A 112,397-nucleotide genomic window follows, 5' to 3' on the forward strand; every position below is an offset into this window, starting at 1 on the left:
TGCTTGTGTGTGTGGTATCATTCATTTCATCTAGGCAGAAAAGTGCATTTCCATAAGTGTTGGACTACTCAGTTAAAAAAGATAGCATTCACTTCCTCTAAAATTACATAGAGGAATTTTTGACATAGTATGTGTATATGGATCAATAGGAGGTAATGCATAACACCCAAATAAATACCATAAAGTCAAATTTTGTCAAGTTCCACCATGTTCACAACACTTCTCTTGTTATATATATATTGTTATATATTGCCATCTGAAATAAGTATAATTTAAAAAAAAAAACTAAAATAAAAAGTATATCATAAATGCACAAAATCAAAATGAAGTCTAACCTTACTCCCCTTATCCCTTTTAGTATGATGTGTTTTACTTAGTAATTACCATATCTGGGGCAGAAGCTGTGATGGCAGTATGTTGTTGTTCCTGCCGTGTTCACTTCACCCTGATGGCTCACCAGCTGCTTGCTCGGTGGTGAGCTGACAGCACAGACAGCAGCTTAGTTTACACGACCCCCAATTTCAATTTTTCCCTCCATCAAGTCTGTGTAATTTATTTCATGCATGTCACCCTCATTAGTATAATTTCCTTCATTATACACGGCACCAGTGAACCTCTGCTCAAAGATGATCACAGTGCTAGACCTTTGTGAAGTGATACTGTGCAGTCAAGTTTGTCTCATGCTGCTACCTCACACAATATGGTGCGTCCTGCTGTCCTTCTGACAGTGTCTGCCTGACCTTTTTGAACTGAACTGCTTTCCAATATGATTCTGAACCAATGTCACTTGTGTAAATTGTTGTGTTGCATTCATTACATTACTGTAGGGTATTTAGAGGTGCAAGTCAGAACACTGTGTCATCTGATGTTGCTGCTATTGAAGCCAGGAGGCTGTGAACGCTGCCCAGCACTTGATTCGTTAAGAGTGCCCTTCCTCCAGGAGTTAAAACAAAACAGTCAAAGGAGTGATTTATACCAAGGTGTGTTTATCAGTGATATTTCTCCAGAAAAATAAAATCATAGTCTATGGAACTATTGGATGTGTCATTAGATTTAAAATCACAGTGATTTAATTATTACAAATGCACAGAAACTCAGAATAAAATGCAAATCCAGCAGGTAGATACACATGCTTTTGCAATTGCATTAAAATTGTTGATTGTAATATAAATTACAAATATAAATTCTAAGGGTTTCTGGCAAGGTGTCATTCATAGTAATGACTTTGAGTGAGTAGCAGATAAAGACTCTTTTCATTGCACACTCTGGGGCACTCAAGTAGGCCTGTCATGGAGTTTCAAGTCAGAGCTGTGCCCCTGCCTGAATGAAAATACAGCATGGAAAGAATTTCCTGAAATGAAACTCAATCGCATTTGCCACTAAACAGCAGAATATGCACTGGAGGAACCATCAGCAAAGTCTTGGGTTTGAGTAGCTTGTTAAAGCAGTTCTTGAAAATTATATAGAATAGTCGCCCAACAATCAAAATTAGACAAGAAAAAAAAAAAAAAAACATGCTGCAGCTCCATGAAAGGGAAAGTTCTGAGGCTGGAACAATAACAAAATTAGTGTATATGTAATTCAAAAATGCACTGAATATTGGTTTTCCTCTTTGCAGTAATCCAGTTTTTTTCCATCTGACACACTGAAATGTTCTGACTTTTGTTGTGGACAAGCCTTTCCTCAGAGTAGAGGTGGACCAACAGCCAAGGACAACAGTGGCGTTACTGAAGATGGTGTGGCAGTGGAGGCCGTAATCCGTGGCTTTCCTGTGTTGACTGGTCACACAGAGCCCAGCTGGTGTTGGGTTTCCATCCAAGCAGCTGGGCTAAGGTTTTTTGTAGTCCTCTCCAGTGCTCTTTGAAAGAGGATAGTCAAATCGAGTCCCTCCATGAGGCCCTGAGGACCCTGCCACTGCAGCCACACTGAGGAGAGGCGTCCCCGTTGCAGATGTCTAAAAAGACAACAGGCCTGCAGAGAGCAGCTGGAAGACTCTGTGAAACATTGGCAACAGGTGAACACAGCACCAGTGTGAAGGAGAGTATCTGGCAAGTGACTTGGAATGTCTTGAACCGATGTGGGAAGTCAGGATGTTGTCAATATGGCTGAAATGTGTCTGACTCAAATGATGGGAAGAAATAAAAGACACTGGTTGAAAAGCACATGTTTTCAGTTCAGGAAGGTTTCTCAGACAGGGTGGGGCGCGTGGAGCTTGTGAAGCAGCTCTCCTGCTGGGAGAGGCGTAAGGTTAGGTGAAGCTTTTCACTTACCCCCACAGAGGAAGTGGACAACTTTAGGAAGGGCCTTGACAGTGTGTTGATTGGGCCTTTTCGTCAATCTGACTGATCTAGTGTTTCTCGATGTGGGAAGGCCTCGGGGTTGAAATGGTTTCCTTGTATTTTGCCTGGCCACACAGATGGTGGAAAATAGCTCTGTAGTGGGTTTTGCTTGGCTAGGCAGCTCTGTTTTATTTGGAGTCCTGCACTAAAGGATGAGTAGCCCAGCTTGACTGGAGCAGGCCCAAGGCCTTTGGAGATCACACAGGCACTAAAATCCATATGTGAGATGTATAAACAGCAGGCAGTGTTTATTAACAGCATTCAATCCTTCAGCATGTACCCCATGCTTGCTAGCTCCACACTGTGGAAAGAGGAGCTGAAGTTTGACATACCTGGGCTGAGTGAGAGCAAAAAGCACATAGAATAAACCACAAACTGAAACAGGTTTTTACAAACATCAGTACAATGTGATTTTAGTATCCTGGACAAGAAATATAATTAAAATCATCATCTTATGTTGCTGCAGATTTGGAGATTATAGCTATTAAGGAACTCAAGAGGGCTCATCCTGACTTCTATTAGTGTGTCCATGTAGATTAAAAGTTTAGTTTGACATTTTGGGAAATATAGAATACCACTCTCATATCTGTCCATTGAATATGACGCTATCACCAGCAGCCAGTTAACTTGGCATTAAGACTGGAGGGAAACAGCTAGCCTGGCTCTGTTGTTTTTATTCTGAAGTCTTTCTGGTTGCTGATTTTATTATCTAGGCAGGCTAGCTGTTTCCCCCTGTTTCCAGTCTTTCTTGCTAGGCTAAGGAATCCCAGCCCTTCTTCCTCTAGTTTCATATTTACCAGACAGATATGAGAGTGGTATCAATCTTGTCATCTAAATCTTGGCAAAAAAGAGAACAAGTGTCATTCCCAAAATATCAAAGTACTCTGTTTGATGTTGGGGATGTGTTTACTGGGTACTCAGTATAAATTTAGTTTTTTCCACCTTGTCCAGTGCAGTAATAGTAATAGTAGTAATAGTGATTAGGTTAGGTTTCAAATTCCAGTACTCTCAGTGCGATTCTAAAGACACAGGATTATGTAGCACACTCACAGCAGGGTTATGTCATTATTCTGCAAAAGCAACAGCATTGATTTTTACAGGAGTCACTGCCATATAACACAGATCTCATGTATATGTATGGATTTCTTCTCTGCCAGGGCAGTAATGGCCACAAGGACATTTCAAGCACCCATCAAGCGCTAACAAGTGTTCTGACAGTCTGTATCCTTTTCACAAAGTGCTTTAACATGAAAGTTAGGCGGTGTACACGTACATAATTTGGCACCGCTGCTGACTAAAGCTCTGTGCATTACATTTCAGAGACATGCTCTCTCTGCTTTTGAACATCCAGTGTTCAAAAATTCCTTTTCTGCATACTCTAGCAGTGGTTTGAGGACGGATAAATGTGGGGGCATGAAATGAAGAAGTCAGCAAAATTCTCATCCTTATTGTGACTAAACACTAGGATGAAATATTTCTATTGAAAACAGGGAAAACCTACAACCAGTCTCTTATGTCTCTGGAAAAACAGAGAATCTTTGAGCTGTATCTCGGCGCAATGATTATAGTGGTGCAGAGTGGATGGCTGAGGTGGTCGAAATAGGAGCCTGGAGGATTTTATGACTTCTCTGAGTACAGGAAAGGCATGTCTGCCTCTGCTTCTCTCCTGGTTGTCGACCAAACTGTGATAATCTGAGAGGAGTGTGTCCACCACAAACAAAGGGCTTGCACATAACCTTACCACACAAGTTAGCCTCAGGTGAATTTGGTACTTGAGGCTATACTTATATTCTATGCACCTGAACATCCACCAAAACAGCCCAAACCTGACAGAGCAAGTAAAATCTGAGCTTGAAAAAGCAGTAGTTTGTGTTGTATTTTCAGATTTGCATATAACACCAGGTACAGACAATCATAGAGTTCTAAACTCTCTATGTTTAAACTTTCATCTAATGCACATGCATGGATGTCTTCACATGTCTCTTATGATATGAACTGTGCAATGGGTGTACCTCAACAACATTAGGCCCTCCATTATTTAGCTAATATAGTGATGATCTCCCACAACTGTGCCACAAGATAGAATTGCAAATGTATGCTGATGACACTATTTTATACAAACATGAAAAAACAACAATTGTTTCAGTTGCAATAAAAAAGATCACTTTGTGGCTCGATTAATCATATCTTTGTTCAAAGATCTTAATTTTAAGGAATGTTAACTTTAATTTTGTACTGTTTTTTCATTACATATCATTGTGTAATCATGACCTGCCACGTGACTGCTAATGAAAATTAACTCCAAGCTAACCTTGGCACATAACATGTATATTTATGTTAAATATTTTGCATGTTCCCTTACAAAAAACAACCAAACAATAAATCACATTTCTTGATGTTATTTATTGATTCATATTTCCATTATGTGGTATACATAAAGTCACAGTGAACAATGTTTTCACAAACACCTTTTACATTATGTCTGACATATACTTTAAATTCTCCTGTATTCACTAAACTTATTTACTATTGTTATTTTAATTGACAAAAAGCAAGTCTCAGGCAGAATACTCAAGGCTTATTCCTATAACTGCTTTCCTTTCGTTTGTTCTGTGAGCTCTCATGTTATCTATTGCATTAGTTCATTTGAACTGAACTGTGTGTCTTATCACAGTGTGTCTTGTACAAGTATGTGTGGAGGGATTATACCATGGCACACATTTTCCTGCTGAGGCTGGCTGTGCGGGCACCTTGAGTTACAGCCACTTCAAAGTCTGGTGTCAGTGGTCCATTAACCACTAGTAATTAAAGTGTCACTTTAAATGGCATTGAGTGCACTGCTCTCCCTAGACTGTTAAAAAAAAACACTGTAAAAGAAAAAAAATGTTGCATAGAAAGCATGGTTTCCTGCAGTCCACCCTCATTACCAGAATAAAGGCACAGACATTTTGGCAGTGGTGGTGTAATGATTCAATAGCAGGGCTTTCCATGTGGGCCCTATGTTACATGTTGGCTATAATTTCCTCTCTGTGTTCACCTATGTTTTGTCAGCTAGTAAATTTGTCATGAATTAATTGGAAGGTGCAAAATTGTGTCAGAGAGGCTGATTGGTGTTGAAATAACCTTTACTTTAAGTGCTCATTTCACATATTCTGGCCTTTATTTTCAAAAGGCTTCATATAAAGTCCAGATGCTACTGGCATTCACACTGTAGATTCTGTGTAAGGAAAGGACATATACTTTCCATACCACACAAGCACAGAGCAAATGAAAATAGAAAAATTTCAGAGTCCATTGAGAGAAGATTCACATGTCTGTTATAGATTCAACATCTGGCTAAAACATGATGAGCAGCCCTTTGAGAAGGGCTGAACCCTTGTGTTTGTATGTGGGGTATGGGCAAGCACAAGCAGACAGTGTACTAGAGCTTTTAAGGTATATTATGGTGGCAAATTATTTCCAAAAAAGGTTCAAATGTTGCTCAATTGCATTCACATTATGATAGTGTATATCCAGTATTAAATATACAGTTATAAAGTTTAAATAAGTTACTGCCATCGCACTGTCAGTGGTTTACTTTGAAGTTTTCACATAAATGACACATTCAGTTCAACAGTCGAGTGATTATGACTTTCTTTGGACAGACAAATAAAAAAAAGGTCTTGGAAAATTTAATTAGGTTTTCAGAGTTTTAAAGGCATTTTGCCTTGCCAACCTCAATATAATAACTGTAAAACTATTACAACCTGAGAAGTGTTGGTATTGGCCACTGGTCAGAGCAGGGGCAGTAAAACAGTGCCATTCGAGACAGACTGCCATGTGCTTTACATTTCATTTGTAATTCCATGAATTTGACAAGAACCTCTGATATTTGTTTGTAGTCCAGCAACTATACCGATGAGACACATTCAAATACAAAATGGTATTAATTCAATTTTTGACACTCCTTGATGTTTGACTGATGCCCAGAAGTTGTAACAAAAGCTTAATAGTTCCCTCTTATTACTTTTCCAGCAGTATAACATATGACGTTTTAGGCCCATGTCCAATACCCTTCCCACTGTCTGTACGGCATCACTTGAAATATTTCTGGGTGCATTGGTGTATTTGAAAAAAATTATTTTCTCACCTTCTTCATAAAAAACTGAATTTGAATCTACAGACACACTCAGTAAACAGTAAATCACAGACACATTGACGAGGCCTGCCAAACAGTTAAAGGAAATCCCAGAGAGCACACCTCAGGTAGGAGAGAAGGTTTGGTTAGCTTATGTGAGGGATATTTCCCAGCTGGATTCTACCCAGCACTAGATCACCCCCAGGCAAAGGCCAAAAAAGCAACAGCTGTAAACTGGTTAGAGTCACAGGAGGAGTCCAGAATCAATCTTGCTTGTTTTATTTGGTTGATGTCTCTCATTGAGCTGCTTTACTACCTGTTATGAAATATGGAGAGCTCTAGTAGTGTGTAAGTAAAACAAATCACAGGTAAGGGTCTCCGTTGGGGAATTATTTTTCACCTCATTTCTGCTGGGGTGAGGATAACTTACCTTCTCCTCAACTGGTTGCTTTCTGCAGGCAGCTGGGAAGTGTGCCAGAAACCCTAAAAATAAAGAAATGAGAAAAATTTAATCCCTATCACAAACATGCCAAAGCCAGGGGGAGATTAAAGGCTGCTTCCGAAAAATAACATTTCTGGAGCTGGACAATAATTCCATTTATTCCACAAGATATTTTCTTTTTACATGTGAGACTCTTTCTTAGGTTGGGAATAAAAATTGATGCTTTTGTTTTTGGTTGATATCATTTTACGCAGTAGCTGGGTCACTGAGGATTTTTTTTTGCCAGAAATAATTGAAGGTGATATTTTGGGTCAGTATAAAAAGGCTTCTGTGTCCCAAGTTTCTATTCATCAGACCATGAACTCAGAGCTAAGAGTGCTGATATCGCTTAAGATTAAACAAGTTCATTCAACAGTTTTATCATTCCTGTGGCAAACTGCATAGGTGAGCAGTAAATAGTACAATTTATTATAACTACATTTGAACAACACAAATGAAATAAACATAGATAACACAGACCATTTAATACTTGAATAAATTTAGTGTAGAGAAGTGTAATAAAATTATAAAAATTGATATGTCACTCAGTGTCTGAGCCATATAATAGAAAAAAATTATTGTGATTACACACATGCACATACAAAAAAAAAATTTCTTATTACAAAAACATATAAACGTCTTTCAACTGGGGTATAGCTCCCTGTTTTTAAGCATGATTCTATCACTAAGGAAATAACACCACACCTAAAAACACACTTATGCTGGCCATATGGTTCTGTTTGATAAGGTTCTTAATTTATTACCTTCTGGTTTATTCAGTAACTGAAGCCACTTTTGTTCCTCACAGACAAACAGTGAGGAACAAGAAGTATTCACTGTCTGATATGATTTGAGTAGTCTTAACAGAGACTCTTTGAGAAGTCTTAACAGAGACTTCTCAAAGAGAAAATGAAAATGATAAACATTTTTCATTCATAGCTGATAAATCCACACAAACACACTTGTTTGTAATCTGCAAACATATCTACGTCAATAGGGTGTACATATTACACATACATCTATTTGCATGTTTTGCTGAACATCTAATCTGTAGATCAGACCTGTTTGACATTCCTTAATAATCTGTACTGACAACAGACCACTAGAAAATCTAAAATTTGATCCTACCATAGATGTTATTCTAAAATACATGGGAAATATGAAAAATTAAACAAACAAACACTGTGAGAGCTGTTTTAAAATTGCTTAAAAAAACATTAAAAAACGAAGAAGAAGAAGAAGAAATACTTCAACAACTACAACAAATTATGCAGCATGAGAAGAAATAACCCCAGTACTGCCACTGAAGAACAACACTCCCCTCTGCTGTCCACCAGCTGCACTCTGTCCAACGGTTTTCATCTATTTTCATTAACTTGCTTCACCTGGCAGCTTGGCACATGATGGACATTAATCCTAACACCTGCATTAAGTGTAGTAAGCGTTAAAAAAATTACCCGGTATCTCACTTTTTGCAGCAACGCCATATTCCGAAACTTTCACTAGATGGCGTGAATACATCACTACTAAACAGGTGACACATTCTGTTGCTATGGTGATGACGCCGGTCACTGAGAATTGTAATATATCCCTGACAACCGGTACTTCTACATTTCATGTCATATATGGTTAGTAAAACTTGTTTTGCCACTTATGTTGTACTTTTTTAAATTCCAGCTGTGACTGCAGTTGCTAATGTTGGTAGATAGAAGTATTCGTTTTTGAATGTCTTAAGGCAAGAAATGATTTCCCTTGATTTCCCATGATGCATCGCTTTATTTTGTCTAGTAGCTCAGGGAGATGAGAGGAAACTGACACAGCCACCCTCCTCTCTTACCCGACCAAGGCGAGCCCTTGACAGCATCACCAACATGCCCCGCAAGGCGGAACGCACTTAGCCGGTGTGGCTAGTCTGGTCAACGACAATTTACAATCTTTTAGAAGATATTCGACGGCCGCTTATATTTAGCCATAAGGTAAGCCTTCCACAAGATAATGTGCTGTTGTAGCCTCGTTAGCTGTTGAGCGAGGCTAGCACAATTAAAGCCTCATACGTACATAGCTTGTATAAGGAGACTGCTTCATTCAGAAACATTTTAGGATTTTACCGTTTAATACAATTTTGCATATTTCTGGATTACATTTTAACGGGTGTTTTTCATTTCGGCAGTCTTCCAAGCAGGTTGACTTCAATGACATTTTAACTGTAATAATGGGTTTGCCTGTTATTCCTGTTGTTTCTTCGTCAGAAAATCTTAAACCGCTGAATACTTCGATGGCACCTGCTAATATGCAACCTATCCAAATCTTATAAACCAAACACTCTTATTGGGAGAAAAAAACCTGCTCGGTGGATTCAGTGTATGCCGAATTTACCAGGACACCTCCAAAATGTAAAAATACCTTGTTCGTATTCTGCCATTTCCTTTTGTGCATAACTGGTTGTTGTTTGGGTGTCGGATTGTAAAGGGACTTTGGTGTGACGTTTCCCCATTCAGCAGAGAATAGCACGTATCGGAGCTAGCTTGTTTGCGGTTCCTGTAACTGGACAGCTCCTCCCTGGACAGCAGCACTACATACCATTAGCTGCAAGGACAACCTTTGTGATAACCGCAGAAAACGTAGTGATGGCATCTTACGGTACATTAGGTCATAAAACAACGGGAAGTAACATGTTTTGAAGTCGTTCACAGTCACCGCTCGCCAGGCCCCGGTTTACGACCACTAACGTTTTGTTTGATAATGATAAAGAAGGTCATGTCCTGAATGATCTCGATGGTTGAGGGGCTTGACAGTAACGTTTGTGTAAAGTAATGAACCTTTGGCAGCTACTGCCAGCAGCGGTTTAATGTGGGTTTGGGGTGCTGTCCGCAATGCAGGTGCTGAAATTGAGAGTGCCGTCAACCGTCCCTGCCGGCTAACACGTAGCTTTATTTCCTGGTATAACTGTGACCAGTGTTTGTAATAGTTACACTGGTTTAGCTTTATTAATTTATCTGTTTACCAGAAATAATTAATGTTGACGTGGTAGATGATAGATGTTGAAGCTTCCTAAAACATGAACTTGAATATTACAGTGTTTTAAACGCATTTCCTAGCAACAAATTTAGATTTAGAGAAGACACGCGAAAAAAAAACCCATAGTCAAAATCCAAAGATGAAGTATGGACAGTAATTTTGTGTCCAAAGCTAACTGAGATAGCTGAACAGTGACTGCTAAGCTCTTGTTGTAGCTGAGGATATTAGCTACTAGCTAATGTTTCATGCTGCTGCAGTTCATTGATTATTTATGTTCTCTGTGTGGGGAAATAATGGTTTGTGTATTAGGGAAAGAAATACATGTCAAGTCAAAGAACATGTCATGCTGGTTTGACTTTAATCTTTGTCTTTTAAAACAGATGGATAGTGACTGATAGTTACTGATAGTTACTGTTAGATTTAGCCTCTACTTTGTCTCTGAACAAAGAGAGATAAACTTTATTGTCTCTTTAATTCCCTGAAGTTCTGTACTGTTTGTACCACTGACCCCTCCATTCTATGGCACGAGCCATGTTGTGAAGTTGGCTGAGGTAATGTCTTTGCAAATGGAAAGTTATTGAAGCTATTCTAGGAAAGGGATGGGATGAGAGATATGCTTGCAGTGCAGGGTTTACCGGAAGGACACCACATTACTCATCAATAATAGATTATCTCTTCATCCTTGATGACACACCATTGGCTCTATTTGTGATTACCAGACAGTGTTTTAGTCATCACGTGCTTTCCTTTTTCTGTGTAAGCAATGAAAAAAAAACAGACAAGTTCTTAAACTTGGGAGTGTGTCCAGCGAAGTGCCATGGGATATATTATTCATGCGAGTGAGTTGATGATGTAAGAGTGAGAAGCTCTGGGATGTTTTATTGAAGCACACTGTATGCAGGCAGAGGCTTTCTCTGCACTCAGGAGGGGTGTTTTTCGCAGGGATCAATGTGCTCTCAACTCTCAGCCCAGCACAGTTGTCTGGCAGAGGGTGGAGATGTTGGGACTGAGTTATCGTTTCTCTCTCTCTCTCTCTCTGGCTTGCCTCTGGAGACAAAGGCATCCAGTCGGTGGGGGGGGCAAAGCAAGGAAGGAAGAGGCCTGCTCAAGACTGGCAACCTCCATGCCACACCCAGTATCAATGTGATGTCTTATCAGTGTGTCCAGCTCTGATTTTTAAAAAAAAGTTTTTGCTCTTACTGAGCAGAATGAGTCACTCCTGCCATCTGTTGTGTTTATTAACATACGAAGCATAGAGAAGCTGTACTGTAGGACATGGACCTGATACAGTATTTCATTTTTAGACTTTTCAAATTTGCCACTTTAATTTTAGTGCAAGAATTGAAGTTATTTTGTTATCTTTCCTCTCTGCTGAGGAAGAGTATTTCCACTGGATGTTCTAATAAAATTACAATACAGTGTAGATTAGATCAGCCTATATTGGATTAGTGTTACCTTTCAGATGTATGTTTTTGAAGGCCCTCACTGCTCATTCTCAGGTTCTAAATCAATAGCTTCATTTCAGTAATTGGTCACTAATTACAGCAATCAAAAGCAGAGTGTTGTTACTTATGTCTACCACATGTCTTTCTCTGCTATGTGAATGTTAGTTTTACTCTAGCATCAAGTCTGACTAGACAACATTTATTCTGTATATTAACAAATGTGCATCTTCACTTTTTCTTTTTTTTCTTCAGCATGTTTGCTGTTCTTTTTTTTTAAATCAATAATTAAGTTTTTTTTTAGTGTCACTGTCACATGGCCTCTATTGTAGATGAATTATCTAATATTGATTAGTTTGAGCAGATTAAGGTGTTCAGATTGCAGAACGTCCCAAAACCCAGATGTTTATGGGCGAAAGGGTGAGAATGAACGGCCTGTTTGCCAGATGGGTTGACTTTTGTTTATCGTCTTCTCTCTCTCTCTCTCTCTCACTGTCTTCTTTCTCTGTCGCTCCTGTTTTCTGGCTTCTCTTTCTGAAGGTTGCAAGGCTGGTTTGTGTCCAAACATTATCAGCAATGGCATCAGCAAATGTTACCCTGGAAAATCAGCTGCACAGCGCACAGAAAAATCTGCTTTTCCTCCAGCAGGACCACGCCAACACATTGAAGGGGCTACACGCAGAGATCCGCAGATTACAACAGCAATGCACAGGTGAGACAAGTACACAAGTACTGACATTCTTCTCTTCATGCTGCTGTGGAATACCAGCACATTTCTGAACTTTTAAGACATCTGGAAACAGCAGAGCTAATAATAACTGTCAGTAATGATCATGATTTCCTCAAACTCATGTGGGATAGATGTACAACCTAAATGGTTATTTGGTACCAGAAGTCAACAAGCTGCTGTGGCGCTACTATTAAAGCTTTTAAGAATATGATGATTTATGGGAAACACACTAAAGCATTAGTGAACACACCCTCCACTGTAGTGATGCAACACAGACAAACGTGTATCGATCACACCACCAGTAATAGGCATACTCTGCACTAAAGGAAAGTGAGATGGCCATCCAGTTCAAAGAAAAACAGGACACTATATGCTTTAGCCCTGATGTCTCGTATCCCTGGCTAACCTCATCACCAAGGCTGATGTGGAACTCTCACTAATCTTGTTAAATGAGTACTCCACCATATGGAAAGGAGTGACTTGTTTTCCCCAAACATCCATCTCTGCTAGTCTGAGGAGCATGTTGTTTGATAGCTGCCCTGTTGCAGTGTCATGTGATGCAGACATGTGAGTAACCCTGTCCTTTTTTCACAGACCTGACATATGAGCTCACTGTGAGAAGCTCTGATCCATCAGGTAAGCCTCCATCATAGTGTACAGCACACACGCACATCAGTTTTACTGGTGACACTCAATGTCCTGTGTCTTTAGCAACAATCAATATTAATGTGTTGCAGAAGTGTTATTACAGTTAAGCTCGTCAGATGTGGTATTGTCAGTCTGTGATCTATCTAGAATTACTGTTGTGTGACTTGAGTTAAAATACTATTCTTACAAGGGAAGTAAAATAACAATTCATATAACGATACTTTATAAAGCCTGTTTCACTGTGTAAAATTAGAAATATTTAACTGATCTTTATTTTTTCCACCTGGTTAGATAATAGTATTCATACTAGTAATATCTCAGGGGACAAATGTATTTTTACACAAGTGGTTCAAATGCAGGTCTGTGTCAGTGGACAGGCCTGAGAGCAGAGGGCTCTGTTTGTTTCCTGGTAACAAAGTCCCACCCAGGAACCATTGCATTGTGGGACTCCCCACTGTTCATTAGCGCTCCCACTGCTCATTGCCAACTGCCCCTCCCCCCACGTTACCATGGCCATGAAATGGAGTCACAACACTGATCTGATTCAAACCCAGCTCCACTGTCTTTATTCTGGCTTGACAGTGCAGTTACAGTTAGAGAGGCCCCTAACAGGCTGCATGCAGTTTAATTTATTTACTGATGACTCCATTGATGTGTGTAGCTGAACAGGAAGCATGTCACATCTCACCAGGGTCACAGCATGTTATAAGCTTTCTAACATGGCTGGCCCAGATCTGAGTGATGTGATCAGGGCCTCCAGTTAGAAGCACTATCATGTTAGTGTGGGACATCGCAGAGAATCGGAGTGCAGGAAATGAGATTATCTGTCACAGTGCTAATGCACGGCCTGCAACCTGCTTAGTGCAGCAGGGCTCAGCTCCTCCATCTGGTGTGAAAATATACCACCCCCTTTTAAAAAATTAAGGGAAAGCAAACCTTGTGCTTAATAGAAGACTGAGTTTAGTTTTTTAAACCAGAGCACTTTGGGATATACAGTACACACATTTATGTGCATAGAACACAAGTGTATTGTATTTATGCACATATGCAGACGTGGGTGTATCAGCTGTAACTGGGTGGGGCACGGCAGGGTGGGGGAAGCAGAATGAAGGTCAGATGATAGCAGTGCCTTTGCTGTCTACACAGCTGTAATGTGAGACTGGAGCTCTCTGCCTACTGCAGATGAGTCTCCATGGGATCATACTGTCTCTGTCAACTGAAAGACTGTCCATACTCAGTGTCTGCGCTTAATGTACTAAAGATTGGTCTACTCTAGGGAAATGTGTGTCTCTGGGTGTGTATTTCTTGTGCACACTCATTCATGTGTACTTATGTTTACTACAAGTATGAATCTGTGTGTATACGTCAGAGCTGCTAATTTAACTGCCTGTTATTGTGTGTGCAGACAGCAGTGAGGTTCGTTGCAGGGAGCTACAGAGGAGGTGTGAGGAGCTTGAAGCCCAGCTGAAGAAGAAGGAGGAGGAGAACACAGAGCTGCTCCGAGACCTGGAGCAGAAGAACGCTATGATCTCTGTCCTGGAAAACACCATCAAGGAGAGGGAGAAGAAGTATCTGGAGGAGCTTAAGATGAAGAGCCACAAGCTAGCTGTTTTGTCCGGGGAGCTTGAGCAGAGAGCAAGCACCATTGCTTACCTTACCTCACAGCTTCACGCCACTAAGAAGAAGCTGTTGGCTGGCAGCTCCTCTGAGGCCAGCCCCAATGTCAGTCCAGTCACCTCATACAAGCCCACGCCTCCTCCAGCCAAGGACAGACAGCCTGAGACCCCACGTCGGCGCATGAAAAAGAGCCTCTCCCAACCTCTTCACCCAGAGTTGACAGAGGTGTATCGGCTCGGCCCAGATGGGAAGCGGCTGGTTTTGCGGGAGACGGTTGACGCCATGCCAGACCCCACACCCTTTCTGCAGGCTGGGAGAGACTCTCCTGAGCCACAGGTGGTGCGTGAACGACCTGCCGTCATCCCTCCCATTGCGTCTGAGCGATCCCCTGTCCCTCCCCTGGGAGCTACCGCCAGCCCTCGTCACAGTCCTGCTCGAGACCGTCAGTACAGGGCTCACGTGGGCGTGGCACACCGCATCCCGCACGGCACCCCTCCCCTGGCCCCGCCGCAAGCAGAGCTGGAGACACTGGCAGTGGACCAGGTCAATGAGGAGAAGGTTGTGCGGAAGCGCTCAGGAGCGGACAGGACAGTTTAACACTGTAATGCTAACATGCACATAAACGCACACAGACATCTACTGTATACACACTACACTGCAAGAGCAGGAAGGAGCCTGGCCCACTGTGTAGCCTGCTTTTTACGCAACACTGCAATATAAAGAAAGAAATTACAATATTCTCACTTTGTTTATGGTATTCCATGAAGACTTTTTCTTTAATATAGTAGAAAAGGACTACTATCAAGCATGCCAAATGTTTCTTAATTACAACCCACTGAGATCTTGTATTACACATGTTGATTTTTTGCTCAGACCTTCACTTCACTCCGTCTTATGTGGTGCGTACAACAAACTCTCAGCCAAATATCTGCATCAGTGCCTGCTCGACCGGTTCTACCATACACAAGCTGTGCAGTGTAGTCATGGCTAATAGTTAACTCTACATATCTCTGTCCGCTCCATCTTCTCAGCAACAGTTTGGGCATATCAACAAACTATATAACAAGATGTCTGCAGCTGCATAGGATAGAATTGAAATTATTAAACTTAATACTACCCAAATGTCTTTCATCTTCTTGTGATATCAGTATAATAACGTTACTGTAGGTACGATCTGCATAATGTGCAATTGAAATATGTTGGCTGTCAAGGTGAAGGAGCTGTAATTTCACCTTGCTTTTGTTGACTGGTGCAGCAGCGGTGTACATGTTTAGATGCAGTATGAAATGGTGAACACGGCGAATATGTGTGTGTGTGTGTGTGTGTGTGTGTGTGTGTGTGTGTGTGTGTGTGTGTGTGTGTGTGTTTGTGGGGTGGAGAGAGAGAGAGAGCGTGTGTTTCAGAGAGCAATGAAGGCCATTGAGAGAATTAATTAAATTCTTGCTTAAACAATATCCATTGATATTATTTGTGATACAAGGGCATTTTTGAAAACACTGCTGTAATAGGATTTTGTGATATTATTAACTGTACTTTATAAAGGCTGTACATTTGTAATGAATTCTTTTTTTAATTTATTGTTTAAAAGAGACCACAAAAGCACCTCAGCTGTAGATGGTAGTTACTGTTCCACCAACCTGATGATAATTATAATCACTTAATAACCTGCTTTTCACATTAACGCCACTCTTCCTTGAAGTATAGAAATCAATACAATAAAGCAATGCTTTTTTTTGGTTTGGTGATGTGGTTTCTGTATATACTGAAGGGAGAAAAAGTCTCTGGGAAGAAATCTTCTTCCAAAAGATATTCTCTCATTTTACGTTTCGATGATGACTCTGGAGAGCACCAGAGTCTAGCCCGAGAATCTCCAGTAGGTGTTCAGTTTGGTTGAGACCTGGTGATTGTAAAGGCTGTAGCATATGATTCACATGACCATACACATCAACTCATTCAGTGCCCCTTTGTGCCCTGTAACAGATGCTGCAGTTAGTTATTGATAGCAGGGTGTGATAAGAGCAGTAATGACATTATATGTGAAAGTCAAATCTTGCTGACCACAGAACTGCTCCACTGGATGAGGTGGAGGTGAAGTGTTTTGTTAATGTGCACTTCAGAACTGCTCATCAAGAAAGGAAATAGTGACCATTATGCACCAACAACTATTCAGTATCATCTTAATCAGATTACAGTGTCTCTCAGAAAAGGCAAGTAAATCTCTTGGGGAAAGCATTGTGCCTGTGTTAATATCAATATGTGTGTAGTTCAACCAGCTGGCCACTTGGTGTCCTCCTTGAATCACAGTAAAGGTTCAGTGATGGAAGTACTTGGAAGGACTTAATACTACCATGCACTCAAAAACGCTTTGTGTTAGAGTGATACTGTGGATTTCTTTTCCTGAATTGAAATAAACTGCTCAAGTGCCCACCAATAATAAATTGTTTAGCTCATATCTGTCACATATGCCTGGCCTACCTGAACAAACACTGGTCATCTAGTTATAAAAATAACTTAACTAAAACACAGTTGTCATGAAAATATATCAAAATAATTGGCTTAAAGAAAAAGGGTGTTTGATTGTAATACTCTGTAAATCTTGAAATAATATTCATTCATACAATTTTATCCCTGGTGTGGATTTGGCAGGCATAAATAAAGCACATTTTGATTCCAGTATTGAGTAATCTCTAACAGATTGCATTTTAATGGTCTCTGTCTCTCAACCATCCAACATATTCATTATCTGAAAACATGAACCTGGCCTGTGTGTTTCAACTCTCTGTTCTGCCATTGTTACAAATATGTATCCTAATGTATATATACATTTATGATACTTCAAATAACTAAATTAACTAAATTTTAAGTCCGATTTTAAGAGCAAATGTCAAGTATTTATGTGTGATATTTGAACTACTTATATTTTGTATTCATTTCGGTCAAGTCAAAGATATTGTGATACAATTACATAGCAACGCCTTTCCTTTTACTTTGAGATTTTAAAAGCACAGAGGCTGGGCTTTAAACTATCAATAAAGCTTTGCTATGGTCATTGGAGTTCATTTTGTTTCTGTCAAAAATGTCTGTATGACTGACAATGACCCCTGGTGGCGAATGTACTGCATATTCTTAGCTCAAAAAAACAAAACCATTCACACCTACGGCCAATTTAGAGTCACCAATTAACCTGACTGGCATGTCTGGACTGTGGGAGAAAGCAGGAGTACTCAGAGAAAACCCACACAGGCACAGGGAGAACAGGCAAATTAGGGTTCAAACCCGCAACTCTCTTGCTGTGAGGTGACAGTGCTAACCATGTTACCGAGATAAAATGTATGTTAAAATTTTGTTAAATTGGGGCACCCCCATAGCCAAAAAGTTGGGGTACATACCACATTGGTGCGTGCCCTGAGCAGCTGGTCCCCGGATTGACTCCCAATATTTCAAACTTTCCTCTCTAAAGGTTCAGAACACCAGGAAACTCCAAAGATTAAAACAGGATCAGATTTACATGTTGCAGGCTGTCTGTTACGACTACAGCCATGTTTGCCATTGTTTTTATACCATACACTAACTGCCTATGGTGTCTGCTGCTGGTGACTCCCTATGCCAGTTGAAAGTTACACTGGCCCACAAAGATTGTAAAGAATAACGAAAGAGTGTAATTCCTCCTGAGCTCTGTATTTGCTTCTAACACTCTGATATACAAATATCACAATGAAAAAGTGATTAAAATAAATTTTATTTTGAGAAACATATTTGGTTAAACTCACTTCAGGTAGGCTTTTCAGTTCTCACAGATATGTTGCAGTGAGGCTAAATATACGTATGGTTGTCATAAATCATTTGGCATAATTTTCTGTTTCCTTTTTTATATTTACAGTTAAGAAGGCCACTTAATACACTTTACAGGACTGCCAATGGGAGACGTTTACAAACATCAATAAACACACAATAAACCACAAATACAGTTGTTCTCTTATTCTTGTCAAAAAATACCACAAAATTAAATGCATTCCTGATGGTGGTGGCGGCACAGCAAAGAATATTTCAAACTGTTAAAATATTCTTTTTTGACTTGAGAGCCTTCAGATACTCATGGCAGATCAGATCTGAAAGCTTTCAAGTCTAAGAAAGACACATTTAAAAATTCTTTGTGGCTTGTCTCCACAGTAAAGGCATTCTTACTTTCATTACATGAAGGAAAGTGCCTTGTTTTCATCCTGATACTTATTTTACAACGTCTCTGATAATGATTTAGCAGTTGCTAAACTACTACTTAAGTGCATTGTTTTAAAACTTCTATGAACTCTGGCTCGCAGAAAATGTTTAAGAGATACACTTTTTGTTGATATGTTAATGCTGAAACTTGCCATGTGTTACTGATGCCATCACTGTGCCGGCTCTAGTCTCTTGGCAGGTGATGTCATTCTTTTCTGTTGAAAGCCTGGACAGAGAGAGGACATGTGTTACTTAAAAACATTTATATGACAGCCCAGTAGAGAAAAAAATGAAGAGAAATCTCAAGGTACAAACCTGAATCTGTAAGGGTTAACTGATTCAATTCCTCCTCCAGCTGCTCAGTGGTAATATTCAAGTGGCTGTGAGGTACAGCGGGTAGACAACTAAGCAGGTCTCTACCTGGGAGGCACGGCTCCCCAGAGGGCCGCAGACCGTTTGCTGGAACTTCAGGCAAACCTGAGATGGAATCTGGCTTTGACTCGTCTAACAGAGATTTCAGTTCTTCCTCCAACTCATCCATGTCTTCATCTACCCAAAAAAGATTAAAAAACTTAGCTCTCATTGATAGTCATATTGACAATATACTGAATACAATACATGGCAGTAATGAAATGACATACCTGTGCTGGTCACACCACTGGATATAGTTTGATTCACCTCATCTTGGGTGTCACATAGCTGGTGAAATGAAAGATAAGTTAAAGATACTTGAGAGATATGCTGAAAATAATAATACACACAAGTCCTTGTTAAAATAAAGAGCTACCTCCTGGATTTGGTCCACAAGGCTCTCAGCACGCTCCACAGTCACATCCTTCAGAGACAGTCTCAGGGCAGACACTCCAGCCTGGTACGCTTGCATAACCTACAGATGTGTTCAGCACACACTTTAAGCACTGACAACAAACTTGGGTACACACAACCTTCACCGAATAGAGGGAGGTTTATTACCATCTTATCAGTCTGTGATTGGGCTATTCTGTCCAGGATTCCTCTGATGGACTCCAGCTTGGCAAACAAGTTGTCTGCTCTCTTTTCCACCCTCTTGCGGCCTCTCAAACACCTCAGTGCCTGTGGAATAGATGGTGAATACAACCAACTGAACTGATTGCTATGGGATACTTGGTATAAAACAGGTTTTTTACAGCTAAACATGAGCAGTAACCTGTGACCTCTTCCCTTCCGTCAGCAGAAGTTTTGCCTCCTCTCTGCACCTGCACGAAGATAATGTACAGCAAGTTTTGCAATAGTCACAGAGTCTGAACTGTTTGAATGCAGTGCAATCAGTCTGGCCTGACTAATACTCCAGTGCCTGGAAATGGATGGCTCAGGAATCAGGTTGCACACAAAGCACTATATTTCTGAACAGAAGCAATGTAATGCTGGCTATAATAATCCTAATCCTATAAAATAATAATATGATAAGACAAATCCACACTTGATTTGACCATTTTCAACACAGCACCATGGACTTTACTCAAAATGACTGACTTTTTCCTTGTTTATGACTATTGATATTTATATAGACAAGGTATCACTATAAGCCATTATAGACTTCCTGTTTTTTCTACACATGTGCAAATAAACAAATACAAATTAGTAACACATTCCTACCAGTTTATCATCAATCAATCCTAAAAATTCTACTTGTAGTTCATATTTGAGTTGATGTACTTGTCTGCCTCCAGGCCCAGTTTCTCCACCCGCTCTCCAAGCAGCTTCTCACTGCGCTGCAGCTGGTAGATGCCTATATCCACATCACTGACTGCAGAGACGCGGTCCTGCCCCGGCTGACAAAACTTTACAATCTGTAAAGAAGACGCAGAAAGGCATAACAATTGCTTCCATAAGATGCCTCTAAAGACTATGACTGAAAAGTTTCTGGACGTGTAGGTTACTTTACCTTCTCGCCTTCATACAGTGAAACTGTCACTTGTTTGTCCCTCTGCAGCTGCAGGAGGGCCATGCACAGGGTGCTCTCATCAGCACAGACGTCAGAGGAGAGAGCACAGAGCTCTTGAAACGAAAGGATGGAGCGGCTTGCAAATTCACTGCTCCTGTAGACCCTGAGTAATTCTGTTGCTTTCTCCTGGAAAACATAAGAGAATAACAGCTGCCACCACAACCTTTACGATCCAATTAAAACATCATAGATAAGGAAATCGAAACCGTGGCTACAAGTTTAACCATGTCCAGATTACCTGTGGTGGTACAGTGGTTCACCCGCCAGTTTGCAGATGATGCACATAATCTTTCAGTTTTTGTTCAGATGCACAAAAAAAATAGTTTAGTTCAATAATTAGTATGTGCTGCTGCAATAGAAATCTCAGGGGACATTAAGGACAACATTAATGTAATATATGGCACCTCCCTGTAATAACTGAAAGCAAAACTATGAAGCAAAAAATATCAAGTATCAAGTATCATGGTGAGTTTGACAAACCTTCACCAGTTCAATGATAACAAAGGACTCCTCCAAAGGGACGCGGCTGCTTCCCAGCAGGGTGGAGAAGGTCCATTTCAGAGGCTTCACCAGCAGCAGGCCGACACCCCAGGACAGCCAGCCACAGTCTACATTGGCAGCAAACTCTGACTCCCTCTGGATCTTCCCACATCTGACAGAAGTTAAATACAGGAAATTCAACCAAACTAAACCCAGACAGAAAGGAACAGTCAGCAGTGGCAAAGCAGACAGAGATAGTCACCTGGCCATGGACTGGAGGACAGTCGACAAACCCAGCGGTGATTTCTCTTTCCTCTTAAAGGTCTTGTTCAGCTCCTGCAGATTGACACATACGGTGCCGCGATCTCTGCAGCTCTTAATGATCAGAGCCGTCCAGAAGTCCATCTTACTGTCCCAGTCCGTCGTGTTGACATCTCGATTCTCCTTGAAGTCGGAGAACATGAAATTCATCCGCTCGTCGTCGTCCCAGTCCGGTGGAAGGCTCATTTCGGTGGAGTTAGACATTTGCAATAACCGAAGCTAAACTTAGGCTAAACCCGTGTGTGCCAAGCAGGAAGGACTGGCAACTAACGTTAGCTAGTTTAGAGCCCCGTTAACGTTTTGTTAGCTAGCAACGTCCACTACCAGCCCTCACTAAATATAACGACTTAACGCCAAACAACATGTATGTTCAGATACCGTCTGTTGAGGCAGAATTCAGAGCAGTAGATCATGTCACCGCCAGCTTTCACGGAAAACCCTTACTTCACCATGATGCACTGAAATTTGGCTAACACATGAGCTAACGCAACAACATCAACAACAACACACGGTTGTACGAGTTTTATAATTCAGGACCGTACGGGAAAGCGGTGTCGTCTGCCCTTAAGTGCAAACACGTCAATTCCACCCACGCAGACGCATCGAAAAACAAAGCAAGTGCACCTAGAAATCTGCTCAAGAATATCACTTATGCGCCTCACATGCGCATATACGACGTTCACAGTATTTTAAATGTGTTTTCTGCACAGTTTTCGTCCTTTCTCCGTTATTTTGTTATTTGGTGTATAGTCCACAACTCAAACTGCAACATTTCACAGCATTACATTTCGATGATGTAGTCCTCTTTGTTGATATGCAACACAAGAGAAACAAGTAGTTGCTGCAGGTGTTGTGTTTTGGGGCTACCATGTTATAATCACATAAGGCATGGGACACAGGATGTTTTTTAAGGGCCATAAACAGCATTTAATTACACCCCCCTCTTGCCCACCCTTACATGTGCAAATGTACCCAGCAACAATACAGTTTGTGACTGTCCATTTAAAAAAAAATGGCATTAGAACTTTTTATTACTTTGATATACATTCTCTAATCTTGATATACCTCCAATAAATCCCCAAATCTTCTATGACATCTTCCAGTTATCAAAGTTGCCAAAATTGCTAAATGCTCCAAAATGCACTTTAGTAAAATCAACACAAATGTCCTAACAAACTTAAATTACAAAAGAAAAGAAAATAAACAGATAAATACTTGAGTAGGTTCACATTTTCGATTAATTTTTGGCCCTCTTGTTTAGTTTGCTCATGCCTCAGGCCAGCGCTGATCCCATGTTTTTATTGCAGAACAAACATTAAATCCAAAACAGATTCAAGAATATCTCATATATAAAGATAAACATAATCAAGGATTTAAAGTATTGCAATGGTAAGTATTGCTTGTTTTACATAGTTATTTCATTTGTACAGTGTCATGCAAAATGCTACACAGATAAACTACATCATGTCACTTACAAAATTCTCGTAGTTTTATGATCAGTTATAATTTCCAGTCTCATCCAGTGAATAAGTCAGAAGATGCACATGCACTTCATTTCCACATTAGTAAAGTACAATATACAACATAATATTTTGAAAAAATAATTGGATGGCAAAACAGAAACAGTGATGCAACAGTGACATAACACTTATGTTGGCATCCTACCAATGTTGTGTCTGATCACATCATTTCATTCAGATGTTGAGGGATAGTACATAAAAAGAGATTAATAATTTAATTAGTTGCCTCACTTAAAACATCAGGTGAAACAGCAGACCTTTAGTACATGGCTTAAACATTTTTGCAGTCTTTCATTTATTTGGCACATGTTGCTATATGCTCAGAGAAAGCTCCTTTCTCTCTGGCTGTAACATGTCTACTTGGCACTGAGATCTACCACCAGGTGCTGGTAGGCCAGGGTGTTGCCTTTGAAGCTGGCAGCCAGCAGAATGTCCTTGTTGTCGACAGATACCAGGCTGAACGCCCGCGGGGCTCTCATGTTGAGCTCCTGGAAGGGCTGAAAGCGCTGAGTGAGGTCATCCCACAGGTACACTCTGGAGAAGGAGAAATCACTTCCAAGAATAAGGTACTGGCGTAGGCCCACTGTAAAAGGATACACTGCCATTGAGCCCCGGGACGGGAGAGTCTGGATCTCTATGAAACGCTGCCCTTCCCAGCGGAGGATCTTGGAGTCGCCAATGAAGCGCGTGAGGCAAAGGTAAAGAACTTTCCTCACCCAAAAGTGCTTAACCATCTGCACGTCGGCCAGCTCTGTGATTTGGGAGTAGAAAGCAAACTGCCTCTGGCCTCGGCTCCACTGGTAAACTACTGGTGGTTGAGAGGCGCTTGAGAGGATGAGGTGAGGCTTTCCCCCAACATCCAGGAACTCCACATGGGTGTCCCGATGCCAGGGATGGAGCGATTGGTGGGAGTAGAAACCATTGCTGTTCCAGCGATAAATGCTGGTGGAGCCTGCCTTGGAGCTGTCTGCTACTACAAAGTACCACTCTCCATCCAGCTGGAAGGTCTCCACAAAGTTGGGCTTCCTCACTCGAGTGGTGTCTATGTCTTGGATCTTTACAAAGCGCTGCGGGTCCTCTTCCCACCTGTGATAACATCAAAGTTGTCATAGTAGGTGTTCAGAAAGTTTATACAATTAAAGGAATAGTTTGACATTTTGGGAAATATGCTTGTCTGCTTCCTTGCTGAGAGTAGATGAGAGGATTGATACCGCTGAACCAGCAGCCAGTTAGCTTAGCTTAAAGTGAAAAAAAGGGGGTAACTGCACCAAGAAATAGTCCAGCACATAACACACTGTAAAAAGGGAAATTTTAATTCGTACACTTCACTGTTTGTGTAGATTGAACAAATAAGATGTAACATGTTAATTAGTGAGCTTTAGAGATGCTGGTAGGTGGCTACAGCTACAGCTGAGGGTGGTATCAATCTTCTTACCAAACTCTCAGCAAGAGAGCAAATAATGTTTTTATGTTTTTATGAAAGTGTTTAATTATTCCTTTAAGGTCATGTTGACAACAAAACACTAGCTAGCTGTAGGAAAGATTAAGTCTCACTTGTAGATATGAGATCCACCAAAAAGTTGAGCCACAACCATGTACAGTGTGTTGTTTATCACCACTGGTTTGCAGTACACAGCAGAGCGAGCTGCAACACAGACACACACAAAAACATCAGAATTCTTTTTTTTTTTTTTGGACACTCAGTTGTTCACTTTTTATGGTTTCAGAGCCTGCAACTTACAGGTGATGTTGTGAAACCTCCTGAAGACCATCTCCACATGATCCCATACATACACGGTGCAGAACCCTGAGTCAGGCTGAGCAAAAGCCACAAACTGATCTCCATTGAACTCATAGGACTCCACTGACACAGAGTGGAAAGGGAAGGTTTCATAAACAGCAAAATCTATTGGAAGAAAAAACAGTATGACAGAACTTAGAGACCAAAACATGATGCCATGACATCACCTGTCGCAAAAAGTTCAGAGGAGGCAGAGACAGAGTAAAACCTGCGCTGATGCAGCTGAAGTCTCGTGGTACGAGATCATGGATTCTGCGTCCCTGGAATTCAAAGGGGCTGGCACAGTAGATGGCAGGAACAGAAGTGTTGGTCTTCTCCATCCAGTCTACCAGCCATTTGATTTTACAGTCACAGCGGAAGGAGTTCCCCCGCAGGTCTCTGAGAAACAGATAGAGAAAAGAGAATTTAAATCCAAAATGATCAAACATAAATCTTTCAAACCTAACAGGAAGGAACACCAGATAATAAGTGCATCAACATAGTTTGAATTAGAAATAAACCACACTCTCGAGCCACACAGTTTTGCAGACAAGTGTGGTAGTCTGCTAAACCCTCAGGGAAACCCTATGTTTTGTTGTGACAGATTGTAGGGTCAAAGCTTGGGATGTGGAGCCACTGTTTTGATTTCAGCATGGGCACACTTACAAATCTGTGAGGATGTCTAGATGTTTGAAGAGATCTCTAGGTAGCTGTTGCAGGTTGTTGTTTGAGAGAGATCTGGAAAAAAAGAAGAGGTACTTATCATAATGCCTGGCAGCTTGTGTGGTCTGTAATTGCTAAATTAGCTGTGTCTCCATCATCTTAGCTCAACAGAATACTCACAGATGAGTCAGGGATTTGAGTCCTCTAAAAGTGTACTTTGAGAGAGACTGGATGTCATTATTCTCAATGAACCTGAGAAGAGAGGAAAGCGCTCATGTGTCATACAGTGACAACAAACTCTGAAATTCAACCAGTATTATGTAATGTTATTCTTGTTTGGAGAGGAGGTTTTTTTTCTTTGTGGAGGGTACAATAGAAGTGTGACTGTAAGTAAGTAATAGCAGATCTCTGATAAATTTACAATGAAAAGGTAATAACCAAACTAGGACGAATAAGGAACATGCCTAAACTCACAACAAATGAGGATGTGACAGTACAAATGAATATAAATAATAATAATATTTTACAAATTTTCACTGAATTTGATAGATCCTATCTACTAATAAAATAAGAGTATTAACTGCAAAAAGGTAATACATTAAATGACTCTTAATGGTAAATATTCATTTCTTGCCTTTGATTAATGTTGTAAAAATGAGACAGAGTACAGCGCAGTATTACAAAGGTCTATGTGTCAGCACCATTTGATCCCGTCCTGTCTTTGTATTGTCTATTGATAGTCGAGGACATACAGCATGTGCAGACTTTCTGGAGGTGGCTGGATGTGAAAATATGACTTGATTAGCATTCACAGCAGGCAGAGGCAGTAGTGGCAGTGATGCAGAGAGGCCTGATGGCTGGGACACAGCCAGAGCCACACACACACACACACACAGTGTACAAGCCTGGGGCATGGCCACCACAGAGAGCACACTCCAAGTCATCAGCTAACTACTTTCTAAAGCCCATCAATTCACAGAAAGGCATATGCAGCTTTATCACAGATGCAGTGTGCTCCATGCTGCCGTAGGAGGATTTATTTTCAGTTTTACTTTTGGCATTCTCTGCCACACTGCAGTCCAATCCTAAAATCTTCCAGCACAGCCTCAAGTCGGGTTAATTTTATCCACTTTACAGAGAAATAAAGCTACTTATACTTACAGTAAACTCATCATCCACAAAAGTAAAAATCACAGGACAGGTAACTGAATAAAAATAGCTAAAAACTGTCTTTTAATACAAGTCTGTCTAACTTACTTGAGTACCATTATCGTATAATGGTAAATGCTAAAACATAAAGTAGCAGTAGCACAGGGAGAGAAGAGTTACAAACAGCAAACTGACTCAGAAACAGCATTTTCTATTTCCAATATTAGCTACTGGTCACACCAGACCAGGCTAGGCTGTAGCAACAAAACCCCTCTGTGTATTGACCTCAGTAAAGGTGCATTGATGCTAATGAGTCTCACTTTCAATGTGTCAGAGAAAGAATGTTTTATTTCTTTTTTTAAAGAAGTTACATAGACTCACTTTAAAGCTATTTCTTGAATAAAAGGTGAGCATATACACAGTGGTACATCTTATTTAGATATTTTTGAAAATCGGGTACACCACAACACAGTAAAAAAATCATTTTAAAGTAGTACTATTTTCCATTTAGTGGTATAAAGTGAGACACTCACAGGTACTGCAGATGAGACAGACCAGCAAAGGCATCATCAGCTATTGCAGTGAATGTGTTGGAGTTCAAGAGCCTGCAGAAGGAAGGAAACAGTGATCAAATCATATTGATGATGTTGTATGTGTCTAGCTAAAGTTAGAGGGAAACATCTAAACAACTGATTGCCATTTCAAGTATTTAAAAAAATCATTAGTTTCTGTTTTTATAAATGTTTTATAAAGTGAATAACCTGCAATCATAAAAATATTTGCAGTCTCAACAACATAAAACATTCACAGTATATGAAATAACTATAACGCTAAAGTTCTGAACAATAAGATAAATACATTTTGAATTTAAACAAACACACACGCAGACCTACACATGAACACACTCTCCTGATTGCATCTGAGGAGATAAACAGCCCTTTGTCTTGCAGAGCACAACTGAAGGGAGTCAGTCATTGGCAATGGCACTGATACAGAGCCACTTTACACTTTTATTACTGCTATGTCACCACTGTTTTCAATAACCATTCATTTCTAGTAGCTCAAGTCCTCTCATTGTCACTGCAAAACAAAAGATGTCTGAGTGTGCTACAATATCAGCTGTGTGAAAACTGAATACCTGCGATATAAACTGTTGTGGCTATATTTTTAAATAGGGACGATGTAAATGGTTTTGTAAGAGATACTGAATGAAAAGTGTAGGATATTTTGCGATTGTGGTAATGTTCTGTTGGGTGGGTTGGAGCACTCACAGGAACTGCAGTAGGTGAAGGTGTGAGAACGCTCCCTCTGGGATTGTGGTGAATGCTGCGTTCACCATGGTCCTGTTCAGACAAACAACATCGGTTACCATCATCAGATGTTTCCTCTTAGCTTAGGTGTGACGTCATCAGGTGTTTGATGGTTTAAAACATCTTATTCCCAACATGAACCATGTCATATTTACTCCCTCTAACCCCCCCCTGTCTCAGGACATGTCTGTCCTTGCAGTTTAAAAACCAAGGAGTGCTAAATCTTTTAAAAACTAGGACACATAACTTCTGTCTTCACTTCTTGACTTCTTCTCTATTGTGAAATGAGGACACCTCCACCAGCCTGCACTCTTCAATTCCCTCCGGCTGTTTAAACTCAATATTTACTCCACAGGAGATTGGGGGTCAATATGAGATGAAAGGGAGTACAACCTTCCCCCCATCAAGTGTTAAGCTTTCCACTTCATTATATGTATTCCATTTATTGAGCGTATCTCTGTATTCTTCTCAAGATTAAATCTGTCAGAGGAGAAGCAGGTCTCCTGCAGCGAGATAGGGAATCTATTGTTAGTAATCCTCCCTGGAGCTCGACAGGATTTCACTGCTGTGCTCCCTCAACTAAGTTCAGCATATAGCAGTGGGACATTATTATTTTTATATTATGTAATGCTGGCTGGTTTACAGCTCTCTGCCAATGCAGGAACACATTGCACCAAGAAAGCTTCAACAGGGAACATATACTGTGAACCTATATTCACTTTTAAGTACGACAAGTAGGGATTTTATGCATCATTACATAATGGAGGGTGACATCAGTGATGTAGCCATCTGTACCAGCCTGCATACTGCTGAGACTTCATACAGCCAGGTTATGAAAAGATGCTTTTGATGAGTGAAAGGCACACACATGATTTTTTTGGACTCACAGAGAGATGATTCCAGGAGGGAAGCTCTTGGGGATAGCCTTGGTGTCCACACAGAAGGCACTGTCTTTGGTGCAGGAGCAGGTCGCAGGACAACGGGGTATCTTGGGGGCTCTCCTGGCGTTTGATTCCCTGGGCAGGCAGAGACACAGACACAGAACACACAAGCAGATCAGCCTCAGCCATCTCGGTCCGAGCTCCAACATCCTTAGGCGGGAGGGAAGGGGGAAAGCCGCGTGAGTGGGCTTCTTGAAGTTTCTCCTCAGTGGCAAGTGGCTTGTTGAGAGGCGATGGTCAGCCTGACTACAACCCCAGCAGCTCTGATAATGCTGAGCGCAGAGTTGAGAGAGACAGCATGAAAGAGAGACAGAGATAGGGGATGGGTGAGAGAGAAAGGAAGGGAGGGAGGAGGAGGGAGGTAAGGGTAGTCCTGTGTGTATCCTCTGTGGGTGTGGGTGCTCTGCAGCTTCCCTCGATCTCTCTCTCTGTCTCTGTCAGGGGCTGCTGCCAGAGTGCACACTGCAGGAATGACGAGCACGGCTGCTTTCTCCGCACTAGAACCTGTAGGCAGCGTCGCTGACAATGAATTATTTACTGTTGCACACGCAGAAAACCTTAAAAGAACTGCAGCAGGGAGGTGGGAGATGAGGTCGGGGTGGAGGGTGTGTGTGTGTGTGTGTGTGTGTGTGTGTGTGTGTGTGTGTGTGTGTATGTAGAAGGTATTTATATTCTGGCAGTTTCTGAACAGCAACCAGTGCTGAGATTTCTTTGAGGGTATGGAGGTACAGTACAGTACTTAGAAGAGGAAGAATAAGAACCTATGATGAAACCAATATGAAGGCCTAAAGTACAATATACATGAGTATAAACATAAAATCTGGTAGTTTAAAGCATCTGTCCTTCATTGAACATTACATCTAGGATTGCAACTAACAGTTATCTTCATTATCAATAAATAAATAATTTCTCAGTTAAATATTTAAATGTTTGGTCATTCCTGTCAGCAAATGTCAGTGAAAATGCCCATCATAAGTTCTCAGAGCCAAAGGAGACAGCTTTAAATATCTTGTCCTTTCAAAGGACAAAAGTAAAAGATATTCAGTTTGTCATATAAGCCAAAAGATGTTCACATTTTATTATCATGATCATCATAAATTATGTGAAATTAGATTTGGGAAAAGAGGCTTCAGGTAAAGATTCATATAAATATTAAATGTATTACCTTTTAGTGTTTGTCATCATGATAGTACTGATTATTGTAGTAATACAGATTTTTATTTCAGTTTTTCTTCTTGTGTTGTATCTGATGTGATTTGTTATATTTTAATGTAAGTATATTATGAGAATTTTGTGTCTGTCTCTTAAAGTTAATGTCTGTGAGTGTAGGTGTATCGTGTTGTGTTGTTATTGTCAGAATATAACTGTTAAATGTGTGTAAGTGTCATTGGTTTGTGTTGTCACTACATATATTTATGTATGGAGCCCAGAAAGAACAGGGATCCAACTTAACAAACAAACAATGTGAGAACCTGGAACCAGTGAATCTCTTGCTTCAAATATTATTCCAATCATTTATCAGATATCACATCTTTTGCTGATTGATCTCTGTCAACTTTGCTGCTCCATGCAATGATGTTGCTCATGTGTTTTCAATCCAATATGGATTTTCTAAAAAAAGTTTAACTAAACTTATCTGAAAGTGTAAATGCGTAGTTTTGAGAGCAGCAACAAGTGTTGACATTTTTCTTTTCAAACAACAGATGAGCAGCAGATACATGATCACACATTTGAAAAGTAATCTGCCCAGTAACTCTCAGTACTGACTTCTTACAGGAGAGGGCGCTGTTGGTCATAAAATGAAGTCAGTTCAGGGCAGGCGACTGTGCAGTGAGTGGCTGAGTGTCTACTGGCAGGGCTGCAGCCTCAGTGCCAGGCATTACCAGCCTTCCTGCACAACGACTCTGTTGTCACAGGCAGAGAGCCCCTGCAACGTACTGTCTGTCCAGGTCTCAGCACATTGTTCCCGACTCAGACTGGCAGCAGGGATACAGCGTGTGGTTTTTTACATCATCTGATCCAAAGCAGCTGTTGTACTAATTGTACTAATTTTAAAGCAGCATTTAAAGATGAAAATTTTGTTTTTCCTTCAGTGTTCTCTCTCTCTCTCTCTCTCTCTCTCTCTTTATTTCTCTCTTAGTCCCCTGTTCTCTGATGTACGCCCACTGTAATCTATGAAATGAAATAAAAAGCATTATCTTGATGGATGAAAGAGGAAAAGGCCCAGAAAGTCTTCAGGGGCTTTGTTTGAAATCTGTTAGATGTTTTCTTTGCCTTAAGACAGTTTGATGTTTATCAGTGAAAAGGTTCCAAAGAATCTAAAATGTTTTTGGACAGAAATCTAACCGAGACTCAAATCTCTGAAGCCTCTATAAGAGTGAATTCAAATGTGTATCAGATACAAAATTATGGGTGGTGTCTCTTTGTGCCTTATCTTGTTAAGAAATGCCATTTCCTGTGCAGCAGATATTTTTATGGTTTATTTTCTTTTGTGCTTTGGTGCAGTGTGTTTGCGTGCGTCTTAGCTTTTTTCCTTGCTTTCTTTCTTTTCTTTCTTTCTTTTTTTTGTGTTCTAACTGTATTTGTGGTTTTCGTGTAAGTCATGCTCAGTGAGGAGCAGTTAATGCCTGAGCTTATTCCTTGCAGAGCTCCACCCAATCCAAACCTCCGGTGGGAACCGGCATAATTGCATGGCATAGAGAACGGAGCATGAAACAGCAGCTGGAAACTCTAACATGCCCCATGTGAGGCAGAGGAATCTGAAATGCTGCAGAGATTAATCCTCTAAATTCTCTTTATCCAAGTGTACTTACTCAATCACAGGTTTCAGTCTTAGATACTGTTTTGGAAAAGGTGTTTTGTGAAATAAATCAGTTCTCACATCAAAACATGCTTGAGTTTGTCCTCAGAAAAAAACACTTAGCATATTGAATGAGTGAACATTAAGAAAGCTTCTACGTTAATAACTGCTTGCTGACTATGATAAAACAGGCATTACTGTGTGGAAAAATTGGAGGAGGACACTGGAGTTGAAGGAACTTGTGGCAGGAGAGCCAACAGGCTGGAGCTTGTTCGCTGCTTGTGTGGCAAAAATAAATTCGACGGAAGTGCAAGATGATTACAACCAACTTAAACTTTTCAGTGCATAAAATCAATTAGTTTTCTCTCTCTTTGGTTTTCTTCATAGAAAATCAATAATTAGAGTTAGATTTTCTTGACCAAAATTGATCAAAATGTAATTAGTTAAGAAAATATGTTGATTCAACTTTAATGATAACTCCAATATCTTTGAATCTGGGCCTCATTTTCACATGGTTTTGGATGTAAATGATCAATGAGGACAAAAATCTTTGGAATCGGTGCAGTATTGCATTAGAGCGATGGTGTATCCAGCCACCGCAAACAGCTGCTACAATGTAATCCAATGGGGAGTTGTCCATATTTAAGTGCATCTACTAAAGTGCTTGTTTTTGCGAGTAACAGGCTCAGATTATTATTTTAAGTGTCTGACAGCATTATGGACAGGATTCCTACAGAGATAGACTTTTCTGTTAAAGAGGAAGATCCCTTTTGTTTAAGCAGAAACATTACTTTAAATCACTGCCACGCTCATTTGACAAAAACAGTAATTTCACCGATTGAAACATGGGAGTTGTTGGGATATCGCTGCCTCGAGCAGTTAGTTTGTCACACAACACTAACAGGTTACAAATACCTAAGTTATCAATTAAAATAATTTGAAACTACTTACAGCCATTTTATTGAGTAAATGTTGCTATAATTTATTCATTTAATATTAATTCATCCAATCTCAGTTTTTACAGTGTATATGTATATATTTTTTGATAGGATATGAATTGTATTAACAAGTATGTCAGCAATAGTCAATGGCCTCTCCAGTGAAACACACCAGGTTGCGACCTGCAACAGGGACAAATGTAGAGAATTACCTCTATGAACAGTGCAGCCTCAGCACATCTCTCAGTCAGGTACTGTATAGCATTAACAGCTGTGCCTCTTGAGCTGCCTTGTTTCATATCAACTTTTCAAGTAATAAAGGAAAGTTCAGCCAAGTTACCACTCACTCCAAGAGCTCCACATTAGAGGGAGCACTTGGCCACGCTGGGTTTGGCAAAAATTAGTCATCAAACATCACAAAGTGTTCCTGTCTTTCATGCCAGACTCTCACTGTCTCATTATATCCTCCACTGTCTGCTGGCACATACGTATTCTAAAACCAGAGCTGTTCATCTCTTCATCAGCCAGTCCTGCCTCTGCGCTGTTTGGACAGCTTTAACTCTACGTCACAGCCACGTTTAACACGGGCTTTGTTCATTTCAGTCTCAAACCCACATCCCATTCTGATTATGGGCCAGGGAGCCTGAAAAGACCTCTCTGTCTGTCTGTTTCCATTTCTGTTTGGTTTTCACGGTTTGGCCTCCTGGCTGCACAGGAAGCAGGAAAAACAAAATAGGAAGAAAGACTAAATTTGTTTCACCTCAGTTCTTTTCAGGGAAAATCCCAACTGCTCCAGGCAACATACTTCACACAGGACTCACAAAGGTGTTGAGACTTCAGTCGGACATGTATGCACACGTTATGGTGTTTCTATACTGTAGATACTGTACTGTTGGAGATGTGAAAGCAACATGTCTGCACCTCCTTTGCAATTCTTTACATAAAGTGATTAACAGAGGTGGACAGGGGCACGAATAAACAAGTGATTTTGAGGCATTAAATCTTTAACTAATCTTCATGTGCCTTCATGAGGCCACTTGCTGATAGATGCCAGCAATTCTAAGGATAGAGAGTCTGGGGACAAGTTGACGTCAGATGTCCTCGCTGGTGAGTCAGGAGCAAATAACGCATTCACACGTGACCAAGAAATTCAATAAGGTAAGTGTTTGTCACCAACAAGCTTTGCTGAGCGCAAATCTGTCATGCTTGATGAGTCTGTCTTTAATACGCGATCATAGGGTTGCAAACATGCCAATAAAACACAGTTATTTCATATTAGATAATAAACATAAAGGCTTTGGGCAAGTCAAAGGGAGAAGACAGGCTGGAGGATACCTTCAGGACTTTATGCCACACTGTGCCAAGAAAACAACCATCCCAAATTGCTCTTATTCCTTGCCTCGCTCTCTAAGTGCGGTTCAGTCACTAGAAGGTATGTCAGCCAATCTCATCCCGGGCTCAATTCAATTAAAGAGAGTACAAAGACATATGGCTCAGTGGCGAGTGATATGATTAGAGTCCTGTGCGACGCCGCTGCTTTGATTCATACCCTCTCTTCTCCGGTCACTCACGGCGACGGGCCTTCGAGCTAAAACAACTGAGCCAAGCAGGGCTCCCTCAGGTGTGCTGCACTATCCTCAAGGGGCTATAAAAAGCCTCCTGAACTAATCTCTCACAATCAACAGGTCATGCTTTCATTATCTTTCCAGTGAAAACAGACGGCAGTCACAAAATAAGCAGGAAAACAGACAGACAGGGATTTTCTGTTGATCAGCATTCTGGCATTTTGAGACTCAGGGGATCAGGAAGATCCTCCAAACCGAAGGCAATGCTGCTATCTTAGTTTTCAATCAGGACAATGCAGAGGAGCAACTGTACCCCCAGCCCTCCATCCACCCTCAAGCCGAGCTGCCATAAAAGACAGGTGATACGCCTCTTGGGACAGGGACGTGTCCAAGGAATGCGTGTGCAGGTATCCAGCTGCCTGTGGGGACTGTGGAGAAAGGCCCAGTGCACCAGTTGATCCTGTTTGATAAAGGCCCTGACAGGCCCAGATTATATGTCTGAGCCTGGAGGAGGTGTCTGTGTCTCATTCCTGCGCTGAAGAAAGTCGATCTGGTGGGAAAGAGGCGGGGCCATGCCTGCAGGCGTCAGTTTTTGTATGAACGCCAGCACACACACCTTGTCAGGCAGACACCACTACCACTACCCCCCCACCCCCCACCCCCACCCCACTAGCTCAACACCAAACAAACACCCTCACCCATCTCATTTACCTGACCACACCCGTGCTTCCAGACACCATAAATACCCTTTCCACAAATCATGCCAGATATAGATTTTGCTATGAGAGTGCAGAAACATTTGACTCAAAATTTCTTATTATAAGTCTTGTCTGTTGCATTTCTGCAGAGTTCACGTGGCAAATTGCACAATTGATATTTTGCACATATGGGGTCAATGAAATACTTTCCTATTGTAGTGGAGGGGTGACAAACTGGCCTTTGGGGGGATCTAGAAATAAGACACTGTAAGTACTTTTTATATTACCCAGTAATTAAAAAATAATTTCACACAATGTACAGGAGACCAACACACTGAGCATATATGTCCTTAAACAACAGCTGTGTGTTTCACTTTTCCATGCCTTTAGCTATGCTGCCAGCATGGCTCCAGGAACGGCAGTGTCATCTGGTCCATGCACAACTTCGGTAAAACATCTCAACAACTATTTGATGAATTGGCATGAAATTTGCTATACACATTAAAGCCCTCCTTGGGATAACTTGTAATGACTTTAGTGGTCCTCAGACATTTCATCTAGTATCACCATCTGGTCATATGTTTTTTATGACAAAATACCTACAGACATGACCAAATGACAAGTGTTAGTAAGGTAATGCTAAACTAGGATGGTGAACATAGCATAAACATTGTATCTGCTTAACATCAGCATGTTAGCATTGTAATTTTGAGCATCTTAGCATGCTTATGTTAACATTTAAGCACAGCCTTAGTGCTGTTAGAATAGCTGTAGACTGGTCTTGTTGATCTGTAATGCTACGTATCACAGCCTGGCTGCATACCACACTTACTTTGTAATTATCTTGATCTATCAATAATCTATTATCTTGATTTATCTATAATTAATGTGAAAGAGGAGTGAACAGTAGACAACTTTATTTTACATACTCTGATTGTTTGTGTTAAATGTTGGGCTGAACCTGCATCTGTTTGTTTTTTGGTGAATGTTTAGACAAGTTTATTATGAGTAGGTAGCTTTATGACAGAATAAAACCAGACCATACCATAGTTACAATGGACCACTTTGTTTTACAACCTGCACACCCCAGAGTTACACTATGGTAAGAGCTCTTTTTAATAGATTCTCAATACTTTGCCTTGATCATTTTTTATTGTCATAAAAAGTAACATACATTACCTCAGCAGAAATTCCTCATGCATGCTTTTTAAAGCAAGTTAGTAGAAATATGTCATTTGTTAAATTTCATGAATACCTTGTCACAGTATGCTTTATGCTGTATGTCGTACAATAAACTTTAAAGCCTGGAACAAGAGTAATAAGTACTCCATATTTAGACTTTTTAAGAATCAGTTTCATTGTAATTCTTGTAATCTAAAGCATTATCTATTTACATCTAACTGATCTTAAAATAATTCTTATAGAGAAAAGACACTTCCCCGCAAACTTATTTGCTTATGTTTTTTGTGATGTGGAGAAAAGAAGGAAAGGGGCAGTGATTCAAAGACAATAGTGAGACATGCTGTGAGTGACAGGCCATGCCCCAGGCTCACCCCTTCTGTCATATCTGTCCCACAGTGCAGCCAGGGCACCAGGGACCTGTCATATAGACAGCCATCTCACAAACAGGGGCCCGGGTCCTCTGTGGAGACAGAGACATCAACAACCAAAGAGCGCAGACAAGGAGAAGACACAGAGTGCCTCCGTCTGTCATTTCTACTTCAGGAAGCCAGCAGAGGGTTCAGCACCCAGACGTCGACATCCGCTGACAAAATATTTACATCATTAAAAGTATTACATATTTTGTTCTGCTGCAAAATATGTCCTCATGAGCTGAACTACACCCAAAACCACAGTGGCCACATTTAGACACAAAACAGCTGTTCATCATGTTAACTATTGTTGATGAGGGTGTGGAATCTGTCACAGTGAGCGAACAGAAAATTAAAATTCCTCCTCTGTTTTGAAATCAGCAATCTATGGTGCACCGGAGCTAAGCCTGTCTGCGGCGGTTACCAACACATTTCGTGTCTGAACTGTCTGTGGTCTCTTTTTTTATGTACTCAGCACAGGGAGGAATGCCAGGACAAGAGACATGTCTCCTTCACCTTGCACATGGATGCTGGCCAGAAATATATTCATGAGTTCCAGTATTGTATATTGCTGTAACCCTTTTCTCTCTGTCCCTTCATGTGCAGTGACAGCTCCCCTCCTCTAAACTCTCCTCCCTCTTTCCCATAAATAATCAGTTCATTTGTGAGGAGACAGAGGTGCACAACAACAGGCTGATGTCACTGATCCTGTTCCTAGATCCTAGAACAAGCAGAAACACACACACACACACACACACACACACCATCACCAATGCCATCATCACCACCAGCAGCATCACCCTCCCTGGATCCTCTGTCCTAACTGCATGAAGCTGAGAAATGAACCTGATTGACGATGTGTCTCCTCCACAGGGTGGCAGAGAGTTGAAGGGCAGGTCATCTGTCACTGCTGACAGGAAACACACAGGGTAGAGATTAATGGAGAGGCTCAGGCTTTTCTCTGGACCTGGAGATGATAATCCTGGAGTTGGAATAAATCAAACCATCTCTGGTAAACAAGAACACAAAGCAATTCATCTAACAGGCCACCAAGGAAAGACGCATGAGACTCATCTTGCTCATATTACCGACTTTCAGAAAAGTTAAACAGTTTGCAGATGATATGTTCATTTTTAGTCATTTATATTTCCAAGATGTGAAGATGCAAATGAGAGATAAAGTGTGACAGTTGCTCCAGCCATTTTGCATCACAAAGCTGGGGAAGTCAGAAGGGATAGATTTAAACCAGTCTACAGTCATTTGATGGGTGGTCACAGCGTGTTCGACAGCATTAACTCAGTCAGGTCTGACTAAAACATTTACACCAACATATCAGTGTTTGTCATTATTTCTTTTGTCTGGGAAAACCAATCATGTGGCATGTTCCAGTCCCTCACCCATTTCATTTTAACCTACATTAACAACTCTATGTTAGAAATTTACTGTCATTGCAGTATTAATGACAACTCTAACAATATGAAATACATCCTTCAAGATATATTGATGAAGATGTTCTACGTGGCACAATATTTCTGAAACCTGCTGCTGCTTTATTTTGGTTAATTGAAAAGAAAAGTCCAAATTTTGGACAATTGCTTTTTTCATTTTAGACAACTTTTTGTGAGGTTGAACAGAAAAGATGTTGCATTTTTCCAGACATTAGCCCACAGTATTGCTCCTACTTTCACATGAAAGTCTCTTGGCCATTTCAGAATGAAGCTTTTGTTCATCAGTGTTTCCAACCAGTGCTGGAATGTGCACCATGAATCCTGCAATTCAGGACAATGGACATTTTTTTTTAAAAAATATCATATGCAGTAAAATATCTTAAAAATAAGTTGTTGGTGTACTGGGACACAGCTGACCACAGCTGAGCGAGGGTGTTGCTGGTGCTCTGACATACTGGTTACAGCTGGGTAATGCTTGGATGGCTGAAATTCCAGTATTCCCAAATCAATTTACATGCCCCCCATCAGTCATCAGATAGTAATTTCACTGAGCAGACAAAAACAGGACATAGCAGTCCCTCCTTCTTTCATCTCAGTGGTTAGAAACCATTAATTAGATACTGTCACATTCCCCAATCATAACTGCCAACAGTTAATGCCTTCCTCTGTTGTGTCCCCACCACAGCAACAATAAAGACACACACTGGCAACGTAGCTCTTGCTATATCAGATGATAGCTGATGAACTTTGCTCCACCAAACTCTTCCTGTGCCATCTGTCAGAAGTGATAACACCCTCCACCTAATGGCACCTCCGCTCCTCGCTCTGCACCATTAGCAGGTTATAAAGTAAGGCCTCTCCTGTCCTTTCTATTCTTAAATAGAGCTCTTCATCATCACCTCAACCACAGCGCACACACAGTACTTTTTATTGCTCCTGGTTTCCAGGAGTAGATGATATTTCTTCCCAAAAACAGTAAGGTCATATGTTTGTTTGAATCCTGGCAGTGTGTGTGGAAAACTGGAGGCGACTGTTCACAGTGTGACCTTGTATCCTTTAAGACCACGACACGTATTATAGAGCAGACAGTTGGTGTTCATTCTGTTGGTGGTTTGTTGGTGTTAGATCCAACATGCCAGCAGCATGATTCTTACAACTGTTGAGATAAAAGTGACATGGATCTGTTCTCCATTACTAATAAACTGTTCACCCGCTCTGCTGTAATACAGTACACACAGAAGGCTAACTGCATTGACCCGAGTGTGTAAGAGCTGGCTTTTAAAAAGGGTCGAGAGCCAGTAGCACTGTGCGGCTGAATTTACCCTGTTGCATGGAGACTGCAATCCAGGTGATGCATCAGCCAATGGCAGGAAGCCAGAGCCAGACACAGTGCATCAAGGTTGGTGCAGCTGATGGAAGTGTAGCACCAGCACTTGCCAAGCCATTCACACAGCCATAAATTACATGTTTACTGCCGGCTGTGGCTCCCTGTGCTCGCCAACATTTCTTCTGATGTCAGCAGCACATTATCATATCTAATCAGCCCCCAGCAACCTGTGTTAAATGGGTGGGGGATTGAAGTGGCCATCGTTCCATCTCTGTAAACATAATTTACATCACAAACATGAAAATCTTGATATTTATAGACGCATTTATGGAGTTGCGGTTCACACTCTGAAAGCTTTGATGGTTTGTTTTTCAATAGCATTTTATTTAATGTAATCCTTTTACGATGACATACGTGTTCCGCAACCCTTCATCGGAAGTTATATGGCAGCAAATGAAACTCCTGTAAAAGCATTTACAGTAGAAGATAAGTTCATCACATGGAAGGCATGCACAGTGGAAGTGCATAATGTTGACTGAAGCAAAATTACTCTGGGTTTTAACAAGCATGGCGTACAACCAGGAATATTTACAGTTGTGACCATCCTTGAAGTAAATGAACATCTTGAATGAGACAAAATAAAAAATTTTGCCACACACACCCGGCATACACACAGACACAGCCGCACACACATACACACATTCACACACAACAACAATTTTCAGAAATCTATCTTTTTTTCATGTAGATAATCCCAAAACACTGAGTTACACTGTATTGCAGGTTGTGTCATGAAAGCACTTACAGTTAAAAAATAGAAAACCCAATATATATTTTTTCCATTGATGATTATGCAGTAAATTTTAGGGGAATCAAAGCTGTGGTACAGCAAAGAAAAAAAAAAAAACTGGCCATGTAATCCTCAGCAATTTTAAGATATTCTCATGTAACAACTGCCCCTACTGACTATATTCAAAAATGGATCAAACAAAAGCATCCTTGTACAAAAGAAAATAAATCAATTATGGTAATAAAAATAAGAGTACAGTGTAAATATATATTCATATTTATAATTTTCTAACTGTATTTACAAGAAGAGAGTGAATGATGCAGCGGACCATGGTGCTGTATGTCCCTTGGTAGTATTTTCTCTGGATTTGGTCTGAAAAGCAGAATGCTGTCCTTCACTACTGATGAAACGACCAAAGAGGGAAGAAAACAACAGAAACCTGACATAATCGCAGTCAGTCCTTTCCATTCTCCTGACCTGTGGAATGCCCAAAGTGGAGAGAAGTGTGGGAGTCTGCTCTTTTTTTTTCTGACGCTGTGATAAACTGCCACTCCCATTAATTCAAAGTGCCCCATAAACATCGTCATCACCGAGAACCGGGAAAACCGCTGCACTCTTCAGTCCATGTGATCCAACGAGTTCTACAAGGTGTCTCCAAGCTCCTTTCTCACAGAGCACCAGTGTTTCATTTTGTTTTGTTTTTTTTTTTTAGCTTCATCTCTGGGAATGTGGGGAAGAGTCCAACCCCATGAGGCAGGGAGCGGAGGAAATGTCAATGTTTGTCTGAATGGAGAGATGAGGTATCAGCGTTTCTTAATGGCTGCCCCGTTGGAGTGGGGCGGGAACTTTGGCAGACAGGGCTCCTCGGCTCCAGCATCGTGGGAGAAGACCGAGTCCTCACCAGAGGAGCAGGTGGAGCTGCGGGTGTCGGGGTAGTTGGGGGAATATTGGTCCAGAGGCACTGAAAGCTCCAAATACTCCTGTAGGCACCAGGGGAGGAAAAAAAAAGTATATCAATATTTCACTTCCAAAACAGATTTTTCTGCCTCATCTCTGCATGGTGAGGAGAAGAGTGCTGACCTGGTTGGATGTCATGGCCAGGCAGCGATCGAGATCCTCAACCAGCTGTTTGAATGTGGGTCTCTGAGAGGGCACAGCATGCCAGCAGTCCCTCATCATCATATACCTGCAGAGATCAAGAGATGTGTTATGTTAAAGAATGAAAAATACTTGACAGGAAACCGCCCATCTAGCTGTAGCTGGAAGGTGACAAAAAAACAAAGCTGAACAATATGTTCCACTCACAGCGCCCTCAACCTTGGAGCAGTTCATTTTATTGGTCTCCACACAAACAATGGTAGGGATCATCATTATGTTGCTAAGCACCTGGAATTTTTCTGATATACACGAACAAGGGTAATGTAAATATTAATGCCAACTGTTTGGGGCAAGCATGAGACACAGCAGTGACTAAGACTTGGTGTCTGTTACTTTCAAAACAACTGTTTAAAGTGCCATTTATCTTTTCAGGTTTTGTGTGCACAGACTAAATAAACTTAAGGTGTGTAGTGCTTCCTTACAGCTCGTGCGTGCACGTTGAGGGCTTGTCCATGCGGTGACCTTCCTTCAGCAGCTTGAACAGCTCTTCCACTGGGACGCCGGGATACGGAGAGCCTCCCAGGGTGAAGATCTCCCAGAGCAGCACCCCAAAGGACCAGCTGCAGACATAAGCAGATAGGAGGGTCTCCATTTTCTGCACGACTTAACGTTTTCCTCGCATTCCATCAAGACAGAATTGGAAAAGTAACAACATGAGATACTTACACATCACTTTGGTGTGTGTATATCCGGTCGAACAGAGCCTCGGGGGCCATCCACTTGACTGGTAGACGACCCTGTGGAAAAGGTATGCGTGTTACAGCTATCTACAGTAAGTTTTCACATCTATGAATAACATTAACTAAAGACAGGAATACTCACGTTGGTGGTCTTCTTATAGTAATCAATGTGGTGGATATCTCTTGCCAGGCCAAAGTCAGCTATTTTCATCACGTTGTCCTCTGTTACCAAAACATTGCGAGCGGCAAGATCTCTGTGAATGCACTGCACAAATAAAAACAGACATTACTACAACTGGTCCAACATCCTAGGAATCAGTGCCTTAAATAAAAAACCTAATCTGTCAAGAATGGGCCCAAAGTCAGACATTTTTCATAAGAGGTTCTGCTCTAATTGATTCTGTACATCAGACAATTACCTTTTTGGAAGCCAAATACTCCATGCCTCGGGCCACTTGGTAAGCACAGGACACCAGGTCTTTAATGGACATGTTCTCCACAGGAACCTGGTCTGGGTTGTAGCAGTACTCCATGCCCGGGGGGCGCCGAGCTCTCAAGTACTCCCGCAAGTTTCCCTTGGATGCATACTCTACTATCACATACAGAGGACCTGGAAACAAATGAAAAGAATATTGGAATAAATCATTTCATTACTATAAAATGTAGCCATTTAATTTTCTAAATCTGAATTATTTCATACAGCAGTAATGATGGCAGCTCTAAGGAAAGGGTACAGGTACCAAAATCTGTATGTTTCTTTGTGCTGAGGCCCTAATTAGGTTAGACCTCTTAGACTTCTACCAGCACATCAACAAACACTGATTTAAAAACTGAAAAAAAATGCCTGATGGTGGTGCAAAGGTAAAGGTCACAAGGTCATCGAAATGAACGGGAAACCTTCATTTTGTGAGAAAGAATGTGCACAAGTTTGGTTCCAGCCAATATTTTCGGTCAATCCTAGGGGTCTTATAGCTAAGCAAGAGGACATAACCTGTACTTGCTGGCAGAGGCAAAAAAATACTTTGAGCTCAATGGATAACTGCAAACTAAACTAAATATACATATTAAAGTTATAACAGTTGGTAAATAAAGTGGAGAGAGCAATGTGCTTTGCGTCTCAGTGTGAAGGCAACAGAGCAATGTGCACCACAGGGTTATGAGAGGTTAGTTTTCCTTTAGTTTTTCATCAAGGATGATTGGAGAGAAATGGCGACTGCAGCTGTGGTCGATTCAAACTGTGAGCTCGGAAGCTGGTGTCAGAATCATTTATTCATGCTGTTCTACACATCTTTCAAAGCAAACTTCACTGCAGCACTGTTGTTTGAGGGACAAAAGTGTGTGTGTTGGCCTGAACAGGCCACGGCAGGTCAGTGGCAGGCCCCTGTCTGTCTGCTCCTACCATCCTGTGTACAGGCTCCCAGCAGATTAATGATGTTCTTGTGCTTCCCAATGATCTTCATCATCTCCATCTCTGAAATCAGGTCTGACAGGTCTTTCTCTGTGGCATCAGCTGGAGGAAGAGGGAAATAAATCATATTAGGGTAATTAGTTGACGTTCTGTTGGTGAAAAGGCCCAGAAAGGCCTCACAATAATCACCTTGCAAAGAATATACACAAACACTGCAGCTCCTGCAGCATTAGGCAGCAGTTTGTCTTGGAGAATGCTCCCTGGGGAAAGGCACTTAAAGCACGAGACAATAAATGCTACTTTCCCTACATCCTCACTCCTCTGCACAGTTTAATGAACACTGTTTTATATGGGATGTCAAGGGTTCTCATAAATTTTTACTCTGCTCTCCCATTTGCATGGTGGCTGGGATCCAATGGCAGATGTCTCATAGTATCTGTTCATCGCAGTTTTGGTGTGAGAAGTTTTCTCATCCCTGGAGCTTTAACTTGAGGCTTCTGCTAAATCTATTACTATACACTGAGGAGCTTTTCTCTCTGTAGATCCATAATTTATTACTGCAGATCTCATTATTTTCAGTACCCATCAATCTAAACCTACAGTATACCCACATGACTGAGAACTTTTCAAAAGTACAGCTAACTTACATTTCAACATTTTAACTGCAACCTTGGTCACACGGTTTGGCTTCTCTTTGTCGAGACCCAGTGCCTCTCCCATCACCACCTGACCAAAACAGCCTTCACCCAGCGGCTTCCCAAGGACAAGTCTGTGAGGGGGAGAAAACATATGAGCTGGTCATTAACAATCAGCAGGGTTCAACTCCAAATCTGTATGTGAGTACATCAAAGTTTGGCCTTTCATTTCAATCAAAGATGATTTCAAATTGAAGTTAAATTTTATACACTGCTTTAAATTTATACTGCATTAATTCACTGTTCTAACAGTTTCAGTGCCTTGTGTAAGGGTCCCACCACTATCCACACCACTATCTTTCCTTTCAGTTGGCCACTTTTCTAGCCTCTAGGCTATTTCTGAAGGGTACCTCTCCCGGGAAAGCTCCCAGCGGGGATCTTGTGGCAGTTCATACTCAGACACCCCTGACAGCATTGGAGATCCACTAGAGGAGAGGCGGGAGGGGCGAACCAGCATCACTCCAGAGTGGATGGAGGAGCTTGAGTCCACAGATACCTGAGGTAAAGAAGACTGACATTACTCCCCTCATAATGAAATGGACACCTTTAGCAGGAGCTTATTTATTTATTACATATTTGAAAACTAAATTCCTAAGACCATGTAAAAACCACCCAATGTACCATGTTCATGGAATCTACTCATTCCTTGAATACTCTTACTTACCTGATGTAAAAGACCTCAAGGATCTACATTGAACCTGAAAGCTCTATGAATGCATGCTTTTAGTTTTATGACAGCATCAAAATTAGCAGCTGTGAAAATGTCCAGATGAGTCAAACAAGTAAAATATAATGGAAACGTCTGAATTCATCTGAACGAGTGGAAAAAAAGAATACATCAAAGGGAATAAATATTCCAAACCCCCTATCTACTTTCTGTTACCTGTCTGCGCAGTGGGATGCTTTTAGCCAGCTTGTGGACAGCCAGCTGACTGTTGAAGTCACTCTTCTTTGAGGAAGTGCGAATCTTGACAATAACTGCGATGGCGATCATGACGGCGATGAAAAAGAAGCCAACACAGTAGATGACCACCTCCAGGTAGGTGTGGCTGGCTGGTGGGTAGTGCGTGACAGCTAGGTGGAGGGAGCGCAGGGCGAAAAGGGGGTAGGGAGGGGTGGGGGTCAGCTGTAATGAATGAACTGACTGTACATACCCAAGGACACCAAGCATACCTATGGTTTCAGGCACACAGCAACACAAATAATAACAACTGGCCCACACGAACAACAACACACACACACACACACACACACACACACACACACACACACACACACACACACACACACACACACACACACACACACACACACACACACACACACAAACACAAACACACACACAGCTGCCATGTCTAAAAACCAGAGCCTTTGACACAGACACATGTGGGATACAAACTCCCTGAGCACAAGATTTCACTCTACATCTTTTGTCAGAGTGAGAAGTCGTTATAGACTTGAATCACAGCTAAGACCAAATAACAGTGGTTGATTCAGATATTCAAATGTTTTAAACGCAAACACAAATACTACTTATTTTCTGGCTGTACTAAGTAATGGGTGTCTTTTAGAGTGTAACAGTGTGCAAAGGAGCTGGCTTTTATACAGACTATCAACACTTCACTCACACTGTTTCCAAACTGCAAATCATTTCTACTTCATCATATAATGTAATTCACACTTCATGTCTACATATAGGTCTAAACAGCATATCACAAAGCATGAGCTCAGTACAGTAGACATGTCAAGTTCTTACTCCCTTTGTAATGTATTCTTAAGAGTTGTGTGTTGGTGCTGGTAATATAAACAATGTTTTTTTTATGAAAACAACACATTTATGTGCAAAATTGAAAAAAGCTAACATTTAAAAAGAAACAGCCAAATTCAGATCTTGTTTTTTTCCTCCCATTTAGTGAAAACACCAACATTTATTCATACCAACACTGGGGTGTAATGGATTCCATATCTTAGTTTGGGGCATACCTTGGTGTGGGATGTGGCTTTGTGTACAGGTGCTACTTATCACAAATACCAGATCTGAAAACGTTTCTTGTTTGTACATAGGTCTAACTATGGCATTAAATCCTGCTAAGGTAATTTATGATGCAGTTAGCTGTATTAGGTATTTTCTTTATTCTTGAAAACTCAAATGTAGTACACTGTTGAAAGGTACAGTACATACATTCATTCAACTACTATCTTTCCAGTTCGGTGTATTGCTAAAATCACTTCTGAATTCTGACTTATGAACCCCTTAACTTACATAATTGTGTTTTTGCACAACAATTTTATCTATTTAATAAGAGATATTTGTTCAGTATTAAATGTAAATTCTACAAAATGTAAATGCTTGGTTTTGTATTTTTACATTTTGGATGCTCATAATAAATCTCCAATCACAGCAAGTATTACCACTTATTAACACATTTTGTTGCCATATGTTAGTGGGAGATTATCACATACACTTGATCTGTGCCAGAAGCACTAAGTGTTGAACAAAACATCCCAAACCAAGGGTCCCATACTGACTGAAGTGTGCCGTTACACCCCAAACCAACACCAGCAACACAAGTGAGCTGCACTTGTGTGAAGAGGCTGACTGACAAGCAGCATGATAATTGGACAAATGCCCATTCCAAACCTCAGGAATGAGACACATCCACTACAACAAGCCAATTATCAAAGCCAGCCACTGTGCTCACAGCAGGAAATGACATCAGGAATACATGTCATTTGTAGCACTTGTCAAAGAAAATCCGCTTTACACCAAATCAAATGCAAACACCAATTACAGAGCAGAATGGTAGAGACAGTTCAAAGTGAAATCTGATCAGAGCTGCCAAACAACCCCCCTATAAATGTGAGGTTCTACCTGGCTCACACCATTAAGTATACATCTGTATGCTCTTTTTTTCTTGTTTTAATAACACAGGCCTGTTTTTATATGTTGATTTCTTTGTCATGGTAGACGAGATAGGAGACAGCTTATGAGTTGTTTGGTATTCTGTGATTTCATTTCAGAAACAGCAGAGCATGGCCCATGTTCTTCCATCTAGAGAGTTTAGATGGAGCAGGAGCCATGCTGAGTACAGGGAGAGGGAGAAGTTTAGTAAATGTAACTTGCCCTGGCTTCCTCTCACATTTTTAACAGAGTTTAGGTCAGAAAAGACCTCATTCTGGCAAATGTGAAGGTGGACAGCCAGGCTGGAGTTGGAAAGGGGAAAGGATGGAAATATAGGAAAGAGACACAACTACTGATACCTTCAAAAACGGTCAACCATGCAGAGTGATGAGAGAACCCGATAGAATTGCCCGCCAAGCAGGTATACTCCCCAGCGTCATCAAAAGACACATTTCTCAGTTGGAGGACTTCCATTTCCTTGTCCGTGGTGTTAAGGCCAGCGGTCTAGAAAATAACAAAGGAAGCAGACCCAACAAGAGGCCCAAGAGGAAAATGGAACCATGAGTAAAGGATTCTGAAGGAGAAAAGGGGATGGAGGAGCGTTCTCCTCCTCGATCCAACACCATCTGCCCAAAGGTTACCACAGAGAAGAGCCCTCCAGTATCTGTTAGTGGAGGAGCTGGTTAGGTTAAGTCTGCACTGCTGAACCCCACACTGGTCCACCCCATCACCACATCAAATACCTCAGTCTCATCTCTACATGCAAGAGATGGGCAACATGGAAAACTCCACAGCAGAACAGGGCACACTCAAACTCACACTCATACTTTTGGCAACTATGCAAGCTTTAGACAAACAACAGGAGGTCTGTGAAACATAGGTAGGCAGAGGAGGACAGCTGGAAAAAAACAAAGGAGAGAGAGAGTCCATGTGCCGCGCACAGAGGACTTTGAAGGGCAAGGGAGCGAGAGTAATAGAAGAAGATGGCAAGAGAGAGAGGCCCTTATTAGGAGGGCACAGCACAGGCATGGGGCAGGAATGAGAATGGTCCAACATAAACCTAGGACTGAACACTTTCAACTGTTCTGCTGGGAATTTTCCATAGCGTCATTTACAGTCAGGAGCGCTGAGGCAGGAGAGAGGGAGGGAGAAACGAAGGGAGGGAGGAGAGAAACAGCTGAGGTTGTCTCGAGTTATACGGCCCTAATTTTTCCCGGTGGTCCCAGAAGCACCTCCACTGTGTCGTCCCTGTACTGCTGCGTGGTGGTTACCTGAGGGCTCATATCTGGTGACAGTCAGCCAGGCCGACTGATTGGCCTCTCCTATATAATTGGACACTTTACATATATACTCTCCGCTCTCCTCCTCAGTCACATTGTAGAGGGTCAGCACCTGAGCATCCGAGCTATTGACCCCAGAATGCTGGAAATAAAAACAAGTCATGTGCAGCACAGAAAAAAGTAGCAGACACAGGATCTTTGATTGGTTTGTGTAGGTTATTTCAGGGCACAATTATTGAAAATTCCGTTCATATTATTTACAGGATGGATTTGGACTACTTTCACAGGACAGTAGTGATAAAGAAGTGATGTAGCAACGAGAGAAAACAAACTAATATATATCACATCAAACTAAAATATTCGGTTTCCCTGTCAAATTATAAAAAACACAAACTATTGTAACAACATGTGCAGGGCAGGGTTTGTTGAGACAGGATTGATCAGAGTGAGCTCCTACCTTGAGGACACGGACATATGGTAAACCATCAGGACCAACGCGGCTCCCGTTGACCTCGATATGCTTCAGCCACTGGATGTGGGGCTGAGGGTCGCTGAACACCTTGCACTCAAACTCCACGTCGCTGCCCACTGCCACGGTGCGATTAGCTGGCAGGCCAGCCTGCAGGATTGGCCTGTGGGGAGAGCGCTCTGCAACACAACCAAAAGACACACAAATGTTAGCTTTGAAGTTTGGTGAGCAGTGAAGCAAACATGTAATGTCAAAGACAAACACATGTGCAATAATTAAAAAGTACACACGGCTGACTGATTTTTAAACACAAACCAAATAAAACCTCTGTCATGTCAGGGCTTTGTTACTGGAAATGGCCTGAACTGGTGGAAAACAAGGTCGCCTGTATAATTTGATCTGATATTGTGTAAAATACAGATTAGAATTTCTCATTTGGAGACTTAAACTGGGCTATTTCCCCAGCTGTATGCTGCTTGTGTAATTACTGAGGGCTGGCCACAATAGATAGGCAAGCAAGTTAAGTGTCTCATCTGGAGCCGTTAGTGTGAAATGAAATAATCTTGCAGCTCCATTCTGATGACTGATAACTCTCCAAAGTAAACTTATGAGGCAAGAATCTGGCTGAGGTTCAACCAAGACGCCCCATGGGGACTTGGTAAGCACTTGCGACAAAACTCTCTCCTCACCAAAGCGATCCGACTGTTCATCAGGCTCTCTCTGAGGTCAGGCACAGCTCAGTAGATAACAGTGACAGAGGAAGTGGGATTGTGATTTATAAGACCAATGGTGTAAGAGCAAGTCAAAGGGCAGGTCCTAGAGCAGCAATCATCTCTTTCCTCAACATGGATCCATTACTACAGCCACAAGTAAATAGGCTTAATATACCAAACAGCTGAAAAAAGACGCAGTTCAGCTTGCTCCAGGGCTACAAGACTGTATCCCTGTGCTTTTGGGATAACAATCATATTAGATCAGTTGCTATGATGTCCAGCTGTGAGAAATTTTCCATGAATATTCCACAGATGAATGAAGCATAATCGATTTCCTGGCAACTCAGAAACCTGTGACATAATTACAGTTACTTACCGACTACATCTAGCTGATAGGTGTGATTGATGCTCCCATACTGGTTTTCCACCACACAGGTATAGTTACCCTTGTCTGAGGGAACTACAGATTCCATGATGATGGTCCACACATGGTCACGGACCTAAAGGTTTGAGAAAAGGCAAGTTTACAGTGGCTGGCATATAGAACAACACAACAACAATAAACAAAAAGGAAATTATTATACAATGCAGACAGAACTTCAGCTCAGAGTGAAATGTGGTGTATTTGTTTTTCCAAGCATACAGTTTATTGTATGTGACAGAACAGGTTTGTCTATGTGCAGAGATGCTATCATTTGTACGTGGCTATGAATTTCTTTACGGATTATAAAAATCTCTCAGTTCATGTCATTTTAGTTCCTGTCCACCATAGACATGTTAAGAATAAGCCATGCAACTCTGACTGGCTGCTGTAATTTGTACTTTCACTTCTTGAGTTCAAAGCAAAAAATGTTTTCAATCAAATTTAATTAACATAAACAACATAAAACTTTCTCTATCTGCCTTCTCCCAATATAAACTGTCATAATTCACATTTTGTTCATTTTAAAGCAACAGCTAATAAGGTCAATGATGTGTAATGTGATGATAAGAAAATAACACACTACTCCCTCTTCCTGTGACACCACCCAATGTTTTAAACAGCGGATCTTTGTCCTACCTAACAAAGACCGCAGGAAAATGGGTACATGTTTTATATACATCTGCCCAACCTGTCTTATTAGCACCAACTGATGTCTGGCTCTTTTTTCCAAGACATGTTATAATTTTTCTTCCATAAATCTGCCAAGACCGGCAGTGTGTGATTAACCAAGGAACCTCTAAGGCAATGGCAACATCAAACATGCATATACACAGACTGAGCCATACGGTTTCCCTCATTTAACTAAAAACGTGATGAGGGAGTCCAGCTGCCTGCTGCCAGATGTGTTGTGCTTGGCTTCATATACATGTGGTCCACATTATTCCCTCCCTCCTGCACGTCTCCATGCAGACGATATGAACAATAGAAGCCTGGCCATAAAAGCAAGGAGTGTGGGAGGGATGACAGACGTCCCCGGCCGCTGATGCAGACCTTTGCACCTTGACTGAAAAAACAGCAGCCAGATGGTTAAGTGTGCTGCCTGGCTGGGTGGGGGGGCTTGCGGAGAGAGAGGGGAGCAGGCAGCTGAGAGGAAACTCCTAAATGTGTCCCAGCTGGGGAGGGAGATGGGCTGGGGAAGCACAAGACAAGGCTGGACTAGCATACACCTTGATGGGAAGAGCAGATGTGGGGAAGTAGGACGCTTGTTTCCTAGTCTCTGTGAACATGCACATACATCCCACACCTGTGAGACAATTGCCACTGAATACAACCATTCACAGACAAGTCAATATCAAGGTACATAAAGAATCGACAGCCTCCTAATTCATAATGACTATAATATGCGTTGGTTGATAAGGTTGTAGATGAATACAATGGCTGTCTCTCATAACTTCCTTGTGGCCAATAGGAAATTATCTTAAAATGGATTAATTATGTTGACCTCTCAGGGCTCATGATACCATTCACAGTGAATGATGGTGATAAAACAGATCTAGAGACAAGTGTAAACTGCCTTATCATTGATTACAACCCCACAGTTTATCAGCAGCTAGCGTCACATTTAAATATAACCTGTCTGGAAACGGGAAGATGATGAAAAAAAAGAGGAAAGATACCACATGTCGTGTATCACATATACACTTGGTACCATGGTAGATTTACTGCTGCATGGATGTAATTACAGAAAACACGATGCACCGATACCCAGAATGAGGACAACCAATGTTATCCTTCATATAATCGGATGGCTAGGATTGCCCACCTGAAGGTATTATTCCTTTCTGGGGCATAGGGTTTCATCTTGCATTGTTTCTCAGGTCAAATATGAAACTGTCCGTTTCACTTGCAGAAAATGTTTCTTACTCCAGGGGAGTGGGTGGTGATCTAATGAGGAGATGAGATCACTGACACGTCTCCACTCGTAGTGAATGTGTTCAGAGTGATTCAATAATAAATGCTAAGGAGGGTGTAGCATCACTAAGAAGAAACAAAACAAATTTGCGAAATATTATTATTAACCTTGAAGCCTCCAATACGATGGTCTCTCTTGAACTCCTTGCCATTCTTGTACCATTTTAGAGTGGGAGTTGGGTTGCCGCTGGCCTGACATCGAAACTTCACAGTCTTACTGGCTGGGACAGCATGAAGCTTTTTCTCCATTTTTTCTGGATGAGCCCATTGTGGGGCCATTGCTAAATAACAAGACAGACAAAAGCAGTTAGCAGATGAGTGACAAATACAAGTAGGTAAACCTCAACCTCAAGCTCTTTTTCTAGAGGACATTACATAATACATGTTGACTGAAAAAAAGGATTTCTAAATTATAGTCACAGGGCTTGGCAGCACTGGAAGAGTACGGACCTTAAGTTTCTCAAAATACAAAGAAAATCCCTTTTTTTTTAGACACTGCGGCTTCAAAATTGCCTCAGTTAAGTAAAGTCATGTTGTGCAAATTTCAGGGGGAGATAAAGCTCTGAGAGTCAGAGCACAAACTCAAGGTCGGCATGCTTGACAGCTGCCAGATTCTTTGTGGGCAGAGCGGGCAGCAGCAGCCAGATGATGAAGCCTGAGTGTCTTAATTGCTCTATAGACAAATTGGAAGGCATCTAAGGTTAACCACGGTAAGTCACCGCAGCGACATTCCTCATGTAAAAGCTGTCACTGAGGTAGTGAAAACCCTATGATTCAGAGTGAAATCATTCAACCCTAACGTGACCCATACGCACATGGCAGACCCATAATTGAATCATAACCCTCTCAATTCACTGACCATTCAGGACAGTTACTCATAAGCCTGTGATTTGCGATGAACGAGTAATGACCATTTGTTGCAGTAGCATTAGTAACATGAAGAGATCAGCAGACTTACGCAGCAGCTTTTGACTGCCCAACAGCTTGGCTTCCTCTGATGAAGACTCTTCATCTTCATCATCATCCTCAGATGAGGCCTGGGTATCAACTAGTGAAAAAAAAGGAACTGTGAGGCCATAAATTCAATTTATACTGATCCACACAGTACTCTGTGAGTAATATATCATTTTAAAGACATGTTTAAAAAAAGAAAAGAAAACCAACATTTGAAGCCAAGCAACAGCATTTCAGTATCATTTTTTCCTACAATTATTATATGCACAGACTACTAGTACTACTGGGTGTGATACATTCCCTTTACAAATCAAGTCTATGGGATTTTTTAAATGATTCAATACTAACTTGAAACTGAGTCTTATAAAAGGTGATGCTGATTCAAGTGTGTTAATATTCTGTATTAAATGACTATACTCCTAAGTATTCATACAGTAGTACAAAAAGAACATGACTATTCAGTGACAAAATTAACTTTAAAGAAAATCTATAAAGGCTGCAGAGAATTGTCCATTTCCATATAGACTTTGCTGTTTCCATAACTTTACCTGTGACATTGAAGTAGAGGCTGTGGTTGCCGAAGGTGGTGCATGCATACAGGCCAGAGTCGGTCAGCTCCACAGCCTCAATCTCCAGCTGGCCATTGCGGATGCGTGTGTGTTCTCCATCCACTACAGCCACATGGTCTTTGGTCCAGTTGACAGCATGGGAGTCCTTGGCAGAGCAAGCCAGATCCAGACGATCCCCAAGACAGAGCGTGAACAGCTCTGCTTGTGTTTCCACAGAGACTACAAAGGAAACATAGCACATGGCTCTACCTCATCAGCTCAGAAGGCTTTTAACACCCTGTAACTTTAAGCAATTAGAAACACAATAATACGACACCATCAACACAAAAAACCTGATATCTTTGGTATAAACTATGATATGTACTGCAAGTCATTCGCAATTGGATAACCACCAGGATTATTCCAAAATAATCAAATGAACTGCATCATATCTCAGACTGAATAAATAGTAGCTGACGGGGTACAGTGTGTCTACAATGTTCAGAGTGCTCTCACACAAAACAGGCCTGTATCTCTACTGTAAATACATCTAAAACGACTTCAATCATGAAATGGCGTCCGAAAGACAGCAGAAAAGAGCTTCCCTGATTTCCTCCCGGCACAACGCCTGCCTAACCTCTCCCAAAAATTAAATCGCATCCCAAATTAGTCAAGGCCCTATCGTCAGGCAGGCAAGGAGCTACTTGGGAAGGGAAGGTAAAATTCAATTAGAGGAATGAAAAGAGGGGAGGCGTCATGGAGCGGGACACCTGAGCCCCCCTGTTCTAAATGACTGCATAGTTTGCGAGGGGGAGGGGGTAACCCAATTATGCTGACACGTTGTCCATCACAATGGTGTTGTTTGTCTAGTTACAAAAGGTAAAGATCGCCACTGGTCAAACTGCTTGACATTCTTGCTCTGGGATCACACTTCCATGCCAAAAAGCCACACAAGTTACGCTGTTCTAAATAAGTAAACTAACATCCTGATTTTGGGGACAGCAGAAAATAGTGAAAAAAAATCAAAATTTCCTGAAGCTCTTGTTTTCTCCAACCATCAGTCCAGAGCCTAAAAATTTTCAGTAAACAATACTGAACAAGCAGAGACAAACAGCAAATCCTCTCATTTGAAAAGCTGGACTCACAGAATGTTTTGTTTGTTTGCTTGAAAAATTACAATCAATTATCAAAATATAACTGCTGATTAATTAACTAATCATTTCAGCTTTGACATAATTCTGTTGTTTTAGCCAAGTGGTGTCAACAAAGTAATCCTGTATAACTGCACTATGATATAAAATCTGTTGTTTCACTCATCCTCCTTTCCCATTTCCTACATAGTCCCTTCTGCATTGTAAAAGAAAAAAGAAAAACTGATCTAGATATTGCAAAAGAAAAACTGATCTAGATATTTAAATGCCATAGTGGTGAGCGATTCCTCAAAAGGAGATTATTCTGAACTGTTCTCACTGTGTTTGTAAAAGCACTTCCTTACAATAGGAAGCACTTCTATATAGCATAACCTCAGGACACCATCAGCAAACCTGACTAATCCCTCCCACCATCACAACAAAGGCCTCCAAACAATGAAGGGGAAGAGGGAACACGGAGAGCAAGCCAGTGAGCATGTGCACAGGAGCAAGCGAGAGAGGGCCTGCAGCGGCAGGTTCTAGTGCCAGTTGCTATGGTGACCCCACTTGGGCCTAGTAAAGGTATTTCCTGGATCACATATGTCTGACAGGCCCTTAATCCCAGAAGGAAAAGGGGCCAGGGGGTAGGATCAACTTTCTCCTCAAAAACAAAACCGGGGGGGGGGGGGGGGCAGCAGAGGCATTTAGTGATGGGCTACAGCTATCCAACCTGGACACAGCCTTAAACACATGGTCTCTGCACTGTGTGTGGGAACCAGCCAGTATGTTTCAGTCCCTGCCCTCTAAATGGAGATGCCACTGATAAGGCTATGTCAACATCCCAGCTGTTAATCTGGGTGCAGACATCATAAAACGCCCATAAAAGCTGTAAAATTTGCTTGTTGCTTTATTGTAGACCAGTCAGGACCATTTGTGCTTCTGTGACAACTTACTTAAAAGTGGAGTAAAATATCACACAACGTATTCAAATTAACCCCAACCACTGTCTGAAAAACAGGCTGAGCTAACATTTTCTGACTCAGTGTAGAAAACAAATAGCAACACACTTTATTCACTCACAGTAAATATGTTTTCTACTCTTCACATTGAGCTAAAGGCCAAGTTTCCAACATTTCCTTTGAATTTGAGGATGTTTCATCTCAGTTAATCCTCCTGCTGCTATGATTGGATTAAAATGGATTAAGGACCATATTTTCAGAAAGCAACCCATCTGGAATGGTCTCTCATGTGTTCTTCCAGCCACTTGGAAAAATTGATTGACATCATTTAAAATCAGCCTAATTACATAAAATCATGAAAGGAATTTTGGTCATGACAAAAACATTGGGAGGTTTTAAACTAGTGGGGGGAAAAGCTCACTAGTCTGTGAATTCAAAACCAACTAAAAGGAAGAGTTGGCGCCAGTCTATGGAACTTTCTCTGGCTACAAGATAGGAAGCAATATGCCGCGTGAATGACTTCTGGGATTTCCTGCTCTCACTGGAGTGATGGTTGAATGCAGTAAAGCTGGTTGAGGCTCTGCTATGGCACATAGAGAAAAACTGCTGTGGCAAGTTTCCTCTACTGATTTGACCACACCAGAGTGAAAGGATGGGTGATGTGTAGAGGGGATTGATAAGAGACAAAAGGCAGGACTGGCAGGAAGCAAAAGAATAGGACAATGCCTATTAACAAGCCCACCACCCACCCCACCCCAAAAAAAAAAAAAAAAAAAAAAAAAAAAAAATCACAGAGTGAGTGTCCCTCCTGAAAGCACTCCAGTGGAGGACCCTTTCATTCCTAAATGAGCCACTGGCAATCAGCATGGATTAACACATGGGAACTACAAGGATAACTATGCAGTGCAAAGCTGTTCCACTGTCATTCAAATGAGTCCAACTACATTTAGACTTACATTATGTCTTTAATGGACAAACGCAGTAAACCAACCTTCAATGACTAAAACTATGTTTATCTAGTTCTATTACTTCCATTTGCTCTACTGCAGTTTTGCCTCAGCAACCAGAAAATCACAGGCTCACAGTTTGAAAAAGAAAAAACTGCCATGTTGTAATGCAAACTACAGTCATCCATTACACTTTAAAGAATATATGGATTGTAGTCCTTCCTTACCTGACTTCTAACATAACTATGCTCTGAAGTATTGCCAAAAGATGGTAAATGTTCTGCTGTTTAAAGCATCAAACTGCATCAGAATGCCTGCTTTCAGGAAAATTTTAAATCCATTACTTGGGGTTAATTAACATACCTAACAATTTGTTTGTCTGTGGAAGACAGACAACTTGCTAAAGGTTCATCAACAAGTACTAGTTATTGTTCCTTTATATTCAGGTGGAAACATGTTATGTGGTAACAGCTTTAACTGTCTATTGTTTTTTTTCTCTTGTCATTTTCAAATTGTAGCTACAATTTGCGCATAGTGTATAAAAGTTGTATTCATAAAGCACTATTGAAATTCTGGTGAGTTTTGTGAATGAAAAACATGATTCAATGTCCCAATAACATTACACCATCACAATATTATGTCACTGACAGATGATAGTAGTTATCCTTGAGTGGTAATTACTGCTGACAGAGAAAATGTTACATTAATCTGGTGTTAATCCTGAAATTCACTTGTTTCATCTGCTCCCAGAGTCAGCAAAGCTGTGCTCCACTGGGCCCCCGATTCTGTCTGAAAAGAGTTTTTCTCAGGACTGTGGCAGCTCTAAATCTGAAGAGCTCTCCACTGAAGGGTCAGTGGCTCCTCTGCGTTGACTGACAGCAGAGCATCGAGTCAAAGAAATCCTCCGGGAAAAACACATAAATAACTTCCTGACATTTCTCTGTCTCAACTAAAAAATATACAAAGGCATTAAAATGATTTGCAGACAAAAACACACTCAAGTTTCTCTGACTGATCACACTGAGAAAAGGTTTAAGGGGCTGTAATCATTTGAATGGCAGTCCATGTGGCCCCTGAAGTAATTCAATGAACTGAATTTGTTCAGGGAATATTCTTTTCTTATGTGAGCAACACACAACAAAAAAAAACCCAAGACAAACAATGAAGCACGCATACAACATGGTCATTTCCATATAACTATTTTGTTTCCTCACTCAAGACAAAAAGGAATGCAACCAAATGCTTCTGCTGTGATTGTTTGTCGACAGCTGAAGCCATCCGTCACCCAGCAGGGAAGCGGGGGAAAGTGAAGCATTCCCATGCTAAAGTCAGTGGGGGAGCAGGAGGAAAAGCACAGAGGCGCATAGATAGTACCTGGCCATTTGGTGATTAAGAACTGGGTGGAGTGTAAATGCATCAGACTTCCCCCACCCCAGTGGAAATTTATGGCTCACCTTAGAAGACAAACATCTCCTCAGAAACCCTATCCTTGAGGATAAGGGAGGGCTCAAAGTAGCATCTTCTTTCCTTTTTTCAAAAAACAGGCTAATTTATAGTTTCCCTGGCAGTTAACTCCTCTCTCAGTGACAACAAATACCTTTTCATTACAAAGGAGGAGAGGAGCAGGGACTGCTAGGTAGTGGAGCTGCCCTTGGGCTACAGATGGGAGTCATTTTCTCCTCCCTGTCCCACTGTTGGCTTAAACACAGCCGCACCAAGTTTATTTTAGGGCTTACAGCCCAAGAGAGACCCTCTTGCTTAATTACTCTAATTATAATGCTGAGCTTTATCATATTCTTTTGCTGCTTTCCACTTCCGACTGCAGAGTGTAAACATCCAAACCCATCTACCCACAAGTCCAGGGAGCTATTACACTGCTGGACCATATCCAAGAGACACATTTTTAAGGATTCGATTTCAGTGCCTCTTTCCCCTTTTTCAGAACTGAACTTGTGTAGCAGCCAAACCAGGCTAAATTCTTCACGAAGACTCCTGAAGTCGTTCCGTCCAGTTTAAGAACGTAATAAAATAGCCAAACAAACAGTTCTGTGAGTAAGACGTCTTGGGAAGCCATTTCTAATAAGCTAAGGGGTATGAGTTGGTTCAGTTAGGCAGGAAGAACAGAGAAGGTGTTACTAATAGTCACAGAGTTCTGCTACATCTGACGCACATAAGTACACTCAAACAACATCAGACTCAGGCAAATGGGGGTGGTGGGGGAACAGTGACGCTACAAAGGACAGACTTCACCAAAGCCTGGAGTGTGTTAGGATTACATTCCTGCACGAACAACAAAGCTTTGATTATCACTGGGCTGTTTTTCAAGGCAAGAGTCAAGATAAGCCAGACTTTTCAAGTTTATTAGTTCAAACCAGTTACATGATATTTAATACAACTGCAACCAGAATTAGGAATAAAGCAGTGTACAAATAAGTGAGTAGCTTGAGTAGCTTTAAGTTATCAGATCATCTTACCTTCATCAGCGATGGCTGGTCGGCACTGGGTCTTTAAAACTTGGGCAAATAAAGCCAGGAACAGAAGTATACTTTGCCTCATCAGCATCCTGCTGAGGGAGCTACAACTGTTGGCTTGTCTGCGACTGGAACTCCATTCAGACCTTTGGGGCATCAGCAGCGGGTCATTCACAGTGCTCAACTAAAAACAAACAAAAAATAATGAAAACAAATCAGTGCATGACCACGTGAGCAAGCCTCATATCTTCATATGTCTGTTTGCAGTAAGAAAAGCAATACGTCAAAATCTATTAAGGGTAAAAGTCAGAGAAAGAAAAAAATTCTAGAACTATGCTAAAGGAAAACAACACACATGACAGAAACTAGGCCAATTAAAATCTTAAAATGGCTGCTCCGTGGCCCTTCAAAACTGAAAGAAAGCCAATGAAATAAATTTGGTGAGGTAATTTGTTACTAATGACAATCTATGTCTTACGTGCAAGAAAATTCCTTGCTTGACAAAAAAGGAGAAGAGAATCTTCTGTATGTCTACAGGGTTCAAGGTGTGTACTCCAGCATTTAGAGCTGCTTGTACAAAAACACTGATAAGAAACTACAGAGCACCAGCCTCACTGATAGCTCAAGCAAACAAAGAGCAGATATGTCTTGCTCAGTTCTTAGGAATGAAATGTTCTGTTTACAAAACTTCAAAGTAACTATTAATGTCTGAACTCATTAAGGTTGCCATCACACTGAGATGATCATTAGACTTAGACTTAGACTTAGACAATAAAGTCCGTCTAAGTCTAAGTCTAAGTCTAATGATGCCATATCAAGTGTTTGTTTTTGCTGCTATGCCACTGTTGGGTGTTAAAGGATGTACAGTGTCCTCCAAAATGTGGCACAGTGCATTGGGTGACCCTTACATGTACATCTGCTCACATCATCATTATAGCCCCCATAGCCCTCCTTGAGGAATTTGTTTAAGGCCAAAAAACTACAGCCTGTTACATGACACCCTTGTAGAGAAAGACCGCCAGGCCATCATTTCCAAGCCGAGAGATCTATCACCTAACAGTTGGTTTTGGTCCCCGAGCCTAAAATGACCCCCCTCTACAACCATTTGCTCCCACGAGTTGTCAAGAGATGTTAAACAAATGCTGTTTTTAGGGTTTCTTTACTCTTCTTAATTCAAGCTTGAGAACAGAGGCCTCATCAACAAACACGTTGAAAATCAGTGGAGTCATGAATGAATCCAAAATATCCATTCTGTAAAACAACACAAGCATCACATCTGGGTCAGAGAAACCCCAACTTGGTTTACATTTTCACACAAAGTCATGTTCAGATGCAGCTGTGGTTTCCTCTGAGAGGTAATCGCTTGTGTGAGTGTTCATCACTGAAACAATCATTGTGTTCTCCTCAAAACCAATTCAATTTCACTTTCCAAGAATGGTCTAGTGTTCCAGCAGCTGAGCTGGGTCAGGGGGGTCCGAGGGGGATAAAGAAGCTTGGTCATCGCAGCTTTGTATGCAGTGAGTCAGTGTTTGGGAGGGCTCCAAGAAAGTGCTTCTGCTGCCAGACAGAAGGAACCGCAAAGAGCAGCCGACCACGTTCCCCGGGCCCTCGTCACTACGACAACCGTCAGTAATTGAAAGAGGAGGAAGTAGGTTCTTCAAAGTATGACACAACACTTTGTCATACTCCGCTCCCATGGGAGCACGAGTTAAACATACAGTATGTCTTACTATCCACACACGCAGAGCATGCTCATCTTGAAATCACGAGTAATCTGAACAGAAACTGACCAACACATTTGAGGCTGATATTAATTGAAAATATAATTTTTATCAAAAGTAGATGCAGTGCATTTAAAAAATATACGGTCTGCACCTTTGTGTCTATTTCATCCATATGTTCCCAGATATTTTAATTGTCATTTTTATTGATTTTTACCATTTAAGCTGAACTGATAAATCAGCTGGGCTGATATATTGGCTGATATTATCTTATTGCAGCTACATACATATCAGTATGGAGGTCAATAAATAAGTTGTGGTAATTAACAGTATAACCATTTTCATTTTTCCACTGTATAATCCAGACAATATATCACCATCCAATTCTTATATTGATATTTGTGTTGGCCTCAAAAATCCAATAGCTGTCAGGCTTTGTAAATTCCATTGACATCTACTGATCACAATTTACTGTTACTTTAAACTGATTAACAGTAATGACACAAGGGACACAAACACCTCTCACACCTGTGAGCTCTCCCAGTACTACAGTCATCTACTGTCGCCACTGTGCAGCTACAACTCATTCACTGGTTCAGGTGTATAAAATGATTCAACATAATTTGACTTATGTAAAGATAAAGTAGCAAATCTAAACCCTCCAGCAATAGGAGATGCAAACAAAAATACCAAGACCAACAACTGTCCATAAATTTGATGTTACATTACTCCTTCAGTGTACTACCTTCTTATTTCCCCTCTTTCGGTACCTTTTCTAGCATTATGTGATGTTTCTTATGAACATGTTGATGGGGCAGGAAAATGCAGTCTTGGTTTTGTTGCTCAGGAAGCAATCTTGCTATAAATGTATAAAACATATTGGATCCAAAAAAAGTAAAAAAAATAAAAAAAATGAAGAAATAATCCAGAATATTCCTTAGCTAATAACAGTGTCAGCTTTTCTAGCCAGAATTTTGATTAGAAAATCTGTACAAAATCATGTTTGATAGAATCCCTCTTGGTTTTTTATGCCGTTAAGAGAAGAGAACTTTTCCCCTGAAAACCTGGCAAATAAATGGGGTTAAATTAAGCAGATTAGAAGATGCAAGATACATTTAGCTTCTCTCATTATAAACAGACAAAGGTTACAGGCCTAACCCATAACATGGCCTTCACCATAATTACTGTTCACTGCCATCCATGCATAAAATTCCTCTGCTCCCAAATTCTGTAGCCCCCTTCCCAGCTAAAAGTCTGCACTCCCAGCCAGCAACAGGCCAGTCTGCACACGGCTGCAGTTCAGCGGACATAAGAGCATCGGACCATTTCCCTAAGGCTACTATTTTGACAAAAACAGACACTTCTGTTTTTTCTCTTTTGCAGCCTTGCTATCTGAATCGGTGTTTCACCACTGGTGTGTCATGAAGGGAGATCAGGTGTCATGAGATTACACTCAAATGCAAAGACAATTAATGTCAAGCCATCTGACACTATGCCATTTGGTTGACACTCAAGTGCTTTTCAGTGAATTCAGTTCTATTCAGTTCATATGAGTGTGTATGTTTTCCCGAGGGAGGTTAAATCGAGAAACGAAACTCTACCCCTGGAGATGCACAGAATATGTTGTATCTGAATTAAATTAGATTATTATCACACGCTGAATCAAACTAAATCCTTCATCCCAGAGAAAACAACTGCAATATCAATCTGAGACATGAGTGTTTACAGTCTACTTACTAGTAAAATTTACACTCACAAAAACACATTTTTGGATGGATTTAGTTATAGTGTAATCATGCAGCTCAAGTGACAATAACTCTGTGCCAGGGGAGCAGTCTAGTAAATTAAAGGGCAGGACTGTTCCTCACTTCCCATTATATGGTTCAAGAGAAAACTTTTTTTCTCCATGGTGAACTCCCTGCAGACATGCTTCTTTTCTAAACCATCCATCTTCTCCCTCTCCCTGTATAACAGAACATTTTGGGCTTTACATAACATCAGGCTTGCCCCTCTGGACCCAGACTTCACTACAGATGTAGTAATGATGGCAGTCCTCTAAGAATTTAAAGATGTAACTTACTTCACTGCATTTCTGAAAAGGCAACTTGTCCAAGAATTTTAGAGGAAGGACTTGCTACATACTTATATCACAAGATAGTAAAGAAGTTCAGAAAAATGCTCTGGATCCATCAAGCCAAACTCCAATCTTTACAAAGAAATAACGCCATCATGTGCAGTTTAAAACAACTGCTTTCTTGGTTTTGCACTTGGTGGTATAAGTTTTATTTACTCAAGCAAATTATCTAATCTGAATAAAGGCGCCTGCTGTAACCTTAGTTAGAAAACCAAAGCAGTTTTAAGCAGGACTACAGACAATATTTTGGGCCTTGCGCTTTAACGTTACCGTTACAGCGCATGAAACATACTGTAAAGAAAACAAAATATGTAGATAAACAAACAGTTTTCCAATTTTATTCATCTCCAGAGCACAAAATGTTTTCTAAAGAAAAACAGGTGTTTGATTGTGGGCAGTGAAATAGCTGCTAGTGAATTTAAGAGCCACCATTTTTAATGAGCTCCTTCTTAGGACGAGAGGTTCGTCAATAAAATCAAATCATTACAATGAGAACATGAGCTAACCGCTTGAGCACGTAAACAAACAGTAAAGGGAAGCTAAATCAAAGAGAGAAGGAATAATAAGACACCAACTTACCTTACTGGCGGGGGACTGTGAAACAGCCAGTGTTGGTCAGATAAAGAGGAAGACTGCTGAGCTCAAACTGGATGCAGAAAAACTTCCCGAGAAACAGTATATCCAGATGTAAACGTGTGAAGCTCACTTGCTCCGAGCTATCAATGTTTAGCTAACAAGTTTGCGCATATTTTTTGCCAAACTTGAGCGACGGAAGAAAAGAATGTGCGTCCCCGCGAGTCCGAAACCTCAAAAATAATCAACGAAGTGGAAAAAATCCTAAGTGTTCTTAAGTTTATCAATGTTTTAATTTCAACGTTGTGGTCTAGTTTCCTTTGCGACGCGCTTCTTCTGTCCTACCTAGCTAACCTACCCAGATCCGAGGAAACTATGCGAGTGCAGCCTGTGGTTTTGGTAGTCCCTTTATCCCAAAACGTTCCGCTCGCGATGAAATCAAGTCTCCTCACCTCCGAAAACTGTGTCCTAAAGTTGTTCAACTCACTTTAACAAAATATCCGGAATCAAACTGTCGTTTAATGTTATATTCTTACAAAAAAAGAAGCTCTTAAGTGAATCCTAGAAAGTATTTTGACCATTCCCGGCGGAGAAATGCTGTTAAACAACGACAGTCCAGGCTGCTCCAAACCTCCCCCCTTAAATCTGAGAATATGCGCATCCTCCGGACCATTGTCAACACAGAGACAGTGACACAGACAACATCCGGTCTTTACTTTTAAAATAAAAGCCAACATAAAAAAAAATACCTGGCAAACTAATACTTCACACAACTAGCCTCGAGAAGCAGCAGTTGGTTGGATAACTTTACTGGACTTAAATAAAGTTATTTGAATACAATACTCAGCTGACTAGTTGCTTCTGTTTTATGAGATATTAAGCTCTCATTCTGCACTTAACTGCACTGCCTTTAAAGGTATAACGTGACCAAATGTTGATGTGGAGAGCATTTTCACATTGATTGCATTAATTCATGGTTGTTGAAATAGAATTCAATCAAAAGGGAGATGCTATTTATATTTAATTATCTCTTACTTTTACCTGAGTTTAATTTGAAAATCATCTGTGGCTCCTCAGAGTTGTTCTGTTTCCATTAAATTCATTTGACCAAACAACTTTATTTCTTAAACTCACCTCTAAAAGAAAAGCAATTTATCTGGAAATATTGTGTACCATGTTGCAAAGTGAATAGTAATTTTACACAATGTGTTTATTCTATGCACACTGCATTGTGCTAAGTCTAAATGCAATATTGTTTGTTGTTTTGCGCCACACAAATGCAGATTTTTCTGGAGCTTTTATTTTGAATGTCAAATAGCCGGAATTCCGCCATTATTCGGGCTTTTACTTTCCAATTTGACGTAGGTCTGCTAGAGCTGGTAGAAACCTGGCTCCCCCTGCCATCCACTGCACCTCTCCAGCAGAGCCCCACCAACTCCAGGACCATGTAGACATAAAAGAATGTTTTTAGTTGCATTATCTTGATAATAATTGAAGCTGATGTGAGAAGACAAAGGTTTATCAGAGTTAATGGATGTGCACAGAGATGTTTACTAACTGAATCAGCGAGCAATGATATGAGATATGAGAGAAACTTGTTTTTTGCAGCATTTCAGATAACCAACATGAATACTAATTCACTGACAGAAAACAAGCATTTTCATTAACTTCTCATTCAAGTCGACTATAAAATAACTTTATTGTGCTGGCGTAAAGATCATATGCTTTGGCAGCATTTCAAAGAGCAACAGAATTCCAAATGTATCTGCCAACTCAGCACAAACACAAGTTTGCTCAGCCTGATCAAACACATAGTTCATATCTGAAGAGCTCATATGGTCTTTGATTTCACATCACGATTTGACAAATGATTGACGACTGAAGCTGCAGGGACACATGAAGCCCAGCTTGGTAGTTAGATTAAAGAATGGGAAACAAAGAAACAGATTTGTGTTTCAACATGTGTTGGCCTTTCATCTTCCATGCAATGTTAACCTTGTGTGATGTTGGAGCCACTCACAAAATGAGGTGACTCTCTTATTTACTTTACTGGATATATACATTTTGTATTCTGAAGGCCAGTACTAGAGTCACATACAAAAACAACTGAGCCTCATCCAAAGATACTTCTGCTCTGCATTTGTAGACGCTGCACCATTCTATTCTATTCCTCTACTGAGAAAGCAAACATTATCTTACTGCTGTTATGTTGGTTGTAACACAAGCTCCAAGCTGAGCTCCTATCAGCAAACACAGGAGGCTCCTGGCATGAGATTACACAATGTATGGCTTCTTTGACTCATCCAGATTAGATGAAGTGTTGACACTGTAATCAATCCACCTAAAATTCTAATTTTAGATTAGAAATAGAAATTGCAAGAGGTGATCACAACTGAACAATGTGCTGTATGAACAAAAGTCCAGTATACAGTAAAGTGGCAAGATAGGTTTACTAAAAGCTGAACTGTGAGTTTATCAACCATTTCTTAAGCTGTAGCTCTAGCTCTAGGCATCTAGGTGCTAAATTTGTTACTATTGTTATAATTAGTTTAAAATCCCATGTCATTTTAGAGAATGTTTCTTAAAGGAGAACACAACACAGGATTTACACATTGGAGCCTGTTCACAGGTGTTGGAGGGTCCTACTGCAATAGTTGACAATAGTTTATAAAGTCTTTTGTGACTCCAGGTGGAGCTGGGTGAAGTCTGATAAATTACCTCAAGGGCATCACATGATGTAATTCATCAGACTTCAATGTCAGTTGGGTTCTGTGGTTTAGGGGCAAAATAGGCGTAGAGAAAATCTTGTCCCTACATTTGAAAATGTGATGCTCTTTGAAATGTTACAGGAGTGAAATGCTAAGTCAGTGAATAGTCTTTTAAATAGTTTTAATATTTTGGGAAATAATGTTTATTCGTTTTCTTGCTGCGAGTTAGGTGAAAGGATCGATGCCACTCTCACATGCCAACTATGAGGCTGCTGCCAGCAGCCAGTTAGCTTAGTACAAAGACTGGAAACGGGTTGTGTGGTTTTATGTGAAACTATCTGCTGAACTATGTTTTGATCATGTGTAGTGACTTCCTCATGTGATGGCCAAGAAGTAGTCCACCACCCGATAATGTTTTGTTTTTACAATTTGTTTTTTTTTTTTGTGTGTGTGTGTGTGGATTAAAAAAACAGGATATAAAATGTTACATAGTGAGCTTTAGAGGTGCTGACAGACAGACAGATTTTGCTGCCTTTGCACAGAGCCAGGCGTAATGTTCTTGTCTTTATGCTAAGCTAAGCTAACCAGCTGTTGACTGTAGCATCATGTTTGATGTACAGGCATTAGAGTAGCATTGATTTTCCCATTGAACTCTTGGTAAGGAAACTTATAAATATATTACCCAAAATGCTGACTATTGACTGACTGTAATGCAAATACTATCTTTATGTTACACTTTACAATCAGCGTATTTTGGTCAGACATTCCTACTTTTAACATTTCTAAACTGCTGTTTTGGTCAAACGCTCTTTGCGCTCAAATTAACTTGCAGCTTCAAAGAGAACTGTTAACTATGAGGCAGATGAAGTGTGAATCTGACGACCACATACATACCAGACAAAAACCAAGCATGTTTATTGGGGTATCTAATAGTGAGAGTTAAACGTGCATCAGCCACATCTTACAGTTTCAGAGCAGCAACCACGACTTAGAAGCTCTTTGATGCAACACGCAGTTATTTTATAGACATTTCTTTTTCTTTTTGTGCCACTGCTAAAGAGCTCCCTTGAGATGAGCATCAGGCTGTTAATAATAAAAAAGAAAAATTCTACATAGCACATGAAAGCTCTGGCAGAATCCATTACATGTGGTGATTGTTTATTCATTTGGTTGCTAATTGTTTTCCTCTGATGATAGGAGGTGAGTGATGTATCTGAAAGTCAGGAAATCTCCACCCCAGTCTGAACAGTCAGCTTCATGCAAGAAACATAAGACAAAACTCAAAAAAGCAATTATAGATCAATGAGACACTCTGCCTCTGTTTCTATACTAGTTTACCAGCACACAAAGCTTGTATTATCTGGGGCTAATTTGAAAGTGAGTTTAAATCACTAATTAACACACATTAACCTGTCCCTGTGATGTGTACATGCCATGGTAGGAATTATATATGTGAGGTTATGGACCAGACTTAACTGAGAGGCTATAAAATGAAGGCATAAAGTTTATGATTTTTATTATCAATTGCACAGTGCAGTTATTTTTCACCTGTAAGGAAATGCTAATAATATTCACAGGTTGTCTACAAGGTTCAGACAATGTAAACGAGTCATTTACATTATCTGAGACAGGAACAGGACTGTGTAGGCTTTAAAGTCAGTTGAAACCTTTGCTGCTGACAAAAGCTCAGACCAGACACAGTCTGTTTTAAGATGAGGTGGGGCATTTCTGATCACTCCGCACTTCCTTTCAGCGTAAGGAAATGTGCCGGACACTGTTAAAGCCAGGAATACCTTATGCAAAAGTAAACTGAAGGTAGGCTAAGCCACACATCAGCATGAGAACAAACCCAGAGTCATGCAATCCTCAGAGTGAACAATATCTGCCCCAGGGATGCTTTGCATGATGATTTCCCTAGCAGCTTCTTCATCGCCCCTAAGTGGTGTGTTATTATCCTTGCTTTTCGTGTTTGCATTCCATTATTAGTGGCACGTACAAATATTCTCCTTTATGCACAAAAACCTCAGACAGGCCTTCCACTATACGTCGCATGAGCCCAGCCCTCATCCATCCATCAGCGGTGCCCCTGTTCCACACAGGGCCCCCCAAGCTCTGCTCACCACCACCCCCAGTTCACTCTTTGACATAACGCTGTTGTGGCTTTCCGGGCCTTTATGCTGGCTGTTGTCTTAGGCAGATTGAAGACCCTTTGTGTGTGTCAGCCCCTGTCCTGAGTGGCCGGGAGGAACCTGCTGGGCTGTGAGTGGAGAGACAGGAATGCGCATATGAATGGGCCAGTGTGTGCTGGGCACCTACTGACAGAGGGACAGCGAGCCTCTATGAGTCTCTAGTTCATCAGCGTAACCATCTTGTTCAATTACACGTGCAGCCCAGTGTTGCGTTCCCTGGACGTTCACACTGAATGAGGGTATTATATTTTGCTGTTTGGTATTGTAGAACAAATAAGGTGCTAGCTCCATTGTCTTAGCTGTGAATGATTGCCACCAAATCTCTGTTTTTTTTCTCTTGTGCTCTAACCATGTTCTTCTTGATATGTGATTTATCTGATTCACATAAGAAGAGAGAATCCTGTCTTTGTGTTCACTCAGCCTCTTATGCTTCAGTCCTAACAATGCATGAATAAACCTGACACATCAAAGGTTTTGAATGTAAATCACATCCAGTTGCCTTTGAGTGATTGTCTGACCACATCAGTGAAAATTGGAAGCCGAAAAATATTTCTTCCTGTGCTTATGTTATTTAAAAACTTTATGATCTTTTTTAGTATTTTTCGTGATCCTTTCTTTTACTTCACAAATGGTGGAGGAATCATTCAGATCAATAGCAATACCACGATAACAATACTCCATTACATTGCATTTCAAAGTGTACAAAGTACAGTGTTATCAGCAAAATGTATTTAAAGCATTAAAAAATAAATAAAACTACCAGTAATGCAGAAAGTGGCCCCTGTGTGAGCATCATACTGTTAGATATCATTATATTGGATTACTATTACTAGCACATTGATGTGTAGGCATCATTTTAATGTTTAATTGGATAAAGTGGAGTTATTCTCTTTACATATACTTTGATAATTTAATCTATATCATTTCATCACAGTGTATATGTTGGGTGTAAAAACATAATCTGTAAAATAACTGGTAATGTAGTAAAGTAAAAAGCAACATATTTTCCCCTGAAATGTTGTTAAGTAGAGGTATAAAATAGGAAAATGTGCAAACACTGTCAGTTTAAGTACACTCAGTTTGTACTTGAGGAAATATACTTTCCACTGCTGTACTTCGCACTGAGCACTCACCTCAACATTAAATTATGTATTGATGATGTAGTGTAAAGAAAAGTGGCTAGAAAAGTGCTATATAGATGTAGTTTATTTACCATTTACAACGATGTCAGCTGTTTAAATACCAAATACTAGAACTATTTTATCTAGTGCTGTAAGAATGACACTGGGTAACTGCTCTGGTTTACGCTCTCTCAAAAAGTTTTCAAAACCTCCATCCTTGTGAACCACAGTTGCTAAATAGGTGAGTAAAAACATGGAAAATAGACTCAACTCAATAAGGTGGACAATATGTGCATGTGAACAATATACTGGAAAAGCTCAAGTGCACTGAACAACCAACATATGTACAGTATACAGTATATCTGAAGGGATCCTTTGCAGATTTGGCAGATGATACATAATAAGCTGATATCCATCAACATTCTGGTATGATGGGACCTAGATACATGATCCATAAAGCTTCATTAATTGTCCTCTGACTCATATGGTACAGCTTATGGGTCGTTTTGCTGGACATGCTTTTGAGAAGATTACATCTCCATAATCAATAAAAAGAAACTTAACCATCCACCACAGCATATCAAAGAAAAAAAAACATCTGGGAAAATAAACTTTCTGCCTTTAATATACCCACAGTAACACAAAAACTACTGAATGTTTACCAAGCACAACTTCCTGAGGAAACTCATGATTCATGATTATAGACGCAGGTAGGGACATTTTGGCATTGTCCAGATGTGCGTTTTAGTCCAAGTATGGCTACTGGAGCCCAAATCCACATGACTTCCATATCCAATATTAAAATGACGGGTATAATGTTCATTACTTGTATCACATGGCCCTATTTGTGTTTGGCTGAATCACCTGATAGGCCTACAGCCACAGGCCATAGCACTGATTGCCTAGAAGAGGTGAGCTACAGCTCTCTGGCCTCATGGCTCTCATCACCCGATGACCTGGAAAACGAAAGCGTAAGATCTGCAACATCACTTCAACCAGCAGACGACATGCTGCTTTGAAGTAGGAGTGGACCTAAATTGGATTATGCAGCATCTCTGAGGAGCAGCTCCCGTAGATTTGATTACACACACACCACCTCAACCAACAGCCACACTCCTGCTTCCCCAAAGCAGATGAGACGACGCTGGGCGGTCCTCCATGTCAGAGCCTGGTGCTGCGCTTTTTAATGTGTGCCCATCTGCCAGCCATTTATGTGATTACTATGGGATAACTCAGACAGGTCTGGCTCTGCCAGGGCAGCTTTGGGGGCCAGAGAACAGCAGTGGTTTTGTACAAGCGGACACAGGAAAGATAAGGTCCAGATGATGCTTTTACCAGTGAAAACAATCACCCAGATATCACCTAAATGGAGTAAACTGACATTTGGCACAAAGGAATACAACGGTGAACTACATGTTTTTTAGTGTTGAACTATACCTTTTTTAGTAGTCACAAAAACAACTAATGTTACAGCTTAAAATTCACAAAGGAAAAGAAATACACACAGAGGACAAGCTGTTCTCATCATCCCCTCTCAGGCTGAAGTGCTGTTTAAAATAAGCGCTGTCTGCAAATCCTCCATGCAAGCATGGCATACAGACCACCTTCTATTACTGAGGAAAATAACATCCAGTCCTGGTTTAACTTGGGCTCATTATGGTGGAAGTGGGTTCCAGGGCCAGGAAGTTTCATTGCTTTCCAAATAAATCTCACAAAGCAGAGCTGTAATCCAAATTCCTCATCTTATGGAGTCCTCCCCAAGTCCTCACACTACGTGAAAGCACTGAAAAGCTGGGCATAAAAATCACACTTTATCACACATTAGCCTTCTAGATGTCACTGGTTACAGCATTTTCACTGACAAAAATAAGTAGCACAGTTCCTTGAAAGTAACTTTAAAATGGGTGGAAAATGTCTTTTTTTCCCCCTGACATAGCTGCTCATTTTCACCCAACACAGGCCCATTTCTGATTGTTTCCACATAAAGGGGCAAAGCAGCTCTCAAATTCAAACCAGCTCATGAAAAATTATCAAAAAAGAATGAGGCCCTTTAACATTCCTCCGGTTTTAGCGAGTGACACAGAGGGTTTTCATTACCTCGCTCACTGCTAGCAAATCTAAGACATCACCTTTGATTATGTTACATAGAACCTGGCAAGGGAACAATCAGAGGGTGCTGTGGGCGGGTGTGATAGTCTGTGTGCCGGTCAAAATTACTGGTTTAATTCAAATAGCATAATGTGCTTTTGTTTGTTGTGCCATATAGATAACAAACAAGGATATCTTATAACCAATCCTTTCAGTGACCAATGAAAAAAAAAGGCTGAGCCACTGCTATTACTTAACACTGCCATTACTGACATGTGGCACTCATGTTGGGTGACCCTGGTAACGGCTCCTCAGCTCTGTGGAAGGGGGAACTTGTCAGCTCTCTTGGCTTAGTTCTCCAAGCTAAAATACCCCCAACCCAAACCCCCACCCCACCCCACTCCAACACCCCATCTCCTTGTGCTGTGTGGCGTCAGCTGCAATGAGCTCCAGATGTGGCCTGGCACCCCTCCAGTCACGGCGCTGGATGTGGTTTGAAGGTAGTTTGGAAACACCACCCACCGGCGGACCCAATGAAAGTTCCTCAGACTGCAGCGAGAGGTTTCTGTCGTGGGTTTGTTTAGTGCAGGCTGTAGGAGCGCCGGAGAAGTGCAGTACTCGTTCTGCACATCTGTGGGAGGCTGAGAGGAGAAGGTATCTGCCTCTTGTATGTGCATGTGTTACTTATTGAACATGCTTTGAATAAGTAAGTATATGAGACAATAGTTGAAAGTATTTCCATCTGTTTCAGTAGATATGGAAATATCAACATCCTTTCTTCACCCCCAGGCTTCCATCCTTTGTTCCCTTTGCATATAAAGTGTGTCTGCCTTTGATAACCTGAGAAAAGATGAATGATCTAAGTGAACTTTTAAAAAATCATCAAAAAAGTTTTTTTTTTTTTTTTTAAAGACCTACTGTACAAAACTATTATTTAATTTAACTTAATCTTCCATTATGGGTCACAATGATACACAAAGAGGTATGAAAAACCACAGGTATGACAAAATAGGAGCCAGAGGTTCCAGGTTAGTGAACAGTTGTGTGGTTTCAGGTCATTACCTCACCACAAATACAAAGACTATCAACCATCAGCATCTGCTCTCAGTGTAGAAAGGTGTAAATGCTTTACACTAGAAGCAGTAGGTCTCAAGTCTTTGCAAACATACTGACAGAGACATAAAACAAGTAGCATAGAAGCAGCTGAGACATGTTGCTTGCAACAGGTCACTGGTAAAATATGTAGGTTGAGCATGAGTGCTGTTAAGGACCTTGTCAAACTTAGGATTATGTCTAAATAACCGGCAAAAATCTGTTGCAGTGCATATCTGATTGATAACTTCATTAATACACAGTAAATATCTCCCAGTCCGGTGGCATAAACATAACTTAGCTGAACTGTGGTTTCCATCCATGATGCTTAACCATCAGCTGCAAAAGCTACACTGATGCTTTTCTCTCTTTTTAACAGTTACTCAGTTTAGTGTTCCAGCAGTGTGCTGAGAGGATCGAATGAGGTCACTGTGTTTAAACTGCCAGCTAATTCACATGGTGTACTGGAAAAAACCCACACATGCCTCTCATAGGACAATAGCTCCCCCTGCTGCCAGAGAAATGAAAAAGCCGAGAGGACTTAGACGGACTTTATTGATCCCTTTGGGATGACTCCCTCGGGGAAATTACGTATGGAAGTCATGTGGATCACACCACATAAATTTGCCAGACAAAGTTTTAACAAATAACCCTGACACAGGGAAGATTTTGACCTCCAGTTTTAATGCAAACTGCCGTGTCAAAGTATAGAGTCATTAATGCTGCAGCGAGGGAGAATGCTGGTGTTTGCAGTGCACTGCAACAACAACCAAGTGGCTCTAAACCATCATCCCTGAGCCGTTTACTAGAAGACTAGAGACTTTTCAAATGTTTTTACTCTTTTAAATTATTCTGATGATATTAGTATTTATACAGTGCTTTCTGCCTTTTTAAAATCAGACAATTTCAAATCGCAGGGTGGGTTTAAGCAGAGGAAGACCTTGTGTCTTTTAAAGTGGACTGCTGTTCCTGTCTGTCAGCAGCTAACTTGTATACCTGCTTTGATTCTTTATTGAACTTAAAAATCCCTATGTCAGGCTAATTCCACTGTGAAATCATCAACAAACGCACATTAAAGTTAAGTGTATACACACTGATACCAGCATTGTCTGCAGATTCAGCCATTCACACATCACACAGTCAGGTGGGAGTATTCACTAGGGTTTTCCCAATGATCAGATCACATCTGTTTGTTTCCTCGTCACTTATTGGCTCCCAAACCCCAACTAAATACGTCAGTTACAACTTGCTCATTAGAACACAAAATCTGATGTAGTTTCCTCTGCTAAATGGTCATAGTCAATAATTAAAATAATCTGGAAATGGCTGCCATTATTTGTTAATTAAACAGAATTATTTATTGGACAACTGCCTGAAAAGAGTGCAGCAATAGCAGACAGTGGAAATTGGTGTTAGCTGGCAGGTGTTGTGGATTCCTACTTCTTAGGATTTGTAATTATTACACAAGCAGTAAACTAGAAATCAAAAACAGGATGATGTTTATGGTATGACACTAGAAAATGCAATGTTGTGTTCACCCTGTTTCATTTAGTGGCTCTTTGCTGATGTTAACGTGCGTAGCCCAGTCTAGGTCAAAATGATGTGGACTTAAGTGCACCTCACCTAGTATGTTTTGAGGTCACATCATTGTCTGATCTTAGCAACTCAGCATGTCCCAGATGCAGTGTGTCCGTTGTCATCGAGGTGGCTTTAAGAGCTCCTGCAGATCCCCCCGCTGCGCCAGCTGGTAGGGTAGCTGAAGCCTCTTGTTAACCTGGCTGCGGAGTGCTGGACAGTGCTCAAGAAGTAGCTGACACACCTCTTCATGACCCTGTTCTGCAGCCTGCTCAAGCATTTAACAAAAAAACAAAACAAATGCAGGGACTGGTTACACGATCATCAAAGTCTGTCTCTGAAAAGATTTTATTATGTTATTGCTTGCATTGCTGTACCTTATGTAAAGGGGATGAACCATCGTCATCACAGACCATTGGATCTGCCCTGTGGTGCAGAAGGAGTCTAACCACATCCAGGTGTCCGCAGTAAGCTGATCGATGCAGTGGGGTGGCACTACCTGGTGTCTGGGGAGATGCACAGGCACCCTCCTCAAGAAGAAACTTGCATACAGCAAGATGACCACTTCGACTTGCATAATGCTGAGACAGAACACACAAAAATAGAGCAGTTATTTAGATACACGAGAACAGTGGACACTACAGCAACTATCCCCAAAACATCTTCCAAGCAAACTCACCAGAGCTGTGTATCCAGATGAGTCTCTCAGGTTAGGGTCTGTGCCCTTCTGGACCAAGGACTCGACCCTCTCCAAGTTCCCATCCATTGCAGCAGACCAGATACCTGCAGAGAAAAATGACACACAGCATAACACTGTACCACACCAGTCTAATCTAATTTATATATTCTATCAATGCCGTGGTTTAACTTAGCCAACACATGTATGACACGTGAATGCAAACCTCGTTCAAAATCCATTTCATTCAGCGTCTGGTAAACACTAGGAGAAGAGACTGGGTGGGAGCAGCACGAGCAGTGCTGTCTGTCAGACGCCATTGTGTTAATCAGCAGAAACAGGATTAGAATTGCTCCAGACTGATTCAGACCTGAAGCTGAACAAAACTAATTTCTGAGATGAATTAACATGCTGTTTGACAGTTCCGTGTTTCTTCTTCTACCTTTAGTGGTCGGCAACTTTGTGGTGCATTACCACCACCAAGAGGTCTGACTCCTAAACACACGGACGGAAAAATAATGTTAAGAAGCTAGTGAATCTTTAAACGAATAATAAAAAAACACTGCTCTCTCAGAATTCAGACACATTTCTCCATTCCGTTTGTTGTACAAATCAATAACAAAAACTTTGTGTTTGTACCAGACCACCCGTCGCACGAGCTTAGCGTGGGAGTGATCTGACCAATTGCAGAGCTGGGATCAGAAGGCACCTTTAGGTGCTCTCTGATTTGGTCGGTTTGTCGGTTTGTCTCAGATTTGTTTAGAAAAATAAACGACGGTATATAATTTTGTACAGTGGCGGAATAGCGATTATGAAAGCAATTCTACATGTGTGCAGCTAATCACTCATATATTTATCTCATCACATGTATTGATACATCTTAACAGATTTACACATCAATTTTGTTAGTAATGGCTGATAAGAGTGACATTTTTCGATTTCTTCAATTCTCTACAATGGAACAAATAAAATGTATGTATATAATTCACTGATAATAAATATAACAATACGACTGTATAATACTCGTAAGCTCAGGAATGACTATAAATTTAACTTATCCGACTCTCAGCCGCATTTACATTGAAAAATTATATTCTCAGTTTTCCTGCAGGCTCTGAAGGCATCTTTTGTCTCGTGTTGTTGTCTGATGCAGCTAGCTAGGCAGCTTCAATCGGCAAACAAGTAGCTGCCAAAAGCTACATTATCGTCGAAATTATAGCAAAGTACTTATAAACCAAAGCGTATAAAGAATGAGAAGAGTTACGTTATTTATTAACGGGACAAATAAAAATGGCAAGGTGAGTAATAGTCTCAGGCTATTCAGTATGGGAGCTTGGGCCGCAGAATGATTGGCTTTTTCCACTGATCATACGTGTTTCATTAGAAGAGCCAACTGACTAATCCAACCTTGTAACTACTACATATTAACCATAATAGTCATATGTAGTCATGGCTCATTTCAGCCTTTATGCCATTTTTTCTATATTTACGATAAACGTAGCTGTTAGCTCACTGCAATCTGCGACTCATTAATCTTGTATTAGACAGGAGTGACCCATTTTGTTTCAGACTTAAATCCCTAACATGTTCATTGTTCTTTTTCAGGTTGTAGCAGTGTACGGGACCTTGTCCGACTTACTATCTGTAGCAAGCAATAAGTTAGGAATCAAAGCCTCTAGTTTATACAATGGAAAGGGTGGTCTTATAGATGACATTGCCCTTATAAGGTAAGCTTAGCTAACATGGTAGTAATAAATACGTTGCAAAAACATAATGGACGTCTCCTCATTGTTGTTTTGTCTGTGTTATCTGTGTTTTTTTGCTTCTTACAGAGATGACGACGTGCTGTATGTGTCAGAAGGAGATCCATTTATCGGTGAGTGCTGTCATGTCTGCTGCAGAGGTCTCATCCATTGTCAGTGAGATTATGCACACGGTTTCAGCAGGTCTTTCTGTTTCTTTTTTTATATCACAGATCCTCAAAATGAAGGCAAGATCAGATCTGATCCGCATGGAGCACATACTGATTGGCTGACCCTCAATATTGGTGGGCGTCTCTTCACCACCACCAGGTAGCTGTGGTTTCACTTCTGTGTTCACCAGTAATAAATTATCACATAAGACTTGAGCTTTCAATATCACAGTGTAGTTTATGTTTAACATTTCACTGTCTTTGCTGACTGAGTCTGTTTTGTGATCAGGAGCACCTTGGTCAGCAAGGAGCCAGAGAGTATGCTTGCTCACATGTTCCGAGAGAAAGGTAAATTATGGCTACAGAGCAGACTAGCCAATCAGTAAGCATTTCGTTATGAGTGATTTATTTATGTGAGCCATCTTTATGAATGGGTTACGTCAACCTCTGTGTTTGCTCCAGATGTGTGGGGGAACAAGCGGGATGAGCATGGGGCTTACCTAATCGACCGCAGCCCAGAATACTTTGAGCCTATTCTCAACTACCTGAGACATGGTCAGCTCATTATTAATGAAGGCATAAATATACGAGGTAAGCTTATGACAAATCCTAAATGGTGAAGTCTACCTGAGTCACTCTGAAGAGGGTTACATTAAATTCTCACAACAATTTCCCGATTAAAATTGCAAGAAAGCATGGACTGGTAGCATTGTCCTAAATGTCTTCCAGGTGTCCTCGAGGAGGCTCGGTTCTTTGGAATTGAGCAGCTTGCTGAACAGCTGGAAGTAGCAATCAAGGTAATATGAAGTATGAAAAACAAACATCTTACATTTAATAATGTGATCTGTCCCATCAATGCATCATGACTTACCACATGGTTACTTTCAAAACAGAACTCACAGCCACCTGAGGACCACTCTCCCATTTCCCGCAAGGAGTTTGTTCGTTTTCTTCTTGCAACACCCACCAAGTCAGAGCTCCGCTGTCAGGTACAGCTTCATACAAGTGTTTTCATTTATCCCATCAATTGACCATGTGGAGTTAACATTTGGTCCTACGTTTATGGTTTTTAGGGTCTTAATTTCAGTGGTGCTGATCTGTCCCGACTTGATCTGCGCTACATTAATTTTAAAATGGCTAATCTGAGCCGCTGCAATCTGACACATGCCAACCTGTGCTGTTCCAATCTGGAGCGGGCTGACCTTTCTGGAGCAAACCTGGATGTAAGTCTGAAAATGATTTTCTTGTCAGCACTAAATGATTTATGTGCATATTCAGTGTCAGGTGATATAAAGAAAGTACAGAATACACTCAAGAAGTTTTTTTTACTGTGTTACAATGAACACTCTCAGTGGTGTGTATCTTTTTGTGTTATTTTTAATTGTTGGCCTTCCTGTTGGTGAACACTTCACACCTGCTGCCCCCTCACTCTATTCTCAAACATGTTTGTCAGTTGCATACACCTTCTCTCAGTCACCCCATTGGGAAAAAACAACAACAAACAGATTTCTCCTGTCTGGTAATGTAACATGAATTCTCTGTAGGATGTGACTGAATATTTGCATATGCAACAATGATGATGTTTGCTTTGTCGCTTTAAGGGTGCTAACTTACAAGGGGTGAAGATGCTCTGTTCCAATGCTGAGGGAGCTTCCCTCAAAGGATGCAATTTTGAAGATCCATCTGGACTGAAGGCCAACCTGGAAGGTAATCTATTACAATTCATAATCAAAGAAGACCTGGTCCCACATTTGTAGTCATGTTTTAACCAAATGTGTTTGTAACTAGGTGCTAACCTAAAAGGAGTTGACATGGAAGGAAGCCAAATGACCGGTATCAACCTGCGTGTGGCCACTCTGAAAAATGCCAAGCTGAAGAACTGTAATCTTCGGGGCGCCACTTTAGCAGGGACTGATCTCGAGGTGAGTTAAGGCTATCAGAAGGGATTAACTCTAAAAACGCTCATGTTGACTCAGCTGGCAGTGTTAGTTACAGCAATATTTTAGAGCCAAAAAGGATGAAATGGTACAAATCTAAATAAATGTTTTCATAGATCATTTTAATATAATATACATTTGTGGCAAATCCCAGATCTTTTGGCAAAATAGTTTTTTATTTCTGATAGCTCAGCAGCAGGATCCCTGAATTGTACAGTAATACAAGGTTGAACCCTCCTATCAATGAAGAAGTAGCTAATACAGTGGATACAATGAATTCAGTCTTTCTTTCTTAATTGGAATTTTAATGGTTGGAAGATATTATTTTAATCAGAATTTTTTAGGTTTTACATGAGCCATTGGAAGCTTACAATGGGTAGAAAAAATGAAATAAGCAATATTTTTGATTGTTGATTTAAGTCATGTTTTTAAGTAAACATGTAAACAAGTGGTTCTGATTTCTTAGTGTTGTATGATTGTGAACTCAATATACAGTAATTTGACACTGTTTGTTAGACAAAATAAACAATCTAACCATGTCAGCTTAGACTGTGGAAGATTGCTTTGTATATTTCTCACTATTTGCACATTAACATTACATAAGATAAAATTACAGATAAAAAAAAATGTTGATAATAAAAGATCATTGGTTACAACACTTCATAGCACTTTGGCTGGAATGAACTTGCCAGCAAAATGTGATTCTTTTTTCAACCTGCTTCTGTATAGTTCTCTTACATTACCAAACCTGTAATTTCCTTGTCTTACTGTTTGGTCTCTGCTTTCTTTGCAGAACTGTGACCTTTCTGGATGTGATCTACAAGAAGCCAACCTAAGAGGGTCCAATGTGAAAGGAGCCATTTTTGAAGAGATGCTGACCCCTCTGCACATGTCACAGAGTGTCAGATAACTCCACACACATGTGGGCCACAGCTGGCTCCTTTAATGCTCTTTTCCTCTAGCCGGCCTCCTCCACATACTCCCCTACTATCAAGCTCTCTTTACCTGTCTGCAGTACAGGTACTTGTATGCACATCCCTGGCATTCCACCAATATTACGTTAGCTTTAAATATCTTGCACTAGAATTTATCCAGGGTTGTTCATGTGTGTTTGTATGGTAGGGTGTTTTTAAATGTTGAGCTGCATATATCACCAAAACAAAGTCATGTTCCTAGTGTATGTAGATGTGTCTGGATGCAATCCAATGACTATACTCATTTAATGTTTCACATAATTTATATTCATTTCATGTTACTTGACATGTTAATGGGAGTCACAATCAGATTACCTATGCGCAGTGAGGTTCAGAGCACTGAGCTTCACTGCCTGCTGCTGTAGCAGAAATTGAAGGGGTTACTTACCAATAACTGTGTTGTTATATATTCCTCTTTAACTATGTAACTTAATTTTGCTGGATTCAACATATTCTAAAGGAAGCAATGCAAGCCAAAGCCATACACTAGCACAGTCTAAAAGGCTAGAAATGAAGATAGTGCACCGTAAAACTATGCGGCAGGCTAGTTATAAACACAGCTTGGGTATGCAATACATAATATACAGCTGTGAGGTTTCTCTTTCCTACTTTTAAATATTGTGTTCTTAAACTTTCCCTGTTTTGCGCTCTGTGAATCTACCTCTTTTTATTTTTATCTGGTGTGTGAGCAATCCACAGTTGCATGCATTTGACTGTGGCACTACTTATTGTAATGTTTATGTATGTCATTCATTATACTTTCCACTAAGAGAAAAATAATTGTGCTTTAACAGAAAGCCATTTTTAATTTGTTTTTTGTTGTCAAAGTGGGTTTGCCTGGAAACATGTTCCATGTATCAATGTATATCACTTAATCATGCTTTGAACTTATTTGCACAAGTATATGTTAACTTGTAACATGTTATACTTTTCACCAAAAATGTTTGGTGCTTGTAATCCTATGTAAATCAAATCCAGTGCTTCCAAGTCCCCCCCCCCCAAAAAAAACCAAACAATTGTTAGAGTGGTTTTGTCATCTGTTTTGTCTAAGATCTTACTGGACAGTGTCCTGTTTGCATGTCTGAAGAGCTATACTCGTCTTTGGCTGGTGAACTTTCTCTAGCTGTAGCTCAAAGCTGCTCTGATGCAATACTACTCACTCTGTTCAATAGTAGGTACCAAGCCTGTGAGAATGAATGATGAAGGCAATCATATTGTGTATTTCACCTTGAGCGTGAAAATCAACTGAAGAGCTATGGTTATTTATTTTAATACAACTCACTGAATGCATTACGGGGCAAAGATTGGTTTGTGTTAAAGAGGGGGAGTGGTGTAAGTCTCCCTATCTATGATTATTGCACTCGACCATGGAAATATATTTCCATAAATGACTGTTATAAATAAACTATGATGATGAAGAAGAAAAAGTCCTCATTTATTGTGTCATCAGTTGGGAATGGATGAGTGTGTTGTACGTTGAAAGCACATCATAAAATTGCCAGAAAATGGAAATAGTTGATGATGCTAGATAGTATGTAGCCAACACATGTGTCATGTAACTTGGAGGGGCAGAAGTCCAGGCTTTTAAGCTGCTCTGCAGGTCGCCTGTAAGTGCTGCTTAATTCCACTTTGTGACCCCCTCCCCAGTGCTGGGCTAAGAGAAACGGAAGCAACACAGGCTTATATATAAACCATGGACAACAGTGTGCAGGAGCATTAACAAAGGACTGCAGACAAGAGCAAATCAGAGAAGTTGCCTGTTTCATGCATAGAAGGTAAGTAAATCAGTAATGTGCTGAGATCCAACCGTTTTTGGGGAAAATAATGATAAAAATAATATACTGGCATGTGTATATGTGCAAAATAATATTTTTTCCTCAGAATGGCTGTGAAAACCTTGGCACTGTGGATCCTGCTCGTGGCGACATTAGTGCCACAGCACTGCTGTCAGCACTGGTCATATGGGCTGAGCCCAGGAGGGAAGAGGGAACTGGACAGCCTTCCAGACACACTGGGCAATGTATGCATATCAGTCTCATGGCTCTTTTAACACTGGGTGCTCCTCTTCTCTATATATTCATTGTGATGTTTTTTTCAACAGGTAGTTGAGGGGTTCCCACACGAGGACACACAGTGCAGTGTTTTGGGTTATGCAGAGGAATCACCTTTTGCCAGAGTTTACAGAATGAAAGGAGTCTTTGTAAGTTTTGCTCAATTGTCATCCTGTGTTTAGTTTTTCTCTTGATGCATCTGTCAGTGCTATCACAGCTGCCAGAGGTTTAACCTCATGGTTCTGATTTTGAGTTTTAATTTATTCTCACAGATCTAATCTCTTGTTGTCTCTTGCCCTCTTTCAGGGCAGTGTCACTGACAGGGAAAATGGACACAGAACGTACAAAAAATGATGATGACTTGATTCCACAATATATAAGGTTTACTGGCATATCACAGTTTTTGTGGTTATTGCTTGTCATGATTTATATCCACATCAGAAATACAAGCTGCAGACTGTTTTACTCTATTAAAAGGTTCAGCTCTACCTCCAGATGTCTCTGTGCTGTTTAATACAACAACACCTCACTCAGTGTCGTGATTTTGACTCATGTCCTGGCAGTTCCAAACTTCCTGGTGGCATACAGCAGATTTGCATGCAATGTGTTTTCACTGAGCAAGAAAATATACACACCGCCTTCGAAGATCCCTTTCATAGTCTTTGATGCAGATTGGAAAACTGAATTTGTTTTCAATTCAGTTTGATGGAAATTTCAGAGATAGTGTCTTTCAAGAGATGATGTATGCAAAAACAAAACAACTTGGCTGTATGAGTGCACAAAGATGAACTGCAGAAGAAACAACCGAAGTATTTAATTCAGGATATTTGATACTCTCATGACCAGCATAAGCAGTATTTTTGTTAATTTTCTCAAATGACAAGATTGTTATGTAAACTTTACCCCACAGGTAAAGTGTGACCGCCAGACACAGGACAAATGAGTCAGAAGTCCCTTACTGCGCCCATCAGTTGCACATTTCCATCATGGACGAAGGCAGCCACCTGCACAGATAAACCCTAAGAGTGGCTTAAGCCTTTGTCCTTTGTCCTCAGACTGGACAATTACCTGCTCTGGTTTCTGCATTTCTTCTTTCCAGTAGGTGGCACTAATACTATGACTGAAACTGGTTTGCAGATGTGTTCAGGTCATGATACTTATCAGTTATTTTAAGTTTGAGGCAGATTGGACAGTGCATGTGGGAGTTCCTGCCAACAACTTCCTGTTTGACGGTGAAGCATCGAAGCTCACCACGGCTCCACAGCAAGGGCGTCCCATGAAGACTCACAGTCTTCACAATTAAGCACCATTATGATCGTAATGCTTGTCTGACTACATTTGAGGCGAATCAGATCAACCCACTTGGATGAAACACATAATTTCCTGTTGCCAATAGGTGGCACTATGACTTTCTGTGAAAACTGACATGTGGGTGTGTTCATGCCGGGACCCTTATCAACACTGTGAAATCTGGGGCAGATTGATCAAAATATGGCTGAGTTACACCAAATTAAACGTAACTTCCTGTTTCATGGCAGCATGGAAATTTGAGGTGCTGCCACAGCCACACCCTTAGACGTTAGCAAAATCTTTTTAAAAACTTTTGATCACAAAGGCCTTAAGAGTATCCTGACCAAGTTTGAGGTCAAAATGATAAAATCTGTAGGAGTTTAATCAAATACAATGTCCACAATTGCCAAAAAAATGGCCAAAAATGATAAAAATCGTGAAATTAAAATGAAAATGGATGACTTCCTGTAGGTTTGAGGCCATGATGTCAAGATACTTTTTGTGCATCTCGGCATGTTACATAATGCTTCCAAATTTTGTTCACCTCTAACAAACTAAGGCCAATGACAAGGGGGTTTTGAAAATGTCCAGGGGGCGCTGTGGAGCCATCTTACAGCATCAATAAACGAGACCCCTATCAGATGTTAATTTTCGCCAGGTCTGGTGTGTGTGCAACGTTTTGTGAGTTTTTGAGCATGTTTAGGCCCTCAAAAAGGCAATTTTAGTGTAACAAGAATTAATAATTCCTACGATTACAATAGGGCCTTTGCACGCTAGTGCTTGGGCCCTAATTAATACTCTAAGTTGTGGTAACAGTGTATTATACAACATACAATCTTGGATCTTAAAATGTCCTGCTGCACATTTTATCTTTTCTAACATTTCTGGGTAATGTTACCGCTAGCTAGCTAACATTTCATATAACCTGTGATGTAATGTTGTGAAGGTAAGGGGGCATGGCATTACTGTATAAGTTAAGATATGTATTAAAGGTATGACAAAAGTGACGGTGCATGGCAGCAAATAAGGCAGGGATATAACCTGTGAAACAGATACAATCAAGAAGTATCAGCCATTTACATAGATACACATTTTGAGTGTTTTAAACTTAGATCATAAACATTTGGAAAATTCCTTCATATTATTGTAACAAAAAAAAAAAAAAGAAAATTGGGGTGATGTAGAGAAAAGTTTTTAATTTTCTTTGCCAGAGACATAGATAGCATTTTAACTAGAAAAAACTAACACAATGGATAACACAGACAACATTTTTTAAATGTATGGGAGTTATTACCAGTGCCTAACTCATGAAGAAAGAGTCCTCTCCTCTGAAGCTTTCCATGCTGCCAACCTGTGTTTGATACCATGTAGATCACAAAAGCATCATATGCTAAACATCCTGCACATTCTAAAAGCAGCGTGTTTTACTCTGTTGTAACAATCCAATATGATTGTCAGCTTTTCTTTGAAGTATTTAAATAGATAAAATTCAGCTCCACTTCAACCAGATCACCATCTGACAATTTAGTGATGTGATTAGTCACAGGGGCCCAAATATTTCCTTTACCAATAATGATGTCCAACACCACCCAATATGTGTGAGTATAAGTTACTTACAGACTTACAGGAAGCAGTGAAAGAATAAAACATAAAAAAATAAAAAAATTGAACCTGGCCTTCTTGGGCCAACAGATAAAGGACCTTAGTTCATAGTGGGATGTGATGTTCATGGACATTTATAAAACCATAAAAAGTTTTGAATTCTTTTTCCTTTAGCAAAACTTAAAAAAATAGACTTGAACATCACACACTGTAATTGATCAGGAGCTCAGTGTCCAGCCACCAGAGGGCACTAGAAACCAACATGAAACTGTATCCTTGAGGTTTCTGCTCTCTCATTATTGTGGTATTTTAGTGCCTATCTAATTCATAATCTAATATGTTATAAAATCCAAACCAAAACAATCTAGACTATCGCTCTGACTGCTGCTGAGATTTTATCCTCACTATTTTTCATAGGCCTGGATCAGATCCTGCCAACACTGTAATTTATTGTAATTTACTGTACTTTATTGTGTTTGTTCACCATGAGAACATGTGTCTGAAGCCGATTTATTGTGTTGTAATAGGTCGTTGTTTGCTTGGCTTGATTCACACACACTTCACAATCTCCTTTGGATTATAAAAGTGCTTATTCGTGGATGGATGGAGCAGGCCACACATTTGTGTGTTTGCCAATTGAGTATGGAATTTAAACAAGTGAAAAGCAAATCGAAGTGTATTCATCATGGAGATTTGACAGTGATACAACAACCTGTAATATCCTGCTGACCGGCATATAGGGTGGCCACTCTCTTATCTTCAATGGAAAGTGTGTTTTTCAAAGAAGTTCAATCTGTCTGTCAGTCCTCTGTTGTTCAGCAAACACACAGAAGATCACTTCCGTGGGTTTCATCTTGTTGATGAGATTGTAGCTACTTTCAATGAACATAGATGTGATACCATATGGGTCAAGTATTGTCCTTTATTGGAAGTGATTTGATAAGGGATAAATATATGAAAGGTAGAACAGCAGGACATAAAATATTTACTCAAGATCAACACTGCCATGAACAATAACTCTCAGTGCCCATCTACCTGCCATTTTAAAGTCAGAGACATCATATCAGACACATCACTTGCAGGAAGAAATATTATTTAATTTTTTTAAAAAGAAGCAAAACTTGTATTATCAAATAATACAATTTGACAAGATGATTTCAAACAGCACTTCGTTTGTTGTGTCTGAACAATGAAGCCACCGGTAACAGCTAATTAGCTTCGCTTCAGGAAAAGCTTGCTCTTTCCAAAGTTAACAGGTAATCTTTAGACAGAGGCAGACAATGTAAGTATAACTACAAGGTGAATATGTTTACTTCTGAAAAGCTACATATTTGAGATTCAGGGAAGTCTAGGTAGGAAAGCAATTAAGTGCATTTTGAGAATGAACTATTCCTTTAATAACCTCTTTGGCTGCTTACAATTTTACCGCCTTGATAAGGCCATGCAAGTCAAAAAGAAAGTTACTTTATGGGTCATAATCATATATCCCAACAATAAATTTGTTCTCACTCTCTTTTTTGTCCCTTTTTTCACGTAAAATAACGACTGGAATTAGCTGGTTCCACTAAAACTGTTTCAGCCTGCTGTAGCTCCTCTGTCAGTGTTTAATACAGTGCCTTTAATAGCTTGGTGCTCTGTGTCAGTTTGAAGGAAACCCATTGAAACCCCTGAGAAAGCTGTAACCAGGCAACTAAAGCATGCTGTGGTCAACCTCTTTTCTTCCGATCAAAGAAAATGGAAGGTCAGATGCAAAGGCCAGGCCCAAAATTGTCAGGGCAAGATTATAGGGATGAAAGAACTTCTGTCTATCTATCTATCTATTTATCTATCTATCTATCTATCTATCTATCTATCTATCTATCTATCTATCTATCCATCCATCCATCCATCCATCCAGTCATATTTTCTTTTTGAACACTGCACATGCATGCAACGACAAAACCAATCCTGAGGAAAAACTGGCTGACACCAATCTGGGGGTTGCTATTCCCGGTTGTCAAGTCTGCTTGTGTTATGCAAGACAAAACTGTATGTGTGTTTCTGTGTGTGTGCGTGTATGTGTGTGTGTGTGTGTGTGTGTGTGTGTGTTATTAATACTACAGAAGAGACAGAGGAAATTGAGGCCCAGAAATATCTTCCAGTATATATACAACTGTGTCTCTAGATTTTAAAAGCAGAGACATGCAGGGACATAAACAGGCTAATGCAACATTCATGCTGTTATGATATCCAAACTAATAAATAGGTAAAACCAGGAAATACTCCTTGAAATAAACAATCCCTGACAGATCTGATGAATCAGGAAGCGCCTGATGCAAGGCGGAACCATTAGGGCGATTCAGTAGAAAGATAAGAGAGCAAGGAAAACAGACAGACAGAACTGATCTATGTGCTTAAACCTAACATGAGCTACCTGCCTGTTTCAGTGTGTCCTAAAGATGTTAGTATGTATAACGTGACGAGGATCCTGGAGTCAGTCTCGCTTTGACCTTTCTATATGCCAGAACAAAAAGATTAGTTCCCTCTCACAAGGGATCAAAGCTGTACAAGGTCAATGACTTTATTCGACATCACCACATAAAAGATTTGTTCCTGAGAAATCATTTTTCTATAGCAGATCTGTATTGTGACACGTTATATAACTTCTCACAATTCCTAAGGCTCAGTATGGACCCTACAGATTGACATTATAATGTGCATCCTGTTTGTGGTGAATACTGTATATGTCTTCTGTAGCCTTCCGATGTTTGCGTTGTTAGCGTCGGCTAGGGAGAAGGATCCACACATCAGGGGAAGAACTTTCTTCTACAAAGCAACAGAAAGCATTAAGAGCTGTTAGCATTGCTCTTAAAATGTGAGCTAGGCAATTCAGGATGAATTATGCCACACTCTTAAAGGCAAAATATGTGACTGAAGAGAATTTAAAACACTCAAAACAACAGCTTGAGGAAATCTCTGGCCAACTATGTAGTTCATGTTGTTCCTGTGATCTGCAAAGATTGCTTATATGAGTGTCTCTCTAAATTAAAATGTGGCGAGCCAAGATGCTAATCTTTCTGGAACTGCTCCACTGACAAGGAGAGTCTGGCCCCGTGGAGTCATTAAGTGTTCGTCTCCAGCTGAGCTCCATTTCATAGCACATTAATGTGCCCATAGCCCCTTAACAGTTACTTGGGTAACACTGTACAACGGCATCATTTAAGTTCCACTCATTGTCAAGTGTCGCTGGAGTCCATCAGCACCTCCGGCATTTCGGGTCCTTTATTCCAAACAAAATGAGGACTGTGATTTAATTCAGTGGTTTTTTCAAAGGAAAGACAGGTGAGAGGAAGGAGGTGCAGGAGGAGAGGGGGTTGAAGCACACGGTCAATTATGCTGACAAGGACCTCTGAGAGTTCTCTTGCCCTTAGAAAACAGTTTGGCAGGTTATGTGAGACACTGTCAGTCGTAAAGAGGTTTGGCTTCCTGTAAGGTGTAAAAACATCTTACACTTGACCTTCTGTCATATCATCAAAACGAAAAGGCTCCTGACATCAAAAACCTTACCTTCTCTTTCTCGATTAGGTGATATGCTCATTTCAGACAGATTCCTTCAGCATGAATATTTAGCACAGCTCCCATTGATCTCTCTGACAATTTTTTTCCTCCCCATGCTGCTTAACATCTAAGGCCCCACACACAACACTGATTTATTCAACACTACAAGCACATCTAAAATGTGTTATGATCTCAGACTTCCCCCTGAATAATGCACACACAGGCAGCACACTGAATTTGACCTCAGACAGAAACAAACATTTTTTTAAATTTTGGATGTATACAGCCCATACTAAAACAGCAGCATGTCGTGCAAGCATTGTCGTGTGTAGCAGTGCTATAATCAAAAGGGGATCACACCACACTCCTCACTGTTTCCTATTTTGGACAAGGTGCAGTCTGGTCTCAGTGGACCATTTTACCTTTTAATGGGAGACCTTAGGACCAATCAATTATCAGGTAAAGCTGAGAATGATGGGGATGAACTGACCTACAAAGTGACCACAAAAAAAATCTATTCTGGTTTCACACTCAGAAAGCAAGGTAGACATGACAACAACAAACAAACAGAAAAAAGGCAGAACAAAAATCAAAGAATAAATAGTCAAGGTTGTGACTCATCAAAACCAAATATTACAACATAGACATTATTATTAAAGGTAATATTAAATGTTTTAATTCAGTTCAATACCACAAAAAGAAGTGACTGACAACAGGTTTCCTAGGAGATATCCGCTATGCTACACAGTGCTCTTTATTGCAGACCACACCATAAACTATAACTGTGTCACATCTTTTACAGGCAACACATGTATTTAGTAATGTTATTTACAGCAGAAGAACCCTGCTTTGACAAAGTCCTTTACTGCCATTTTTTATTCTGTTTTATGGCACTTGATATATGGCTGTTGTATGGAATATTTTATGAGAAAAATCATCCCACACACAGTATAGGAGGAACTCAGACCTCGGCAGACATCAGAAATATATATAGCTCGTGCCAAGGTTCTCTGTAAAGGATCATTACATCGTTTGTGGTAATTTTAGGTAATAAGAAAAGCATTAAGACAATGCTAGTAAACCAGCTGAATGAGCGCCTGGAGACAGATTTAATGCACTAATGTTCTCTCCAGTTTTGTGTAATACGCTACACTGTTGATAATCACTAACACATCACAGTTCACAATCCCTTAATATCTTCATCAATACTATTAACATAAAACAGCAAAAGTGAAAAGAACAGCCCAAACCCTGTTGTCCTTTCAATCCTCCCCAGTGATTCTATTGTTCACATGTACAGCAGGTAAAAGTGAGAAAAGCAAATCCAAAACAACTGATATTCATTTAAACATGACTTCTGAATACATCCCAGTAATAGATAGAGAAAATATGACATTTGTATACCAGATTAAATGCTTTCTCTTCATTCAGATCTACCCACAGTACATGGGGTATGGATAATACAGACTACAGTTGCAAAAGTGCTCATGTAAAGTGTCTTCAGTCGCCCAACAATACTTAAACTTGTCCAACCTTTGCACCATCATTTTGTTATCTACTCCCTCTTACATGTGAACTTGTTCTGAATCCAGGGCGCCGCGCCATGCTGGTTAAGTGTCTTCAGTCTGCTCCCTCTGGACTGCTATTGTGAGGTTTGTAACTTTGTAAATGTCAACCTTGCTTTTGCACGCAATGAAGCAAGAAAAGCTCTTAAGGATGACACAATGAGGGCCATGAGGCCCCAGTCGTTTCTTTGTCTTTTACTGAAAGGGCTTGGATCTAAGTATTGATGCTGATAGATCCATTGCTCAAGATTGACCCCTTTGTGACCTCTGTGCTGACAGTGGAGAGCGGGACACTCTCGTACCTCTCTGCCACCCCCCAGCAGCGACAGCGCAACAGGGTGGACTTGAGCTGTTTCTGGAAATTGCTGTTGAGGAAACCGTAGATGATGGGGTTGATGCAGGTGGAGGCCATGGCCGTGAGGTGGCAGAATGAGAAGATGATGTCATGGCTGCAGGACGGGATGGCCTCGTGGTTCCAGTCGAACACAGCGTTGAATACGTTGAGGGGGAGCCAGGACAGGGTGAATGCCACCACTATGGTGATTAACATGGCATTGATCCTTGTGGATCCCTTGTTTTTCTTTTGAGTGGTGTTCCTGCCTCGCTCCACCATGTCCTTCCTCTTTCTTAGACGCAGGTAGATGTGCAGGTAGCAGACCATGATGAGGATGAGAGGAAGGAAGTACTGGAAGACGAGCAGGGAGGTGGTGTAAGCTCGCCGTTCTTCGAGCGTTGGCCACCGCTCCATGCAAACGAGGTGATCGCTCACTGGGAGGGGGATGCTCAGGTTCTGGAAAGGCAAGGCAAGTACGCTGTATGACAGGAAAGGCACTGAGATTAGGCAGGCTACGATCCAGGTGACAGCCACGGCCAGGTAGGACTGGCCCACCATGGGCTTCCACCCAGTCGGGTGGACAATGAGCTGGTAGCGCTCCATGGCGATAAGGACGAGGGAAAAGATGGAAACAGTGACTGATATACACTGAATGAAGGGCGTGAGCTTACAGAGTGTGTCTCCTAGTATCCAGTGGTCCATCAGAGTGTAGATAATGGTGACGGGCAGGCAGACAATGCACATGAGAATGTCGGAGCAAGACAGGTTGACAATGAAGATGTTGGTGACGTTGCGCATCTCCTTATGCCGAGTGATGACAAACACCAGGCACGAGTTCCCGATGAGACCCACTGCCATAACTGTACTGTAAGCAACAATGAGGAAAGTGGTGCCACTCACGGAGAGTGAGCAGTCCTCTGTGAAATCCCATGGTATCTCTTTCCACGAGGCCTGGTTGTGATTGGTGTTGTGCTGCAGCTCCATGATGGTTTTCCCCGGTTCACGTCAAAGGCTCGGAACTAATTAAATTAATTTGTTGTGTCACACCTGCTGTAATTACTTCATGAATAATATTTGCATTTTTTACAGCCTTCCCTCCTCCTTAATCTTCGGCAGTCCTCATTTTATGCCTGTAGAAAAACAGGAAAAGAAATTATAAACCTTGAACAAATTTCCAATCACAAAAAGTTTCATTTTTAAGTTACTCGTGAGATATTTAAGGGGTTTGTTTATCACTCAAATTAAAGTGTAGCTCCCATGAAAGCTGCAACATGAAAAAAAACTGACCCTCACTTGCTGAAAAAGCTCATTTCATCATTAGACTGTAACTTCTTTTAAATGGCAGAAACTTATTCTCTTGCTGCAGGATAGGATTTTAAATTCACAGCTCTCCTGGATGTAATTCGGCAAGTGTCTTTTTTGGTGCTGAGATGTAATTAGAGGTCCAATTTCACCTTTTGTACACACTAGCAGTGGTTTCAATATTACAAAAACACAGATTCATGAAAGGAATAATTAATGTGGCTATGTGAATATCATGAGGCTGTAGGCAGAACACAGATTCTCTATCTCCTCAAGTGGAAGCTATAAGAATAAATGACGCACTGATGGCATATCATCAAGAAAACAGCACAGATCCAGACTTTGTAGCATCACTATAATGGCATGCTGATTTAAATTTCCATCACAATAATGGTGATAATGACTGCTCCTTCAGAGACAATCATTCCCTGGTAATGTTTTCTCCCCTTTTTGACAGCAGGAATTTATTTTGTTTCTGTCTATAAAGGAACAGACACCTCTCATTGTTGCTGAGCATTCGCCGTAACTTCCCCAGATACTAAATCACATGTGGTCCTCACAATTTCTAACAAACTAATTTACTGGAAAACAGGAACACTATTTCATTACACCAACACCAAAAACGTCTGGACAGTGTGTGTGTGGATGTGTGCATGCATGAATATTTGTGTGTGTGTGTCTGTGTGTGAACGCGCAGCAGTGAAAACAGTACTGATTAACTGAGATGTTTTGCCCACGGCTCAATTGCCCAGAAATTAGTTTTGCAACACAGCTATGCTAACAGAATGAAATTTGCAGGATTTAGAGAATTTATCATTTTTAATTGACGACTTCTTAACAACGATAAATGCTGACAGGCAGGACGTTAATTGCTCGTGGCTGTCTCCATTATGAGCAGTAATATCATTAAAATGTGCTGTTTCATCTGAGGTAATTATAAACAAAGCCAGAGTATTCATAACACAAGTGAACACTTGTGGATGGAGCTAAGTATGGTAATACCACTTGAATTCCTTTGTGGTACACAGTCTTCTCTGTTTAGACGTCTGGATAATTAATCCCCTCCTGGGTGTCAACTTCACTAAAACTGGCTGAATTTCTGGATATGTGGCCCTGCATATCATGCCCATGCTGCAGCCTTGATGCTGATTATTTATGGCAGAAAGTGGACACTCAGAGTGATGCATTGCTTTGTGTTGTGTCTGCTGGTAGACAAGGATAGCCCAAGCAATGCAATGAGGAAATTTAACAAGGACATTATTAATACTTAATATGTGACTGCTTATAAATTACACTGATCATCTGCAGATTACATATAAAGTAACAGCCTTGAGAAACATTAAAAATACACCATGTGAGAGGAACTGTGAAGTCCCTGCAGAAAAACCAGACAAAGAAATTATACCTCATGGGGATATGCCTGAAGTCCGGATTCGCTCATGCAAAAAATAGTTATAGACATCACGCACCGACGGATGAAAAACACATGAAGGGATGCAAAGTGGTGAGAGTGGCTAGTGTAAGCGTGTGGGTCTGTGCAGCTATCCTGGATTCACTCTGTGTCTGCAGCTGTGTGTGTGTGTGTGTGTGTGTGTCTGCTCTGCTCTGCTCGCATTGAGGTAGGTGGTGGACTTTCTCAGCTCCGGACAGGTGGAGGAGGAGGAGAAGGGACTCCAGTGTGTTTTCCCTGCTGTCCTGTCCGGAGGGGAGACCATCCCACCTTAAAACACTTTTAGCATCTCATATGGAGGGTGGCAAGTGAGAAGGAGACTCTAAATCCCATCGCAATCGCGAATTCAAAATACCAGCGCGCGCAGTGATATTATTAAAACTCACTATACGCACCTTGAAAACCTATAAAGAAATCTTAGACTGAAATATTAGAGTCATTAGAGCTTGGGTAGTGAAAAAAACACTTACCCACCATTTAAGAAAATCTCATTTCTTACTTTCAGGTAACCCACCACCCCTATACAAAGAGTTACAATATAAAATGCCATATTTTAATCAGCAAATTAGCCATCGTCTCTTACCGGAATGGTCCTTCCCCTGAGACTTGGAGCTCCGCTCTGCATCAGGTGAGACACAACAGAGTTTGTGGTGGAGGAGAAGGTAGGTGGTGTCCTGCCACGATCACTGATAGGAGCTATCTCTTAAAGCGACCTTACGCCTCAGACTCTGGTAGGGATGTGACTGGGAACATGTTACATAATAAATTCTCCGTGGCTCGCACGCACGGGCGCCACGTGCATGCGCGCGAAGGCACGCGCACAGAAGGGGGTCGATGGGGGAACGGCTTTATTTGAAATGTGCACACATGGTCTGTTTCACCCACCTGAAGCCTAGATATGTGTGAGGCAGCGACATATACTTGATTTAGTCGCTTGCAGAGGGACGTGCTGAGCGATGAGGCAAGCTTCACACAACCCATATGTGGAATATCCATAACATCACTGTAATATAACCTAAATAATGATATAACTGTAGTGCAATGCTGAAAATTCCTATAGGACTTTCTGCGTCCGTTGTAGCTACAGTGTCAAGCCTGTGAGATATTGTATAGCCTACTGTGTTCTTCTGTCCACACAGAGAACATTTTAAGTCAATACTACAGAGAACACTGTGGATGTAATTAGCTGTGGATAAACAGAGACAGTGCTGCTCAGTGAAATTCAGACACAGATTTTTCTTTTTTTTAAAGTTTCCACATCCTGTGAGAGTCTGTGAAGAATCTGTGAAGCTCTTATGAATACTGTGTTTGTTGATGAAGACAGAATGTCAGTTATAGAGGACTTCATCTTGTGTTCCTATTTCACTGAAATCTATTTTCTCACCCAAAACACAATGATGCATAAATCATAAAAAAAAACAAAATCATTTTTTGCTACCAGCATTTAATAATAATAATAATAATAATAATAATAATAATGTTTACTCATTGATATTCTATTCTATCTGTTATAAAGATGATTAACATTGTCTCAAATGTCTCAGATCTCCTGCAGTTCGTACACCAAAACTAACCACCCAGGTCCCATGTTCTCTGCATTCGCTGTATATCTGCACCTTTGCATAATTTTCCATCATGTCCAAATCGACTGGAACATCATCACGATTAAAATCTCCATCCTGATCCCTCCGCAGATAACACCTCGAACTATTTTAAACCTATTTTTTGCACCTCTCTTGCTTGTGCAACAGATTGTTAACTGCTTCTTCACACTGTCCCCACACACTCTTGCTTTGAGTGGAGGCTGTTTGAGAGAACAGTAATAGCTGTTTGTCTGAGAGGCAGAAACGGTGAAATGACTTGCCACCAACAACAACAGCTCTGTGGGTGTTTACTTGACACAGAGACACGGGTGTCAAGTCACTCAAGACAATTAATCTATGCACACATTTCTCAGAGAAAAGCAGGAATGCAAACATTGGATAAACTGTACCATGGGTCCTTGAATTTTGTTGTCCCTCATGTGCAACTATTCAATATATTGTGACTTGGAATGACTGTTGTACCTCTCCCCTTGTACAGTCTCCACTGCTGTCACTCACACTGTGATTTCTCTTTGGTGCTGTTTTGACAGAAGGAGAGAGAGGAAAAACATTTCTGAACGTAAATCTTAAATGTCTGGACAACTGAGCACCGTGTGGTGACATGAAATCGTTTTCTTGACACTGTGTCCACCACTTTAATGTGACTGATAAGTGACAGGTTGATGGGCTTGAGGAAGTTCAGCACAATGAAGTGTGGCCAGAAAAGCTGGTGCAATCTGGAAAGGAAGAATACCTCTCATGGAAAAAGGGAACATTGACATTTCTGTCAAAGACCACAAACATGAACTAACAGAAGACAGATTCATTTTGTTCCGTCTTAGGTGATAAGGTAGAACAGGAACAGATAACATGTTCCAAACATTTTTGAAACATTATCTTGCTGTGACATGAAATATTTGGTTACTCTTTGATGATTTATTTTATTCAGTGCACTCTATCAACTGTTTAGACTCCCATTCTGTGTCCATTTACACAATACATAATGTAACCTGATTCAAATATGGCCATATTTGGATTCAGAAAGAGATTCATGTTACATAAGGCATTTGTACAACTGGTTCTTGTGGGAACAATGTTAATAGTTTTATGTGTCACTGCCAGTGTAAATCAATAAAGTATTCTGCCCCATTAACAATGAATTGTTCCCTTGCTGTAGCTCCCCATATCCATGTTTAATAGTATTTGGGAAACACACACAGCGCTCGTGTGTATTTTTAAGTGCAAAGCCTGTTTTTTTTTTTCTCTCTCTTTTTGTGATTTATTTGTCTTGACAAAAACTCTCACTTTAACAGACCTTTAATATCCTCTGCGGTGCAGTGGGGCTTCAAAATTGATTTTAACACCAGCCAGCCAAAAGAAAGAAATGATGGCTCTCTGTTACTTCACAGTTCAGTAGTGTTTCAGAGGACGTTAAAGAAAGACAGATAGAAAGATGTACAGTAAAATGTAAAACTCCACCATAACCACCGTATGTTGTGCATATGAACATAGTGTGAAGTGTGGTATCTTATGATGGCAACACGATCTTTATTAATGTAAAAAGAAACTAGACATTACAACACTTCATGCTGCTGTTAGAGGGGACTTTCTTCTTTCTTTCTGTGTATTCAGGCCAGAAAAGTTAGTCATAGGTCCTTGTTTGAGCTTAAGAAACATTAAGCCCAGAATTAAATATAGTCTTCATTACAAGACACAAAAATACTATGAGGGATGATTTGATACAGTTTTCATATTTATATTAAATAATGGAAAAAAGTCATAACTTTGAATAAAACGTCTTTAACATCTAACACTGATGGTGAGCAGGTTTTTTGTTCATTAAGGGGATCATGTAGTGAGTTATAATGGGAAATGTCTGAACCTGTAACAAGGTTAAATGAAAAAAAGAATAAAAACAACAACAACAACAAATATGTCTTACAATAATAGCATTGATAAATATGGCATATAAGACCAAAGACACTTAAGTAGGATAGAAAGTTCTCCTGAGTTCATATAGTCAAATATTATGCAAGCTCAAATATCATCCAGATAAAGTAATGGATAATAGAGATACCTTAAATATAGATAATGATGATATACAGTATATATTGATAGAGACAGTGTTATAAATGATAACAGAGGGTATCACAGTTGTATGTGTTTGTACTTGTTAGTGTAACATGAGGTCAAGGTGTGTCTATATCCTCCTGTTTCCAGCTAGCAGATGGTGTAGGTGTAAAAAGATCAGTATGAAAAGATTAACAGCTGTAAACCATAATGCCATGAGGATGTTATTCTGTGCCAACACTTTATAGTGCTGGTCATATATTAGTTAGCATGAATATACCCATATGTCAGGCAATGATAAGGAACCTTATGCATACATGTATCTGCAGATTGTGTAAGGCAGTGAACAACATAATTAATGCACTAATCAATCAAAAGCTGCTCACTTTGTCCTTCTGTTGCAGCTTCACCCATTTTGGGAACAGGTGATGCTGACCATCTTTAAAATTGCAGTGTTGTATCAGCATGTGTGTACATATACATTTTGATTTATGATTTTGTATTTGTGTTGTCTGTGATATGTATTCTGTTTGATATTAACAATGTTGTGATGATGTTTGATGATTCTTTCATGTTACAAAGAATGAAAGAGGGAAAAGAAACAAGAAACAAGCAAAAAGAAAGAAATGCAGGAAATAATGCATTAAAGGAACATCAAAAATATATCATATCATTACTCTTCATTTAAGTAGAAGTTTGATCTGTCAGTTTTCACCCATGATCACCTCACACACGTGATAAAATTACTCCAGGAATCTGATGGCTGGAAAAGCTGATAGCAAACAATACAGTATCTGAATATGGCTGAAGTCTAATCCATCTTTTCAACTTTTTGTGTCAATGAAAATCAAACACTGACACGTGGAAACCATATTGATCACGTGGCTCAATTTTTCTTTCAACTCCTCTCTCATTACAGCCCTAAATCCATACACGTTGTGGTCACAAAGCAACTCATTGAGCAAAGGATGCTCCTCGCTCCCCTACAGTATTACAGCCCCTTGAATGAACCAAGTTGAACATGAACCAAGTTGAAGTGATCCTTGACACCATCACTGCAACACAGCCCTATAAATCCCCGAGGCTTTAAATAACCCTGGCTAAGAACAAATGCCACAATGCCCCAGGTAAATGTAGATGACAAACAACCCCCATCAGTTACACAGATCGCATCTGACACTGAAGCTCACCCTGATGCTCCTCTGTTATAATGTGACTTTTGGGAATAGCACATACTGATGAGGATTAAAGCAAAGATGCATCTCATATACAGTATACAGTGGATCACTGAAGATGCCACAAGTATTAATCAGCTCTATAGAGCTTTTTAGTGTCTTTCAGCTCATTGTTTTGCTCTTACAGCCCACCTCTCAGCTGATTAATAAAGTTAGCAATTACTGAGTGAGCATAGTGGAGCTAAAGAGCTAAATATTTCCTCCAATAATTTGGGGGGCTAATAGAAGACTAACTGTACATTCATCAGATGGTAAACACAACTCCAAACGAGTGCTGATGTTACTCCATATCTGCTCGATGCATAGCTAGGTGACTGTCAGAGTTGTGTGGCTTGCTCGAGCCTGCTGCCCCCAAGTGGCCAAAACACAATTATTGCAGATTTAAATGATATATTTTATGACTGTAGTGTAAGGAATAGTTAAACATTTTGGAAATATCCTTATTTGCTTTGGAGTTTGATGAGACTTTTTCACACTCTCATGTCTACAAGGCAAATATGAAGTTACTGCCAAAAGTCAGTTAGCTTAGCTTAGCCAAAAGGCTGGCAATGGGGAAAACCGTAATGTAACTAGCACAGTTTTTGTACTAAGCAAACAAGATAAAAATGTGTTAATTGATTTAAAAAGCTTTAGAGATGCTAGAAGGCCAATTTTGTTACCTTTGGCTAGAGCCAGGCTTATTTCCCCATGTTTTCAATGTTTGGACTTAGCTGAGCTAAACATCTCAGAGTTGTAGCTTTATTTACATAGAGATGAACATGGTATCAACATTCTCACCTGACTATCAGGTTATGCTTCCAAAATGTCACAGTACTCCATTAAACTCAGCATCAACACCAATTTCCACAGTCATGGCCAAAATGAAAACTCAGTGTTGTAGGTTTGGACCATAAAGTCTGCCAAGCATGAAATGAAACAAAGCTAAAAAATAAACTGATTTAAATTTGAGTGCGTGCTCCTTCAAGAAATACATTTAGTATGGAGGAATAAACTGATTTGAAGTAGGGAAAAGAGAAAGAGTGGGAGAGAGAGAAAAAGACCAGAGAGGAGCCTGAGATTGGGGTTTATTAAAACACAATTGCATTAGCAGACCAAAAGGTAGAATCAATCCAGTGTGCATTAGACCTGCTGACCCTCCTTTGATTCATATAAATGTTCAGCATGTCCTTCCTGCTTTCTAAAACCACGTAAGCATTCTGCTCAGCTCCAGTCACATCTGTGTGCAGCACAGACAATTCTTTCTCCTGTCTTACTTACTGTCTTACTGTTAGCACGGCGAATAAGCCAATGGATGTCACACGCCTCATCTTCATACCAAGAAGTGAAAACTAAATTCACAGGGAGGACAGCAAATTGCTATTGATACTCAGAAGCTCTGTTCAAAATGAATCCAGATCCACTGACACATGGCAGATATGACCAACCACCCACTCAGGTTCTTGGCCACCGTAGCTTTATCCCAATTAAAATTTGATCCACCATCAGTGCCATTCTACTTGGCCTCATTGCAAGGACTGCAGTTACCAGGGTTACTGTACATGGCTATGTTCCTAGAACACTAATGAAATCTCACAGATCATGCATAGACAAGCATAATGTAAATTAATCATTTCATGTCAATGCAAAAATATAGACATAAAGCTATCTCTATCACCTCTGATATTTCATTAGCAGTGTGGGCAAACTGTGCATGTCGCAGACCAACCCTTTCCTTTGAGGCCAGCTGTCAAAGCACTGTCCAGCTGAGCTATTTGGTGCTATCAAGTCTCTGCTTGCTGCCTTGTGTAATACTTTCCACTGGGAAATGCCAATTTCCTGCCATGAGTGGGCCATGTGAGAAAAAGATGATGATCCACCCTCCATCTTTCTCTGCAGGAAGCTTTAAGGTTTTGTCCAGCCTTTTACAATCTTCAAATCAACAGTAACAAACAAGCATAACGAACAACAGGACAAAACTTGTGACCTTGGGTGATTTTACTTCACATTTTCCTCTTTAATACTGACTGATCATCCTTGCTATCTTGTAGGGCAGCACATACTGTTGTGAGGCTTAAATATTTCAGCAACATTGGTTTATTTTCTCTAAGTCCCCAGTGAGGTGAGCTCTGAGCCTTTTCCAAGGATCACACTGACCTCTGAGAAAGGGAGAAAGACACACCACTTCAGCTGAGTTGTCATTATAGTCAAACAATAAAAGTCACTATTTTACCATGTAATTTCAATTATCCTGATTACTGAACTACATTGTTTCAAATGATCGCACTGTGGAGTGCCTTTGCAATTTCTCACAAAATGATTCATAATCACAACAAAATACACCACGGCAGAGCTGCCCAAATCCTGTGGCAGTGTAAATGACCCCCCACTGTTTATCATTTCAGGAGAATTATGTATCACCCAGTGGCTGCCATCTTAAGACGGTTGGCAGGCTTTAACAAACAGCAGCACTGGAAGTTGTTGTGTTACAGGATTTTGGTGCAGGGGAAAAATTGATTGCTCACTTCACAATCACTGAACAGCTACAGCAAAATTGCACCTGCCAGGACTGCGCCTCAGTCACTTTACAACCATCAATTCAACTTATGGATCACAGAGCAGGGGGTGTGTATAACATCATTTCACACTGCTCCCATTCCTTCATGAACTTGCCAGTTTTGAATTTTGACACTCATTCTATACTCTTCAGATTCTTCTTCACTCCTGTAAAATTTACAGATCTCTGTACATAGAATGGCTGCTCTTATATGTCAAACACAATCAAGTCAAGTGTGCAGTTACAGTTACAGCTGTTTTTTTGCCATACTTTGCCAGTCAAATCTCCTGCACCATGTTAAAGTTGGCAGGAGGTTGGCATGGAAACAATCTTAGATGGGGTGTAAGCAGGATGAATGGCACCACTGGAGCTCTGCTGTCCCAAACTAATCAGTTGTATTGTCCTCTGGTCTGCCAGTTTCCCCTCTTATCAGGTGTAACGCACAAGCCATGCTGGTATTGGCTGGTACATTCGCTTTTTTCCAGCAACCTGCTGCACTACACTATTCCCAGTTAGAGCCCTTTGTATCTGCAGCACACACTGTACTCCTTATTACTCACAAACTCCTCATCATAAGATGGCCAGTAATGGCACCGTAAGATGGTCTCCTTCTGCAATTATTTGAAAGAAGGTTAAGTGTCTTGGCAATTGCAGGATTTATGTAACACGAATGCTTGTAAAAGCTCAAGGTCATGGACTATTTCATGTCTTGGTAATTGCTGCAGCCAGTATCCTTTATTGAAGTCTGTTTGTAGCTTAGATTGACAGTTAATTCTGTAAATGAAGCTCACTTTGTTTTCGTTTGTCATTTCTTCCTCTGGCCTGTGGCCCTCCTGCTGCACAGCTTTCTCCTTATGAGAGGAGACGGCACACTGCTAATGTACTGGAATCTCTCGGCAATAGCAAAACCAAGCTGTCTGTGACCTCCAGGAAGGTTTCAGTCTTTCACACTGACTGATGTCACAAGAGCACTAACACAGTCCTACAAACAATATCACTTATTGTGTGCCTGTGATCATGTCGCTCTAATTAGCAAGTACTGTGTGAAAGTTATTTTTAATTCATGTTGAATAGTTAAAAAGTGAAGTGTGCATCTGTGTGTGACATTCACTGCTTAGAAGCTTTGACACTGAATGCCAGAAAATAAAAACACACTGGGCAAATAATTAGAAAATTAAGAGTCAGTAGTCAGTAATCAAGATTTATATACCATCAGCAACAAATAAAATAGGTAATATACATAATAAAAAAGGTAATATCACTTTCAGCATTGCCTTTATTGACTGTGACTGATGAGTGATATAGTCTTCTGTGTTGCGATTATATTCCTGTCAGTGTAGTGTGTGGTTGTGACTATGGCTGCAACTAGCATAATTTTTATCATTAATTAATCTGCATTTGAATTTCTCAACTAGCCAATTAATCGTTTGGTCTGTACAATGTCAGACCATGGTGAAAAATCCCTCACAATTTCCTAAAGCCTAAAGGTGATCATACAGTTGCTTGATTTGTACAACCAACTCTGCAAAACGTAAATATAACCTGATTACACTGGAACAAAATGAAAATTAGTAATGTTTGTAATTTTTGCTTAAAAAATGACTCAAGCAGTTCATTAAAATAGATTCCTGCTGATCAACTAATTGAGTGTCAGGTCGAGCAGTCAAAAACTTGAACTAACTGAGGTGGAATAATGGCATGTATGCAGTGTATCAAGAGTGTGTGTGTACGTGTTTGCTATTCAGCTGCACTAGGCTCTGTCACTGGCATTATGGAATTATGGTAGGCCATTTCTTCAGCCAGATGACAAATACAGACAATGTGTTGGGGCAAAAAAAAAAAAAGTTATGATTTTCTATTTGAAAAGGGCATTTCTGAAACCCAAACCAAAAAGCCAGGGAAGCCTTCCCCCGTCAAATCTCCCTGCGCGCTCCACTGCAACATATATTAGACTGCAAAATAAATCAAGTGATGGATTATTCCAACAGTGTTTTTGCGAGTGGAAAAATCTCTACTCTTGGTGTCAGGAAATGATATATGCAAATTGAAACCTCAGCACAAGATGAATGAGATTGTAAAACCTGAGCAATATGGAAGCCTCAATTTTATAAAAAGAGCATCATGACTGGCTGCCTGAGGAAATCTATCTGGCAGCTCATGCAGTTATAAACAGTGGTAAAATCAATCTGGAAAACATTTGATCAGATGGAGACCAAATATTGGAAGGACAAAAATAATACAACAACAGTCAACTGTTGACAAGATGACCAAAAAAAAAATAGAAAAATAGACTCTGTACATTAAAGTTTTTCGTAATTATCATATATGATTTTATTGTGTTACATAAAAATTTATTATTTAAATACAAATATCTATTATTTATTTCTTGTTTAAATAAATAGTTGATAAGATTGTTTTCACTGCCATTTTCTGTTTTGATAGGTGCCAGTAAGTGGAGGAAGAAAATAGCAATACCATATTGTACCCCATTACAAGTAAATGTAAAAATATTATTTATCATTTGTATTTAAGTATCTAAAGTAAAAGTATTAAGGACAAATAAATGCCCCCTTTAAAATGCTGAATTATTTATGCATTAACATGATTTATTATACTGTAGATGGTTCAGGTGGTCCTTGGCTTAACTTCTCTTGTGTAGTTAATTTGTCTGTGCAGTCTGGAGCCACTGAAAAACTGAATGTGGAATGGAAAGTAAAAGTACATTTTTCCAGCATATAGGAATAGAGGTGTAAAGTGCAAATGCAAATAGCCCTCTTAGTTAGTGATCCTTAGTACTTAATTATAGTACGGAGTAAATGTACTCGGTAAAACTTTCAACCTCTGTTGTTAGTATGGATGTATGACATGCAGAGAGACAGCAGACTGCAGGAGAACCTTTAGAAATGACCTTACAGGTATTGAACAGGAAACAGCATCCTCTTGTGTTTAACAGAAAGAGTCACAGCATCTAAACATTTGTTACACTGACTAGCTTACTTCATTAGTGTAAATGATCAGGAACATTAAATAAGGGAGTGGAATAATCATTTGGTCGACTATACACACTAGAAACACGTTATTATATTGAAAGGTAAAGTAAAGCTGTCATGTTACTCCGTGCAATGTGACACACGACTCTGATTCGCTCGTTCTTGGAGACTAGGCGGGACAATGCGGCCGCAACGACCAATGGTGTTAGAGCTCACCGCCTGACACCAAAAAGTAAACAGACTTGTTTTGATCTGTCAAAAAATCAGGCGACTGTGCTGCTGATTCCCATCAACCGATCCGGTGACATTGTGATCATACAGTTCATGTAGAACGGTTAGTTTTGGGCGAACACAAGGAAATTTTCATGCGGTTATTTTATTACAGTTATTAAGAGTCTAGCTTTCTTGTTTTTACAATGCGTTACATCACCTAGCAGGCTATCAGCTGATTAGCTTGCTAGCTGTTGTTGTCCAACGTTTAACTTTAACATTAGCCGAGGGCATAGCAACCTACTGGCAGCTAGCAGTAGATCGACTGCTGGGCTTATATATGTAACTATATAATGCTACGTCTTTCTAATAGCTCCATTTATCAAGCTGTGGCGTTAAGAGTGTACTTAACTTGTTACCGCTTAGCTCTGTAACTGACTGCAGTAACATTCAAACAACCGTAACCACCCGTTTTTATTAGCCGCTAGCTGCCCAACCTCTCCCTGTGTATTCTTCTACATGCCGACAGCAGTATGTAAAGAAAACTTAGAGTGATGGTAGCACTATACAGATAATAGTGATGATGCCTGAACATCAGTATCTCGCTATGACTGAGAATGGAGAGCTGAGTCCAATGGGAGGACGCGCTGGCTCATCAGGCCGTCTGGGCCGACAGACCTACAAAAGTTCAGCCCATTTCCGCAGCCTGCTGGATGGTCTGCTGGCTCTCAGGCAAAGTGGCATCCTGTTTGATGTGGTGCTGCTGGTGGAGGGTCGACCCATTCAAGCCCACCGCATACTTCTGGCAGCCTCATGCGATTATTTTAGGTAAAGCAAACAAACTCACAGGCCTCAATGCTTCTTTACTTTCATTTTCTTTATTCACTTCCACTTTTCGTTTGTGTCGTAGCACTGGCAAGACTCTCCGCAACCCACACTATTTGATACCAGTTAAAACTAACTTTAAAAACAATATACAGGCGGAGCAGTGTTCAGTGTACAGGCAGTATTCACATGCATACCATTGGTCATGACCAGTTGGCCACCAAAGTATTGAATGTGTCCCCAGTCGAGCTGTTGCACACAGTTTGTGTTGTTTTATTCCCGTCTCCCATTTCCATGCACACAGCACAGTCTAATCAGTGAGTGCAGGTGTTTTCAGTCCCATGTCACAAGACACAGCTGAGGATTTGTGAAGAATCCAGTCAAAACTAAGTTTGTCCTCTGGTACACCATCCCCTGCAGCTTATCGACTGCATCAGCAGCCATCTTAGGTTTACTTTGAAGATAGTGTTTACTCTTTTTTGTGTTTACTTGTCTGCTTACAGCATGACTTATACTAACCTTCAGCTTTTGTACACAACATGATGTTGGTCAAAGATACAATCACTGATGTCCACACACAGCTGTACAGATAGGTGTATTGACTGTGAAGTCAATATGTCACTTTGTACTGTGCAGGGGTGGAAGAAGGTGCTTCTCTGGGGTTTGCATTTTGCTGGTAAACCAAATCCTTATCTTTGGTAGATAGCCCTGCAATCCCATTATGATGCTAAAAGTAGGTGAAGACAAGACACTTGCATCCCTTAACACAAATGCTTTTACTGTATGCTGTCGGCTGTGTTTTTCACCAGCAAGTGAAGGGAATGGCAACTGAAGCTCAATACATTCAACACACATTTGATTGAAAGCATATGAAGGTTTTGTGATGGGCACAGAAATCTCATCATCAAGAGCTTTTTAATTGCATCTCTTTTAAAGTGATTTCTCTGCTTAACACAAGCCTTTACTTTTAATATTGTGTTTTTATCATTTCACTGCAGAAAATGACGGGAAACCCGCAGAGAAAGAGTGGTGGTTATTATGCAGCAAAAAATACCTGGCAGAATTTAAAATGGGATCATTTTGGCCCCATGTTATTGTCCATGCTCCATGCACGGTCACTGAGCCACCAGGCTGACAGAACATAACAACATGTCCCTCTTCTCTATCAGGGGAATGTTTGCTGGAGGCCTTCGGGAGACACAGCAAAAGGAGATTCCAATTCATGGAGTATCCTACATGGCCATGAAAAAAATACTTGACTACATTTACACCTCAGAAATTGAGTTAGACCTGGAGTGTGTTCAGGAAGTCCTGATAGCTGCCACACTGGTGCAGGTAGGGCATTTGTTGTTCTTTTTGCTGAATTGGTAGCAAAAAGAGTCAGTGTTTTATTTTTTTCAGCTGACCTTTGTCCTTTTGTGTTTTAAAGCTCGAGAATGTCATCGGCTTCTGCTGTGATTTCCTCTTCTCCTGGCTGGATGACAGCAACATTTTAGATGTACATCATCTGGCTGATCTCTATGGACTGCAGCAACTTAATGCCAGGGTCCACTCCTACATCCTCAGGAACATTCAGACTCTGTCTCGAACTGACGCGTACCGACAGCTCCCACAAAATGAAGTGTTCAGAGCACTGAGCAGCAACGAGCTTCAGGTAAACAGTGAGAACGAGGTGTACGAGGCTGCACTTCACTACCACTACAGTCCCGAGCAGGTGGAAACTGACCAGGTGCACTTGCAGGTCAGTCCTAAGGTGTGTCTGCATTTTTGTACTCATCTCTCCATCTCTATCAGATACACAGCATTTACTGAGCAATGTTATTGATCAGACTCAGTAACATTGACTTTATTTGTTATCTCTCTGACCTCAAGGATAATCTCAAGATGCTTGATGCTGTGCGTTTCTGCTTGATTGAGAAACAAGTGTTGCAGAGACTTCATGGCAGACTCAACCATTGTCCACTGAAGGATTCGGTTTCAGCTGCCTTGCATTACCACGAGCAAGAGATCTGGCAGCCCATCCTGCAGAGTCCTCTCACCCAGCCGCGGTCCACCTTCCACTGTATACTGGGCTTTGGGGGGATGTTCACCTCCAGCTCCCTCACAGAGAGCGAGCACTTGTTTCAGGTATTCCACCCGAGCTGGCGGGAGTGGAGGACTCTTAGTGCAGCATTTGCACCCCGGATGTCCAACCAGGGCATCGCTGTGCTCAACAACTTTGTTTATCTTATTGGGGGAGACAAGAACACCAGTGGATTTCGAGCAGAGACCCGCTGCTGGAGGTGAGATCCCATCAGAATATTTGTTTAGTTCAAAAGAACACAGACCTGACGTCTTGATTGGTTCATATTTTGATCTATTCAAGGCCATAACTACCTGTTCTTTTCATTATTATTATTAATCTGTTATTATTTTAGATTAATGAAGTAATTTATTCTAGAAGATATCAGAAAATAGTGAAAAAGCATCCCAGAGCCCACAGTGACATCCTCAGATACATGACCGAGATCATTTGCCAAAATTTGGTCTTGGTCAAGTATTTGAATGATTGTCCAATTGTTTACGCACAAATTCTGCTCCCTTTTAAATGTTTGTTTTACCAGTTTAAATTAAGGTTGAGAAAAAAATATTTCATGATTGTCACCAACAGATGGAGTATTCATGGGGATGAAGATGTTGAAGTTTCCATTTTTTCTGAGCACTTTAAAAGAAATGTCCAGTTCATTACTGACCTTGCAAACATTTCAGGGTCCATTTGGTAGCTGTTCTGGAGCTTTTGATTATGGCGCTTGATCTTCACCAGCAGATGAAAGAGTTCTCAGAGAAAAATGAAACTTTGAACATCTGCAATTCCATGACAACTGGGCAAACTCCATCTGCAGATGAAAGTCATGTAACAGCTATTAAATAGACATTTTGGTGTTTGATTCCCTCCTGAAAATTACTCATCTGTCTGATTCCAATAGAATTCTCTCTGTTTCTTCCACTGACTGAGCTCATAGTTCAGTTGATTTGGTTTCTACTTTGTGCACTGATTTGTTCCCTGTTGATTGAATTTCTGGAGTCATATTTCTTCTTCAGTGATTTGAGAATTGTTTGTTCTTCCTCAGATATGACCCACGTCACAACAGCTGGTGCTCCATCCAGCCTCTGCAGCAGCAGCATGCTGACCACTGTGTTTGTGTAGTTGGGGGCCATATTTATGCCATCGGAGGGCGAGACTACAGTAATGAGCTGGACTCAGTGGAGCGCTATGACCCACATACCAACACCTGGGAGTTTGTGTCACCTCTTAAGAGAGAGGTAAAAAAGAAATGCATGTAATACTTGTATTCTCCACATGATGGTGCTACATACTCAGCTAGGTATTGTTAATGGGACTTTTCCGCTGTATATCAGGCATTCACTATTTCTTGAAAATTCTTTTAACGCTGGTCTAACCTTCCCCTCAGGTGTACGCCCACGCTGGAGCAGTGTTGGATGGTAAAATTTATATAAGCTGTGGTCGCAGGGGAGTGGCATACCTCAGGGAGACCTACTGTTTTGACCCTGCGGCCAATCACTGGACAGCATGTGCAGAGGGGCCAGTAGAGCGGGCGTGGCACGGCATGGCCGCCATTAACGGGCGCATCTATGTCATTGGGGGAAGCAATGACGAACGTGGGTATCGGCGTGATGTCCTGAAGGTATGATGTCACAAGTCATCAGTGGTCTTTATGCTGCACAATGGAGGCAGTGTTTATGCTGGTAAACAGCTGTGTCACAGGATTTCATACAGTTTGAGATGTTGCCTGATATACTCGTGTTTTCTCAGGTTTTTCATTTTCATTTTTATGTTTTCCTTTTTTTAATCTCAAGTGTCCTGACTTTTTGATCTCTCCTAATTCTTATTTTGCTTATAGATTTAAATTACAAAATATCTTACAGTCTGTTGGGTCCAACCTTATTTTACATTCTTATTTTACACCTTTAGACAGAGGTATTTCCAATTTAAACAGCACTTTATAAAGTAATGTACCCTGTCCTTTTTTCCTCAGGTGGCTTGCTTGGACCCCACAGCCAACTCTTGGTCTTTAATGACCCCTCTCCCCGCTGGACATGGAGAACCTGGTGTAGCTGTGCTGGATACGCGCATCTACATCCTCGGTGGACGCTCTCATGACAAAGGCAACAGGATGAAATACGTTCACGTCTACAACACCGACACAGATGAGTGGGAGAACGAGACAGAGTTTAAGGAGCGTGTCTCCGGCCTGGCAGCCTGTGTGGTGCTTATGCCTCCCGCTGTTATCACCCAGGCCAGGAGCTGGGAGCAGCGCACCAAAGCTTCATGGGAAGACGTGGAGATGGACAACTCGGAGGACTCTAGTGAGGACTGAAGCAGCTGTGCTCAGCTGAATCTATGTGCACTGGAGACTTGTCATTGCACTTTTTACCAGCATGTCCTATTTTAAATACTTTAAGGAGATTCTTTTGTGGCAGTGGTTACTGCCAGCATTGTGTCCTTGTTGCATGTTGACCACTTTGAGTGCCTCTGAACCAAAGTGTCATTCAGGACCTTTGCACACTTTTTGTTACTTCTCAGATATGATCTTAGATAATCACACTCCGGCCATGAATCCCTGCCTGCTCATATGCTAATGGGTCTGTTTGTCGCTCATCCCTGATTATTTCCTGTCACTGTAGCTGCTTCTGTGTAGTTAATCAGAGAGAAATCATTTTCTATCTTCAAGTGAAGTAACCAGTGACTAGACTACTGTCTATGCAATAACATGGTAGTATGGAGTACTCTCGGCTGCCTGTGTTTATTCTTTCAAGACTTTGACATAGAGTCCTCTAAACTTGGGCTTAGACTTCAGAGTCTTACAGGCAGCTGTTATCCTTTGTAACGTCATCCCTTAGTTAGTCAGCTGTCATTTATAAGTAAAGATCTTTATGCGATTTAGTTCACGTCTCCTCCCTGGAGGTTATTTCCTGTGGTTATTTCTAACTATTTTCTAACTGCTATTGAGTTGTCATCACACCCAAACTACTGACTAATCATTTAAATTTTAACATTGTGCCTTTGTTGTGGTTACACCTGAATCTGTGTTGTGAAGTGTACTTTCATGTTTATCAGTGTATGTTTAGATGGAGATGAGCCTTAGGTATCGTGCCTCCAATATCACAGTTTGTTGTTAAAAAAAAAACAAAAAAACAATTGTTTGTGTTTGTTTGTACCTGAATGATGAAGCACTGGTGCTACAGGTTGTAGACCTCAATTTATGTTGCCATGTCTTTAATAATTATGTGCATCAAGTCTTGATATCTGTGTAATGAAAACCAAATTACCAGTTATGGTAATATTTTTTGTATCCTTTCATTGATCTTTCGTACAGTATGTTATTCCATGGCAGAATCCAAAGAGCCCAATGAAGAGTAGTTGTGGAATATTTCTTTTTGCTAAGTTGAGCTTTGCTCCATTCTTCTGTTTGTTGCCTCAGTTTACTGTAATGCTGTTTAATGTAGTCAGATATTATGTTAATGGCACCTCCATCACTATGTATCCTTTATTTCTGTCAGTGAAAAACTCCAAGAACAAATCTGTTTTAAAACATAGTTTTCTCTTTCATAGAACGAGACTTAAGGAGGAATGCAATGTATTGGAACACACTGTCACACAAGATATGCAAAATTAGTATGCTGTTACTGAGATAAGTTTTCAAATGTAATTAAAGTATCTAATAGTGTGTTGCTTTTGTCACGCATGCACATTAGTTGGGGTCAGGGCTGTAGCTATTATTAAGGCTGGATTTATTAAGGCTGATTTTATTATTGTAAAAAAAATTGTAACAAAATAAATGACTTGGTATTTCTCCCTCAGAATTTTACACCATTTAGACTTAGTTTGGTAATGACATAGCAATCCTTCATTTTCTGGGTCTGTAATTCCTAAATTATTCCCTGAAGCATTTCTGGGAAAGGAGTATGTAATTGACTACTAATTACCGGGAAAATAGGAGTGTGCTTTGTTGTGTTCAGTTTATAAGCAGTTGTTGATTTCCTTTAAGAATGGCTTTATTTAAATTAAATCTGTAGACAATATAATTCAATCATACCAAATAAATGAAATCTTTTTTTAAGTCACTAGGGGTTGTGGCTTTGACTCATGACCTCAGTATTCCTCAGTAATCCTTGCTATGGCCTCAGTTGGGGTTTAGAACTGATGTCTTCACTCTTTACGAAAGTTCATGTTGCTGCTTTGTTAACATAGTTTCATAAATGTAATGTAAAATCTCCACAGGTGATTGTCTTCCTTGTTTGAACTACTCACTACCTCTTGCTCTTTATTCCACCCAGTCTCTACTAGTTCCTCTCCATTTGGCCTTACACTCCATCAGCTTTATGAAGGCTGACTGCTCCTTTCCTCTCTGAGGCTGTTTCATCTACATCTGTTACCCCCCGCCAGCCCTAAGTGAGTGCCCCTCCACCCCTCTCTGTTTCACACTATTGTGCCAGCCCCCACCAAGCTGTCTGGCTGGATCTGCTGACACCAGCACTGGACACACAGGATCAACAATCTGCTGTGTTTATGCATCAGTCTTTTCATTCCAAAGCTGTAGTACCACCTGGGGGACACTTAAGACATATGTCATGCACTTAACCACGTCAGTGGCCTTCACAAACATCTGAGAGCAGGTCGATCTGGTGCTCTTTGCCAGACCATTATCAGAGCAATTAAAAGCCCCACATTACCCACTGATGTAGAGCTATGCAGATTAAACCCAGTGGAGTTGTGGATGTGTGTATCGAGGGAATTTTACTAAGTGCTCGCTTTCACTCTAATTTCCCCTGCTGGATAGGAGAGGAGGAGGTCCAAAGTCAGCCAATAAGTCAACAGAGAACAAAGAAAGTCACCTGTAGATGGAGAGCTGGATACAAAAAGTCTATTGTCTGTCAGTGTGTGACAGACAATACTCCTCCTGAAACTTCTGTCTGACCTTTAAACAACTGTTAAGAACACAGAGGCATTATGAAATACTCTCAGTTATCCCACTATACTGTGTTCAAAAGACAGACACATAATTTACCTGACATAACATGCCACAGGTCTCTCATCATGTGTCGTGTCCATAGAGTATAGGTCTTCCTTAAATTGTTCAGCAGCCATATAACAATTTATTATATATCACATCGTTTACATCTAGATACAATTTAGCTAGATGGTGCAAATGCTCACCACAGGCCAAACACAATACAGAGCAAATGCAGCATGGTGCTCTCAGCGTCCTTCTTAGGATCAAATATACCAAACAAAATCTGTAAAGGAAAAAAATAATTTGCAAAATGTAACAATTCAGTCACAAGTATCAACCAAAACTTCCCATGGGGATACAGGACTAAAACGGAAACAGAATCATTTCACACTTGGATTCAGAAACAGTTGATATTTCTATACTTTTGAATTTAAGAATAAAGGATTTCGCTGGATAGTATTTATCAGGTAGTCTGAGCATGACATTTCACATCTTATTTGTTAAAAAGTATTTAAGAGGCAGGATCTCAACTTTTTTCTATGATACATTTTCAGCTTCCCATGATGACATCACATTATGTACAGCGACAATCATTTTTCAACAAATTATTGTCTCAGACTTCTCCAGCGATTTTACCAAAAGCTTTATATTCCTGTGACATCACCTGAGCTATGTTTTCTATTGTGCACAGGCACATATTTTAACTTGTTTGTGTATGTCTTTAAATACAGATTATATGTATAAAGGAAGTGGGGATAAAAAAAGTATGATCCCAAATAATATCCTGTGGCAAATGAATATAATGTCTTAACCAGGATTAAATTTCCCCAGTTCCTTATGATGTGATGATATCTTTAGTATTGTTACTAGGTTTAATTGGGAGGTATAATTTCATAATTTCTAAGAATTTAAACCTCATCATCCTGACCCTCTCACCCAGCAGTACAGATTCATATACAGATATCTCTGCTGTTATCCTCATTAAAATGAGTAAATGAATTGTGTGTATTATAATACAGCTGGAGAAGTCTGAGGTTGGACATAACTGGTTCAAGAAACCTCTGAGATAATGAATCACAGTGAACAGAATCCACACCACACCAAAATTGTTCCTGAAGGATGACCTCCTCCTCCTGTCCCTTCCTCCCCCCTGGACTTTACAACAGTCATTAGCAGCTCATATCCACCTAGGGTGGAGGCGATGGGCCCAGTCTGTGTTTTTCAGTTGTTAAAAGGAGCCAACAGCCCCCCATTTTCATGCTTTTTAAGGCTCATTGAGATGGAGAACGATAGTCGTACCATGCTTTATGATGTCAGTGGGTAAACCTCAGCAGGTGAGCCGGAGTCACAGTAATACAATGTCTTAAATGCATGCTGGGCCTGTCGAAACTACAGAGTGGTCCTCATTAGATCAACAAAGAGGAAATACAAACACACACCACCAAAGGATGTGCTGCTTATCAGAGATGGCCAGGTGCA

General features: G+C 40.6%; 9 protein-coding genes across 13 annotated transcripts; 4 read left to right on the forward strand and 5 right to left on the reverse strand.

Moving 5' to 3' along the window:
- The first annotated feature begins 8,512 nt into the window (after positions 1 to 8,512).
- On the forward strand, positions 8,513 to 16,126 carry ccdc92 (coiled-coil domain containing 92). Its single transcript, XM_018669739.2, has 5 exons — positions 8,513 to 8,565; positions 8,729 to 8,913; positions 11,938 to 12,109; positions 12,722 to 12,763; positions 14,181 to 16,126. The coding sequence occupies exons 3-5, from the start codon at positions 11,974 to 11,976 to the stop codon at positions 14,987 to 14,989; spliced, it is 987 nt and encodes a 328-aa protein (XP_018525255.1). The 5' UTR covers positions 8,513 to 8,565; positions 8,729 to 8,913; positions 11,938 to 11,973; the 3' UTR covers positions 14,990 to 16,126.
- Positions 16,127 to 18,115: 1,989 nt separating this feature from the next.
- chmp7 (charged multivesicular body protein 7) lies at positions 18,116 to 21,965 on the reverse strand. The gene is made up of 10 exons (XM_018668970.2): positions 21,337 to 21,965; positions 21,075 to 21,246; positions 20,535 to 20,720; positions 20,306 to 20,439; positions 19,797 to 19,845; positions 19,583 to 19,702; positions 19,398 to 19,496; positions 19,252 to 19,309; positions 18,926 to 19,159; positions 18,116 to 18,836 (listed from the first exon to the last, which is right to left on the reverse strand). The coding sequence occupies exons 1-10, from the start codon at positions 21,597 to 21,599 to the stop codon at positions 18,781 to 18,783; spliced, it is 1,371 nt and encodes a 456-aa protein (XP_018524486.1). The 5' UTR covers positions 21,600 to 21,965; the 3' UTR covers positions 18,116 to 18,780.
- A 331-nt stretch (positions 21,966 to 22,296) lies between these two features.
- Positions 22,297 to 29,307, reverse strand: lgi3 (leucine-rich repeat LGI family, member 3). The gene is made up of 9 exons (XM_018668969.2): positions 28,705 to 29,307; positions 27,779 to 27,850; positions 27,041 to 27,112; positions 25,539 to 25,610; positions 25,362 to 25,433; positions 24,925 to 25,094; positions 24,657 to 24,821; positions 24,470 to 24,560; positions 22,297 to 24,001 (listed from the first exon to the last, which is right to left on the reverse strand). Exons 1-9 carry the CDS (start codon positions 28,905 to 28,907, stop codon positions 23,272 to 23,274), a joined length of 1,647 nt encoding a protein of 548 aa, XP_018524485.1. The 5' UTR covers positions 28,908 to 29,307; the 3' UTR covers positions 22,297 to 23,271.
- A 10,182-nt stretch (positions 29,308 to 39,489) lies between these two features.
- fgfr1a (fibroblast growth factor receptor 1a) lies at positions 39,490 to 63,713 on the reverse strand. 2 transcript variants are annotated; one of them, XM_018668968.2, is made up of 18 exons: positions 63,060 to 63,713; positions 58,629 to 58,809; positions 53,119 to 53,358; positions 52,575 to 52,664; positions 51,725 to 51,897; positions 49,598 to 49,721; positions 48,497 to 48,687; positions 48,031 to 48,181; positions 44,741 to 44,931; positions 44,208 to 44,353; positions 43,810 to 43,931; positions 43,154 to 43,264; positions 42,174 to 42,364; positions 41,897 to 42,019; positions 41,741 to 41,811; positions 41,497 to 41,634; positions 40,997 to 41,102; positions 39,490 to 40,896 (listed from the first exon to the last, which is right to left on the reverse strand). In XM_018668968.2, the coding sequence occupies exons 2-18, from the start codon at positions 58,780 to 58,782 to the stop codon at positions 40,720 to 40,722; spliced, it is 2,499 nt and encodes an 832-aa protein (XP_018524484.1). In that variant the 5' UTR covers positions 58,783 to 58,809; positions 63,060 to 63,713; the 3' UTR covers positions 39,490 to 40,719. The 2 variants fall into 2 exon arrangements, with proteins under 2 accessions (XP_018524484.1, XP_018524482.1); XM_018668966.2 differs by lacking the exon at positions 48,031 to 48,181 and adding an exon at positions 47,119 to 47,263 and having other exon boundaries at positions 63,060 to 63,712.
- Positions 63,714 to 69,138: 5,425 nt separating this feature from the next.
- On the reverse strand, positions 69,139 to 75,178 carry ankrd39 (ankyrin repeat domain 39). Of its 2 annotated transcripts, XR_007814485.1 has the most exons (5): positions 74,729 to 75,178; positions 74,506 to 74,609; positions 74,204 to 74,407; positions 73,875 to 74,094; positions 69,139 to 71,999 (listed from the first exon to the last, which is right to left on the reverse strand). XR_007814485.1 is itself a non-coding variant. In XM_018669733.2 (4 exons), the coding sequence occupies exons 1-4, from the start codon at positions 74,820 to 74,822 to the stop codon at positions 73,948 to 73,950; spliced, it is 549 nt and encodes a 182-aa protein (XP_018525249.1). In that variant the 5' UTR covers positions 74,823 to 75,178; the 3' UTR covers positions 72,916 to 73,947. The 2 variants fall into 2 exon arrangements, 1 of the variants encoding a protein (XP_018525249.1); XM_018669733.2 differs by lacking the exon at positions 69,139 to 71,999 and having other exon boundaries at positions 72,916 to 74,094.
- Positions 75,179 to 75,618: 440 nt separating this feature from the next.
- kctd9a (potassium channel tetramerization domain containing 9a) lies at positions 75,619 to 80,752 on the forward strand. Its single transcript, XM_018669708.2, has 12 exons — positions 75,619 to 75,800; positions 76,108 to 76,229; positions 76,335 to 76,378; positions 76,478 to 76,574; positions 76,704 to 76,762; positions 76,877 to 77,005; positions 77,144 to 77,211; positions 77,308 to 77,403; positions 77,488 to 77,637; positions 78,016 to 78,121; positions 78,203 to 78,336; positions 79,145 to 80,752. The coding sequence occupies exons 1-12, from the start codon at positions 75,753 to 75,755 to the stop codon at positions 79,259 to 79,261; spliced, it is 1,170 nt and encodes a 389-aa protein (XP_018525224.1). The 5' UTR covers positions 75,619 to 75,752; the 3' UTR covers positions 79,262 to 80,752.
- Positions 80,753 to 81,040: 288 nt separating this feature from the next.
- LOC108878062 (progonadoliberin-1) lies at positions 81,041 to 81,853 on the forward strand. Its single transcript, XM_018668358.2, has 4 exons — positions 81,041 to 81,100; positions 81,207 to 81,345; positions 81,427 to 81,525; positions 81,683 to 81,853. The coding sequence occupies exons 1-4, from the start codon at positions 81,090 to 81,092 to the stop codon at positions 81,728 to 81,730; spliced, it is 297 nt and encodes a 98-aa protein (XP_018523874.1). The 5' UTR covers positions 81,041 to 81,089; the 3' UTR covers positions 81,731 to 81,853.
- A 6,608-nt stretch (positions 81,854 to 88,461) lies between these two features.
- Positions 88,462 to 93,192, reverse strand: npy8br (neuropeptide Y receptor Y8b). The gene is made up of 2 exons (XM_018668289.2): positions 93,040 to 93,192; positions 88,462 to 90,834 (listed from the first exon to the last, which is right to left on the reverse strand). Exon 2 carries the CDS (start codon positions 90,686 to 90,688, stop codon positions 89,585 to 89,587), a length of 1,104 nt encoding a protein of 367 aa, XP_018523805.1. The 5' UTR covers positions 90,689 to 90,834; positions 93,040 to 93,192; the 3' UTR covers positions 88,462 to 89,584.
- Positions 93,193 to 103,079: 9,887 nt separating this feature from the next.
- Positions 103,080 to 110,054, forward strand: klhl22 (kelch-like family member 22). Of its 3 annotated transcripts, none has more exons than XM_018669625.2 (7): positions 103,080 to 103,905; positions 105,072 to 105,237; positions 105,332 to 105,655; positions 105,775 to 106,184; positions 107,013 to 107,205; positions 107,355 to 107,588; positions 107,940 to 110,054. In XM_018669625.2, exons 1-7 carry the CDS (start codon positions 103,658 to 103,660, stop codon positions 108,279 to 108,281), a joined length of 1,917 nt encoding a protein of 638 aa, XP_018525141.1. In that variant the 5' UTR covers positions 103,080 to 103,657; the 3' UTR covers positions 108,282 to 110,054. The 3 variants fall into 3 exon arrangements, with proteins under 3 accessions (XP_018525141.1, XP_018525142.1, XP_050931313.1); XM_018669626.2 differs by having other exon boundaries at positions 105,332 to 105,643; XM_051075356.1 differs by having other exon boundaries at positions 103,091 to 103,201.
- The last annotated feature ends 2,343 nt before the right edge of the window (positions 110,055 to 112,397 follow it).

The sequence above is a fragment of the Lates calcarifer genome, linkage group LG13 (assembly GCF_001640805.2).
Source record: "Lates calcarifer isolate ASB-BC8 linkage group LG13, TLL_Latcal_v3, whole genome shotgun sequence".
Classification (NCBI taxonomy): domain Eukaryota; kingdom Metazoa; phylum Chordata; class Actinopteri; family Centropomidae; genus Lates; species Lates calcarifer.

Excerpts from the sequence above, each read along its gene's own strand:
- ccdc92 (XM_018669739.2), top strand. The coding sequence starts at position 11,974 with ATGGCATCAGCAAATGTTACCCTGGAAAATCAGCTGCACAGCGCACAG. Across the intron at positions 12,110-12,721 it reads ATTACAACAGCAATGCACAG|ACCTGACATATGAGCTCACT; the intron begins GTGAGACAAGTA and ends CTTTTTTCACAG. Across the intron at positions 12,764-14,180 it reads GAGAAGCTCTGATCCATCAG|ACAGCAGTGAGGTTCGTTGC; the intron begins GTAAGCCTCCAT and ends TTGTGTGTGCAG.
- chmp7 (XM_018668970.2), bottom strand. The coding sequence starts at position 21,599 with ATGTCTAACTCCACCGAAATGAGCCTTCCACCGGACTGGGACGACGAC. Across the intron at positions 19,310-19,397 it reads TTGTGGACCAAATCCAGGAG|CTATGTGACACCCAAGATGA; the intron begins GTAGCTCTTTAT and ends TCATTTCACCAG. Across the intron at positions 19,160-19,251 it reads CAGTGGTGTGACCAGCACAG|ATGAAGACATGGATGAGTTG; the intron begins GTATGTCATTTC and ends TTTTTTGGGTAG.
- lgi3 (XM_018668969.2), bottom strand. The coding sequence starts at position 28,907 with ATGTTGGAGCTCGGACCGAGATGGCTGAGGCTGATCTGCTTGTGTGTT. Across the intron at positions 25,095-25,361 it reads CTAGACATCCTCACAGATTT|AGACCTGCGGGGGAACTCCT; the intron begins GTAAGTGTGCCC and ends TCTGTTTCTCAG. Across the intron at positions 24,822-24,924 it reads CTTCAGCTGCATCAGCGCAG|ATTTTGCTGTTTATGAAACC; the intron begins GTTTTACTCTGT and ends TTCTTCCAATAG.
- fgfr1a (XM_018668968.2), bottom strand. The coding sequence starts at position 58,782 with ATGCCCCAAAGGTCTGAATGGAGTTCCAGTCGCAGACAAGCCAACAGT. Across the intron at positions 51,898-52,574 it reads GGGCAGTCAAAAGCTGCTGC|CAATGGCCCCACAATGGGCT; the intron begins GTAAGTCTGCTG and ends CTTGTTATTTAG. Across the intron at positions 41,635-41,740 it reads TACACACACCAAAGTGATGT|CTGGTCCTTTGGGGTGCTGC; the intron begins GTAAGTATCTCA and ends TTATGTCTGCAG.
- ankrd39 (XM_018669733.2), bottom strand. The coding sequence starts at position 74,822 with ATGGCGTCTGACAGACAGCACTGCTCGTGCTGCTCCCACCCAGTCTCT. Across the intron at positions 74,610-74,728 it reads TGAAATGGATTTTGAACGAG|GTATCTGGTCTGCTGCAATG; the intron begins GTTTGCATTCAC and ends TTTTCTCTGCAG. Across the intron at positions 74,408-74,505 it reads CATCTGGATACACAGCTCTG|CATTATGCAAGTCGAAGTGG; the intron begins GTGAGTTTGCTT and ends GTTCTGTCTCAG.
- kctd9a (XM_018669708.2), top strand. The coding sequence starts at position 75,753 with ATGAGAAGAGTTACGTTATTTATTAACGGGACAAATAAAAATGGCAAG. Across the intron at positions 77,006-77,143 it reads TGAAGGCATAAATATACGAG|GTGTCCTCGAGGAGGCTCGG; the intron begins GTAAGCTTATGA and ends AATGTCTTCCAG. Across the intron at positions 78,122-78,202 it reads ACTGAAGGCCAACCTGGAAG|GTGCTAACCTAAAAGGAGTT; the intron begins GTAATCTATTAC and ends GTTTGTAACTAG.
- LOC108878062 (XM_018668358.2), top strand. Across the intron at positions 81,346-81,426 it reads TTCCAGACACACTGGGCAAT|GTAGTTGAGGGGTTCCCACA; the intron begins GTATGCATATCA and ends TTTTTTCAACAG. Across the intron at positions 81,526-81,682 it reads ACAGAATGAAAGGAGTCTTT|GGCAGTGTCACTGACAGGGA; the intron begins GTAAGTTTTGCT and ends GCCCTCTTTCAG.
- npy8br (XM_018668289.2), bottom strand. The coding sequence starts at position 90,688 with ATGGAGCTGCAGCACAACACCAATCACAACCAGGCCTCGTGGAAAGAG.
- klhl22 (XM_018669625.2), top strand. The coding sequence starts at position 103,658 with ATGATGCCTGAACATCAGTATCTCGCTATGACTGAGAATGGAGAGCTG. Across the intron at positions 105,656-105,774 it reads ACTTGCAGGTCAGTCCTAAG|GATAATCTCAAGATGCTTGA; the intron begins GTGTGTCTGCAT and ends TCTGACCTCAAG. Across the intron at positions 106,185-107,012 it reads GCAGAGACCCGCTGCTGGAG|ATATGACCCACGTCACAACA; the intron begins GTGAGATCCCAT and ends GTTCTTCCTCAG.